The sequence below is a fragment of the Pyrus communis genome, chromosome 11, assembly GCF_963583255.1.
Source record: "Pyrus communis chromosome 11, drPyrComm1.1, whole genome shotgun sequence".
NCBI classification, from domain to species: Eukaryota; Viridiplantae; Streptophyta; class Magnoliopsida; order Rosales; family Rosaceae; genus Pyrus; species Pyrus communis.
Window position 1 is genome coordinate 20,681,288 of NC_084813.1, and position 112,389 is coordinate 20,793,676.

Consider the following 112,389-nt stretch of genomic DNA (forward strand, 5'->3'; position numbering starts at 1 on the left):
GCAACATAGTTGACCGCAAGTATGATTTTAAAAACTTTAACTTTGAGAAACTCCTTTCCACATATGCAATGGTAATAGGTACAGTCCACAAAATTATGTATGCAATGTTTGCAGTCAGGAAACAACGCATCCTCTTCAAGTAGTTCAAAACATCAATGGATTTCTTTATTTCTTTTGGCAAATGTTCTCGTAAAAGCTTCAACTCTACTAATAATGCATCCCCATCAACATTAAAGAGCTCATCTTTCTTGAGAAAGTTTTGAAGCCGATCACAACAATCTTTCAATTTATCATTATCTATCGAATTCAACCGTTCTGAATGAACAAAAACCCAAATATATCATCATACGCTTGATATTCAAACTTTTTCTTCAATGAACCAATAGTTTGATATATTATATACAAGAAGTAATGAACCCTAAAAGATTCTTCCATTGATTGTTCAGTTGGTTGGGATGATTCACCTTCATTCTCATCAAAATGTCTTTTTCTACGAACTTGACGTTTTTCTGGAAACACGGGATCAATTTCCATTTCAATAGCAAGTTCTTTAGCATTAATCATAGCCTCCACAAACCCAGTTTCTCTGAACTTTTCAAAATAAGCGATCAATCCTTGTACTTGTTCTATAGCAACATCAATAAGCATGTCCTTAGATTGCAAATCTTTGCTAACCTCATTAACAGCAGCCAATATTTCATACCAAATAGTCATGCCCAATAAAAACTCAAAATTCCCAATGTTGTATGTTGCCAAAGATTTAGCTGCACTTCTTATTACTAAGTCATTGTCACTTTCTACTAATTGGAGTAGAGCTTTTTTTATTTGTAGAGGTTGGGATTGAATTGCTTTTGACACTCACAACACGACTTTCCCATCGTGTGGCCGACAATGATTTGAGAGTCAGTCCTTTTATATTTTCTTTTTGAATTAGCCATCGTTTTGTAGAATTTGCAAACAAGCTATAAATACGTTGTACTGTTCCAAAGAAGTGTTTCGCTTTGCCACAAGAGTTTGTCATATTACAGAGTGTTAAGTTAAGACTATGAAAACCACATGGAGTGTACATTGCCCTAGGATTTATATCCAAAAGCCTCTTTTGTACACCTTGGTGTCTCCCTCTCATATTTGATCCATTATCATAACTTTACCCTCTCACGTCATCAATAACAAGATCAAGAACTTTTAATACATTCTGCAACTCTTCAAACAGACATTCTCTTGATGTGTTATTCACAATCAGATATTGCAAAAAATATTCTTCTACTTTTACTGGAGTACTATTCACATCCACACATCTTATGATCAAGGTCATCTGTTCTTAGTGGCTAAAATCAGGAGTATAATAAAGTATCACAATAAAATATTTAGCTTCTTTGACTTTTTAAATGATTACAGCTTTGATTTCACAAGATATCAATAATATCAACTTATTCTGGATGGTATGACTAAGATAATGATATCGAATCTCATTATTTTGGAAGCGTTGAAGATGATTCTTTATCAATGGATTAGATTCAACCATCATTTGAACTAGGCCCATAAAATTTCCATTACTTTCTTGAAAAAGCTTATCGTTATTTCCACAAAATGCTAGTGTGTATTTAGCTAGATATTTCACAATGGAAATCAACCTTTGTAATAATTCCCTCCAATGCTCTTTTTCTTTCTTGATCTGGTCTTGCATAACTTTGTCAATTGTTTCATTTTTCTGCAATCTAAGACGCAAATCAATCTAAGTGATCATGTTCAAGATGTGATCAAAACTGTTTCCATGCTTTTTAAGCCTCACATTGAGATGTGTCTAATCTTTTTAGCCCACATTTGCTAATTGACCCTTGAAAGACCTTTTCTTGAACAATTTGCAACAAAAACAGAACACTTTATCAACATCCTTTGAATAGACTAGCCAATCTCTATCATGTTTCTCTCCATGGGATACGTATTGAGTGTAAAAGGCTGCATTAAAATGCCTATTAAACTGATCTTTAAGACCTTTCTCAATTGATAGATCTCTTGCAAGACCTTTCTCAATTGATAGATCTCTTGCAAGACCTTTTACTGCCAACAAATCAATCCATTTGGGATCAAGACTATCCCAAATTTGAGGATCATAAATGTTTGAGGGAATAGACTCACTCTGTTGATCACTGACAATAGGAGCATCCTCATGATTATCATTCTCATTAAGGTCGTCATCAGTTTCATCATTGTCCAAATCATCAGCTAATTTCTCATCGTCATCATGTTGTTCCATAATTAAATCATCCACTGAACTTTGTGGTTCTTTTTCTTTCAGAAAGAACCTATCAATAGCTCATTTTTTAGACTGAGTTAATTGTTCATTTTTTCTTTTTCTTTGACGCTTCAAGTAGCCAGATGTATATTTTCTAGCAGGTGCCATCTTTTATATCTCAAATAAGATCACAATAAAATTATAGTAAGTATGAACAATGAAATCTGATAGTCTGCATTACGTGTACGTCTAGTGATTTTTTGTGACTCCTCTTGATTTTGCCCTGAAAAGTACAAAAGAAAAAAATTATTATAAATGAGAAATACTCAAATCTTCAAATTCCAAGTCAATATACTTAAATTAGTAAATATCTTACTTTAATCGAAGTCTACATCATTATGATCTATTGAATTGTCTTCATGATTCGGAAGTTTCTCTTCAATTTCATGAACTTATAAATTAGGGTTTAATAATTTGTGGGAAAAAGAAAAATGGGAAGAGAGAAGAAAAGTGGACTAGACACTAGCAGGGGATTTTGACATCTGGAACTGTGGTGTGAAAGAAGAAAAGTTGGGAGCAGCGATGAGATTTGGTGTGAGAGAAGAAACGTAGGAAGTAGCAGTAGCAGTGATGGGAATTAGCGGATGTTGATGGCAATCAGCCATCAGATATATATATATATATATATATATATATATATATATATATTTTATTACTATTTTTATATATTATTTTCGTATAATATTATTTTATATATTATTATATTCAGTAAAAAATTTATTTTTGGGGGGTAGGTACCTGATGGCTTTTGGGTCCATCAGATATATATATATATATATATATATATATATATATATTTTGATTTGATTAATATTTTTATATAATATTATTTTATATATTATTATATTCAATAAAAAACTATTTTTTGGGGCCCCCAAAATTTTGGGGTGATGTGCAATGGAACCGGTCGCGCCCCTTAAAAGTCGGCACTGTCTACAAATGCAAAGGCTGAGTTGTTTTCTGCCAATCAAGTTCTTTTAAAATAAGGGAAGATATTTGAAACAACCATGAAGTATGAGAACATTCCTCATGATGCATGAACCCTTTATATTTACATTTACCTTCCAATATATATATTGCATATGTTTCATATATTTGTCAATATATATATATATATATATATATATATATATATATATACACACACGATTCATGCATTATGCAATTTTTGCTATATGGAATTTGTGAGTCAAAGCATCGAAATAAATTAGAAGCAATTAGGGTTTTTCAAACACTAGCAAAAGTAGGAAAAAAAAAATCATAGGATTTTTTAGGCATAAGCCGCGGCTCACCGTTGCTGCACCACTAAGTCGAGCCTCACCGCTGGCCTGCAGCCTAGCCGTGTGGAGGACCTTGCAACGACGTTTGACGTCTGGACCACACAGCAGCAGCCCTTTGGGCTTTGCCGGGCATGCAAGACACACACCAGGCCCTCGGCCTGGTAGGGGTTCCTCGGGCCTCCAGCCCAGCCCAACTCCAAAAAAAACATGTAACTCTTTTGGATCTGTCATACCGTGTCATTGGCCCAAAAATCAGCAGCCTCATGTTGCTAGGCCTTTGTCCCCAAGCCTAAGCCTACCTGCAGCAAGCCAAAAGCCTACTAAGCTTCGCCCAAGCCTTTAGCCTAACTCGCTAATAACCTATGGTGCTAGGCATGCTTTCCCCTTGGCCCAAAACCCAAAAGATAACTTCGGCTGGGCTTTCTCGCACATCCAAGCCAGCCCCTGTGCTGGGCTTATCCCACCGTGCCTTGTTTTGGCCCAAACCAGCAGCTCATGCTATTGGGCTCACCCCAAACCCATGGCCTAAAGGCTTACATCCTTCATGTGGCCCTTAAAGGCCCTGCCTTTGCATTACAACTAGCCTAATTAAGTTGGGCTGCGTTGTTTTTTCGACCCAATTCCAATTTTTGGCATTCCCGCTTTATAACCTTACCCATTTAATGTTTGGGACATTTTGGTTAAAGCTAATTAAGCTATAATTCACTTGCCACTTGGGCCGCCACTAATTGAAGCTAATAAGACCCGCATGTCATTATTTTGCTTCCACGATTGATCCTGTATGGTCATGATCTATTAAATTAATTAAAAGTGACTAGTAGTCCATTAATCTGACAAGACATCCAAAATTATTATCCCAAAGATCACTTTTGGACATTAACAATTCAATAATTTATTTTTCTTCTTTGAACCATTGACATCCTTTCGTAGTCTCGAAGCGCTTACACTTGAGTTCCCGAAGCAACTCAAATCCACTGCATTTAAATCAGTACCTTGTATTTTGTGTTCTTACAGGAACATCTTTTTTATGAACTAAACATTCATAACTAAATTGAACCTGTAGTTTCAAATTTAGTGCCTTTGAAACCCGAAGTTTTCTTAAAACAATACACCATGAAAACCCGATGTTTTTCATGTAAACTAATCTTAGAACCCGAATGTTCTAACTTTGATGCTTATGGACGTTTTATTTTTCATTAAACTATTGACAATCTTGTTCCCTCCATTCAGTGGATTGTCGAACCGTCACAAGTTCGATTTTCCTGAATTGGACGTTTCTAATATAAACCACTTTATATGGGGTATAAGACGTGAATCTCCACTTGACTATCAAGAAGCTGAGAAAACATTGAAGCCAACAATGGCATGGAAGAGCTGAATAAGCCTCCGCCATGATCTTCACTCGAAGACCTATGCTCGAAGCACTACAAATGGAAGTACTTCTCGAACGAGGATTTCATGGCTCTTTGGCTCGCTCCTACGGATCGTCTAATCATGAACGATATTGCCTGAAGCACACCATGATTACGTCCATGAATGAGTACGATTCTAAAGTTTATAAATCCGATTGAATTTTGATTGGACTCACTTTTCTCGTCCTTCCAAGTTTCTAACTCTCTCCTGAAGCAGCAGTGTAGAGAACAAAAGTTGACCAAATTTTTGGATCTGATTACTACCACAAATATGAGAGAACGGTATAGATTCTGCTAGAGTTCATCGAATGGTGGTGCCCTACTTCGGCAGGGATGCACTGAAGGTCATGCTTCGCTTCGGCAGAGGTGCACCGAACGTTTTACTCTGCTTCGGCAGAGGCATACCAAATAGACCCCTCCAGCTTTGGTTAGAGCCTACCGAACCCAAGTTTGGGTCTATTTCTGACAATCCAATTTCAAGTTTGTTTTTACAACATATGGTAGAATCAAGGCATGTCGAGGTATAGCATCATGCCCGAAGTGTGATCATTGGCACCTAAAACCTAAAACTTCAAGAATAATGGATAGTATTCCCGAACCTTAACTCTGCATAATTTACTTCCATCTCAGTGGAATAGATTATTGGTTATGCATCTGTTTGTGCCCTTACCAATGTCGTTGAGGAGTACCATTCTAGTAGTCAATATGTGAGACTGATTTTGCTCTATCGAACATCATTGGAAGAGCAGAATTTTTACATGTATGGCCTTGTTGGCCGAATTCCCTTAGTAACTTTGGTTTACTTTGTGAACATTTTTCTATGTTCTTAGATTCATGTTTAGTGTTTGTTTTAGTTATGGATTATGTTATCAATATTGTCGTCGAAAATGAATTAATTGAATCATGTTTCTTGTATACATGTGACCGAATTCAATTAAACACATGATTAGGTACGAATGTGGGAAAGTTAGTTGTATGGATGAATGCAAAACTACGCACACTAACTTTACACCTAAATCACATCTTTAGCAACGACTTCAAGTATATCCAACCTGATTAAGAGCATTGGCATGCTCCTCATTGTATGAATGGTACTACATTACCATTTAAGAGACCTTCTATTATCCCCGTTCCTAAAGAACATCATTGAGTTTTAAGGATATTTGAGAGAATACTGATCATAATTGAAACCTCTAAAGAAAATTGAGTGGAACATCTTTGCACCACCTCCAAAAATGAGCCTGAAGCTTTGCTTTGGGGCCAATAGGTTGCCTCCCGACTAGGAGCACTCCACATGTGGCCGGCCTGGAGACAGGTGATTCGAGTAATTTACTTGCTTTGGCATGACCTTTTGGGACACTTAGGTCAAACAATGATGCCATGACGTATCTCCTTACCCGAAGTAAGGATCTTATGCCTACAAGCACACTTTGTCAAGCCTGGTCGTTGAGGAAATTGATTTTCTAAATCATCCCTCGCAAAGATACAAAATCACCATTTTTCACAATGGATTCAAGGGAATATATGTGAACTAATCCAACCAAAATTCGGACCATATAAATACTTATGGTTTTGGTTGACGAATCGACAACTGGTCACATGTTTGTCCACACACATGGCTGCTAAACCTCCTAGCCGATTTTAAGAGTTCACTACCTTACTTATCCCATAAAGTCTGGAAGACTAAATAATGTCAAAAAGTTTATATCGAATGTCTTCGATAAGTATTGCATTTCTTTTAGGTTTATAATTGGACATCGAATTCCTAGTTCAACCAAAAACAACCTCACAAAGTGATTATAAAGCACAATTTAATTGATCGCTCGAACCTTGGTGAACACACTAAGATTTCAGTTTATACCTAGGGCAATGCAATCTTGTACGCAGCTGTGTTGGTCCACCTTGAGGCCCATTGCCACCTAACCATTTTCGACATTACAGTTAGTTATTGGGTATAAACCTGACGTTTCGTATTTACGCATTTGGCTGTGCATTCCATGTGCCAAGTTGCACCGTAGCAACGTACAAATATAGGTCCTCACAAAAGGTTCTGAATCTTTGTCGATTATGATTCTCTTTCATAAAAGCTCTCTTAGAGCCTTTGCATGTGATCTCTTTACCGTTCATTTGCAGATTGTCACTTAAATGAGACAATCTTCCCGTCGTTAGAGGGAGATAAGAACGTCAATGCTCTGTAGAATGACGTGAATTTGCTTGGACGTTGCCCACTATGTCTCATCTTAATCCCCATACCGCACATGTGTGATAAGCAAATGCAATGAATTCTAGCTTTCAGAATGTTACTTCAGACGCATTCCTCTGATCTAGCTAAAGTGATGAGATCATATACTAGCTGTAAACATGCCTGTAAGGATAAACGTACTTAATGGACGTTGAGTCAACATCCCCAAAGGGTGTGCCGCCCCTAAAAGACGGTTTAGTCATCCCTGTTAGATGATCATGTACACCGACGGATAACCAATCAATCTGTCTCAGCTTGAAGCATGACATATCACTCAGTTCGTATGATTCACTTCCTTAGAAGAGAAAGATCACGACAGGACAATGAATCCATACTCAATCACTGTCTCAAATCATTTCCATCTCATAAGATTAATCCGGATTACTCCCAAGACTTGAAGTTCTTGGTCTAGTATACTAGTTTGGATGAGAAAATGGAATTGGAATGAGATTATCATCGATGATGTTTTCACTTATATGGTAGCTACCGACATAAATGAAAAACAATGATATCGAACCATGGTTCGTTGATTAGTGACAACGTAGAACTGATTGGACAACCGAAATTACAATCTAAGTTAAATTCCTTACCAAAGTGTGTTTGGACCTATCGTTCCTACACTGCCTAAGGTAACCCTGTTGTATTACTAGTGGGAAAGGAAACGTAATGAGATGAATGAAATAGTGCGATATGATGCACAAATTATGGCGCAAGGTTTTTCTTAAACGTCCTGTGATTGACAGCAACATTATGAAATATGATTAGTGTTTCTCCATAGGGATAGTAATATGGAGATTGACATGTAAGTTTCGAAAGAACTACATGGATTAGTTCAAATAGTTCTAAACCATGGAACACCCTCTCAACTCGTTTGAGGTGTTCACTTACGGATGGAAGCAATTTGGCAGATGTGTTATACCCGTCTAGGTAATTATTTGATCAATTAGGGATGAATTATATCCTTGCGTGTTAAACTATAAAGTCTTATTCTGAATTGCTAGAGATGTAGTTTATGTCGATGACATGCATCTCACTAAGACTCTAGAAAAGCTTGGGAAAACTGTCTCACATCTAAAGACAAAATTTAAGGTGAATGATCTTAGGAAAACTCGTTTATATCTTAACCTAAAGTTCAAGTGTTGTTATGATGAAACTTTGGTCTTCTAGTCAAACTACGCCCTGAAGGTGTCACATTTGAGTACACAATGATCTTTTATACGTTACATGCAAATGATACCCTTGTAGAGTTTATGAAACCCGAAGTTCCATATCTGAGTTTAACTTTATGTTTCGTTGTTCTTAGCTCATTGTGTTAGATAAGACATCTCTTTCACTGTTAATCTATTAGTAAAGATGCAGCATCGCCCTACACGCAACCATTGAATTGGTACTCAAGATGTTTTTCCGCTACCCTGAAAAGGTACAAGATTTGGGCTAATCCCAATGCATCCCGAGATAATCCGACCCTCTTGACCCTCGGAATGATGCTTGTATTGTTTATTATGCTGACGCTGCTTACTTATCAAACCCCCATAAGGCACATTCACGAATGGTTATGTCTTTACCTTTAGGGATATCACAATATCTTGGAGGTCCACGATATGACCTTAGTTGCGAAATCTTCAAATTGTTCCAAGACTCACCTTACTTCACTACGCCACACATGAGACATGGTTAAGAGCTTTTGTTGAGCATATTCTAAGTACTTGCTGTTTTCATCCATTGTTGAGTCCCAACGACGATCCATGAAGATTATGCCATATGTATCAACCTGACCAAGACACAATACATCAACATAGTCAACACCAAGACATATTACGTCTACATCTACATCAGCAAAACATCAAGAGATTAAAGTCATGCAAGCCGATCCCAGACAACTTTGCCGACCTCTACACAATGTCACTGTCGAAGTCAACCTTCCATAAGCTTGTCCAAGGAATTGGTATGCCTAACTATTCATAGATAATGCTTGTAGTTTTCATTTGGAAGTTCTATCAAACTTAGAGGGAGTATCCAGAAGTATACTCACTTGATCTTAATGTACTCTTTTTCCATACGATTAGGAGCATTTTTCCCACTGGGTTATTGCTACCTAACTAGGTTTTGACGAGCCACTCATCCTTGGCTGATCATACCTTTGTAAGCTCTTTTACTTGTGTCCAGAAGATGTATAGTTTTGACTTAATGCAACTTCTCACTTTTCTCCTTAGTCTATGGGTTTTTATCCCACCTTGGGTTTTACCATAGTAAGGTTTTGTGAGTTTTACATTTTATGCATTCTTCTGTTGATTTGAGACTTGCATTCGCTCATTGTGTCGACAACTTCATCAATTGAACTTACTTCATCACTGAAGACGTAATGCGCCATTTGTTTGAGTATTTACATACTGAAGGGGGAGTGATGCAGACCTATTAGATTAGGAATGTGATTGTGTAAATCCTAACATATCTAGGATATCCTTATGAGATTCTACCATATCTCTTAGACTAGATATTATTCTATTAGAATTGTAATCCTATTGGGGTAAGGAATTTACCTTCCCTACTACTATGAATAAAGGTACAATGGGATGATATAACACACACCTCACAATTACACATCTCTCTCTTCTCTCTCTATGTGCCGCACCCCTTCTCTCTCTAGCCTCCATAATGCTTCGATAAATTATGCCTACAACATCATTCACTTTTATCTTGAATTTTATGATTTATCTATTTTAATCCGACTCTGGACACCAAACAAAATTTTCACTTTTACTCCATCAAATTGCTGAGCATGAGAGTGAAATATTGCAACCTTAAATTGTCCCGAGAGTCTACTTTTCATTTGTGACAAACCATACATTGAATAGCTAGCAAAATTTCCCTTTGCCGGCCCTAAAATTGTAATATAATATTAAACTAGAAATTTGTGAGCATAAAATCAGATTACCTAATTTCGTCTTTGCAACCATATAAATAATACACATCTTTATTAGCAAAAAAATAAACATATTTGCGTTAGTGTATAAATAAGTGTAAACTTTTAGTCTGCATTCATTCTTTTCCACTCAATTAAGCCCTAAAGAATATTAATTGTACTTGGACGTGATGATTCGTGAATGAAGAGCAATGTAGTCACAGTGTGATTCTTCCACCTCGTAAACATATTTAAAATATGGAAAATGTTTGTATTATCTATGGGGACTTATTTGTCTCCCTACTTATAATTAACGAATTTTTATATCCGAACTGTTCATTCTCTTTATCATCATTTAAAAATTATTTGTGCAAAAAAATCATTCAATTTGGAGAGCGCTATAGTCATCCATATGTGTCAAATCAGTCAACGATTTTAGTAACAAGTAACTTCTTCATGATGAACCGTCTATTTGTTTTATGTATACGAATGGGATAAAGATCTCCAAATTAAATAATTTTTTGTAAATAAAAATTTAGATGATGACAAAGAAAATGAACAATTCTAATTATGATATTTAAATGATAATGGTTCATCAATTGTAAGTAGGAGATAAATAGTCCCCATTAAGAAAGACAAAAGCATTGTCCTTTAAATATTTTGATATATATGTTGTTCGTCAACAACCTTAGATACATAACTTGCAAGTTTTCCGTTCTTTTCATGATTGAAAAACAAGAAAGCTACTAATACAACGAATTATAAGGCTTCATATGTTGAATAGAACTCGGTCGTTAATTAGAAAAATGTGTATTGTTTTGGAAGCAATCATAGTGGTTAAATTATGAGAATTGGTTTCTTATTTTAATATCCGATGGGTAGTAATTAGTTATGAACTTCATTAGGAAATGAAACCTTTCTCTGCCTATAATAGCGCACATATCCGTCTAATGTGTACACTAATGAGCAAACATGTATTAGAGTTTTAACGTGCAAGCAAGGCTAGAAAGAGAAACCTAATTTTCTCCACACTGATGGCTCGTCTACAGATCATTCAAGATAGAGATTGTAGATGACATTTGACGGCTAGTTATCGAGATGTGTAATTTACATATTCCGTAATAATCAATTGTGAAAATCATAGAGTTCAAGTTCTTTGCCCAAGGATTGAGTCTTTTAGATTTACCCAATTTTTAAGTTTACAGATACAACCGGTGCAGGTTTGCCCTTAATTAGTCTTTACACAAGAATTGGATTTGTGGAGTCTTGTCACATTATTCTAGCTCTGGGTCGACTATATTTTGACGAAGCTTCTGAATCTTATCGGCGGCACCTTCCAGCTGCCTATTGATGTCTTACTGTAGTTTTTCTTTATTGACGTTTATCCTCGCATTGTTAAACCAGCACCGAAAAAACAAAGAACAAAAGAAAAACTCTAAGAAGATACGAATCTCTTGATGTCTTTCTTTAGTTGCCCACGTAGCCAACTAATAAGTTACCTCCCCTCTGTCTTTAGACCTTTTGGTGGTTTTGCTAAAATTTCTAAATCCATGATACGAAAACTACTTATCATCCGACAGAATATGAAGTTCCAACAAATCCAATCCTAGGTACCACTTTTTGGGTATATTTTAAGTCTTAAAGTGACGAAAAAGTTGAAGAAGGCAAGGGAGGATTGGGATGGGTTTGTTGGTACCTCAAGGAAGAAGGTGAAATTCATGCATGTTTTATCCTATCTAGCTTATATATATTCACGTTGATTACGGAACATCAGGCTTTGCTTCTTGCAATTTATCTTTTGTCAGTCAAACATCTTCTTTGTTGAAATTAACTAGCAACTTTTTTTATTTGATTTTGACGAGTGCCATCAAACTTGCGTGTCTTCAGCTAATGCGTCGATTTAATTACATCCGCAAAAAGTAAAATAATAAAGAGTTTGTAACAACATATATAATAAGCTAATTCCTCCCAAAAAAGGGTAAGTAGTCCATATCATCACCGATAGCGGTCTTAATGAAAATTTATGTACCACTCATGTAAGTCACAAGGGAGCCCTTGGCATATGCCGTACAGGTGATGCCCTTTATCTAAATGGTCAAACTTTTGCTACACTAATTACAGATGTGATGTCACTTAGTATTATGATCTAATGATATTTTTAGTCATTTGTAAATAAAAATTTTTATGTTCGAATTTTATGGATGACAAATCACAACTAATTTATTCTCCCACCCTTTAATGTGTGTGTGTGTGTGTGTGTGTGTGTGTGTATAACACAAATTAAAAATTATGCAGGTGATACATTAGAAAATGCAATCCAAAACTTATAATTTGAAAAGTATTTATGCAGGAATACCAACTATTCTAAGTTACCATTTATTGGTTTTTTTTTTCTTAAACAAAAAAGTTTCTTTTATATTTTACAGTCTTAAAGCAATAACTTAAGTTCAAGATGTCAGGGAGGATTAGGATGGGTTTGTTGGATAGCAAGGGATTGCTTTCATTCTCTTTCACTATATTACATGATAAGCAAACACGAAACAACATGTTGCTAGCAACTGAGTGCTCATTCGAACGATGAAGTCATTCAATTGATGCATATACTAATACAGTAACATTTAGAACTTCATTTTGGACTTGCATTTAGAATCAATAGTCTTGGTTAGGATGAAACATGAGATGTTACACGTGCTTAAAGCCATCGCGTGGAGCTTCAAGAAATTGAGTATACTCACTCTCCCATGTAAACTAGCAATTGAGGTCATGTTCAAGCTCCCACTGGCCACATCTGACATGAAATTTGGATTCGACAGTATAGTCTCCCCCATAAGATCCACCGAGGTGGTCATGTTAACCTTGCCTCTTGCAGGCACAAAATCTGCCTGGATTGGAACTTCGGCCACAATGCTGTCGCGGTAATGAACATAAGCCGTGGCATTCTTGTACTTGAAGCTCCCAATACGGTTCCTGTTTTCTATTGTAATAAGCATGTTTAATGTGACATTTAGAGTCGCACTTGGGAAGAGTGAAAACTGAATGTTTTGAACGCCAACAGGCTTGGCATCGATTATAGGTTGTTTAGGCTTCAGGATGGTGAGTGAAAGAGTTGTGAGGATGATGATAACAATGACTAGGAAAATGGCTGTTGCTCCACAGCAGATTTTGAGGCCTCTTCGCGACGTTTTGTCGGTTTGCATGCTTGGTTTATGAGAAAATGGAGGCTTACTATAAGCTTAGATTGCCGGCTTAATTTAGATTGCTGTCAGGTAATGGTGATTACAAGCTATGGAAATCATAATAGTGCTTAAGATCATATATATAGGAGGTAAAAATACAGAAGGGTTTGTGTTAATGTTCTTGTTTAGATATTGGATTTTGTTTGCTTTGTAGGAAATGAAAGATGAATGCTTAATCTGGTTCACTGAGACTGACAAGAGAGGAGTTTTTCAAGCCAAAGTTTGAAAGCGGTATAGAAGGCCTATAAATTGAAATCATCGTAGAAGACGTTATAGATTTCGATGTTTGACATACTTATGACAAAAAATAAAAATAAAATTAAAAACATTTGGTTAATTTGGGCCAGGTTTTATATCACTTAAAAACCTAGGAATTTTATTTGAAACCAACCAAGCCCAAACCCAAAAAAAAAATTGAAAATATAGCCTTCCCCGTGGGATTAGGAGTTGGGCCAATCTAAATAGCAACTATAATTTATAGACGTTTTCAGTTGGTCTTTAACTGCAAATCATTGTCAAAATGTCCGAGATTACGAATAAAACTTCTAAAACGAAATGTTATTGCACAAACATGAGTTCAAATCCTCTGTATGTAAAATTCTTTGTGGCATTTCTGCAACTTATTTTACTCAGTGATACGTGTCTGCTGTCGGAAGAAAGCAACCTTCGAAGATAACTAAAAATAGTTATTTTTAATTTTATGTGATAGTAGAATACACGTAATATGAATAAAAGTAAAAAATAAATAAAAATAAATAAATAGGTGAGAAGATTATTAACTCTTTACTCTTTATTTTGATTTTCTTAAATTTCTGGAACCTATATGTTGTCGGAGTAGACCTACCTCCGAAGATCACACAGCTCACCAACATAAACAATGTAATAGTACTCAAAATAATAATAAGAAAAACAACGTAAAATATTGCTAAAACTGTATTAAAATTTGTATGTAACACCCCTTTTCGTGTAAGCAACCAAGCGGGTAGGCTATTATTTATTAGACAACATTAATAAAATCAAAATTTTAAATTAAATTTACAAATTAAATGATATATTATTTATAATAATTAAATACATTAATTAATATTTAATTAATTATCTAATTATCTTCGGATTACCATTATTTTGCCTGTCTGTCACTTTTATTTTGCCTCTTCAATTTCCATCTTTTTTCATCTTTCGCCGGCCAACCAACAAAGCCAACGACTACATCACTCCTCCTGCAGCTCTCTCTCTCCCCTCCACCATCTCCAACTTTACTCTCTCTCCTCTCTCTCTGTCCGGGCATCTGATTTTGTACAAGATGAACGACCTGCTTGCGGTAATTGGGTTTTCAATAAATTTTGATTAAATTGTTTGGTGGCTGTTTTTGGGGTGACAGTTTAGTTTGCAGTCGATTGGAATTGTAATTCAGTTGCACAAGCTAGTAAATATGATAAATGTTCTGAATTTGGTATGTGAATTTGGGGTTTTTGTGCTTTGCTTTAGAACAAGGTTGATGCTTTTTGGATTGGTACCCTTTTACTTGTGATTGACTAATCACTGCCTCACAATCTTTATCAGAGAATTTCATGTGAATTTAAGTTTCTAGAGAATACCCACTTGTAATCTGAGACGATTTTTCAAATAGATGGATCAGAGATCTCATCAAATTTGAGTTTGACTGACTGAAAGGGGAAATTCTGTGAAGAAAAACAAAATAGAGTCTTAGAACTTTTCAGCATAGATTTATTCGAATTCTCAATTTGACTGGTCCATATTATCCAATGGTCCCGAAAAATCGGAAGTCTTCGATGTTTGATTGTGTTGTTCTGAAGTTTTCTTAGCTACTAAACCAGAGACTTTGTTGAATTCTATCACAAATACCTTATTTTCGTAGCTCTTTTTGTTTAATTTATTTGACCATAATGATATCAGTGAGATCAGATGTTTTGTCAATAAGTACGAATGACGTAAAACCCTTCTTCACCTGAATTTCTAAGTAGGTTGAATTGAATTTGTGGTCAACCGAGTGGTTAATGTGTAACATTTTTTGCATCTTCCTTTGAATCATTAAAAGAAAATTGATGATTTATTTCATCCCGTTGTAAACAGTGCTTATATTGTGAAATAATGCTGCTTTAGGATTCGTTTGTTGCTCAACCAAGGGCTCAAACTTCTGGAACAGATGATATCGAAATGGGAAGGCCAGTGCCACATAGCTATTCCGATGCGGGGATGGATGCTTTCAATAAGCAGGTCTTTTTCTATCCACAAAGTTCCATTTGATTGCAGACTAGTATATTGGAAATGCAACCCATTTAATCTATTTGGGATTTGTGCAAAATTATTTTCTTAAGATAAAAGGAAGAAAGAAATCCCTAATCTAACACAAGCATTATATTTGTTCTTAATCGTTAGCTATTGGTTTATATGGAGTTTGCTTTTTTGTTTACTTTTCTTTTCATCTTCGTCGACACTTCATCAGTTGCTTTCTCCTGATTTCTTTTGTTTTTTGAATTTAGATACAAGAGGTTGAGAAACAGGTGGATAAGCTCTCTGGGCTTCTTAAAAAACTTAAGGTATGCTATTGCATATGTGCCATACATAAGATTGAATTTTGTTTGGACATGCTTCTGCATTTTAATTGTTCTGGAATTGGGGTCAGATTTATCTGAATTTGATTCGCTACTGAGTAAATGTTTCTGGTCTAGGATGTATTTAACAGTTAACTAGGAACTTACTTTGGATTTTTTTCTATAGGATGCAAATGAGGAGTCAAAATCTGTTACAAAAGCATCTGCCATGAAAGGTATAAGCTATTTTCCAACTCAGTCATAGTTTCAAAAGCTTGCACCCAAAACTGAAATTTCATCAATATTATTGTTCTACAAAATGTTAACTGTAAATCAGCTTGTAGTCGGCATGGATTCATTTGCTGGGTACAAAAAGTTAACTGTAGAAGTTGCAATTTTTAAGCAGACTTGCCAATTGTTGGGAACTTGGAGAAAATCTGTGCTAATTGTTTCATGGTGCATTATGCTTTCTGATTTTGTTATTCTCTGCTCTGGTTGCAATACTAAGACCATTATCCTTTTTCAGGAATAAAAAAGCGGATGGAAAAAGATATTGATGAAGTAGGAAAGATTGCACGTGGTGTCAAAGCGAAAATAGAAGCAATAAGCAAAGATGTAATATTTTTAAAATTCTTCTTTGATTAACCAACTTTGTCAAATATCAGTTGGCTGTTTTCGGTTTTGCTAATGACTGCCCTTATCCTTTCCCCAGAACTTAGCCAACCGACAAAAACCTGGATGTGAGAAGGGAACTGGTGTTGATAGATCACGTATGAACATGACAAAGTTAGTAGAGAGTACTTGAATTTAATGTTTTTAGAGTATTTAATTCTGTATGTTGGACTGATGGTGAGCAAGTTGACTTATAATCTACTTTTTCTGTTTGGCAGTTCGTTGACAAAAAAGTTTAGGGAGATAATGGTCGAGTTTCAGGTATATGTATATAAATTCTGCTTGTTACCTTTGATCTCATTTATCTCCACACTTTTTTCGCTCATCAACGTTTTATATTTCAGACCCTCAGACAACGAATCCAAGATGAATATCGTGAGGTTGTGGAGAGAAGAGTCATTACAGGTTAGCATGCCTTTTCAACACAAACAAGTGGAACTTACAAACTAAATATTAAGACAATGTGTCATAGTTCTATCATCATATTCGTTATTGGGTGATCATATGATTCATATCTTTACACATTACAATTGCAGTTACGGGAACCAGACCAGATGAAGAGGTGAGCGGGTTTCTGATTACTATTTGAGCTTCAAATTATATTATTTTGAATGTGTTCCTAATCCGCCTGATGTGTGGACTCTATTAGACAATTGACAACCTAATAGAAACTGGAAATAGTGAGCAAATATTCCAAAAGGCAGTTCAAGAACAGGGACGAGGACAGGTATACTTCTTTTGAGTATTGTTCTATCTGATTTTGAGATTTCCCTTCCACTTTGGAAAAATTTGTGAGAATTAAATCAGGTACTCTGATTACAGGTACTAAGTACAGTGGAAGAAATTCAAGAGAGGCATGACGCCGTGAAGGAAATTGAGAAAAAGCTTCTTGACTTGCATCAGGTATGTTTGCTGTAGCATGAGGTTTGGTCCATCTACCTGAGAAACTAACCTTTCTAATATGATTTTGTTTTAAATTTTCAGATCTACCTCGATATGGCAGTCTTGGTCGATGCTCAAGGAGAGATTTTAGACAATATCGAAACTCAGGTTTAATTCTTCTTTTGCATCCTTGAACATGTTCCGTCATGCATATAAGTTAGCTGCATGTGTAATTGCGTATTCCTTTGTGTTGTGTTGTGTTGTGTGTTGATGGGAATCTTATCCAGGTTACAAATGCAGTCGATCATGTTCAATCTGGGAACACTGCGCTTCAAAAAGCAAAGAAACTCCAGAAGAACTCCCGAAAATGGATGTGCATTGCAATCATTATTCTATTAATAATAGTAGCTATAATAGTCGTTAGCGTCCTCAGACCATGGAAAAGTGGCTAAGGGTGCTTGAGTTCGCCCTCGTCTCTTCACCGTGTAATATAGACGGGTTGGCTGGGAGGTTAATTTTTTGGTTTCACGTCTGTGAGGACCGGGAGAGTGTCTTTACTTCTTTGGTTGCTTTCTTCTTCTTTCTTGCCTATAAGTGTTTTATCTTGTGTGTATTTTTGTGAAACTTTGGTTTATGGATGGTGGTGTGTCTGCATTTCAGACTACGAATTGAAAACGATTGTAAATTTGTCCTTCGGCAAAGCATTATAATTTCGTTGCAGTATTTGACGCTTTCTCATCGAAAAGAATCACTCTTTGTTTCTTTACATTTTCAAATGTTTGGACAAATAGTAGGCATGCTTAATAAAAACATATAATAAATTTAAAAAGGTTATTTTTCCTCACGTAACATATTAAAAAAATGGATTTTTTTTTTCAATAATGTTATAATATTTTAGAATTTTAATTTGATCTAATCTATCTTTAAGCAAGTTTTAATATATTAATAATCTTGTCTTTAACTAAGTTTTTATGTTAATAATCTATCTTACAAGCAATTTCTAAACTTGTTTTTATATTTTTTTTATGTCATCTTATTAAGAGAGAGATTAAATTGTGCACGTATTTGTATTATATGCCAATTTGTCACTTTCCATTTCATCCCCTTCGTGAATCAAAACCAAAAATTGATTAGATATGATTATTCTTCAAGAAGGTTGTAGGTAACCCTTTGTCTCCTAGTCTTTTGCAAAAATGGCCTCCCTTTTCTTTTGGTGGATGATGAAGATAATGGAAATGGGTTCCATGCCTAGTTGTCACCACCTCTAAAATTGCAAGCGAATCCATGCAACCTAGGGGGGTTGGTGTGTGCAAGGTGACATCTTGATTGGGGGGGGGGGGGGGGGGGGCTGGGGATGATATTTTTGTTTTTGTATGAGCCGATTTTCTTATCACGTGCATTTAGGTTTCATTACGAAATAGTAAGACTTACTATCAATCGTTCATGTTGTGACAGAAGTTATACATAACTCGTGAATTCAACCAATTTTCTTTTTTCAAGTTCTAGCCTAAGCCTTGTCTATTATACCTTTAACACAATAATTGATATTCTTCATTTTTTTTCTCTCATGCTAAGATTCCAATTCAGGAGAGATTTTCAATGTGTTCGAAATACGGGGGGGTATGTTATGTTATTATACAAGTGGAGGAAAAAAAAAATTCAAGTGCCCCTTCACTTATAAAATGACATATGGTATATGTGTCTATGTTCCGAGTACATTGAAAATTTTCTCCCAATTCAGCTAGTAGTGGAATTTGATTATACATATAATGATTAAAGTTTTTTAGGGTGGTTAAGGTTTCAAACTAAAATTACTACTCATAATTTAATTTCTATTTGTGCTTATGTGAGTTGAGCTAACAAAGTGAAGATTTTTGCATATGCATATGGTTGAACAAGTACATGCATATATATATATTATACTAATGTTTTTTACTCAAAAATCTAATATGTTACGTTGCCAATTTATCATGCCCACATCTTTATACATAATTTTACTTTAGGGATTAATTGTTTTTATTGATTGTGTAACAAGATACCTTAAAACCCTCTTACATAATTTTAGTTTACTTAATTAATTGTTGTTATTGATTGTGCAACAAGATACCTTAATCCCTCTTACTTGTTCATTTATGACAATAGTTGAACTTTAGAAATTGGTTATGTGTTGGTAACTTGGGTTGACTTGGGTTGGGCTCATAATTAACCAACACTTCTTATTAGAACTTTGTATCAACATAAAATTTGGTTTGGGCTCTTTTACCAGTTTGTTCATGTCAATGTTTGGTTGCCTTTCATCTAACAAGTCTAACTCACTCATCATCATTGGGGTTTGGTTGTATAGTACGAACACACGTATTCAATACGAATACTTATAAATACTATTATCATAGCCTATTGAGTGGTGTAGAATCACTCCAAGGACTTACTACACCATCTGGTTGGTTTAATATACTAGATGGTGGCTTGTTTGTAAATATTCGTACTTAATTTGCACTTGTACTCTAAAAGATTATATCAAGTCCGATTAGTACAAACATGTAGTCAATGAGACCTAGAAATATAATTGAACAAAATTCATTTGGCTTAGAGCCTTAGACTATTGGAAAACGCATGTGTTTTGTTTATGGGTGTAATATGGAAACATGCATGCTGAGTTGGTATTATTTGTTTTTGGTACACAGGTGACAAATGCAGTGGATCATGTACAATCAGGGAATGTTGCCCTACAAACTGCGAAGAGCTTGCAAAAGAAGTCAAGAAAATGCATGATGATTTCCATAATCTTGCTCTTGATTATTGCATTGATCATCGTACTCTCTATTCTCAAGCCATGGAAGAAGTAATTACCACTGCATGCAAGGTTGACAATCTTATCTTCCATTAATCACATACATCTCACTGTATGTTATCATTACTCATAATAATTACAAGTGCAAGGCTGTGAAATGTTTAAGAAAGTTAACTGACTCTCTAAAATATGTGTACGACACACTTTGGGCAGTCTCGAAAAGTGCCATGTATGTGTCTGTGTCGGGCACTTCATATCCTAAAAAATTGAAGTGTATATGCAACATAATGCACGACAGACAATTATAAGTAAATTATGAGAAATTAAGAACAAAAGATTCATTAATTTTCTTTTGCTCAGCATGTCTCATAAGCCATCTATTTCAAGGAATTAGGGTTTATGCAAAAACTTCAACAAAGAGAATGAGGAACATAGCGTTAAATAGGAAATGGAATGATATATTTCTAACATAGGGAAGAATATCCCATAATACATTACACAAGAACAAGTTTGGTCCTCACATTTGTGACTAATAAAAGTACACTAGAATGCACTAGCCACCAGGTAACAAAAACAAAAAAGTATACCCAGAAAGGCCAATCACCTGCATTATATACTATTGCAGCACATTATTCTACACCAGTTCCCACAATATATGAGCTGGATAATGTCCCAAAGTACTCTAGACCAAACTCCATTCAAGTGCTTCTCTCTTTTTTCTCTTACATTCTTGCCTTGGCAATCATAACATTGCCTTCATTTAGATCAGTAGTTCCTGGCCTGGTCCATGATTCTTTGAATTGCTCTTCAGTCACTCCTGAAAAAGTAAAATGAAACGTATAAGTTACCAATAACATTTTCAAATGTACTACGAGAATTTGAATATAGGATAGATGCAGGTTAGCCAGTTGGTCAGGGCAGTAGGTCTGGCTAGGTTTATATATATGTCCCATTGCAGTGGAATTTGAATTGGCATGTCCGGGTAGGGCAGTGTGCACACCCATGCATTGTAGTTCGAATCCATCTTCTCATGAATTAGGATAGTATATAATTAGAAAACTAGAAACTAGAATGACTTGCCTTTGCCCATAGCAGCAGTGGAGGAAATGCCTCCCTGGACAGTCTTGAGGTACCTATCATAGAAATTAGCACCAGACCATTTCTGATGAGCAAGTGTGTCAACTCCATTGTTCCTCTCCTCCCTCTGGATCCTCTCAACATAAGCCAGCATTCCCCTCCTCGCGTAGTCCCTCGCAAAAGTATCGACCACAAGCGCATCTGCATGGAAACCGGCCAGTGTGATAAACTGCCAGCAGTAGCCAAGCTTGGCAATCCGAGGAATAAAGTCCATCATTTGCTGATCATTCATCCCAGATGCATCCCAGTTGAAAGATGGTGAAAGATTATAAGCTAACATGATTTCAGGCTGCTTATTCTTCACCGCCTCAGCAAATTGGGTGCACTCAACCATATCAGGGCTCGAAGTCTCCATCCAAATAATGTCAGCGTGGTCAGCAAAAGCCCATCCACGCACGACAGCTGCCATCACAGACCCTTTGAACCTGTAGAACCCTTCTCTTGTTCTAGGCAAGTCCCAGTCCCAGAAAAGGTTCTTAAGCCCCAACTTCTCAGTGATTTCGCACGCTTGCTCATTCGACAAACACTTTTCAGGACTAGAATAGCTCATCCATTCACTCAATCTCCTCCTTTTTTCATGTTCGCCAAGGTTCATGGCCTTGATTGCATCAGTGACACATTCTGAAAATGTCTTCAGCTGTGCCATTGAAGTCCAGTTGTCCTCGAGGGCCTGCAGCTCAGCTCCTGTTTTGCCAGCGGCCATTGCTTCAGCCAAAAGGGTAGCCAAGCTCTTCCCTCTAAGATTTGGGTTCGAAGCCCCCAATATAAACTGATGATCCCTAGTGTCCACATTGGTCTGGATCAATGTAGCTGCAACCGCATCAGTTCTAGCCACCAATACAGTCTCAGTTCCCATAACATCAAATTGTAGCCTTGCAGCCACAAGTCTGTTAATATGTTCACTAACAGCAACAAGCACTTTCCCAGCCATGTGACCGCATTTTTTTGTCACTGATGACTGGTCCTCAATGTGAACACCAGCAGCGCCTCGCTCCACGAAAAGCTTGCAAAGCTTAACAGTCGCCGTGGAGCCACCAAAACCGGTGTCACCATCAGCAATGATTGGCTTCAAGTAATCAACATAAGGGGTTCTAGCCCTCTCCTCCCGGCTCATGCTCATCCTTGCCTCCTTTTGCTTGCGGTCATGGTATTGTTGAGCGAAAAACAAATGCTCCACCTTGTTTGGGACCGTGTCATAAGGGTAGTCAGCAAGGTCGGGACCAGGCTCATTGGTGCTGGTGTGTGTGGACGAACATTGCCAACCAGAGACGTAAATTGTGTCCAAGTGCTTGGCCATCATGGTGACCTGGACGGGGTCTAGGGCACCAAAAGTCCTTGAGGATGTGCCATTGGCTTGGTGAATTTTGAGAGTTCTCCACAGCTTTTTGGCCATTTCATTGGAGCCATAGCTTTGTCTCAGGGTGCCTCTTAGGGCCGCAACGTCTTTAGCTGAGTATGGTCGTTTAGTGAGCTTGAACCTTTCTGAGCCCCACCATGCCTGCACCTCCGCGACTTCTGCCTCAAACCTTCCTTCTTCTTCCATTATCTGTATACACAATTCTCACTAGTTACGAACATGTGGAAAACCAATTTGCGTGCCTAATTTTTTAGCTCATCATTTAAATTGGAAATTCATTCACTTTTGTATTCCAATATCTAGACTTAGTGCTGACCAAAATTTTATCGAGGTACGGTTCTTCAAAACAACAACTGCATACATAACCAATATATAGAGAAATGTAATTTTAGTACATAATATTCCGTAGAAGAATGCTATACTTTTTACTTATTAGCAAATTTATCAACTTTTAAGTGTGCTAAGCTCCTCTTTGACCAAATTTACCCCTGTATCTTTAATTCAACTGGCAACAATTCCTTGTAGACTAACTGTGACTGGGGGATTCAAGTGTTTCAATTTAATTGCCTCTCTTTTTTAATCACATTGACTCTGATTAAAGGGTCTAGCTCTCGGCGCAGTAGAAAAGGTGTGAGACCTTCGAACAATAATAGGTCTCACACCTAGATCCTGTTACTGTGGGAGTTCATTACACGACCTCAAGATAGAAGTTTGTTTGGTGATGAGGGCTACAAAACCTACATATATAAACCATGAATCAACACAGAAAAATTAGGCAAAACCAAGGACATGAAACCGAATGTATAAGCGTTTTAACACCATTATAATGTACTACAGAAATAGCTCAAACTTAGCAAATTCCTAGTAGAGACTCACTAGCAAAGACAACTATTAGAAAATTGGAGGAAACGAAATGGGAGGAAGGCTGTTTATGGCTTACCATTGAAGGCACTGAGTAAGATGCAGCCATGGCTAGAACTTGTTTTGGTATATGAGCTTTGTTAAACAATGACTAGGAGGAGTTGAGGAACCTCCTCCAAAGTCCCCTACATTTATAACACCAGTGGGGAGGTAAGAATTCTTGTGACGTTGATAAAACTCTAACCTTGCGGATAAGAAAGAAACAAAATTCAAGAAATTTCCACTGTGCTTTCTCAAAATTAATTTCAAATTTTTATAAATTGTAATAAATATATTCATTGTTATCTTGCAGAAAAAGAGCGAAACTTGTCCCATGGGAGCAGCATTCACAGGCACGTAGGGTGATGGCATGCACTTCTCTAACTATCCTGTGTCACCATGCTTAATTGTCTTGTTCTTCCAATTTGGAAATGACATCACTATTTTTAATTATTTCAGATTATGAATAACTGATTCTGTTTTTCTGTTTTATATTATTATTGTTTTGTTATCCAACTGCCTCAGATGTGTCTAGGCCACACTTAATTAATCTCCAGTTTGCTTTCTGGTTTCTACCGATCAACTATGTTAGCTAGCGCACCGATCAACTATGTTAGCTAGCTCTAGCTATATATTCATGCTTGCGTACTATGCTCAGTATACTAAGGCATGCACTAGCCACTATATAAAATGGTATTAATGGGCTGAATAGTTCCTCTACTCATGGTAAACAACTTGAGAAGCTAGGACTAGGAATAACTGTAATTTCCAAATAAACAAAATCACAATGATCATGGTATAGGTGTTTATCATTTATCGTGATGTACATTGTTGGTTCATTTCGGAAAGAGATCCTCTCCGGATCCCTTCCACCAAATCCATCAAATCAATTAATTCTAGCCTCTGAAATTTGATCAAACGGCTATAAACAGGGGGCCCTTTTAAAAATTATAATAATTTTAGCTGTTAGATCAAATTTTAAAAGTCCGGATTAAGTGATTGGATGGATTTGGTGAAAGGAATTCAAAGAAAATCCCTTTCCATTCGTTTCTTGTAATCTTGTTAAAAAAGAGTAATTGTTTAAAATGAAGTTGATAAGATTCGTGATTTATTTACTTAAAAAAAGCTATTCATAATTAGTTGCATGTGAATGCAATGAGATTGAGTCGAATATTTATCACATTCATCCTCCAGTAAAAGTGAAGGGTACTGTTAGGGAGATTAAATTTGGAAATTCAATTTGTAAATTAAATGGTATGTCACCAATATGAATAAACATATTTATCAATGTTTAAATAATAAACCAATCATTAATTTTTATGTTTTTTAATTTTCAAAACTTTATCTCTAAATTTAATCTCTCTAGCATTACGTAAAAGTGAAATCACAAATTCTGTTAGCTACCACAGTTAGTTTGTCGGTTTTGTCCTTCAATCGCCTTGTTCTACGATTTTGTTTTTCTGGGTAATGAGTCTCTCTCCAAGTGTCAACGTAGAACATGTGCCACAGTCACAAAGCCGTGACAGATATAGATAAATACACACGGAGCCTGTAACATTACATGCATGTGTCAGTACATCTGAGACGCATATGGATAACTGAAGAGAAAACTTAATTTGTTTTGCGTAGTATTAGGTCGAACTTTCCCTTGTATGCAACTTCTTCAGTTCTCAAATATATGTATATTTTACTCCTTACCCTTCGACTGGGTAAAAAGGGTTCTTGGGGATTAAGTAATTACATATATAAAGATTCGTTTTATTGCGTAAAGAGGGCTGCAAGAGTGAGTTTTTTTTTTTTTTTTTTTTTTAAAGACATCTCTGCAAGAGTTTGTTAGATTGGTGGTGGTGAGGAAGGGTACTTAAAAGAGCACAGTTGTAAGAATTTCTACTTAGCGCCGCCCTTCGCTGTTAGTAGATGGTGATGAGTATCAATGAAGGGTGCTTAAGAGCACTATTCTAAAAATTCTTGTCTAGCACCACTTAGGTCACACTTAAGCACTAGGCATGTAGTTGTCTATCGTCCTGATCAATTCTTAGGCATTGGAAAATTAAGCGCCGCTTAGGTCGCAGCTCTCACATATACAAAAAATAGATAACTTTCATTATGTATTTATTTTTTCAATAAATTGTAGAGACATGTTGAATACTAGATGAACATTTATTATGTGTTTGTTCCTTTCTATTTGTTTTCAATATGTTCTAATATCTTATAATGTATATGTCATTCAATTTTGCAATTTATGAATACCAATAATATTATGTGTTTTCTAGTAGAAGTAGACATTTTATATTTTATATAATAAATTTAAATAAAACTTCAACAGTATAACACTGGCAGAAGAATATATATTGACATAACTGTACGGTACTTCAGACATGAAAGTTCCTATAGCCTAATCATTAATTGGGTCATCAGATATAAGATGTGTATTGTTCGTCTTTGAAAAATTTAGATTCACTATTTGACAATACAAGTCTGACAAGAGAATTTTGACGTAACTGTATGGTATTTTAGAGATGGATTTTTTTTTTTGTCTAATCATTATGTCATCGGATATAGATGTTGATTGAATTATCATCATCGAGAAATTTAAATTTATTCTTTACCTATATATATATGGCATGAGTAACTGTATCTCTAATATAAAACTTCCTACAGCCTAATCATCAGGTGATCAGCTATACTCCTTGTATCTAGTGTACATATGGTTTATGTAAATTTCAACAACTTTCATAGCCAACCTACGCTGCATGGAAATAATGTAAAAGGAAAGGAGAAGGGTTAATAATTATATGATTAGAGCCATGGAAGAAAGAAGTTTGAATTAGAGGTGGCGCATCCACCATGACATATGTAACCAGGATAAGATTGCTATCAAGGAGATAGGGTTATCCACTTTCACCTAGCTCCTTGGGATCCGAAACCATAACTTTTAAGCAAGGTTTTAAAAAAGCGTTAAGTTCCAGTCAAGTAGGGGCGCTAAGCACGACTTAATGCCTAGGCATCTAAGCACGATTTAAGGGCAACTTAGGGTTGTTTTTCATCTAAATCTCTTGACCAATACGAAATCATTCAATATTCAATGTTGACTGACTGACATTTCTCTAATATGATTTGCTCAGATTGTAAACATAACCTAATACATAACTTTTCTACTGTGGTATATGGGTTGCCAAGTTGGCAATTATATGCGATGTCTACGGTGGTTAGTCTTGGTGATGTATAGAAAAGTAAGAATATGATGATAACGTATGTGCATGCATACACGTCATGGATATGGAGGGGATATATTTGCACCGTCTGAATGACGATGCACCAGATCAGGATACTGGATTGAGATAGACATATATTGTGAGGAACAAAGCCTCCTTTGGGAATTGGGGGATTGGCAAAAGAACATTGATAATCTTCACAATGGGTGACATAATAGAGATCGAGCTGGGACTCAACTCGTCAACTTATTTCCAGTGGTCCTCGATTGCTGCTGCCGCTAATCCTTACAGGGCACGGCATATTTGGATTTTGAGCACTTCGAGGTGAAACAAAGAACCTTCTCATCTCACATGTCATTGGATATCCCTCATTCCCTTTTCCTTTTCCAATAATTATAATTTTTTTTTTAATGAAATTATCTTCGACAGGTTACATATGTCTGTCAATATTAAGCAATGAGAATTACAACTTAATTGATTAGTGAAAAAATAGTGCAAATAGTTTTACCTTGCAAATTTATCGATATAGTTACTAAATTCATGTAGCGTCACATATATATAGGTTGTAATCTAAGATTTATAATGTGTCTGAAAAGAAAGAATTTTTTTTGTTATTCAAGCGATATATCATGGTAAATTCTTTTAGAATAATACATGCATTCGCTCATGAAAGGAATACATATGTTTGACCATTTACAAATAACTATCGCCTAATAAATTTTATAATCAGAACCATTCAATTTCTTAATCTTCATTTGAAGATCTATTCTTATAAAACATTTGCATTAGAGATCGTTTATGCATCTAAATGTATAGAAGAAAAAAAAATGATGTAAGCATCAAGTAACATAAAATTCATGATGACTAAACAAATTAATGTTTGTTTTTATTCTTTTTATTTTTTTGTAAGAATATCTTGAGATAAATATTGAAAAATTAAACATAAAATGTATACAATGAAGCTAGGTTACACCTTTAGAATACCCCATGCTAACTGCTTATTTACAAATAATGAAATATGTTTATTCCTCTTATGGGGAATTAAGTATTAATCATTTATTCATGTTTCTAAGGGCTAGTTTAGGATTGCTATGATTTTTTTTCAAACTGCTTCAACTGTGATTTAAGAATAATCTGTTGTAAAATAAATCAATGTAGCATTTAATAAATTATATTCTTAAAACTGTCATGAGTATGAAAAGCAATGTAAAAGCGTAGCGTTTGACAAATTTTAATGTAAGTAATATAATTGTATATGTTAAGCAAATTATAGTAAAGGGTGGTGGCAGCAGTGGGGTCATGGGCATTGGCAAAAAGGTGGGCGTTGTGGTAGTGGCAATTATAGGGTGTGTTGGTTAGGATCTAGAGGTAGCAGTGGTGGCGATAGTGGTGGAGGCCGCAATGGCGCCGCTGGCAACAATGATGATGGTGGTGTTATTTAAGGGATAAAGTGTTTATACAAAGATAATGTCACTCTTAAACTATGAGAATATTACAGGAGTTGAAAATCTGCATTAAAGGCTCAACTTCACTTTTTATGAAAATAGCTTTTAAAAGTTGTTATCTAGAGCCACTTAGTACTACAATCTAATGATATTTTTCTCCACTTGTAAGTGAGAGGTTTTAGGTTCGATTCGCACCAAATGCGAGTTTGAATCACATCATTGCTAGCTCATTGTGATGCTAAGCTCACCTCTCCTCATTAGTGTAGATAATATCGTTTGGGTTGCAATTAGATTAGGAATGTGATTGTGTAAATCCTAACATATTTAGGGATATCTTTTATATTCCCTTTAGTAGTTAATTACCTATTAGAGTTGTAATTCTAAAGGGGTAAGGAATTAACCTTCCCTACTACTATAAATAAAGGCACAATGGGGTGGAATAGAACACACCTCACAATTACACATCTCCCTCTTCTCTCTACTATTTCCGTACCCCTCTCTGTATGGCCTCCATAATTGTTCAGTAAATTATGCCTACAACACGTTATCAGCACGCTATTGACGTTGCACTAAAGAGAGTTTATTCTTCAATCAGGGGAGTATTACGTTTTAATCATTCTCTTTATGATCTACATGCTATTGATTCAATTTAATTTTTCTGTGTTAAACATGATATAATGCATTGGAGATGCAATTCCAGCTTTCCGAGATGGATCTTTTACAAATTCAAAGGCTTTTATTGTTTTTTGACAATCAAGTACGCTTAAAATAAAGTAAGATATTTGAAACGACCATGAAGCATGAAAACATTCCTCATGATGCATGCAACTCCCTATATTTATATTTACCTTCTGATATATATATACACGTTTCATGCATTGCTCAATTTTTGCTATGTGGAATTTGTGAGTCAAAGCATATAAATAAATTATAAGCAATTTAGGGTTTGTCAAACCCTAACTATATCGAAAAACAAAACAAATTTTGGGCACTATGCGGCACCACCTCCGCACCTCCACCATGGCACCACCATAACAATAGCCATCTGGGCCTTGCTACAACCACATGGACACCCCCCAGGCCTTCGGCCTAGTTAACCTGCATGGGCCTAAAGCCCAGCTTGTTCCCTAAGGAAACCCGTAGACTTCCTAGCTCGTCCTTGTGAACTCAGCCCAATCTGCCAGCAAGCTTTATGCTTACTGGGCTTTGCATCTGCCATGGTCCATGATTCTATATGTCAGCCCACATGGCTAAGCTTGTCCCACGGCCCAATGAACACAGCCCCAGCTCCAGCTGGGCCTCGCGTAAGCCCACCCGTAAGCCAGCCTCGGCTGGGCTTGCCCTCGCACCATAGTCTCGGCCTACATATGCCAACAGCTTGTTGCTGGGATTAAAAACCCTCGACCCATGGCATGTTGCCACTTTTGGGCTACTTTTGCAACCAACCAAAGCCTCTAGGGCTTTGCCCTACTCACGGCACCCAAGCCCAAATTTGTTTAGGCTATACATTTTCGATCCAATTCTAATTTTTCACTTTCTAAATAATTTTAACCCGAATGTTATTATTATGTTTGCTTCCATGATCGACCATGTTTAGTCCTGATCTATTAAATTAATTAAAAGTGACTTGCAATCCATTAATCTGATAATGAATCCAAAATTATTGACATAAAGATCACTTTTGGACATTAACGATTCAATAATTTATTTCTATTCTTTGAACCGTTGACATATGTTCATAGTCCTGAAGCGCTCACACTTAAGTTCCTGAAGCAACTCAAATCCACTACACTTCAATCAGCATATTGTATTATGTGTTCTTGCAGGAACCTCTCTTTTATGAACTAAACGTTCATAAACTAAATTGAACCTGTAGTTTCAAATGTAGTGCCTTTGAAACCCAAAGTTTTCATAAAACAATACACCCATGAAAACCCGACGTTTTTCATGAAAACCATGTCTTAGAACTCGAATGTTCTAACTTTGATGCTTATGGATGATTCATTCCCATAGCACCAATCACAATCTTGTTCCCTCCAATTTAGTGGATTGTCGAACCATCACAAATTTGATTTCCCTTATTTGGATGTTTCTAATAGAAACCACTTTATGTGGGGTACAAGATGTGAATCTCCACTTGACTATTAAGAAGTTGAGAAGCCATTGAAGCCAACAATGGCATGGAAAAGCTGAATAAGCCTCTGTCATGATCTTCATTCAAAGACTTATGCTCAAAGCATTACAAACGGAAGTACCTCCCGAACGAGGATTCCATGGCTCTTTGGCTCGCTCCTACGTAATGTCTAATCATGAAAGATATTGCCTGAAGCACACCATGATTACATCCATGAATGAGTACAATTCTAAAGTTTATAAATCCTATCAAATTTTGACTGGAGAATATTTTTTCTCGTCCTTCCATGTTTTGAACTCACTCCTAATGCAGCAGTGTAAAAAGTGGAAGTTTACCAAATTCTCGGATCTGATTACTACCATAAACGTGAGAGAAAAGTATAGACCCAGCTTTGACTGGAGTCTACTGAACAGTATAGACCCAGCTCGGCTAAAGTCTACCGAATGGCTTGACCCAATTCGGTCAAAGTCTACCGAATAGTAGTGCCCTGCTTCGGCAGAAATGCACCGAACGGTATTACTCTGTTTTTGCAGAGGCTTACCAAACAGACCCTTCCAGCTTCGGCTGGAGCCTATTGAACCCAAGTTTGGGCCTATCTCTCTCACAATCCAATTTTGAGTTTGTTTTTTTACAACATATGGTAGAATCATGGCCTGCCAAGGTGTGGCATCATGCCCAAAGCATGATCCTTGGTACCTAAGACCCAAAACTTCAAAAATAAGGGATAGTATTCCTGAACCTCAACCTTGCAGAATCTACTTCTGTCTCGATGGAATAGATCATTGATTATGCACATGTTTGTGCCCCTACCAATGTCGTTGAGGAGTACCATTCTCATAGTCAATATGTGAGACTGAATTTGCTCTAACGAACAACATTGGAAGAGCAGAATTTTGACATGGATGGCCTTGTTGGCCGAATCCCCTTAGTAAACCATTTAGTTTGTGAACATTTTTCTATGTTCTTGGATTCACATTTGGTGTATGTTTTAATTATGGATAATCTTATTGATATTGTCCTCGAATATGAGTTAATTGAATCATGTTTCTTGTATACATGTAACTGAATTCAATTAAACACGCGATTAGGTATGAATGTGGAAAAGTTAGTTGTATGGATGAAAGTGATACTACGCACACTAAGTTTATACCTAAATCACATATCTAGCAACGACTTCAGGTCTATCCAACCTAATTAAAAGCATTCGCACGCTCCTCATTGTATGAATGGTACTAAATAACCATGTCAGAGACTTTATACTCTATCCGTTCCATAAGAACGTCATTGAGTTTTCTTAAAGATATTCGAGATGATAATGATCATGAATGAAACCACTAAACAAAATAGAGTGAAATATATTTGCACCACCTCCAAAAAATGAGCTTAAAGCTTTGATTTAGGGCCAATGGGCTGCCTCCTAACTGGGAACACCCACATGTGGTTGGCCTGGAGCCGGGTGATTCGAGCAATTTACTTGTTTTGCCATAACCTTTTGGGACATTTAGGTTGAACAATGATGCTACGACGCATCTCCTTACCTGAAGTAAGGATCTTGTGCCTACAAGCACAATTTGCCAAAGCCCGCTCATTTGGGAAATTTAATTCCTATATCATTCATCGCAAAGATACGAAACCACCATTTTTCATAGTGGATTCAAGGGAATATATATGGACTAATCCAATAAAAATGCGGACCATATAAATACTTATGGTTCTGGTTGATGAATAGACAAACTGGTCACATGTTTGTCAACACACATTACTGCTAAACCTCATGGCCGATTAAGGGTTCACCACCCTACTTATCCCTTAAAATCTGGGAAACTAGATAATGCCGGAGAGTTTATACCAACAGTTTTCGATAAAGTATTGCATGTCTTTTGGGTTTATAATTGAACATCGAATTCCCATGTTCACCCCAAATGGCCTCGCATAGTGATCATAAAGTGCAATTAAATGATCGCCCGGATTTTGGTGAACTTACCAAGTTTTTGGTTTTTTCCTAGGGTTATGCAATCTTGTACGCAGTTATGTTGGTTTGCCTTGAGGCCCATTTTCACCCAACCTATTTGACGTTAGAGTTGGTTACTGGGTACAAACCTGATGTTTTTCGTATTTACGCATTTGGGTGTGCATTACATGTGCCAAGCTGCACCGCCGCAACGTACCAATATGGGTCCTCAACGAAGGATGTGAATCTTTGTCGATTATCATTCTCCTTCACGCTAGCTCTCTTCGAGCCCTTGCATGCGATCTCTTTACCGCTCATTTGCGAGTTGTCACTTTAATGAGACAGTCTTCCCGTTTTTAGGAGGAAATAAGAAAGTCAATGTTCTTGTAAAATAGCACGAATTTGCATGGATGTTTCCCATTATGTCTCATCTTGATCCTTATACCACACAAGTGTGATAAGTAAGTACAATGAATTCTAACTTTCAGAATGTTGTTCCAGACGCATTCATCTAATCTAGCTAAAGTAACGAGATCATATACCAGCTGCAAACATGCTTGCAAGGATAGATGTACTTAATGGACGTCGAGTTAACATCCTTGGAAGGTGTGCCACCCCTGTTGGACGGTTTGAACACCCCTATTGGACGGTCCAGTACACCGGTGGATAGCCAATCAGTCTTTCTTGGCTTGGAGCACTACAGATCACTCGATTCATAGAATTCACTTCTCTAGAAGAGGAAGACATGGCACAACAATGAATCTATACTCGATCGCTGTCTCAAATCATTTCCATCTCATGAGATTAATCCGGATTACTCCTGAGACTTGAAGTTCTTGGTCCAGTATACTAGTTTGGATGAGAAAATGGAATTGAAATAAGATTACCATCGATGATGTTTTCATTTATATGGTAACTACCGACATAAATGAAAAGCGACAATATCAAACCGTGTTCCGTTGATTAAGAAACAACGTAGAACTGATTGGACAACCGAAATTACAATTCAGGTCAAATTCCTTACCAAAATGTGTATTAAACCTATCATTCCTACACTGCCCAAGGTAACCCTATTGTGTTATAAGTGGGAAAGGAATCGTATTGAGATGAATGAAATAATGCGATATGATGCACGCCTTATAGCGCAAGGTTTCTCTTAAACATCATGTGATTGACAGCAACATTATGTAATGTGGTTAATGTTTCTCCATTGGGATATTGATACGGAGATTTACATGTAAGTTCCCGAAGAATTACATGGACTAGTTCAAATAGTTCCAAACCACGGAACACCTTCTCAACTCGTTTGAGGCGTTCATTTTTGGATTGAACCAATCCGGGGGATGTGGTATATCCGTCTAAGTGATTATTTGATCAGTCAGGGATATGAATGAATGCCCTTGCGTGTTAAACTATGAAGTCTTATTCTGAATTGCTAGAGTTACAGTTTATGTCATTAACACGAATCTCACTAAGACTCTAGAAGAGCTTAAGAAAACTGCGTCGCACCTGAAGATGGAATTTGAGATGATGGATCTTAGAAAAACTTGTTTATGCCTTGACATGAAGTTCAAGTGTTGTTCTGACAATACCTTGGTCTACTAGTCGAACTACACCCCGAAGGTGTTACTTTTGAGTATACATATGATTGTTCATACGCTATATACAAATAAGACCCTTGAAGAGGTTATGGAATCCGAAATTCCATATCTAAGTTCAACTTTGTGCTCGTTGTACTTAGCTCATTGCATTATATAGGACATCTCCTTCGTTGTTGATCCGAGCGGATCCGACCTCCTAATCCTTATAATGATGCTTGCCTTGTTTGTTATGCTGACGCATATTATTTATCAAACTCACACAAGGCAAATCCCTGAATGGTTATGTCTTTACCGTTAAGGGATATCGCAATATCTTGGAGGTCCACAATATGACCTTAATTGCGAAATCTTCGAATCATTTCAAGACTCACCTCACTTCACTACACCACAAGTAAAACATGGTTAGAAGTTCTTGTTGAGCATATTCGAAGTACTTGTTGTGTTTTCATCCATCGTTGACTCCCAACAACGATCCATGAAGATTATGCAACATGTATCCACCCGATACATAAACGAAGTCAACACCAAGACATATTACATCTACATCTACATCATCAAAGCATTAAGAGATTGAAGTCATGCAAGCCAATCCCTAACAACCTTGCTGATTTTTACATAACATCACTGCCAAAGTCAACCTTCTAGAAACTTGTCCGAGGAATTGGTATGCCTAACTATTCATATACAATGCTTGTAGTTCTCATTTGGAAGTTATGTCAAACTCATGAAGAGTATCCAGAAGTATACTCACTTGATCTTAATGTACTGTTTTTCCCTACGATTAGGAGCATTTTTCCCACTGAATTTTTGCTACCTAACTAGGTTTTGATGAGGCACCTATCCTAGGCTGATCATACCCTTATGAGCTCTTCTACTTACGTCCAGAATACGTATAGTTTTGACTTAATACAACTTCTCACTTTTCTCCTTAGCTTATGGGTTTTCTCCCACCTTGGGTTTTACCATAGCAAGGTTTTGTGAGTTTTATCTTTTTATGCATTCTTCCATTGATCTGAGATCACATTCGCTCATTATGCCGACGACTTCATCAATTGTACTTTCTTCATCACTGAAGACTAGATGTGCCATTTGTTTGAGTATTTACACACTCAAGGGGAAGTGTTACAATCCTATTAGATTAGGAATGTGATTGTGTAAATCCTAACATATCTGGGATATCTTTTATATTCCCTTTAGTAGTTAATTACCTATTAGAGTTGTAATTCTAAAAGGGTAATGAATTAACCTTCCCTACTACTATAAATAAAGGCACAATGGGGTGAAATAGAACACCTCACAATTACACATCTCTCTCTCTTCTCTCTACTATTGTCACACCCCTCTCTATATGGCCTTCATAATTGTTCAATAAATTATGCCTACAACAGTTTGTTAAAAAAATAAAAAAAATAAAAGTATATATTAAAAATTATAAATTATAAAAAAATTATAAAAAAAATTAAAAAAAAACCATGTTATCTACAAGTTATTGTTTTAAAATAAGCAAAATATTTCATTTTAAAACTTTTTATTAAACTTTAAAATTAACTTTTGATGAAAAAAATCAATATCACACGTTGCTTGAGTCTTACCAAGCCACAAATCCTTGGGTCAATGTATAGTATTGGTTGGTGATATAAGGGCCATGCATGAAGGTGTCACATCAAGGTCAGGCCCAGATTATGTCCCCCGGCTTGTAAGCCCGATCAACTTCAGATAGATCTAACCCTTTTATGAGGAGATCATGTGTTTGATGCTCCGACTTGATGAGTTTATTTGACTGTGATCATAAACAAAGTGAAATTCTCCATACCCTCTACGGGCCCGAAAAAAATGGATAACTGTAGCTTGACACTGGTTGTCTCCCTTTAATAAAGAAAAAAATTATATACAATGTATTAGTCGATATACATGGTCCGTTAATTGGATTAACTCATGATATGTTAAAAGGTATTTCATATTCAATCTAATGCTATTATTTTTCTTTATAAAAAGGGAGACAACTGGTGATAAACTACGGTTATCCACCTCTTATAGGGTTCAGGAAGACTCACAGAGGAATTTCAGTCTCTCCCTGGCCACAAGTCTAGTTTTCACACCAGCAATGAGTTTCGAACCCAATATCTCTAGTTTTTAGTTTTAAGTTTCTTTGAATAAGTAATTTATAATTTATTTTTAAGTTAGACAACAAAATTTAATTTCTTTGTTCGATATACCTTATTTATATAATGAGTTATCCATCTTAATTCAATCGCAGGTGTCAGAAAAGTTCATAATACATAACTAGCTGTCTCTCCTCAATAGTTATATGTGTTACGATGTTTTATTATGTTAAGGGTGGTGTTATCTAAACACTCATTTTTACTTTTTACACACTCTTTTTAGTTTTCAACCGTCAAATCGAATAAATTGAAGAAAGTCAATAAATAAATAAAATTAACAAAAATATGTAGAAGGTATAAAAACGTGTGTGAATAACACTATCTGATGTTAGTTGTGAATTGGGACTATTTGTTTAATAAAATCATGTTTGAATACAGTCAATACATATTTATTATAATCTGTAGGATCTTATAAATTTTACATAGTCAATCCAATCCGAATTGCAAAGTAGGTTGGCCATCTTTATAAAAACATGCATCCATTGGTTTCCACGATTTCCATGTTTTCTGGCATGCTTTTATTTCTTATCGTTTTGCTTCATCTTATTCTAACAAACGGTCTTCGCCCTGGGAAATCATTCATCGTATATAAAATATGATGATATGAGAAAAGCATAAAAGCTGTATTTCTTCTCTTTAGACCCCTTTCTTTGGCCACAATGGTGCTTTTTATCCTTGTATCATGATTATGCCCAAGCTCACGTTCCACTTCTCCTATAAATTAATAACAAAAAGATGGATTTTTACTAGATTTCTAAACACACTTCGATTTCTGCAAAATTTAGTTGGCTGGTTCAGCTTTTCTAACAGTACTAAACAAAACAAAAAATGAAAGCTATTATTAGTACTTTAAAAATTTTATTTTGCACTTCTTACAAGTGTATTTTTTTTTAATTATAAAAAGTTTAGAGTGCAAAATAAGACTTTTGAAGTGCTAATAACAATTCCCAAAGAAATTACACCTAACGAATTATGTCTCTGTGAATACAAATCATAATTTAAAAGGGAATTGTTATTGACACTCTAAAAATCTCATTTTGTATTCCTCACAAGTGTATTATTTTTTTTCTAAATATAGAAAGCTTGGGATGCAGAATGAGAATTTTGAAGTGCTAATAACAATTTCCTTTTAAAATGTGCGTAAAATATGCTATTTTTGTGACTTTTGATAAATTACTTTTACATATGTATTAGATTATAACTTAGACGTATAGAAGAATAACTTCTTATTGTAAATAGCCACACAGAAGTTGAGGCTCCCATAATCCAACGAAATAGTGCAGATTGCACTTTGAAAGCTACCAATCACCAAAGTGTGTCGCTGGAGGAGATCATTGGAGGAGACACTGGATGAACAGAGTAGCAGGAGTAGTTTGTAGAAGATTCGCAGTGAGTAACGATAATTCGAGAGAAAAAGAAAGGCCAGATCTGAGACAAGCTCAGACTAAACTGAGACGCAAAAAGCTCATAAAAATGGCTCCAAGAACTAAAGCCATAAAAGTTAAGCGAAAGGGAGGAAACATTGGGGAAGGAAAAGATAGGGCAGAAGTAATTGTTGCCACCGACACTAACCAAAGTGAGGGGTCGGTGGTTGAGATAGAAAAGTTTAGGGCTTTGTGTTTTGGGCGAGAGAGAAGAGAAAGTGAACGGAACTTTTTGCTGATTATTGTTATAAGGTTTTTTAGTCAAAATGATTTTTAAGATTTGCATAACTTCTCACCTTAGTCTCTAAGATTTGAAATCAATAGAAATGGTCCCTGAGTTTGTCCACCATCAATCATTTTGGTCTTTCAGTGAAAAATCTCCATTAAATAAGAATAAAATGACCAAAATACCCTTAATTTTGGTCAAATCATTTTGACCCATTGTTTATTAAATTGAGGGTATATTTGTCATTTTGATCCTTATTTAACATAATCTTGCATGGAATGACCAAAATGATTCATGGTGGACAATCTCAGGGACCACTTCTATTGATTTCAAATCTTAGAGACTAAAGTGATGTGTTTTGCAAATCTCAGATACCATTTTGGCTAAAAAAGCCTTGTTATAATTAATGTGTTATTTTGAATCTTCAACAAGGAAAATTTAGTTGCTACATTCATTCTCAGCTGAAATATATCGTTCCAATTTTACAGTTGTCTTCGAAGGGACTTCTTGCCCAAAGTATATGGCTGTGGTCCTTGTAGTTTAGGCAAAGTTCCACTTCATCGTAGTGGAATTTCAGCTAAACTATATGGACTAAAATCAAACTTTGTCCTTCATTTTTCTGAGGAAAGAATGAACCAAACTTGAAAATAATTTTCATGATGTAGTTTAATTAAACTTATTCATGCTTGGTAAATGTGGTGACGATGAAATTCTCCTCCACCCAATTTCATAAGCTGGAAATTTGGACCTGCTACCTGTCCAAAAGTTGAAGGTGAAAACTTAAAGGTCATTTTCATCTTCTTTCTCTTACTGCCATGACTAGGAGCCTTGACAGATAGCTCCAAATTGAAAGAATCAGGACACAAAAAGCTAATATGGTTTAGCATGGCCTTTTCTGCAAATGAGAATGATTAATTAATTACTTACACCTATGATACCATGCCACTATTCCGAGCCAGTAAGATACTTACATACGAAATGGTATATAACAATTTGTGATTGATTTGGAGTACTGTCACAGTTACATTTAAGATGTAGATACGTTTCTCTCGGGCAAATGCGTGCATTGCTTGTGATTAGTGGTTGATCCAGGATTTGAACTTTGAGGTGTCTCAGTATTAAATCAAGTTTTTAAGATAGGAACAGAAAATGAAGCAGGCAAAAAATAAAAAATAAAAAATTCGGCTTATTCACTGAGGTATTTCATCGAATGGTTGGTGAGCTTGTTCTCCCAAATTGTATTGCACACATGTCAACAGATAGCAGCATATGGCGAAGGAATTTAATGATTGATATAGAGATAACTTGTCAAGTATTGTCGACACAACCTGTTAAGATATGTCTAGTATGTATTACATCAAACATTTAATAGGCATAAAAGAAACTCGTATCAAACATTTGAAGGATTCTCAGAAGACCTTTGCGTGTATATGTTTTAGACTTCTCATGGTGCTGGGACCACCTCGGTCCCTATTTCCATCCGCCTCTGCTTGTAGTCCAAGGTTTTGACTGGTGATGAAGAGCGAATATTGTATTGGATTTCTTCAGAATGTGTGCAGGAATCAACAGTTTCCTCCACATGATAATGACAATATTTAATCTTAATCAATTCAACACTCGGTACTAAAAATAAGAAAAGCCCATAGATTAAGCAGCTTAAACCAAACAACTTTACATAAACAGAAGTAAATTAAAACTGACAACCCAAACATCATTAAACCAATAAGGTAATAACTATTGTACAGAGAGTTGGGCACTTGCACAATGCCCCCATTTGATTGCAAGCAAAAACCTCTTTACTACAGCTTTCTTGTTTAAGCAAAGAAAACTGGAAAAAACAACCCATGCTTTAAGTACACCCCAAACGTTGTTAACCACACCCCCAAAATTTTCTGCTCTAAACAGAGAGAGACGCCATTGAACCATTCATTGTTTTTGGCACTTCATTCACTTGTTGAGTATCTTGATGTCCAGTACTTTTCAATCTCCTCTGCTGATCTTCCAGGGATTCTCCCAGCAATCAGAGACCACCTAAGAAGAAGAAAAGATAAGGGAAATTAGGTCATTTTATTATACAAGCGATATACTATACTACGTTCATCTAACTACGGAGATGAGGATTTGAATTGAGAGCCGAAGAGAAGCAGACTGCTCTCTAGCCAAGTTGATTAAGGGAAACTATGAAAAAATTAGACATAAAAAGTGGAAGAAGAAAATAATGGCTCACCTCTCACCAACCAGATTAAACATCCTAGTGATTAGAGTTTCCTCATCTTCTGAAAAGTCAAGCTTAGAGTCTTGACTACTTTCCTCTGCAAAAATTTGAGATATATAATTAAGGAGCCTATTTGTGAATTATTTGTTGAGAAAAAACTAAAAATTCCCAAACCAATAATCAAATATTAAGACAAAGTGGATGCATGTTTAATCACAACAACTAAATGATTATTAATTTCAAAGAGGGTTACCTGGGAAGAGAAAAATAGATCCAAAAACTAAACATACTATGTATTGGTAAACTTTATAGGCCCACCATAGCCTATCACACCATCACCAATATTGTTCTAACATAACCACCTATTATTAGTTGTTTTAATCACATAAAAGACCTCGATGATATTAGTGGTGAAAACTCTCATATATTAGGTATATACTATTTTGTTATATAACTGATGTAGAATCTTATTCTCCAACATATATAACATATAAAATTCAAAGAGAAAATAAGATGTAAAACCAAAAACACAGATTGCAAAGGATCACCCATCAAAGTATCAATAGCAAGTAGAAAATTGGACCACTAGTTGAAATATATGGTTTGGAAAAAATAAAAAACATGATATTATGAAAAGGGTACCTCTAGAATCCACAGAATTGTCGTCAGAAGAGGAGTGGGAGTGATCCAAGTCAGCCATTGGAGTTGAAAATATGAGAAAAGTTGGAGCCGCAGATTTCAACTAGGGTTTAAATATGGGTGCATATATATAGAAAAGAACAAGTAGTGCAGGAAACTGTGTTTGAAACTGAAGGCAGTCGTCGAATAAATAGGAGGAAGAATCCTCGAAAGATAATGTTGTGCATGACGACAACGGATAGGATAGGGGAAGAATGGGCGGTGAGATGAGAGAGAGGAAGACAAAGGAAGAATGGTAGTTGGATAAAGCGGGGATTTTCTTTAGTCCAACCTTTGATAGGTAGTTGCATACTTACCTGTTGGTTGGCATAGAATTTTTGATGATTTGGAAAGCTTGGAGTAATTGTACTCATACCTCTAAATCAAGTGTTGGGTCCAACTGTACATGTCCAACTTAATTAAAATGATTGAAATTTTTATGATCAAACCATTCAAGGTCACTTGATTTTAAGCATAGGTAGTCTTTAGATGTTGACTCTTCGGGTTTGGGAAATATAAAGGAGGAACTACGTTTGTTGTCACTATGATCATAGAGATGTTATATGTGCTCTTATATGTGGTGGAACTAGTTACGTTTTAACCAAGGTTGTACATGACCTTGACATGACTCAATCACATGAGTACGATGTTTCACCAAAAATTTATTTCATGGTTCGAGAAAGTTATTTTATTGAGATTTTATGCTATGCATGCATATGAGCCTAACATGCAATTTTGTACAAAGTTTGAGGAAAATCAATCATAATTATGACTAAAATTGTTAACGGACTGTCTTCCAAAAAATTGTTAACAGACTTCATCACACAAATTAAATGATTGTCCAAAAAAAAAAAAAAAAATGCCATTTTCTTAAATGATTGTCCAAAAAAATAAAACGAAAATGCCAAATGAGAAAACAAAAAATATGGTATAATACGACAGCATGTTCGATGACGGTCAATTAAAAATTGTATGTCTTAACCATCCCTCTCAGCTTCTTATCTTCTTTTATCCCCAGCCAAATCAATTGTTCAATGATTGTGTATAGGAGAACTCCAACAAATCTCACGCGCCATTTGGAATAGCTGTAAACACACAACAAATTGATTTATCTACTAAAAAATTAAATATAAACCCTAATTATTACAAATACTACTACAAGTCGCACATGCATCAATTACTAACAATAACTTAAGTGAATCCAATAGTATATTTACAGTTATCAACCTATCACGTACTCAAAGGTGACTTCAAAAAAATTACGTAGCGAACAACACTACATTTCTCTTTCTGTCAAACAATTCATACATAAGTCACTTTATTTCTTGCCTTCAACTCTTATAGAGGACATTTGTCGAACATTCTAAATCGCTATGCTCAAAGAATGCCTACATAACAGTTAAGTTATCATAAATAACAACATGGTTGGTAAAGGCAATAACTTGCACTCCATGTTATATTATGCAAATCCATCATTACATGCACGTATGGGTGACTAACGCTATAAAACATTTAATACTGTAGTAAGAATCATGTCACACTGCATTTTATTGAACGTGGTTAAGGTGGTGGTGTGCGACAGATATCGAACAAGAAAGTAATAAACTAATTGGACGGCCACAGTAGATCCCAATTTCATCTTTTCCTACCGTGCTCTGAAGTCGGCAGGCAATTATCCCTTGATGTATATTAAATAAGGGGATTTTCATTATCCAGGAATTAAAAAGTAGCTGTGTTATTTGACTATTTGAGACTCATAGTCAAACTAGCAAAGTAGTTCAGTCTATATATTATAGTGGGATGAAATATAAAACTCAATTGAAAAAATTGAAAATTAAGATATTGACGTATAATTACAAACTATGAGAGAATGAAAATATAATTAATTAGTATTTGACGGTCGAAATATGAATATATTAAATACATATAAACAATTGTAGCAAAATTTCCTTTTTATATTGAATGTAAATTGCTCTTTCCTTGTCGGTGACAATGACATGAGCAAGTCACATTAGTTAGTGTAAACGCTCGTGTGATAATACTTCTAAATGAACGTTTTTAATGAAAATAATTTCAAAACCAATCTTTTTCACTTCAAGTGCTTTTAAAACTAAAAATATTTTTCTTTAAAATAGCTTTCAATTTTATTGATATGTATAATCATGTAGTTTCCAATGAGCTCGGATGAGTGTTAATGTCTATTTATTGCTTTTCGATTAGTAATACTTTATTGTAATACTTAGATCTAGTCTACAAGAACCCTTTTGAGACCGAGTTCTTCCTAATAGGTACTTGTAATGTCATTTTATCGATGAATAAAATATCGTAATCTTCTTTAAAAGAAAAAATAATTTTCAGATATTTTAAGGAAATAATAAAAACACATTTATTTTTAACTTCTCACACACCTTTGTTAAATCTTGTCAGTTGATTGTTTGATTTGTCCAATTCGATGGTCAAATATTAAGAGGTGTGTGCAAAACTAAACAAGGTGTGTTAAAATCACCGCCCTTTATTTCGAAAGCCCTTTCAAACGAACTCAAAATGTGTTTACTCTTTCTTTTTGCGGTCGAGTTTGAATTCTTTTTTTTTTTTTTTTTTTTTAAGCCTAACAAACCAGGTTCCACAATTTGGACTTGGAGGTTTTAGGCAAAGAAACTGGAAAAGATAAAGACACAACCCATTGGGCTAAGTCAGATGAGCCCATGAGAAGTGGAATGACGTCCTCTCAAAATAGAGAAGCCATTTTCCAGAACACATGGAAGAAAGGCGCCCACTGGCCAGAAAGTAAAAATCAAGAGAGTTTGCTACTTGCAGAAATCAGGAATATATTATTCGAGATAAAGGGATTTGAATTATCCTTTGACATAACACAGACAGCAGCGGAACTATAACGAAAACAAAAGTATTGTATCAGACCTTTATAAGGTGCATGCAAGAGAACAAGTTTCAGCAACACTTAAATCTACATAGGCGATATAATACTCGCTATGCAGGTTGAGATACTGTAATCTACATAGGGTGAACGGCGCTGCTGCTATTCAAAAACCATGAATTTTGATGTGCTCCTTCTTAACAATGCCGGCCTGTTTAAATGAACACGCAAAGTTGGCAAGTTATATACATGAACCAATTTCAAATTCGTGGTTGTGGCGACATAATAGAAAACCAGACACAAAGCGTTACCTGCACAAGGAAGGAGGAAACATTCTTTCTCTGGTCCCCCTGAAGTTGTATGACCTGCAACCATGCAACAGTGACTTATAAAGCTTTGTTTTTAAGGACAAAGGTCCGAAGCTGAATAGTCGTCCAAATGTTGGCTGACGTCTAATAAACAAGAAGCTCGTACAACACGGAAAATATGAAATGTGCAAACATAATATTTGCAAGGTGTACAATCACCCTACACATGTAGCAATTCTACTTTCAACCCTTTTCAGCACATCACATTAGCAACAATCATCATGGTACGGAAACAATGCATCTTGATTTACTAAAGGACGGGAACAAACCTGGCCTAACTCAGGATCCTCAACGACAGTACCATTACAACAGAACTCTTTCTTGAGGTCCTTTAGTATCTTATTGTAGCTGTATTCCTTCTTCAATCCTTGTACAGTAGTCAGGCTTTTCCTCCCGTTGCGCTGCTGTACACGGACATGCACATACTCTTTTGTCCCTGCACCTGAGTTCTCAGCATTTGCATCAGCAAAGGGATCTGCCCGTACACACAATCCACAAAGACACAACAAAACATCAATAAGTCACCCTTTTCAAATTCCTTGCAAGTACCATCCTTCCTATAAATCATACCATGCATCTAAATGAAATTAGCTTAGAAGAAAACAACTTTACCAAAAGCAGATGGGACCTGGGTGTCGAATTCAGACATGAAACTTGACTGTTGGAGGTAGAAGATCAAGTAACCAGCAAAAGGGATTTTTCTTGAAAAGCAATATAAAATCTGCTCCACAAAAGGGTCAAAACCCGATCGGCTTAATATATGTGTATAAAATTATAAAATAAAAAAAAAAGCACAACTTGATAATTCCATCATATTATAGGCGAACCTCAACAATTACCAAAGTAAATATATACTCTCTTTTTTGTGAAACCAAATTACACAACTTTAATTAATCCAATTGACAAAAAAAAATCCAAAATCACCATTTTCATAAGAGAGCGGTTATTGTTACTCCGAAAAAATTACTCAGTACTCCAAACATATAAAAACATAAGAAGAAATGTGGAGTGCAGAGTGATTTTTTTATTTTTATTTTTTAGTGTCAATGACGCCACCTTTTTTTATAACACAAAGCTAGAATTTGATATTTTCATGATATTACGGGGACAAGGGGACAAGAAAGCCTCAACAATTACCAAAGTATCACATCTTTAATCAATACAAAAATCATGATGCAATTCCATAAACAACCCAGCTCAGGTAAATTACCAATAACCCAGATTTTAATTACAAAAACTAAATTAGAAACTACAATCCATTCCTCAAGCATGTCTCATGCAAATCAAATCAACCCAAAAAACTAGATCGAACTAAGCAATAAATCAAACATAACCTGAAAGATGGTAATTCCAATCAAACAGTAACAAGGTAAAAGAAAAAAAATTTACCTGATTTGCAGAGAGGGTGAATCCAAACAAGGGACAGAGGGAAGAGACAGAAAAAGGGATGAGGAAAAGGGAGAGCGGGTGGAGGGTTTATATAGGATAAGAAAGAGTCGTGCAAACCGCACAAAACTCGGGGTTTTACTTTATTCTTTGACGCCAAAACGCACCGCCAAGTTTCGTTTTATCGTTGGTGTACACTTGTTTTCTTTTTTTGATTTTGTGGGGGAAATTTACCTCCCTTAATAAAGATGATTTAAGGTTTCGATTTTCTGCCAAAATTACTAATTCTATTTCTCTTCAGAAAAGTTAACAAACTTAGTGTGTGTGTGTGTGTGTGTGTGTGTGTGTGTGTGTGTAGCTTCTAATTTTTAGTAACCAACAACAAGGTTGTTATTTTTTGACATCAAATTGAGTTCCTGCATACATTCCAAAAGCCTCTTGGTTAGGGTAAATTACGGAAACTCAATTTGAATTCATATTTCAGCAACTTATCCTTATCCTGAGAAAATTCATCTTAGTTAAGGTAAGTTGTACGGATATTGATGGAGTTTGATTGGTAGGAGAGAATTATGAATTCATATGTTAGCCCATTGATTTTTGGGTGGTTTAAATATAGGCTCTTGTAACTGTTATTGTCAAGACAAAAACTCACCTCATGTTATGTCGCATCCAGATCCGGGCCCCACAACATCTAGGGCTCGACTCCAATATAGCACGATATTGTCCGCTTTGGGCCCCGACCACGCCCTCACGGTTTTGTTTCTAGGAACTCACACGAGAACTTCCCAGTGGGTCATCCATCCTGGCCATGGGATTGCTCTCGTACAAACTCGCTTAACTTCGGAGCTCTGATGAACTTCGAAGCCAGTGAGCTCCCAAAAGGTCTCGTGCTAGGTAAAGATGGGAATATACATATAAGGCTTACAGGATCCACTCACCTGGGCGGCGCAGGATGTTACAATCCACCCCCCCATAGGGCCCCGACGTCCTCGTCGGCACACTTCCGGCCAGGGATTGGCTCTAATACCAAATTGTCACATCCCGGCCCGGGCCCCCACCACATCCCAGACTCGACTCCAACGTAGCACGATATTGTCCGCTTTGGGCCCCGACCACGCCCTCACGGTTTTGTTTCAGGGAACTCACACGAGAACTTCCTAATGGGTCACCCATCCTGGGATTGTTCTCGCACAAACTCGCTTAACTTCGGAGTTCCGATGAACTCCGAAGCCAGTGAGCTCCCAAAAGGCCTTGTGCTAGGTAAATATGGGAATATACATATAAAACTTACAGGATCCACTCCCCTGGACGATGTGGGAGGTTACATGTTAAACATCCAAATAAAACCCAAATTTCAAATAGTCTGCAATGTTGACAAATAAATGACATATCCTTATAAAATATTTACAATTTATGCAACAATGACCTAAATATGTCAATAAATATTATTAGTACTCACCTTCAATTATGCTAGCAATGAACAATGAGCTCCTGTTTTAAAACCACATATTACAAACTATTTACATTCTTTTGTTACAAGCTAATTTATCTGCATTTTTGTAGTACATACTAATTCACCAATCTACTTATTAATTTACTTATACAAATAATATATAATTACTTATAATATCCAAAGTATCATATACATTTTTTTTCTTTACAATATCATTCATGTGAGGTAGGTAAATTATTTTTACAGTATTTCTAATCTAAGTGGGTACTAACATATAGATAGGTAAATTATTTTCTACGAAAAGAAAAAAATACAACCATTACTTTGTATAATTTTTTTGACACAAATTATTTGTCCATGTTTCAACGTAAAACACCATAATATTTTTATTTATATTATATATTGCATGATAATAAGGTAAGTTAGTTCCACGATAAAATAATTGTTAGTAAAAAAATTTGAGATAAGAAAGCCTAATCAAATAATAGGTTAATTGACATTTAACTGCATTGAAAACAATAAAATGCGAACTTTATTATTAATTATAAGTCAAACCTAACCCATGTTATACTCTATGAGGGTATTTTAGGAACACGAGAATTATAAAAACTGACATACCAAGCTTGTTAAGGAAATTTGCTTTGTTGGACTCTAATAAATAGGTTTAAGTCTGAAAAAAATAAAGAAGATGGGTTTTAAGTTAGAGAAAATAAGTTTTAAGGGAGAAACTCTCATTTTCAGTTGATTTTGTAATGACTGGGCAAGTCAAGATGTAACGAATGCACATGTACACCAATTGCTTAAAAAGTGCGAAATAGAATTGGTAGATTTATTTTAGAAAATTCTATCACACTCCATATCGTTAAATGTTATGAGCATTTTATATTTCTTTTTTACATAAAAGAGGATAATTGGTGGCAAGTCACAATTATCCATCTTTTCCGTGCCCTGAGAGGCTATAGGGAATTTCACCCTACCTGTGATCATAATCAAACAAACTCACTAACTCAGATCATTAGATTACTTGAATAGCCTTGGATTATTGTTTTGTATTATGTTCCTGTGAATTCAGATAATCAAATACTCTTAACATTTAATGCTATGCATGGAAATGGAAGAAATTCATGTTTTGTTACGATTTAAGAAGCCGAACCCTTGGAAGTTTGTTATTATTATCTTGCATTCTATTTACGTGGAGTAAGTTTTAGATGAGTGTATTATAAGATCTAAGGAATTGATGTTAAAATATGAAGAAATGGAACACAAAATGTAGCATAGAGAGGATTAGGAAAGGCCTCTATGAGTATTACTTAAATTAAATATGTGATATGGTTGATGATGATTAGACTATTACTTAAATATTGATTAACGTGCTTATTTTATATTGATGTCATATCACATAATCAAATGTATTCTAAAAATTTAGCCTATCTAATATTACTCAAATTAAAGTACAGATACAAGCTCTTCTCATTTTTTTCACAGATGTTCGTAGAATAGCTTATAGTTGTAACATTTGATCTGAAATGGGAAAATGAACCTCATAGAAGCTCCCGTAAGACTGTCTGATCTTCATTATTGAGAGGGATTGTAATTTCAGATGAATGACAACGAAGTTCGAGATGGCTGGCAATATCAACTGAGCACGTATTGCCCCCTTCACTTCATGAAAAAGGTGAGCAAATTTGTAGCTTTGCTTTAGCTATGGACATAGAACAAGAATGCATGGTAGAAAGAGTGAAAGCAAGAAAGGAATAACAAATCATTGAAATCTCTAACGGAATTGAATGCTTATTAATTATGCTCCTCAATAGATTATCAGAACTGACTAGTTTACGATTGATTTTCAGCTATGGAATAATTACTATTCTTGTGCATATCGGTATCCACAGCGATAGACCGTCACTTTGAACAAATATCTGGAATCTCCATGATCCGCACCATGCCATTTTTTAGGCTGCAGTTGTCTATCCATCTCTCTTACTTTATTTGATCGACAATGCACGATTGCTACCATATAAATGATTTCAGGTTCGTAGAACCTCACTCCCCTGTATCACCGTACAATGACTGGTAAAGAATGGTTTTTAAGTTCAAAATTTCGGTACTAGTCATGTCCAAACCCAATTATTCCATCGTTCCATCGTTCTACATGTATGTTGAATCATTTAAAAAGAACAAATTTTGATCACGAGCATGATTCAGGAAGGATATGATGCCCCTAGTCCCCCACCACACACGTGCACACACACCACTTACATGCAGTGTTCTAAAAATTTCCGCCTAGACCCTGCCTAGGCATTAGGCGGCTAGTCACCGTCCGACTAATCCATAAGCGTTTGAAAATTAAAAAAGGGCACCTAAACCTGCCTAGCCTAGGTCACAACTTTCACTTAGATAGAAAATATATAACTTTCATTTTGTATTTTATTTTTTCAATAAGTACAAAAGACTTGTTAAATATAAGAATGAACACTCATTATATACTTGCTCCCCATGTATTTAATATGTTTATCTTTATAATCTATATGTCATTTTATTTTACAATTTCTGTATTCCAATATTATTATTTATTGTTTTAGTTATAATTAGACATTTGTTTAGATGTTATATAATAAATTTAATTAAAAATTTAAAAAACTGTCTACGCCCCCGCCTAGGCATAAGACCCTTGATCTACTCTCAACTAGCGCCTAATGTTTTTTAGAACCTTTGCTTATATGGTAGTAAAACTCCGTTTTCAAGTCCTTGGTCCATTTTCCGTTGCAATGGAAGAGAATGGGACATTTGACCTCGGTTATTAGGATATGCTGGTCCTAATCCTTACTCATTTCAAAAAAATATGCAGATCTGGTTTATGCGTCCGCCCTCATGCGTTCATGCTCTAATTTCTCTTCCTGTATGTAGATTTGAATATTGCCTTGCTTATTAAAGGGAAAAAAAAAATTCAACAAATATCAAGCAGTTGAAATATAACTTGAAGTGTATAATATGAGTCTGTCACCAACTTCGAAATCTAGGAAAACCTAGTAGAACATGTCTGTAACTCTCAGATGGGCGACTAGTAGGTAGAGGTGGCCAATTAATTTATTGGGTTGTTAAGGGGTACCGTTAAGATCTATTTAATTTGATATCACCATAATATAGAGGTGAGATTGATAATGGTCTCCGTCAGAGCCAAGTATAAGGCTTGAGTATAGCATAGGGAGAGTTTTAGTTCTTTAAGCTTAAAAATATTAGTTATTTGGGTTATTTTATGATTTTTTATTGTCCTAAACCACGTAACAAATGAAAGTCTGAATCTTAGAGTTGCTTTAGACCATCTCCAATGGGTGGGCTAAAAGCTAAATTTTTTAGCCCGAAAAATTTAGCTTTTAGCCCAGAAACAACTTTTTTGCTCCAATCGTTCTAGCCTAAAATTTTAGCTCGGGATTATTAAAGAATGAACTTATGCTTTTTTTTTTTGTTAAATTAATTTTTTTTAAAAATATATATATATGTAGACTATCGTAAATTAATTTTATGAACATTTTAATCTAAAAAAAATTAAATTCCGATAAATATTGGGTGGAGTCCACTCCAATTTCTAGGCTAAATTTTGGGGGGAATTTGGCATTGGTTTAGCATTTAGCATTTAGCATTTAGCCCAAAATTTCCCCTCGGGTTGGAGTGGGTTTGGGGGAAAAATTTTGAGGGGTAATTTGGCTTTTAGCCCACCATTGGAGTTGGTCTTAAGGAAAGTAATAGTTAATAAATATTAAAAAAAACTCATCACTTTAATAAATACTAAAATTTACTAGTAATAAATTAAAACTTTCATACTACATATGGTTCCTTATTTTAATCCTTTGAAAGTTTTGAGGGCTATAAGCTTAAAAAACAGATTATAAATTTCTTACTTCAAATTATTACTTTCAGGTTTACTATTGTATAACTTTGTGTAGGCAACAAAAAAATTGAGCATTTGATTTTGTAGTAATAATTTTAGCTTAGCCCACCCATCAAATAAGTTATGGCTTCGCCATTGATAATGATGATGATTGTGTAAAGTGGAATCAAACTAAGAGCTAGTTTGGTATTGTTGTGCCTTTTAATTAAACAAAAAAACTGATTCTGCTGTTATGTGAGAATAATAGCTGCAAAATAAAGTTGTTAAGTGTTTGATAAACGTTTTTTTGTAAAAGTGCTTATAACAAAAAAAAAAAAAAAAAAAAAAAAAATAGTGCTTGAGTGTTTAGTAAACATTTATACAAATTGTTATGAGTATGTTAAATGGCTAAAAATGATATTATATATTTTTTTTCTGAAACGAAAAGGATATTGTATTTGATGTGATATAATACTGAGATATTAACAGAGATTACTCATTTTCTTAATTTTGGGACCAAAATATGTTTTGCGGGATATGTACAGAACATGCACAACAATATAATAAAAATAAGATTTTTCTAACATTGAAAATGACCTAATTACCCTCGTATATAAATGAGTTATTTCCTGTAACAGCCCGTCCCGGAAATTTTAAAAACGTACGCGTGAAAAGACAGTTTTGCCCCTAGTGCGTTTTCTTTACGTTTTGTGTTTGTTTTTGGGTTCCTTGTTGGCATGTTTTGGGCCACACACCCTAACCTGCACCCACACCCTTTCCCTTGCCCTGTACCCCTATCCCGAGTTCCCTTTCCCTTCCCATTTTCCATACAACGTACAGACACACCCACACACCCATCAAACCTTCACAGATCGAAGAAACCAAAGCACATATTCAGGCTCGTGAGGCTTGTAGGAGTCCAACCATACCCATTTCAGGTAAGAATACCTTCGTTTTCACGTCGAACTCACGATGCCCGATTTTGGTACTGTTCATGCACACGTAATTTCTCACGTTTTTGGGAATTTCAAGCTTGTAGGAAGCTTGATGAGGTCCCTAGGAGGCTCGGGGTGGTTCGTTTGAAGGTTTTGGACGTCGGGATCACGAGTTTCGAGGTTGGCCGGAGTTGGGGTGATTTTCCAGGTGAGATTTCGTGGATTTTAGCACTTGAAAGTGGTATGATTGTGTTCCTCTCGTTGTAAGCTTCATTTTGGTACCAATTTTGTGAAATTTGGTTGAAAAACGAAGAAGATATCGTGATTTAAAATTTTCCCGATTTTCCAGAGCCGGCGACGGCGCTGGAGGCTCGCCGGAGAAGACGACGGAATATTCATGATGCCGTTGACGGAATCTGTTAGAGATAACGGAATATTCCCAACTGACGCCGTCAGCGTGCCAGGCACGTGCCTGCGTGTGGCCGGCGCGTAGGGGCCCGTGCGACGGTGAAAAATTATTTTTAAAATATGGGGATGATCCTGAGGTTGAGTAGATCACGTTGGTGTATTCATACACCCCATTTGAGCATTGTATGAGAAGTTTTTTCTAAAGGTTGGTTATGTGCTTTAAAATTAACGTTTTTGTAGTTGTTTCGCATATAGGTGATACCTATCCCGAGGACGAGCGTGGTCACTCGAGGCAGGGGGGTTACGACCCTTCCACTTACCAGTGAGTGGGCTTTTGGTTTTCCGTATATACCTATATACTTATATTTTCCCAGAAATTGATTGAAACGTTTATTTGTTATATGCCATGCATTATATTACCATTGTTTATACATAGTTAGTTGCATTCATACATATGCATATTGGGTGCTGCAGACGCACAGGTAAGTGCTAGGTAAGTGTTATTCATGTTTACATTCAGTAGTGGTTTGAGATGCTTAGAGAGCTCATAACCTGCACCCCCGGTGTTAGTGCTCCCGCTCAGAGTAGGGTACAGTCCTTCACGTGATGTTCACCTCCCGCACCACACGCTCAGCTTGGATCCAAGTTAGGTGCATAGTCTTGTCGTACAGACCACTTTAGGTGGTTCCGACTCGTAGGTGACCCGCGATCATTCGCCCAGCCTTCACGTGATCGTAGCACTCGAGCGTATATATATGTTACACCCAGGCCTGTCGTACAGACCACATTAGGTGGTTCCGACTCGTGTGCAGGTTTAGTTACTGAGATTGAGATTTGAGCTCTAGATTCAACCATACAGGTCACGTTAGGTGACTCCGGCTGCCAGACTATATGTTATTGATGTGTTTATACCTGAGCACTTGCATTTCATTTTGAGATTTTGGCATGGCATATTCTTGAGCGTGATTGGTATATATATATATATATAGATATATATGTATATCTATTTTTCTGGGAAGTATACAGGTTTTACGGCGAGGGATTAGAACTTATTTGTTAAATGGTTTTCGAAAAGCTTGTTTTTGCCCACTCACGCTTTTGTTTTGCGCCCCTCCAGGTTCTAGTTGACTAGCAGGTTTGGTGGTTTCCCAGAGGACTTTCTCGGCATTTCTGACAGACGATCACCAGCGTAGGGCCACCTTCGGGTGTTCTGTTGTTGCGTCTTTTTCTTTTGGACTGCTCTAGGCTTATTGCTCTGAACTTAGCGTCACACTTACGCTTTCATTTGTTATTACCTTATGTAAAACCAGTTTTATTTATTCGTATCAATATTTCCATTATTATTTTATTAGCTTCCGCACTGTGCACATGGTTACGTCACTTTCACGTGACGGCCAGCACGCCCTGATCTAGGTCGGGGTGTGTCATTTCCTCCTACTCAATCACCATTTGCACCTTTCTCCGAAAACCTCTTTCGTCCAATCCCCAGCTTGAAGAACCCTAACCCTCAAACGTTGTTTCAATCTCCGATTTTGCAACCGGTTCACCTGCAAAAATAGAGTGTGCAAGTATTTCAAAAGGCTGAGAGTGGTAGGGGTGGGGCCCACGAGGTTGTAGCTGCCCATCTCGAGGATTTGCAGCGAGCTCACCGACCCCAGCTCCGGCGGAATTCCGCCGTCGTAAGAAGTTAATCCCATGAGGGCCGCGACATCAGCAACAACTCCTCCGGGGAACAAGATGTGCAAAACCTTTACTTTCTCTAGGAAAGGCAGATTCAATGGCGGCGAAGTGTACCGAGCCGAATGATCTGTCCTTGGTGGAGACAATTAGGCCATCCTGGTGGCTTGTGGTGCGGTCCTGCAACCAGCCACCATGGCAGCAACCGAGTCCGATTCCGGCCTTCATCCAAAGCCAGTTACCCGTCAACCTTTCTATCCTTTCTCTTATCGTCAACCTTGGACGGCTTGTCAGCAAAATCAAGTCCATTGGTCCCATTTTTTTATTAATTAATTAGATTCAAATTTATATAAAGAATCAAAGATTCATTCATTTGAATTTCGTACCAAATTTGATTGGGTTAAAATATTTCAAGGATTTGGAAATTGCAATTTAAATGAACATGAAAGAACCCAACTAAATTAAAGGAAATTGTTTCACGAACTCATTCACTTTCTTTGTATTAAGCTCGCCCACGTTGAGGTAGTACACTGTATGTACAAGACATGCACATGATAAGCTTACAGATCTGAGCTCAACCTAAAAACCCAGAGTTGACAGCTCTTTCTCGAAATTAGAAAAATGACGCAATGAACTGTGAGTTGTTTCAATTTATATGTGGGTATTTTCGTTATTTTACTTTTGTGCATGGACAGTTTGTCTATTTTGATCCCAAGAACAAGAAAATGAGTCACTTATGTCAATTTCCCTATCATAATTGTTAAAGAGAATAATGTATGGGTAATAATTGTAATTTTGCAAAATATGTGGAGGTATACTTGTTATTTGAAAATTTCGTTAAATGGACAATGATTATTATGCTTTGAAAAAACAAAAACACAAAAGCATGGTAGACCATGATTCTGCTTTTCTATGATTTTCTACTGCCACTTTTTTTTTAAATATTTTATTTTTGTTTTACCAAACACATTTGACGTTCCAGATTTCTTAATAAGCTGTTTTTTTTTAAAAAAAAATTTTTAAGCACCACAATCTCAAACCAGCCCTAAATGGGTCTTAATTGTACCCATGTACAATTTAATGCGTGGATTTAACAACTCTACTTGTAGGATTGCACCTCTTAGACGTCACTATTCTAAAAATTCCTACCTGGGCGCTAGGCAGTTAATCATTGTCCCGATTAATCTCTAGGCATATGAAAATTAAGAAAGAGCGCCTAGACCTCTTAGGCACCCGCCCAAACCACCTAGTCCCATCTAGGCACCTGCCTAACTCGCGACTCGAATGGCCATAAAATAGATAACTTTTCTTTTGCATTTTATTTTTTCGCTAAATTGTAGAAGACTTGCTGAATACTTAGATTAACACACATTATATGCTTGTTCCTCATGTTTTCATTGTGTTTTAATACTTTATAATCTATGTCATTCGATTTTGCAATTGATGTATCTCCAATGCAATTATGTATGTCTTAAGTATAAACAGACACTTATTTATACGATATATAGGAAATTTACTTAAATCTGTCTATACCCCCGCCTAAATTCCGCCTAACCATCTAGGTGTTAGGCCCATATCCGCCGCCCGACTAACGCTTAACGTCTAATAATTAGAACCTTAAGTCAAATACATAAAAACATTGTCCCGTTTCCAGTTCATTCTAAGAATTTGTACCTTGGCTGGAGGTAGCAGAACTTTGTTTAATTATTTCAGTTTTCCTCAATTAAAATTATATTTATGTATATGTGTTTTTTGGGCCATGATCACCACTCGTCAGCCTCTGTGAGACCGTGTCCAAACTCCCGTACAACTAGAGACGTTAATAAGCTTGAAAACATTGGTAGCATAAGCACGACCACGACACTGTGACCATGAGAATATGTAATATTGCTAGGTCAGATTCATGACTATATCTTTGCATGTAGCATTATCTTATATGGCAATATATCCTACCAGTTTCGACTTTTACTCGCTCATCAAAGTAATTTTCGCACTTTTTTTTTTTTTCAATTTTTTTCTTATTTAGTCGACCAATTTCATGATTAGAAATAAAGAAGAATTGTAAAAGGAAAAAAAAATATCAAAATAAGTGACGGCATACAAAACGGAAAATTGAGAGTGTGAAAGCAACTACCCGTAATCTTCTCAATAAAGTACTTGTACTTTAATTATTAACAAAATTGTTACTCTATAGAAGCATAGATTGTGACTGTTGGAGAGTTGGCTTTGACCAAAGTTGGAGTTAAACTTGTCTGCGGTCAGACCAATTGGCAGATAATCATATCCTTGTCAAATTAAACTCGTTTTCAGCTCGATGGAGGGAAGAGGATTCGGTCCGGATCTCTCCCATCAAAAGTCTAGAATCAAGTGATCCGGATCGTTAAAAATTAATTCAACGGCTACAATTATTATAACTTTTAGATAAGTCTTCTATTTGTAGTCGTTGTGTCAAATTTCAACGGTCTGGATCACTTGATCCTAGACCTTTGATGGGAGAGATCCAAGCCGGATCCTCTTCCTTGATCGAGGGGGTAGGTTAAAGACACCGAATATATAGACGATCATATGTTGTCAAAGTCTAAAACAGATCGATGCCAATGATTAGATCATATTCTATTATTATGTAATATTGTAACATATTAGTTAGCCACCCAGAGTATTAATAATTAGTTAGTGATTTGAAGAGTCATGGCCAATCTTTATTTAAAATATACGTGTGCGTAACATTAGTTCAGAGGATGTTTTATACACACACACACGTATATATAATGATCAAAACCGCATCTTTGTTTGTGATTGTCATCAAACTTCATTTGCGTCATGGGAAATTATATAGTGTCTAATGCAAGTTGTACCATCGAATAACGCGTGGTTCCTTATGTGAATGCCCTAAGATCATATGCATGAAAGAGCTAGCTAGCACAAATATAACCTATATCTATATATTTAGTGTTTAATTTGATTCTAATAGTGCTGTGCAAGCAATCGATTTTTCCAATTAAGATGTGGGAGATTTTTAATGCTTTGAATTGGTCTCTGTTTTTTTCCCTGACCGAAGGTATCAATTCTGGTTGATTATGCTTAATTATTCTATAAAGGGAAATGACTTACGCAAACTCATTTTCTCCTTTTACACAATTATATTCTTTTAGCCTTCAATGCAAAAGTCTGAAATAAATAAGAGTGTCCAAGTGAAAAAAAAAAAAATAAGTTTATGAAAATCATTTCCCGTTTATAAATTTTGAGAGGGAAGGGATGCTGTCAAAATCCTCAACCTCCATTTAAGAAACATAAGCAAAGCTTCATTTGCTAGTATCTCTTAACGAAAACTGCTTAATTGACGTCCTCAATGCTAAGACTTATTGTAATTACAAGCTGACATATACCAAACTGACTTATTAAAAATATGAAAAATTGTGATTGGTAAAGAGGAATTGCTCCTTGCATATAAAGAGCCAAGTGTTTTCTTTCTTTAACTGTAATTTTCTGTTGCCTTCAACTGACTGTGCGAGAGAAGTTGTTCGCATCTATTTGGATGGTGAAGATGAAAGCTACAAACATATAGATGGTGCAATTGAGATATTTTAGGGTACTGATACTATCCACACACCCATTTTTACTTCTCACATACATTTCTCAAGTTTTGGTTGTCGGATCGAATGAATTGAAGAAGACCAATGACAAAAAATTAACAGAAATGTGGGGAGGTAAGAATCAGCATGTGAATAGCACTATCCTTGGGTATCATGAAGGCTGAAAGTAGGTTTGGAAATAATAAGAATACGGAAAGGCGGCATTTGCAGAGAAATTAGGGTTTCTGTCGAGCTTTATTCTTCTATTTCTTTTATGTATTACTTGTTTAACGTGTTAATTGTTTCTTTCCATCATTTATCAACTCGTTTTTCAGTTCTTTTTTGTTTTTTATGAAGACGTTGTCAACTCGATTGTTTGGTGAAGCCTTGAAGGCCTTAATTAACGTTTAAGATAATATAATGTTCATAAGATAACTTTACGATGGTAAGTTCAAAGGCCTAAACATAACTATAAAACAAGGCATGTCTGGTTTCAATTCAATCCATCTCTAAAGACAATGGCTTTTCAAAAGCTCATCTCAATCTTGCTTCTTCAAGTTCTAATTACCTTGTTGGCTTTAGACTCAAGCAAAGCGCAGAAATTGAAAGTCGGGTTCTACTAAAAAAACATGCCCCGATTTAGAGGCTATTGTGGCAGGGACTACTCATCAATACATATATAGGCCACCAACTCTTGCTGCTCCTATTCTAAGGATGCATTTTCATGATTGTTTTGTTAGGGTAAGTGATATGTCCTTTGGTTGTGTTACTTGTCTCCTAAGTAATCCATTAAGTCCTGCTAATTACACAACAATTTCTGTTAAAACTGTCCTTTGAATTATTTTTTTGTTGGCACAACAATTGCTAGTTACCGAATTTTGCAAAGTAACTCATTCCTTTAAATTTTAATTTTCAGGGATGTGATGGTTCTGTGATATTGAATTCCACATCAAACAGTCAAGCTGAGAAAGAAGCAATCCCCAACCAGAGCTTAAGAGGGTTCCATGTCATAGATGCAGTAAAATATATCTGCAGTAAAAGAGAAGTGTCCTGGTGTTGTTTCTTGTGCTGATATCTTGGCCTTGGTAGCTCGTGATGCAGTTAGAATGGTACAAATTAAACTCATTCCAAATAAATCAATATTTATTAAATATATTATTAGATTAAGAATAGATGTTTCTTTAAATTAAAAAAGGGACATCGTGTGTAAGGGGATTGCAGTTCAACTGGTTAGGGATATTTTCCTGTACTGAGATCTTCGATTCCCCATCCCTCACTATCGTTTGTACAAAAAAACAAACGTCAATTTCATATATCTGACTTAAAATGAATGAATATATTTTTTCCAGGTTCATGGCTTATTTTGGGAGGTTCCGACTAGAGATGGAAGAGTGTCATTCCCTCAGAGGCCAATAGAGGCTTACGTTCTCCTTTTGTTGACATAACTCAACTCAAAGCAGCATTTGCTGCCAAGGGTTTAAGTGCTAAAGACCTAGCGGCTCTGTCAGGTGAATATTATTAAGTTAACATATGCATACAAGTTTTATTTCTCTATTTGTTTTTGCTTCATGAAACCCTAATCAACATGATCTGATCTCTCTTTTCGTCATTGTTCTTAGGAGGACACACAATCGGCACATCTCACTGCCCACCCTACACAAATCGTTTGTATAATTTCACCAGAAAAGGTGACACAGACCCAAAATTGGACAAAAATTACATAGCTCAGCTGAAGACAAAATGCAAGCCAGGGGACATAACTAGCCTGGTTGAGATGGATCCTGAAGCTTTAAAACCTTTGATGAAGATTACTACAATCTTGTAGCTAAAAGAAGAGGACTATTCCAGTCTGACTCGGCTCTTCTTGATGACAGTGAGACAAAAGCCTATGTGACAAAGCAAGCCACCACTCATGGATCCACCTTTCTAAACGATTTTGGTGTCTCAATGGTGAATATGGGTAATATTGGAGTCCTTACAGGTAACAACGGTGAAATAAGGAAGCATTGTGCTTTTGTCAACTGAAGGCAATCAACTATCTATACATCGGGAAATGATTTTCATGTACTTTTATTTATTTATTTTTTTTATTTATCTGTATTCTCTTTTGATTTCTGCAATACGAAGGCTAGAATAAGAAAAAGTGTGTAAGAACTAAGAAAAGACAAATATGGTTTGCGAAAATCACTTCCTGTATACATTTTGATTCAGTTGGCGATTTGAATTTGCAATTGTAAGTATGAATATTGTTTGCATAATTAGTAATGCATGCATGTGTTGCGTGTTCCAAAAGGGTTAGCCAAAATTGGTTACCACGTCGTGATGATTTTGGACTGCCATGGTGTGGGAGCCTTTCAACAGCATATTCTGTAAATGTTTTATTATTTTCCGACAATTAAATTATTTAGGTCATTTGATTTTTATAATATTATTTGTGTTTCCAATCAATAAGGCTTGAACATTATTTGATTGAGACATAACGGTGGTTTGTATGCAACAAAGTGTCGGACACAATTGATGACTAACTTTCATCGACGTGCTCTGGTTGTGTTGATTATTATATCATATGGCCCACCAATTAGACATGGGATAAATATCACAACTCTAACATTTACATATTGATAAAATTATAATAAAATTCACCAACATTTGAGAAGAACATGGATTGCACTTCAAAAATTGAAAAGAGAATGAAACTTGCTGTAATTTGGCTCTGCTATATAAATATGCAGTTCAGTCATGAATCGTGATGAAGGCAGTAGTAAACTCTCATCTCCGTTGCCATCTACAAGAGAAGATTTGCATATGTATTATCACCAGTAATGTATCACCATTTTGTATGTATTCATTTATTTGTGTATTTCTATATAAAGCTACTTAGTGACACATGAGAATATCTCCACCTAGATTATAGAAAGAATTAACAAGTTAGAGCAATTTTTCCTTCAAAGATACATAATAACCAACCTCTTGTATGCTTGAAAGTAATAATTGGAGCAAGTATTCTCCCTTAAAAAATACATAATATTGTTGTGGGCGTATTTTAGTGAGGGAATAAGGATAAGTTGTGGCACATGAGAAAGAGAGAAAAGAGAGTTGGAGAATCTCTATAGAGTAGTTTCTCATCACTTTGTGCCTTTATTTATAATAAACATAGCGGGATTCTTTGCCCTAAAAGGAATACAAAGTCTAATAGGAAAGATCTAGAACATAATCCGAAATACAATCTGCTAAGATTTACACAATCACAATTCTAGTTAAAAAAAACTGCAACAAATAGATTAACTTATAACCAACCTTATATATGCTTAAAAGTTCCATTACATAGTAGATGACAGGCTAACAAAGATTTATTATCTGGCATCCTCATTTTTAGTACTACTTTTTTTTTTTTTAACTTTAATTTTCATTATGGAAACCCTAAAGCAGATTCTCTTAAATTGTTTTTCAATGAACTGTCAAAAGCCCTAGAGGCACATCTTTCCATGATGCGAATAAAGAGTTAGAGAAATACTAGACTTTACTAATTTGCCTTGTTACTCCGATATATTAATTCTTAGTCCCGATTCCCGAAGCTTCATAGAGATATTGACAGGGATTAAAGAAGTGATTTCAGCAATTGCCTGCACCGGCGAACATATATAGCTGAGGAGGCCTTAGGTTCATCAGCTCGACTTGATCGATTGATTTGTTCTTTACCATATTGTCATTCATTGCTTAATATATATATATATATATATATATAGACACATATATATATATATATATATTTTTTACTTTCTTTAACAAGGGAAGCAACGCAGGTGGCAGCAGATAGACAATTATTGTTAATAAAATTGGATAGGTTAGAAGAATGATAAGAATTAAATTGCCAGTATAGGAGCAGGTGAATATACTGCTTAATTTATATGCAAACGTAAGATCAATATCCACCAAATCCACGTTACATGTTTACACATGTAAAGCCGCCAACATTGACTATTAAAATTGGTGCGTACCAATTTAATTAATCCAGTCTCACATTTATTTGAATATGACGGTAACATTGTTAAATGATGTTACTAATTTTCATGTCATATATAATATGAAGTTGAGAAAATTAAAAATGTATGAACTTAAAGTATAAATCTTTAATAATAAATAGATACACGTGTAACAATATAAGTAGAATGGTAACTTCATGTGGTGATGTGTGATAATTAGACCAAGAAATTGATACTCATTCGTCAGGCACATGTACTTAATCATCAATTACCATGAAAAGGACATGAAAATTGGTGGCAATGAGACCATAAATATGTGTCATAACACACGCTAGCTTCAAATATAATCCATCACCAAAGTACAAAACATTCCTGATATGGGATTTAATTCATTTGTCTTATGGGGAACAACCCTAACTGCTCGTCCTAGTTATAATATGAAAGAAATGATATAGCATCGCTTCCAAGCACATGTTAGTTGGATAGCTGGAATATTTTCGTCACCTTGCATTTTCTTATCTTGCAGTTGCAGAGGTCCACAAAGTTGAAGTTGAGGCCTTGGGGGAGGCCTATAAATTTCAAACCACAGTTTTGTAATTGCAAATACTTTCAAATCAAGTTTCTTTCCTCCAAATTAATACAAGTTGAAGCTCAGTTCCAACGAAAAATGGGGTCGACTCGATTTTCTGGGATTTTCGTTTCATGTCTTCTGGTGATCATAGGCCTCAGTGAGGCTCAGTTGCAACTGGGTTTCTATGCCAAGAACTGCCCGAAAGCAGAGAAGATTGTGAACGACTACGTCGAGGAGCACATCCACAACGCACCCTCACTTGCTGCTGCTCTCATAAGGTTGCACTTCCATGATTGCTTTGTCAGGGTATGTATCCATCTTCTTCTCTTTACAGACCAACATTCTCTGCAAGTCATTAGGGTTAGAATTGTAATTTGGAACTAATGAATGATTTTTGCTTATTAGGGTTGTGATGCATCTGTTCTTCTGAACTCGACTTCAAGTAACCAAGCTGAAAAAGATGCTCCCCCAAATCTAACCCTCAGAGGGTTTGACTTCATCGACAGAATAAAAAGCCGACTTGAAGCTCAATGCCCTGGAATAGTTTCATGCGCAGATGTTATTGCTTTGGCAGCAAGAGATTCTATTGTTGCAACAGTAAGATCTCCAACCAACCATCAAAGTTTAAAAACCAAAATAATCAAACGTCCCAATTATTTATTGGATTTCAACTTTGTTTATTTATTTTTTTTTTTCTGGGCATGGTGTGTAGGGAGGTCCAACTTGGAAGGTTCCAACAGGTAGAAGAGATGGGGTGATCGCAAGGAGGGCAGAAGCCTTAGCCAATATTCCACCCCCAACTTCCAACTTCAGCAATCTCCAAAGAATTTTTGCCAACGTGGGTCTTGATTTGAAGGACTTGGTCTTGCTATCTGGTAAAGCTAATTGATCTTAAACATAATAGTAAATATGCAAATAAAGGAAACGAATCTTCTTGCCAGATTAGAATCTCACAATGTATACATGGTAATGTTCTCTTATTAGACCTATGTTGATTATGAATCAAAATTACAAATTATAAACGGTTAATTTAATCAAAATGTTAATTTACAATCTGACAACGTATACTACAAAAACAACATACAATGACTATTAACATGCACAAATAAAATAGATAAAAACATATGTGATACATTTGGCAAGGAAATAATAAAATAGTGCCAGTAATTCTACCATATTAAAGCTAATATCTAATCACGCCACATGGGTTAATATGCTTTTTTTCTTCTCAGGTGCTCACACAATTGGGGTCTCTCATTGCTCATCATTTTCAAACCGCCTTTACAATTTCACCGGAGTGGGTGACCAGGACCCCGCTTTGAACACCCAATACGCAGCGAATCTCAAGGCCAACAAGTGCAAAACTCCAACTGATAACACCACAATTGTTGAGATGGACCCTGGAAGCTTTAGGACTTTTGACCTAAGCTACTACACACTTTTGCTCAAAAGGCGAGGGCTCTTCCAATCCGATGCTGCTTTGACAACCAGCTCAACAACTTATAATCATATCAACCAGCTGCTCAAAGGTTCACTGCAGAACTTCTACGATAAGTTTGGAAAGTCTATGGAGAAAATGGGTCGGGCTAACGTTAAGACTGGATCGGCTGGCGAGATTAGGAAGCAATGTTCAGTTGTGAATAGCTAGAAAATGATAATCTTTGGTTAATTTTCGGTCTCTTTTTTTTTTTTTTTTTTTTTTTTTTTTTGGGTGTGATAAAATTGATAATGATTGTAAACTGCATGCAATGATAATCTTTGGTTAATTTTCGGTCTCTTTTTTTTTTTTTTTTTTGTTTGGGTGTGATAAAATTGATAATGATTGTAAACTGCATGTTATGCTTTTTGATATTATATTGTTTTGTATGAATAAAATTGAGGTCCATTTGGAGTGTTGCTTTCTCATAGTCAACTTTGTCTTCGTGTAATATTAAATCATTAGAGGAGGGATATTCGGGAGAAAAAACTGTTCGGAAAATGTAAAGAAAATAGTTTAGAGAATTGCTTTAATTAGGGATTTGATATTATTTGATTTAGAGAGGTGTATTCAATCAAGAATTTGAGAGACTTTAATGGAATTATAAATTCATGATTTTTATGAAGTTTAATTGATTTATAGAGATTCTATATAATATTTTGATTCAATTCCTCCGAAATCTCATGGGGAGAGGTAAGATTTGTGGATACTTAAAATACACTATGAAATATCTTTCATTCCTTCTAATTCCTCAACTTTTTCAAATTCTTTAAAATCAATTTCTAATTGAATACACCTGAAATGTTATAAACTTCTTTAAAATCCTAATTGAATACACCCGGATTTATAAGAATTTTAATAAACTATCTTAAAATCCTGATTGAATACCCCTAAATTCATTAAAAGAATTAAAATCCCTCAAAATCTCAATCGAATACATCCCCTTAGGAATTTGATTTGATTTGGTTTGGTTTAGGTTTCTCTATCTTGATCTCTCCGTGAGTGAGAGAGATTCTCTCTGAGAGTGAGAATTTTTTTCTCTCCATGAGTGAGAACAGCAACAAAGCTAGATCTTATTTAGACGCCGGCATTAATTTCGATTAAGGTCTATGCCAGCCCTTACTTCATCATCTCTGCTTCCTCTTTCTTTTTCTTTTTCTTTTTTGTTGATTTTCCTTGATTTCCTTCATTTTTTCCTTAGCCTTTCCACTCCAACTATCATTGGTCTTCCTGTCCTAGATCTATTCATCCACCCATCCATCTACATGTTCTTCATCTGGCTTCCACCGACCCCATCTCCGCTTCGATCTGCAATCTCTATTGACTGCGAACTGTTGCGGTCCTTAACTGGGAATGTGCGTAGAGTTTCGGTGTTCACACCGGCTCGGGTGGCCACACCACCTTCTTCTCTTTGTCTGGCTTTTCTGGCAGTGTTGTTTATGGTAATCCCACTGGCTTCTTTAGTTCGATGAAATATTACTGCCGAAAGACGAAGTTCATTAACTTTCCATATATAAGGTGCTGGTTCTGGTAATAGTTGGTGGTGGAGTTCGTAATCGTTATGGGGTGTCCTAGTGGCACTTTCGGCAGTAGCTTGGAAGGAAGCAGATAGGGTTTGCTTGCCTGTTTTCTTTATTTTGGGCTTTTGGTTACCCTAGAGGTCCATTCTTTTGATTGCGAGAATATTGTATTGGGCCTCTATTTTGTAATTATGTTGTGCTTTGCTAATAAAGTAACCATTGACCAAAAAACAAATATATATATATATATTGTCTTATGGACAAAGGATTATTTTGATTTATCTCCTCGTATTGTTCCTTTGTAATCTTATAATTACCTCATTTGACCAACTCAAATGGTTGGAGTTAATACATAAATTTTTAACCTAAAAATTTAGGTTATAACTCAGAAACAGCTTTTCTCCGCTAATAGTTTTGGTTTAAAATTTTAGCCCCAAAATTTATTTCCTCATATTGTTCCTTTATATATATATATATATATATATATATATATATATATATATATATATATAATTTCTTGTAGTTTCTATTCTGTAATTTTTTTTTCAAGGATCTAAATCATTTAAATTTTAATTCATCATTTATAGATTATTCTTGAATAACGAATTTTGTACAAATGATTTATGAATAATGTTATTTGAAGCAAATACTTCTCATAATTATCGCCAATCAATTCTAAACCCAAAACAACCTGTCAACTGTCAATCAACCTTACAAATCTAAACCCTATACATACAACATCATGTCATCAACTACAGAATTCAAAATTACCGCCAATCAACTGAGAGAAGCAACTGCTTCTTATAATTAGAGCAGTTCCACTGGAGGTGGAATAGCCCAGCACCCAGTCAAAAAATCAGGTTGGCACCTTGTCAATTCACTTCAGCCTGTGTGTTTGCCCGGCACCCAGCCCAAGTTGGTGTCCAGACCATCCCATTTTTGACAAACCTTGGGACCGAGCCATTTGTGTTGTTGCGCGTGGCACGTGGGCGTGAGTAGCAGACAACAAAATCAGAGGTGGGGCCTAGCGGCGCAGGCGCACTAACATCTCCCTCGGGTGGGCGACGTGGCCCAATTTCTGCCGTTGGATTTCCAACGGCTAGTTATTCTAGACTGTTGGATTTCCAACAGTAAAAAAAATTTGAATTTCACTTTTTAACTGGACCGTTTGATCACATATCAACTGTCCACATTTTTTCCCCAAAAAAAAATTTTAAGTCAGAAATTAAAAATAAAATATTTTAATAAAATTGATCAGCCTATTTTTTGTTTTAGGGGTGGAGATGCTTTGGCATATTACTATTCATTGAGGTCTATTATTATTCACTTGAGTGGATAAATGCGCTAGGTGCTGGCGCAAAGTCTTTAGGGTGGAATTGCTCTTATCTCCACCACTCGGGGACCAACTAGAACACAATTTCAATGCCGGTCAAAGCAAAGCTCGAATCAAAACCAAAATATTGGTTCTGCACACTTTCAATTGAATGGGTGATGATTCAGTTTCGGAATGGGTAGCGGACACAGAAGCTAAGTCAGACCCCTCAACCGAACGTAGGCATTTGGACAACGCATGAGAGTCCTAGGAGCAAGGGCATAGGAGGAAGAAAACAAGAGTGGAGAACCATGCTACCATGAGACTCCTCAATCAAACAAACATAATTCACCCCTTTTTTTTCCTTCATCATCCATGCTACCATGTGTATACAGATAGAAAATGCATATCAATCATGATTTGGTTGCTAAAACATACAAATCAAGAATGTTGTCAAGAACCAACTAGCTATTTAATCTAATAATATTTCCTCTTCTCGATAAATTTTAAAGAAGCGTCAAGTTTAAATTCTCAACCCCTGCTAGTGAAATAAAATTAATATTATACTAGCATTATTCCACCAAATAAAAAAAAATGAAAACTAATGAAAAAAACTTGAAAACTTTGAGTTTTAATGAAAATGAAAAAATAAAAGGTAAAGTGAATAATATTATAATTAACTTTTTAGTGTGAAAATGTGATTTTTCGTTAAAATGAACAATAGTATAAACTTTTCATTAAAATTCCCAAAAAAAAAAAAATACGGACACTGGACTTTTAGGTTTTATGTTAACTTACAACGGGCTCCAACTATTTCATTTGGCCCATTTCTGTGTAGCCCTCAAAACCCAAAATGCCAAAACCCTCCCAACATTCTCAACTTCCCCACCCTAAACGCTGCCTATATATACAACCCAAATTCCTCAACCTTCTCATCCCCCTCCTCCCCTCTGCCTCCCCCACCAATACCTGCTGAAATTTTCTCAGATCCAAAATCTTGGGTTTCCAATCAAATTCAAATCCAAATTCATGCAGCTCTCTCTTTTTATGTATTGATTCAGAAGTGTGCGGTGATGAGGCTATTTTGTGGACTAGAGTTTATGATCTGGGTTCTTCTCCCAAAAGTTTGATTACAAACCCTTGGCTGTCTGAGCGCACCTTCTTCATCTGCTCCATCATCTTCCAATCTTCTGGTTTAAATAATAAATGCTTTTCAAAGATTGCCCATCTCATCTTTTTCGTTTTTAGCAATAACCCATAAAAAATTTCATCGAAATTTGTTAAATTTATTGATATATTTTTCTGCAAAGTTAGTGCTTTGTGGTGCAATTGGGGCTTATGATGATATCATACAATTATCTTAGCGGATTTCAGTGAGGCTTTAGGGTCAATGATCTGATTGTTACACACACTGAGGCTCAAATCTCATATGTTTTTGTGTATTTATTTTTGTTTAGATTAATTTCCTTTTTCTTTCTAAATTTTAAATTTTAAATTTTGAATTTGGGTTGTGGTTGCGATGATGAGATGAAACACTTGGACGTGTTTGGGGCAGTGGACGAGGCCTTTTCTGGGGTTCTTGCCGTGAGCTCATCTAACAAAACGACTTCTCCTTCCACTGAGCTTCCACTCCCCACAATATTTTTGAAATTATTTTAAATATTTTTATTAATTTGTGGATGAAATTGTAAGAAAGATTTGAAATTTGCGTCCATTACCAATTCGAGAGGATTATTTGGTTCCTCCTGATGTAATGGCTCGGACGCCAAATTGATTATTGCGGCTATTCTGATCAGTGGCTTCGCAATGCCATTGGATCCGGGAAACTCCTCATACATTAACACACTTCAAATCCTTACCAATTTCTAAAAGTGCTTTTGCCGATGGGTAAAGTGCTTCTGCGTTCTAAAATAGTCAAACCTTGGACAATGCGAAATAGTGAGATTGAGCTACTTGTACCAAGACAAGGATTGGAAACAAAACTCAGTATCCTTATCTTGATTTTGGCCAAAACGGCTGTAGCTAAATTGAAACAACTGAGAAGTTTACTGGCCGGTCGTCGTTTTCTGTCGACAGATCTGCTTACCGAGCTTCTAACATTTCCTCCTATTTTTCGTTCATAAAAAACAGATCTGCTTACCGAGCTTCTAACATTTCCTCCTATTTTTCGTTCATAAAAATTAGACCCCCTTACCGGTGATTAAACTTGCGGCGATAGGGTCGGGCGGTGAGACGATTGAAAATGTTGGACCAAAAGGTTAAGAGCCTTGGTATTTACAAAAGAGTTAATTAGATTTAAACGCTCAAAATTTGATTTTTTTTTTTTAATTAAACATTCATGCTGTTTAGAATTTTAATCAATGCGCCTTAGAATTTTGATCAAGGTCCTTTGGAACAAAGGGGGGTTGACCGTTGTAGGCAGGCAGGCAACTGCAAAATCCCATACAGATCCTGGGGAGGAAGGCAAAACCCAGTTGAGAAAAATTGAGGGAACAAATGAGAAAAAATGTAGCAATGGTTTCTCATTTTTAACCTAATTAGAGAAATAGTCTCAATTTTAATCAAGTTTAAACAATGATCTTTTGATTTTAATTCAGTTATAGCAATAGTTATTCTAACATGACTCATTTTGAAGAAATTTTAACAAAGTTGACGAAAAGGACTATCGATGCACAATTAAAGGATCAAGTTCAAGGATCTTTGCTATAATTTTCTTGTAGGAAAATGAATTCAAATATTTGGGTGGGTGGGAGGAAAAAAAAATCCAACTTGTAGCACATTTTGGTAATAATTTTGATTTTCTTGATTACTACTCAACAATGAAGAATCGATAAATTTTGTTTGAACTTATATAACCTCTAGCTATACCTAACTTAAACTTTAAATATGGGTTTTTTTTTATTATTTAAATCGTATTGAATAATTAACATCAAATAAGATAAAATTAACAGTAAAATTGTAATTAATCAATAAATCCACTCCTAATATTCAAACCCTACCATCGCATCAAACCTTATCATCACGTAATTTCTACATTTATTCTAGCTAAAATTTTAAGACGCTCTCATATGGAAAACAAACTCCTTTTGATATTAAATCCTCCAACTAAGATATGAATTAATTTATTCAAATTATTTTCATTTGATTTCAATTTTATTTAGAGTTTTCCCATCAATTACCAACATTTTAATGCAAATGCATAACTGCCTTGCAGTACAAGCCTGTCCAACATGCCAAGAGCAATCTTCCTAAGAATTAATGGTTTAAGTGGCAATAAACCGTTTGAGATTGGCCAATTGCAACTTCTTCCTTCGGAAATTAGATCTTAGCGTCAACAACTTGTCTAGAGAAATTCCAAACCAAATATCGAACCTCACAAGTTTGGAAAGATTAGAACTCTCGAGATATCATCTGTCCCAAAATCCCATCATCACTGTCAAGCCTCAATTTCTTATTCATTGACGGTTGCATACAACAACCTTCAAGGAAAAGTACATCCGCACTCAAATCGAAGACTCAGATGCCACTATGTAAGTAATCCTTTACCATAGTAGTGAAAATATGTTGAGCCCATGAGAGCATAAGTTCAAACTTTATCAGTGGCTAATCTAGCCTCTAATCTAACAAAATTTATTGTTTGACAAAAAAAATAGAATGGCACTGCATTTGAGGGGAGCCAAGGACTTTGTGGTCCCCAACTTCCAAACAAGCCAGCAAATGAATATAAGTAATGACAAATATGCAACAAAAGAAGAATTAAGCACGAGACAAATATGTGAGAGATGTTATTCTCTTTTACGTCTTGAATGAGTTGCAGAATACTAATTTTAGGTTAGTATTTTTAAAATGAGTGTAAAAATAAATTTATATACTGAGAGTAGTTTAGGTAGTAAATTTGAGATTAAATAAATATTGATAGTTTAATTTAAAAAAGAGGTTATATGGGTCAAATAAAATTTCCCTAAAGAATCACATGTATATTGGCTGGCCTTCAACCTCTCATTCAAGTGGTCAGTATTCAGTTTCTGAGCTCTACTTCCTCTTGGATGCAAGATAGATGCCTGATACTATGGCCGCCCCAATCACCGCCACACCCATAGATTTAACGATTCTCCGGGTGGAAACAAGGGACCTTTCTGTTGGAATTACCATAAGATCCTTCACCTGCAATACATGGAAAAACACAGAGCATGGAGGTTTAGAGAAATAATAAGTACTATCCAAACATAGCCAACAAGACTTTACATCAAATTTAATGGAAAATGACGAAGTTATCAACGAGAAATCAGAAAGCCAAGGTGGACCAGGAAACAAATCTAAGGTGCATGATAAGGAAAGGAACTGAATTGCCTGCATAATCACTTTCGACATGTAGGGATATGATAGAACTAGATAGAATTTAATACAACGGAAGGATTCACCAACCACAACAGGCTGCTGCCAATGCTTCTTAATTCCTTGGAGGTGCCCCTTTCCCACTACTGCAACTACTGAACGATTCTCGCTCGCAATTCTCAGTAATGTTGATGACATGTACCTAAACACCAACAGTTAAAAATCAGATCTACAAAATTATAAGAACTTATGCAAACGTGGAGGTTGGAATTAGATCATTCAAAATACTTAAAAGTTAAAATACGCCAATCACCATCACCACCATCACCATTTCCTACAATACATCTAATTAACTTGCTTTCTGGACACAATAACTTATCACTACTATAAACCATGGTGGTCAAATTGTTAGTACCAACACATCAGGAAAAAGAAATGACGACAAAAGGGCAGAAAGGAACAAAATTTGAAGACATGGCATCATCTTTTGATCTTAGCATTAGTTCATAGAATAAATAACTCAGAAGACTTACTGATCTCGTTCATGTACGAGTGTTTCCATTAGAGTTGGGTGCTCCTTGCTCATCTCTTGAATCACGAGAGTCAGCATGTCAACATCATCCATTTCCTTTAACTGAAGATACACAAGAACAAGTCATTAATTAATGAAACTAAACATTAGCAGCACAGAAGAAAGGTGGTTTCCTTTTAAAAAATCAAGTAGACATTTACCATTTTATTAAGAGAATCAGGGCTTGGTAGAAAGACTGCTTGAAAAAGCAAGGAATACAGCAGTTTTATCTTATGCCAAAGTGGCATCTTTGCCCATGTCCTTCGTATTGTAATCTGTTTCAGTCAGTGTAAAGTCATATCAAAGTAGTTCTTCACCAGGAAAATAATAGAGTCTGAAATACAGGTAGATATGAGTATGGAAAGCAAGCTTGTACACGATGAGTTATTATAGCAGGGTCAGTGTAAAAAAGAATAAAGAAACATAAACGTGAGACAATTAACATGCAATCGATGATAGAATTTTGAAATTGCCTCCAAATTTGCATGGCATGGAAATGAACGAGAACTTTGGGCATAAACATTCCGAAAGTCTGGTTTACGGTTTCATCTAAAGAGAATCTTGACAACAAAAAAGACAAAGCTTAGCATTCGATTGGAAGAAATATCATCCTAATCAGCCTTCAAAATAAAAATGCACTTCCATTACACATCAAAACTACTTGGGAGCTAATAAATGTTTCTTCATCTAAACGGTGAAATGTAGCAGGGGTGGCATAGGGCAGGCTGCAATTGATAGATATCAGGGCACCAAAAAGAAAAGGTATAATGTATTATACCTGAACTGGGCGATCACCAAGTATCACCCTACCACCATACTTCATTGCTTCTTCATATGCTACACGAAACTCAGCACCGGGAAACACCTCAAGCCTACTTGAAACCTAGCAAAAAAATTTACATGAAAATTACACCGCTTGAATATACTGAGAAAATATGGAAATTATGCTTGGCATAGTTGGACAATGTTGAAAACTTTCGGAATCATGAAAGTAAAATAACTTCGCTAGGAAGGATATGAAAACATGCCTTGGCAAGGAACCAGCTGTAAACAATCCCAAAGGCATTATGCTTTTTCTTCCACATTTCGATCATTTCTCCCATTGTCGGTACCTGAGGAACTAAATGCATTGGTAATCATCCTCGGTTATTCGAAAGTTAAGCGCAACCTGAACATAGATATTAGATTCAGACCTTCAAATTCTGAGGGGTGAGTGCAGTCACTCGACTCGAGCATAACTCCAAGAACACAACCTACATTCACCGCACGAAGTGCGTACACTTTATTATAATTTAGCATAATTTCATGACATTGTTATTGAAATTAACTCAATATAAGCCTTATTAAGCAAGTTTAAAAATGGATTAAGCACCTCTGGTTTCAAATAGCTGATCACTGCTTCAACTTCTCTGCACGATTCCTACAATTCACACACAGAACCAAAGACCAAAGCTTTCAATTCATATTTTTTCACCAACCAAACATAAACCAGAAAATTCGAATTTTCTCACCAACCAAACAGGAATTGAATTGTCTTACCACCGAAACATGAGCCGTTCCAACCAGGTGCACGTCGCAAACGCCGCCCTCAGCCGTGGACTCACAAGTGAGCACCACCACGCTCCTCGACAGCTCCTCAGGAAGAAACCTCCTCTGTTCGGAACTCTCAGCCTCGGCGGTCGTCGAAACATTGTCGTCGTACTCGTCCCTCGGCGCATCGACACCGACGATGCTATCGGACAAGTCCTCAATCGTTGGGTTCCCGACGTGGACAAAGTTTTCGGATGCCGCCGGGTTGGGCAAGGGTGATTCCGCATCCATCAGGGGCCGTATCGGGTCGCGCTGACGCGGACCGCCGGCGGTGGCAGAGGCCGCAAATCTGAGATTCCTTACGGTGGAGAATTGCGCGAGGGTGTTCGGAGAGCGGCGGAGAGAGAGGAAGACGCGGCGTGACTCGGGCGAGTAGAGCGAGGCGATCAGGCGAGTCGAGCGAATCATAACATCTCTGCCAAAGGACTGAACCGTACGTCACTGGAGAAATGGCTACATACGTTTTGTTGGGACACGTGTACGGTCAATGATGAAGTATATATGTGCAAAGGGCTTCACTTTCTTGGTCTGCAACTTAGCTCCTACGCTTCCGATATTCTTTCTGATCGGCGCGATGGCGGAGAGGAAGCTGTTCAAGATGAAGCTGTGCGTTTTGTATCAGAGTGGGCCGTGCGCTCGGCAAAATTTTTTCATCTAATTAGGGATTCTTCCATCGTATGAGTGGTTGAGACTTGAGAATATATTTATTCACTTGGTGCTTCTGCATTCGAATAAAAGAACCATCAACAAATCAAAAGTGCTTGTGACTATTTGTCTTCAAAGTTGGAATTTTCTGCTATTCTTCACAAAAGGGTATGGAAGATGCTTTCTTACACATGGAAAAAGAAAGGAGATATTTGAATGCTATCATTGAGGCGATTGGAAATATTGGACCAAATGTTTGAAAGTAGATGTAAAGCAAAACAACCCGTGTAAAACGAAAAATAACAAAGGCAGTTGCCCCTTGGAGGCAGCCTGGGGACTGCGAAAACACCCATTTGTCAGCCATTAAAACTTCACTCCAAGAGCTCCGGCCCCTTTTCTTCTCTAAGATCATTCACACCCATCATTCGATTCATGACCCCAACACCGCTTACGCTCTCTACCAGCTGGGTTTTAGATATTTGTGCACAAATCTTGGCACATAGAATGGGGATCCCCACCATTTGTGGCGAACTGAGTTTGACTCAGTTTTGCCTTTTGTTCATAATTTCCCAAAGCAATTGCATAAAAAGCAAGGAAAATAAGTCGAGAAAAATGGGTGAAGGGTTTTTACCTGGAAAACGGAAAGAGATCGAAGAATTCCATGCCTCGCCACGATATCCAGATTTGACATGAGCCGCCCAGCGCTTAGCTACGGCTACTCAATAGGAGTTAGCAAAGCCTTAATCCCCACGACTCACAAACACCCACACGCGCCTCTCTCTCTCTCGCCCCTTCCTTTGCGCGCTTTCTCTCCAATAAAGGGCATTCTAGTATTTTCATGTCAAGTTTTGGTTAGAATTATATTTGACAAGCACTTTCTCTCCAATAAAGGGCATTCTAGTATTTTCATGTCAAGTTTTGGTTAGAATTATATTTGACACGAGCTGCCAAGCGCTCAGCAACGGCAGCTACCCAATAGGAGTTAGCGAAGCCCTACTACCCCACGACTTACAAACACCCAATAGGAGTTAGCGAAGCCCTACTACCCCACGACTTACAAACACCCAATAGGAGTTAGCGAAGCCCTACTACCCCACGACTTACAAACACCCAATAGGAGTTAGCGAAGCCCTACTACCCCACGACTTACAAACACCCACATGCGCCTCTCTCTCTCCAATAAAGGGCATTCTAGTATTTTCAGCAATTATGTGCCCTCACAATGGGCTACCAATTATGTGGTTGAATTTCGCCTTTGACGAGAATCAAACTTAGGACTTCTCACTTACAAATAAAGAGGAATACAACTAGACTGTAATACTAAGTGACAATGATATTGTTAATTAGTTAAGATATGAGAGTTAGTCATATGCCCACTTCAAGCACGACTCTAGTTGATTTCAATCCACTAAGATCATAACTCTAGTTGACAATAAGAGGAGAGAATTTGACTCGAGCAAATCCCTTGACTGTAGGGATTAGTGGAGTCAGTTTTAATGTGAGATTAAGGGACTAAATCCTTGCATTCCATCTAGGAAAGGCACCCGAGTGGCAATAAGTTAGAAGATCACTAAACTAAGAGTTGGAGGAGCTTTCAGTTTTGCTATGCTGCCGGAAACCTTTGTTGGACGATCATGGCTTTTTACATACAGTCATGCTGAATGGTGATCAGAAATATTAACAAGCTTTACTTGCTCTTGGATGCAAAATAGATACCTGATACAATGGCTGCCGCAGTCACCGCCACACCCATAGATTTAAGGATTCTCCTGGTGGAAGAACCCGGCTTTTTTGATGGAATTACCATGAGATCCTCCAGCTGCAATACATGGAAAAACACAGAGCATGGAAGTTTAGAGATAAAGTACTATCCAAACATAGCCAACAATATTTCAGGTCCAATTTGATTAAAAAATGACAAGAAATTATAAATGAGAAATTGGATAACCAAGGCAGACCAGAAAACACATCCGCTTGCATAATCACTTCCGACGTGTAGGGATATGATACAACTAAATAGAATGTAATAAAACAGAAGGAATCACCAACCACAACAGGCTGCTGCCAATGCTTTTTAATCCCCTGGAGGTGCCCCTTTCCCACTACTGCAACTACTGAACGATGCTTGCTGGCAATTTTCAGTAATTTTGATGACATGTACCTAAACATCAACGGTTAAAAATCAGATCTACAAAATTATATGAATTTATACAAACCTTTGTTCATTTACTCTCTCCAACCTTCACAAGCATACGTGGAGGTTGCAATTAGATCATTCAAAACACTTAACATACGCAGATCATTATCACCACCATCACTATTTCTTACTATACATCTAACTAACTTGCAGTCTGGAGACAAGAGCTTATTACTATTATAAACCTTTGTGGTCAAATTGATAGTACCAACACATCAGGAAAAAAAAGGGAGTTTTAACGAAAAACCCATGCTACTGTTCACTTTAATGAAAAACCACATTTTTACACTAAAAAGTCAAACCTGATACTATTCACTTTATCCTTTATTTTGTCCTTATCGTTAAAACTCAAAGCTTTCAAGCCCTTTTCATTAGTTTTCCTAAAAAAAATTTGATGATAAAAGGTCGGAAAGGAACAAAATTTGATAACATGGCTTCATCTTTTGATCTTAGCATTAGTTCATAGAATAAATACTCAGAAGACTTACTGATCTCGCTCATGTACGAATGTTTCAACTAGAGTTGGGTATTTCTTGCCCATCTCTTGAACGAAAATCATTACGTCATCATCATCCATTTTCTCTAACTGAAGATAGGCAAGAACAAATCATTAATTAATGAAACTATACATTAGAAGAAAAGTGGTTTCCTTTCAACAAATCAAGTGCATGTTTACCGGAATACTAAGAGCATCATCACTTGAGAAAAGCAAGGAATACAGCAGTTTTATCTTATGCCAAAGTGGCATCATTGCCCGCGTCCTTCCTACCGTAATCTGTTTCAGTCAGTGTAAATTCATATCCAAAGTAGTTCTTCACAAGGAACATAATACAAAGTCTGGCATACAGGAAGATATGGTACAAAAAGCCAGCTTGTAAATGATGAGCTATTAAGCAGGGTCAGTGCATAAAAGAATAAGGAAACATGAAAGTGGGACAATTAACATGTGCAATAAATAATAGAATTTTGAAATTGCCCCCAAATTTGCAAGGAATGAACATGATAGAGAAAGAGAACTTCAGGCGTAAACATTCCGAAAGTCTGGTTTACGGTTTCATCTAGAGAGCATCTTGACATAAAAAATGATAAAGCTATAGCACTCGATTGGAAGAAATCTCATCATAATCACCCTTCAAAATAAAAATGCACTTTCAACACACATCAAAATTACTTGTATAGCTAATAAATGTTTCTTCATATAAAGGCGGAATCTAGCAGGGGTGGCATAGGGCAGGCTGCAATTCATAGAGGGCACCAGAACTATAAGGTATAATGTATTATACCTGCACTGGGCGATCACCAAGTATCACCTTACCGCCATACTTCCTTGCTTCTTCATATGCTACCCCAAACTCAGAACCGGGAAACACCTCAAGCTCACTTAAACCCTAGCAGAAAATTTACACGAAAATTACACCGCTTGAATATATTGAGAACACTATGGAAATTATGATTTAGCATAGTTGGATCAAAGATGAAAACTTTCCGAACTCACGATAGTAAAATAACTTTGGAGGATATGAAAACATGCCTTGGAAAGGATCCAGCCATAAATTTCAAGGGTATTATGATTTTTCTTCCACATTTCGATCATTTCTTCCATTGTCAGTTCCTGAGGAACTAAATGCGTTGGTAATCATGTTCGGTTATTCGAAAATTAAGTGCAACCTGAACATAGATTCGGACCTTCAAATCCTTCAAATTTGGAGGGGTGAGTGCAGCCACTCGACGCGAGCATAACTCCAAGAACACAACCTACATTCACCGCACGAAATGCATACACTTTATCATAATTTAACATAATTTCATGACATTGTTATTGGAATTAACTCAATACAAGCCTTATTAAGCAAGTTTAAAAATGGATTAAGCACCTCTGGTTTCAAATGTCTGATCACTGCTTCAACTTCTCTGCACGACTTCTACAATTCACACACAAAACCAAAGGCCAAAGCTTTCAATTTCAAATTTTCTCACCAACCAAACATAAACCAGAAAATTCGAATTTTCTTACTAACCAAACAGGCATTGAGTTGTCTTACCGCCGAAATGTGACACGTTCCCACCAGGTACACGTCGCAAACACCGCCCTTAACAGTGGACTTACAAGTAAGAGCTACCATGCTCCGTAACGGGTCGCTCTGACACGGACTGCCGGCGATGGCAGAGGACGCACATGTGAATTTCCTTGCGGCGGGGAAGTGCGCGAGCGTGTTCGGAGAACGGCGGAGAGAGAGGAAGACGCGGCGCGTGATGGAACCCATTTGGTCGGTAGAAAGGAGAGAAAAAGGAAAAATATAAATAAATTAAGAAATAAATGACAAACTATATGTACCGGAAAATGTTTCTACAAGCTCAAATATGAATGCACTAAAAAATAAAAAGAAAACTAATGAAAATTATTTGAAAATTTTAAGTTTTAACGATTAGGACAAAATAAAGTGTAAAGTGAATAGTATCAGGTTTGACTTTTTAGTGTAAAAATATGATTTTTCGTTAAAATAAACAGTATCATGAGCTTTTTATTAAAACTACCTAAAATAAATGACAAACTGATAAAAAGTTGGCAACCCATCCTAACAGTGTGATGAGGTAGTATTGTACTATTGTATCTATTGTTTCGTTTGACAACTCGATCTGTATTGACTATTTCAATCTCATATGATAATTTGTGCATCGAATAGTACTAGCTATTTTTGTCAGTTGTATTTCGCTTTGTTTTTGTTTATCATAATAAGCAGGGTAACAAGAACAGTAGAATTCAGTAACATCTTTGGTGTATAAACGATTGATTAGAACAATGCTGAAACAGAAATGGTAAACTGGGGAAGCACCAAGACATGCGGTTTCACCGGTGAACCAGCCACTTAACCACAGAATTATTGGTGTTTTATACTATTACAAAAGGATGAAAAGTACAAAACAATCTTCGTTTTGAATCCTCATGGACCTATCTAGCAATGGTTATGGCTCTTCTTCTGGGCATATGGGGCACCTGCACTTAAAACCATAATCTGCAAGTAATGCCTGTCTCTCTTCGTAAGGAAGGTCTTCATCTACATAAGAAATCGTAACCTGGAAAAATTCGAAGTGATCATCAAAATTTGAACAAAGTTCGATGAAACCATATCGAGACCTTATAATAGCATACTAGACCGGAGTTGCATGAATGCAGACGTGCAAAAATTATAAGGGAAATGCTTAAAAATTTGCAAATGGCGTTCACTTTAACTAGTGGTTTTGCATGAAGATCTCAGTTACCATATGGAACTGGGAAGTTTACGTACCTCCTCTCTTTTGAATGCTTTCGCGTTAGGACTACACGAATGATTTCATACGACTCTGCAAAGGACAGAACGCTGTGCCTAAAACAAAATTGAAAAGACATGGGAAGTTCAAAATTAATATATAACCGCTGCGCAAAGATGTATGCTCTAGACACACCAATGATGTCGCACTCCTAGTAAGAGTAATTCCACCGTGACAAGTTCACGCTTACTGAACACCCTTAACCCCAAAGAGGTAGTCCAGCATCGAGAATAAATGTGTGCACGCAGAAACAAGCATTGAGGTAGTCCAGCACCAAGAAGAATGAAGTACAAAAGAACAGACTGAAAGACTAACACAAAGTAAATTGGCGAACATTCAACGTATAATGGTGAAGAAACTGCAAAAGAGCATCAAACCCTGGCAACAAACTGAATAGTCATCACCAAGAGCATCGAAAAATGGTCGTGTAATATCCTCAGATTCTTTCTGTCATGAATAGGAGGGAACGGCATCAGAGCATTCAACTTTCGGAATATGTTGGGTGAAAAATATGACTTCTAACCTTTTCATGATTTGGAAGATCATCAATGTACAAAAAATAATCTTCCACTGGAGATGCTGCAACCAGATCACTGAAAACAAAGTGAAATGAAAGAAAGAGCCTGAGGACTCAAGCAAATTATATGAGCAATTTGACAAAGCGCGTGAATTGCTTCAACCACCATTGCCGGCACCATTTTGGATGCACGCACGGTTTACATATTCAACGGATGACAAGGAAAAGGAGAGAAATCTGTGACGAAGTGTGACTTGGAGATTATTCAACTCAAACATGCCAATTATATGGCCATAGATATCAAGGGAGAATACTGGGAAGAGTCAAGGAGTTCAAATTTACGAACTGTCAGAAATAGTAAGCATGATTCTAAAACAACCTATCGAGTGGAGAAAGTAGTACCGTGAATGCCAACTCTCTTATCCGCATCCTAAATGCAGCTTCATCAGAAGATTCAACGTCAAATGGCAAAGCAATGCAGTCCCACCACCACCTAAGAGCAAATAAAACGTTTATTATGCAACTGATGCCACCTAAAGTGGAAGACTCATTGAAGTGATGTCGTACGAAGTATACACAGTAGAAACTAGAAACACTCGGGTTTCGGACTGCTAATGGCGGCCAAAGCGTCAGTGGAGTTGCGCCTCCTTTACCATTTTGTAAGTTTTTTTTTTTTTTTGGAAAAACGATATTATCTACGGTAGGCTAAGCCTCACGATAAACTAACAATAAAGTGGTTCATATTCGACTTTGAAGAAAATTGAACCTTAAACTTTTCACTTACATAAGTTCGTGGTATTAAGTGGCTTTGATTTTGTAAGTTAAACCCAATTTTTATTGACCAAAAACAAAAGTTGAAACCCAATTTTGTCTTTTAAATTTGGTCAACGGAGTCATAATTTATCACATGTTTAAGGTTGTCATTTGCAATAACTTTTCAGTATACTCTCACATCTATCTTTATTTTTGTTCATCGAATTGAATAAATCAAAATGAAAAAAAAAAAAAAAAAAGAACAAGATCAAACATAGGTGATTTGAATAAAAAAATCATGTGGAAGAGGATTCAAGAAATTATGTTTGGAAGGCGATTCAAAGCTCGTTATTGATGCAATCAAAGGGTTTTGTAGGAGACGATCGGATAGTAAATTACAAACATTAGCACACCATTTCATCAAAATTTCAAGTTGGAGTTTGGATTTAATCCAATCTATTACACAAATTTCACACAATGAGATACAGCGCAAGTCTATTATCCGACTAGTAAGTACCAACGACGGAATACAAAAATACACCGAGGCGAAGACGAACATTTAGCATTAATAAACTGGAGCCGGAACTTTAAAGTACGATCGACACAAAACCCAAATGTGGGGAAAAGAAAACCCTAATACAAACCTAAAGATTGTATCTGTATCTTTCGTTGTCGATGCGTCAAACACATCCAAAGAACTGTTCCAAGGATGGGGCGTTGAACACATTAGAAGCAGGTCGTTCTGTTCTGGTAGGAGAGATGTGAAGCTGATACTTGATAAACCTCTGTAACCATTAAATAAACGAATAATTCAGATGACAGCGATGGAAATGAGTGCATACATAAGAACATAGGGAACAAGATCGACGAATGTTGTGTAGAAAAGAAAAACAAGGTAAGTAATGAGAATTTACAGATAATTGAAATATGATGTCAGGATTTGTGTCAATATGCCAATCTGGTTCCAATTGCCGAACAAAAGATGTTCGTCCATTCTCTGTGCTACAGAAGAGAACCTGCAATCAAATCACAAGAATTATGTGTAATGCAAGATAATTGAAATATGATGTCAGAATTTGCACATTAGAGCAACTATTGGGCCTTCCTTCCGGGTTTGACCCCTAATCTTCTCCAAACCACAATCTCTGTACGTTATTACTATTAACCTCTTTCGACCCACAGTGAATTATTGATATCTAAAAATACAAGTACTCGTGAGATTCCAAGATCAGGTTTTATACCGCAAGCTCTATTTCTTTGTTCATGGTTGACATTAGAAAGAAGAAAGTGACAAGAAAGCCAAAAACAACTGCATGCACATAAATCAACAAGAAGCAAATAGAAATAGTGAAATACCAAAACAATAGGTGGGATTCTTAAAAGTTAACTAATAATGCTATCAACCCATATACCTACCTTGTCTTTGACCAAACCTCCAGATGTAAAAATCCCAGCATCTTCCAAAGCCAGTAGAACCTTTTTCTGAAAGCAATAGGCAATATCGTCTCATAAATGGTAATGAAAATGAGTATAAAGCTATAGGCAAGGATAGACTACAGAAGTTAAATACCATGAGCAAAGAAATTGAGTAAAACAACATGCAAGGAAACCTATTAATCTCATACAAAATTACAGAGAACAAGTAAAATGATTGAGACAGGGTCTTGCACGCACTTCACTTTCATCATCAAGAACTCTTTCCATGAGATACAAATCACAAAATTTTGTGATCTCCAAGAGTACTTCCAGCACTGAGTGCCTCACAGTCACTTGTTTCTGCCAGGAACAACGTTAAAAGGCAATGTTAATCCTTTTTCAGTTACAATTTCTATCACCAAATTTACAGAAAGATGTTGCTGGAAAGAAAAGTAGACCACCTGAAGTTCCTCTGGGGTACTTTGCTCAAGGACTACTCCGAGTAAACGACAAGTTACCTACAGATAAGCTTAAAAGGGTGAATTTGTTGATTCAAATTGTCACCCCTATAAAAATCAAACAAATTCTCTGGACATTAAATTATTTCACAGGGTATCATATACCAATTATTAGCCATTACCGAACATTTGAAGCTTAGCAGTTTTAATCGTGAAGTACAGAAACATCTAAAAGTAAAACCCAGAGGTTCCGTAACTTCACCATGAAATTTTCACAAAATGCAGTGAGAAGCTGAAAAAAACTATACTGAGATGAAGAAACAAGTTCTCAACTACACTTACCTTTCTTCCTTCACTCAGTTTCTGCCCAACTATTTGCCCCAAAGTAGGCTGGACATAAAAGAAAAGACTTCAGCATAAAACATGTTAATACAAAGTTGTATCAAACCCATACGGAAGACTCAGAACGTGACAGTTACCTTTACAGGCTGAAAAAATTCATCAACAACGTTTTGGGCTCTTGAGTCCTGTGAAGGTGAAACTCCTGTAGTTGTCAATGTTGCATTCGAATTTGAACTGATGCCAGAACTACTCGATGCAGGTGCCTGCCGCTTTGGTTGCCTTCTTTGTGGTCCACTAGGTGATCTAAGCAGCCTCCATGTGAAAACTATTGCAACAGCAAATCCCGCGATGGCCCCAATAGAACGCGAATTCTGACAACATTTAAAATTTCTTAAGAGATCTCAACCTTACCATCTCCATTCGATCACAACTTTGATACTTATATGTCAAAGATGAAGCAACAGACTGGGATAATCCCAAAAGTGATCCACTGCTGCTAATCTCATGAGTATCTATCTCTTCACCTTAGTCAATTCTACTCATAGCATTGTCTATCAGTTCGGGGCCAGCGATTGTTCAAAAAGTACACTAATACCGGAACTACAGGATTCTTGAGAACTAGCTAACAAGACATGGCCCAGATGCGGCCGGATGCATCCGAATTCACAAATTGCAGACAATTTAATGGAAATTAAGCTTCACTAAGCCACATTGAAGATTGAGCTGAAAAATCGAATGGCCCAACTCTCAACAACATTAATATCTTTGCAAGTACATGTCTTGTTTCCTATGCTACAAAATATCCAAATGGTCATCCTCAAATTCCTCTAATTTCCAGTTATGGACCGATTACACATCAAATTTTCTCAAGAAAACCTACATCCCAAATCAATTCACATCGAAACAAGTACTGAATTTGACACGAATCAAATTAAAAAAAAAAAAAAAAAAACAAAAACAAAATTGAAAAATTAAAAAATAAATTGCGATCCGTGAGAAAATTCGAAAAGATAACGAAAACAGAAACAAAATTGAGGTACGAACCAGATTGTGGAGGGAGATCGGGAAGAGACTGGACATCTTGACAGTGAGATAAGCCCCGAAGCGCTTGATGAGCTGAAGCAGCTCGTCTTTCGAAGACTCGGCCATGGCTTTAACCAACGAGAAATCGTCGTTTTGAGAAGCTTAGGGCGTCGTTTTGAGAAGCAAGTAATGGTAAAGAATCAGCCTGAAGTCCTCAGGTCCTCGTCCTTCTCATCATCGCCTGTAAATCTCTTGAATTTCCAGAGAGCTAAAGCTTGTGCCTTTTTGTCAACGACGAATGAGAGAAAAAGAGGCGTTGATGCGAAACTGCAGATTATTTTATTTGAAAACTATGTGTCAGTGGTAAAAGATAAGTCTAATCTTATTCGTATCATATTTTTGTATTATATTTTCATACTATCTTAGGAGATGCCTATTAAAACGGTATGAAAATATAATATAAAAATATAGTATGACTAACAGTACTCAAAAGATAAAGAGAAATTTTAATGAAAAACTCCAGGTAGTATTTACTTTAACAAAAAATCATATTTTTATACTAAAAAGTTAATCCTGGTACTATTCGTTTTACTTTTTATTTTTTTCTTATCGTTAAAACTCAAAATTTTCAAATCTTTTTCATTAATTTTCCTAAGATAAAGTTCGTTAATTAATACTTAGTTGGTAATTTAATTATTAACGATCACATTATATAGTTTATAAAATATAATTTAAAGAAACAACAATGAAGGTTTACGTTACAGTAGTGCTATGTGCCAATGAAATATAGTCATTTGCAAGTTTTTGTCCGTATGCCTAGTTTTATTAACAGAAAATATCACGTGGTAGTGTATCCGTGTCATGTAAATTGTTATCCTTTTAAAATTAATGTCACAACAACCATAAAAAGGTGATTCTTGTAAGACATTGGCCACACAAAGAATAAGTGTTGCCTTGTACTCAAAGAGAACTGAATCTAGAGCTTCATAGATTTAGCTACATTTTCCAAATTTGGAAGCTTGATCGTTGCTCATAAATCCATCAATGGATGTAAACATCCTTGGACCTCAAATTTGCAAAATATGAGCCTCAAAGGCTAGCTAGAAAAATTTCAAAAGCAATAGGATTATCACAATTGAGCATAACTTTTGATTTCATTTCTAAGCCATTCATGTAAGATATTATTACTTTATAGCTCGGAAATACAACTAGTAGCATTCCAAGTCAATCACGTATTGCAGTTCGGAGAGAGTTATTGTCTAACATTGCTCGTTGGCCTCTACGGTAGAATCAGTTGGGACCGTAATCAGTTGGGGGGCTGAGAAACAGTATATTACTTTGTAGCGGATGTCAACAATTCGAGTATTCTTAGTTCCAACTCACGAATTTTCTTATTAGTTTTGAATATTATCACAGCGACATCTACGTTGCTTGAAAGTTCTTTTTAGTCCAAACTTTCCAACCTGTCCCTCAACCAAAATTAATTCCTTATGTATAATATTCGACTTTGGAAAAAGGCAGTCGCAAAGCTGAGCTGAAGCTTCCTCTTTTCCATGAACGATGAGTAATTATAACAGAAAAATGGTAAAGAAATGAAAATGGTTAACCATGAGCTATGGAAAACAAATAAAATCATCAGGGTCCGTCCACAGTTCGAGGAAGTGAGGAACTCTGTGTAACTTCTGATATCTGAGGTGGTGAGGAACTACTTTCTGTGTTTTCTGATATTTCAGGCACATCCTCCGCACCATTGAGGACCAACAATGGCCTTTCAATCCTTTGACATGCCCCGTTCTGCATATTTTCTTTCTCCAAGTGGAAGCAATAGCTCTCGAAAACCCTAGAGCTCACCATGACTCCGAAATCGAGCAGGAAAAGCAACTCCACTTCTAGTTTGTTCAGCTCGGCGTTGCTCACTCCCCCAACCCGGGCGTAAAATGCATTGTTATAGTGCCTGCACTTGCATAATACTGTAAATAGAGGCTTGTAGCTCAACCGGGGAGGAGAGAATCGAACATAACGCTCATAAAACAATTGAGCTACAAGCCTCTCGCTCGCACATCTTTTTTCTTGGTATTTTAGGAAAAATATTCTACTACGTCAATTCAATGAAAACAAATGGAGAGGTAGATACAGATACTTACACATCATCTAGCATCTTAGAAGCAACCATAACGCTAGCAACCTATGCACATTCAAAGACAAGACAAGAGAGTCATGGTGCTTATGGAGCAACCTATCTATATACACATATCCAACAACAAAGCATGACGGGCTGCAATCTGTGTACTTGTACAGCCTCTCCAAGTACTTTGGTATGCTTACGCTCGGTGGCCTCACGCCGTGTAACACATCCAAGTTCTTTCCAATCACCGCCGAGCCGCAACTTATCCCACTAAGTTGCTGGTTCAGGTCATCTACAAGCGTGTTGTTTCGAGCCACCAATTTCTATAGCACGAAAGAGAGTATGGTTAACACTCTGGGGATGCTTGGCTCCAGCCGGCTATGGCGGTCGGTGAACTCGCCTGCGGCTAACATTTGGACATCAGCTCATGATGGTTGGTGGTCTCAGGTGGGAAGTGTGCAGGGGTGGTTAAGACATGAAGAGGGTTGGCCTTGCATGTGTGCATATTATCTGGGTTCGGGATTTATTTGAAGATGAATTTTGATTGGCCAGCACCAAATGCATGAAATATGCGGTGGAAATTCTTCGACAGCAGCATTTTTGCTGTTTGGCTCGAAATTCAGATGTTCTAATATCAAAGAGGAACGAAGAGACGTGAGTATAATCATATTGGTTATAACAAAAATGCCCATCTTATACGCTTAAATTATAGTTAGTTTAAAGTAAAATATTGCTTATATTCGAAAATGAACCATTATACGAACGTCGTTTCACAAAATAATGAGTTGCCGTATATATTATCTCCTTAATGTTGCAATGTTGAACAGCCTATTCAATTTCTAAACAAGAAACATTTTTCATTTGTTCATGTAAGTTGCAATTGAAGAACAAATGGCAATCCCTCTAGTGGGAAAAAATTATACAAAAATAGGAATGGTGAAGATCCAGGGAAGGCGATATTTGCTTGACAGACTACACGCTGTGGCCATTAGAGACGAGTAATCTGTCTTCCTCATTTGGGTTGTCTATCATGGAAAGCTGAATGTTTGACTTCGAGCTCATCTTGTTCACCTCGTTTTCTACACGGAAGAAAACCCATTGGAAGCGGCGGAAAATCTCCAAGGCAGTGATTGCAAACACGGTAAGGTAATTGTGGCGAAGATGGGAAGAGAGCTTGTATGTCCAGGTACAACGCAGAATCAGGTTGCTACCTATCACCCAGAAGTAAACCTGCAACCCAATTCATATAGAATAAATTTCAAGGCAAATTCAGTGATGACGACTACTCTAGATACGTTATTTCTGAGGACAAGTGAAGCCATTTGGTTGGCATAGGTGAGTCAAAGCCAGTTGAAGTCAAATAAATATTTCGTACAGAAGAAAAAAAATGATATATACTTACCCATTTCCGTCCATGTATGAGGTTTGACGAGAAATGTTGTTTGCTGAACTTGAAAATCCGAGTGAAACCACTGAGAAAAGGGAATAAGATATTTAGAGGGCATGACAAAATAATATTAAGAATGCAACAAGTTCTAAGCATGAATAACCCGTGTTCTAATATGTCCTGGAACACCTTTTCACTGATTTACAAAGAAGCAAACTATCGCACAGCATGGAAAATTAAGTTCCACATTGTAGGATCACAAATTCTTTATAAATCTGGTTGCATGAAGAAGTGATTCTGTGGTAATTGTATGAAATAAAAACATTCAAATACCTTAAGTCCCAATCTCTAGTCACGTCCCAGTAGAACGAGTACAAGGAGTTCAAAACACCTGAGAGAAGCCACAGGGGCCGATAAAAGGTCGTCCACTTTTCAGGGAAGACATGATATTTGAGGGCTGAAAGAAAAATCACAGGTACTGCAGTAGAATACTTCAAAGCTGAAACCAGACGCAGATAAAATTAGTAGTGTAATGAAACAACAAATCCGTCAATACATCAGAACAAACCTGCAGGTAATCAGTAACATAGTAATACTACTAGAGATTATAAAGAGAAGCAACACAGATATTACGGAGGCCATTAAAGATACTTGCCAAGTTAACATCACTTAAAGGAACCGGAACAGAATAAGAATTGCAAGATCGCAAACTAAATTCACATGCACCATAAAGTCTAGATATGGGATGTTTTTACATTATTTGATGGTTATCAAAATTTTATACATGGCCATGCAAAACAAAAATTCTACAAGTGTGTAAAAAACATCCATGAGTGTCAATAAGGCTCCAAGGAAAAGAAATGTGGCCAAACAAACTGAAGAAAAAATTCAAGGCCAAAGAGAACCATTGAAAAAGAAACATTTAAGAAAAAAGGCCAAATGAGCATACCATTTAGAAGGGTTGTTTTCTCCCCAGTATCCTTATATTGTCGAAGACATTGGAACAAACGAAAAAGGTAAGGCAAAACAAGAACAACAGGGATTGCAACAGAATGACTTCCACAAACTGAGTCAGCTTCAAACCATGCAATAGTGGCAACCTGCTTTCAAATAAAACCTCTTAATAAATATATAAGCGAAGTAGTATTTCTTTAACAAACAAAAGTGAAACATGAACCGAAGGGATCATAGCAGAGTGACTGCCACAAGATCTCTTGAACAATACAATACAACAATTTTAAAAGAATATATATAATCATCCGGGGGAAAAAAAAAAAAAGAGAACGGATTAAAAGACATAACAAATTATGTGTATTAGCACATGAATCTCCTCATCACTTTTTTAAAAGAATAAGAATCAATTTGTTGGTGATTAGCAAAAAGAGAAAACTGCATGGAAGCAGAATCACAATTAAAAGGTGAAACCCTAACCTGTCGATGGACCATTCGACATACTGATCGCTCCAAATCTGAAAGCACCTGCATAGAAATGACAAACACAATCGGAATCAAAAGGCATGGTGACAAGCAGATATCTTATCATAGATGGCAAACTATTTCTTGATTCTACATTCCTATTAGGTTAACCATAGTAAACTTGCACACACACTACAAAACAATCAACAAGTTCAATATCCTTTTTTATCACAAAAATGGCACTCTAGTAATGCGATATCATTTGGATAATGGTAAAAGTAAACATAAGGATGCATACCTTAGACATGGAGGTCAAAATATCAGCCAGGAAAAAGTCAGAAAATGATATTGCCTGTTTTCACCAAATAAGTAACGTAACTGTAATTAAACATACTACAGACAAACAACAAAAATCAAAGCATTAAATGAGACCAGAATATATATCACTTCTAGGAAGCTGAGCAATAATTTAATGGGGGAACTATACTTTCTAGTGTTATAGTTCTCCCAATACTTTTGAGTAAGTAAAAAACAAAATACAGACGGGAGAAGGTCCAAAGTTAGGTTTTGAAATAAAAACACACTTGCCTGTAATGGGAGAACTATACGCCAAAGAGTCCTTAACAAGTAAAAGCGAGATGACAAATAGAAAATGTCAAAAGGGAATATCAAAAGCATTGCAACAGCAGCATACAATAGTACCTGCAGAAGAATGAAATTAAAACTTAGCAAAATTACACTATACTACTACATGGAAGAGAAATAATGGACAATACCACTATCAGTATGATAAATAATAGTATGTAGATCATAATCTGAACAATGGTAAATATGTGATTGCACTGTTTATTTCTATACGATGGAATACTAAATTTAGGCTTGGAAGCTTTGGTCATTAAAACAATTGAAGTGTGGTTTTTTATCACACATAAATGCCATTTTAAATGTACAAAATCAATATGGATGCATCTATTACACTGGTTGTGATGCAGCAAGTGACACTTCTCCATGCGAATAGAGATAAAGATATGCTGTCATGCTTGTCGGCACAACAATTGTCATCCAGGTCGCACACTGCAAATAGCATACTGAATCGTAAGAGTGAATCAATGAAAGAGGAAATAAAGAGAAGAAGAAAAAAGTTTGAATGTCAGATATGCCAAAAGTAGTTAACCAACAGCATTCCATAAATAAAAAAAACATGCAATCTCCTGTTAACAGGAACAGCTAAGATGCAATATGCTCCTCACACCATTAGTTTTCTCCATATACATTACATATAAATATATTAATAAGAAAAAAAAACATACTTACTGAAAGCTACCAGTCACTATAGAATTTCACAATTATTCAGCAAAAGTCAAAGCAGATGAAAAATATAATTCCATTTATTGTTTCCATGAGAAAACAATATACATTGCAATTTGCAAGGCTTATGTTTGTGTAGCATAACCTTTTAAAGTTCCAGATGACAACAGCAACAGAGAATAACTCATAACAATTAGGCAAATAGTTCAAGATGACTGAGTTGTTGCACTGGTACCTTCCATATTTCTCTGTGGGTCAAATGATTTTGATCAAGATCAAAAATTTTGGCATAGTTTACATTGCCCTGAGCAAAAACCCATAGATTGACTCCCCAAAACCAAACCATCATAGTCTGCACATGTCAAAAACGGACGAATAGGTTTCAATAGAAGGATAAAGAATGCAGAAGTATGATAGGATATTCAATTCTGATAAGAAACTAACCACAAGAAGTAGAGGATTATAATACAAAAATGCCTCATATAGAAACAAATCTCGCAGATCCACGCTCATCCTCATGACAGAATCCCATCCAACCTGTAAATTTGCAGGTAGTTTGGTAACAACATCCTTGCAGCACAAAACTAACGTATTTTGTTGTTCTTGTCAATTTTTTTGGCAATAAAATCAGAACCCTATCACCAGCAGTAAAAATAGAATTGTGAAGAACTGACCTTGCAACAAATGAAACCCCATACAAAGAACAGTAGGACCTGTACATAAAACCAACTTAGGAAGCCACAAACCTAAAGCCAAGAAATAGAAGATGCGAAGATATATGTTGCATGCTATTGAACTGAAACCCAACACAATTATAAAGCAGAGATGAAATGATCTACTTGTATCCAACTTTGGTAAGCTATGCCATCTATTTCAGAATTCTCCAATAAAATAAATAATGAAAAAGAAATTGAAACTCCCTTCTTCTACCAAGTTGAGAATTTCACAATTATTAAGCAAAACTAAGCAGAAAATAACCTGAAAAGTAAATTTGAAAGACAAAGAATATTATAGTAACGAAACCTTAAATCTCCATAACATAGCTGGAGATGGCATTATTGCAGCAGTACTCATTGGTATGCTTGGCACGTTTCCTCCCTTCCTATCGTTTCCCTCTATCAGACGCAAGAAGCCCTCCTCTGCATCATTTTCGAGCTCACTTGTACCTGAAAGAATTTTTTCTATAACTACAAAACCGTGACAAGAGAACAAAAGCCCCCCATGGTAGATATATCTACACATTATCAATCAGAACTGATAAGTCATAACTCAAACACTTAAATGTACCCAGATCAGAGACAACAGGTCTGCTACCCGACTTTCTTAAGTGAGGACTATTGGAAGGCGCTGTCGCAACACCTCCAAACATAGATAAGATTAGCAATTAGGAATTTTTCCTCCACTTTGCCAGCCAAGAAACTGCAGCAAATGAAATCACAGGGGGATGTAAAATATCGTTATAAAGTGATCAAAACAATTTGGAACCTTTGCCTTAAAGTTTGGGAAGGTGGGATATCAAGTGGAAAAGCTTTCAAACTAATGATTCATGGATGTAATAACTTCATTCTGTGAGCTATTTAAAGAAAAACACAAATGGGGCTAAACATTCTAATATCCCGGAAGCCGTCTAAACTGCATAGCTCTGATGTGATACAGTAACTAATTCAGCTGAAAAAACAAAAACAAAAAATTCTAAGCCATGCATCCGAACAACAGCATTAAGATCTTAACAGAAAGACAAAAATATGGACTTTCCAGTTTCAACAACCAGCATTGATGGGTAATTAAAAATCCCATCTTTATGAATAATAAGCACCAAATCCACCATTTAGTTAGATGCATAAAAAAATTAGACCAATCCCATTTCATCAAACATTTAAGCAATCATAATTACGCAAACCACCTTATTAAAAAAAAAAACGCCTGCAAATTCACCGAATCACTTAATGGATACAGCTTCTCACAGCCCAAATCGAAATTCCCACTAGAAATTCAAGAAACCCAAATGAACCAATCGACACCAAATTCCAAAAATTCAACAGAAAGCAATGCAACAAACGCAGAAATCGCCAAAAATCAGCAAATGCATAGAGGTGGAATTGGAAGAGTTGAACAGGGATCAGATCCAAACGGAGTTTAGAGAGAAAGAAGCAAAATAATGGGTTTGATTAAATGGACGTTACCTTGCAATGCGAACCTTTAACGGGTTCGCTGGATCTCCAACCTGATCTGGTGCAAAAGGTTAATCGGGTTTGAGTAAGGACTTAGCAGGAGAGGGAAGACGTAAAATGGCAATTAGAAATTATAAAAGGACCTAATTTGAAATTTTTAATAACTGAAGGGGGAGTTTTAGGGATTTAAATTGTAGTTTAAGGCTTGTTTGGTTTCGCCTTCAAAAACGTGTTTATTGGTCCATTTTATTTGAGACGATGAAAATGAGAAGCATCAAAATTGGAAAGAGATGCCTTCCCTCGTCTCCTTCTTATAAACATACATTTACCAGGTTTTATTAGCATCTTATATACTGTTGAATACCTTAAATTATTATTAAAAAAATTAAGAACTCGTTTAGTAAGTGCTTTCAAATGACTAAAAGCGCTTTCAGATAAAATGTTTTTGGATTCCAAAAGTACTTAAAGTGTTTCCTACTAAAAGCACATGTTATGATTTTTGCTGAAAGCACTTCAAGTGTTTTTTCAAAAATAACTTACATTTTTACTAACGTTTGTTTCCAAAAACATTTTATCTAAAAACGCTTTTAATCGTTTCAAAACACTGTCATACGAGCACTAATATACATTATTATAAAATAGTCATTATTTCAAATGCAGATTTATCTTCTCAAAGCCACTCCTCTTTCATTGTACAACAAAACTTAACACTAAAACAAAATTGTTGAATCAACGTTTTATAAGCTTCACATGACTGTGTATGAGGTTGCAGGTGTAAGTAGAAGATTTCATTTATTGGACACTACAAGATTTCGATATCAACTACAACTAACCTATTTTTTTTTGGCTTCCCTCAATTACCCTTCCTTCCACACTATGACTTGCAACAGAAAAGAAAATTAAATAGAAAAATCATTTTCTCAAAAAACAGGAGAAATTTTAAAACGAGGAACGTCGTCTCTTTTCTGGCATAAAATCCCGACTAACAAAGTGAATACAACGAATGTAACCAGATTACAAACAATCAACTAGAGAGGTTAGCAAGTGGCTCTTTATCACAGTGATGAAAAAGAGTTGAGCATTTGCATGATGGTGTGGGTTCGAACCCTGTCTTTTTTGACAAAAACAAAAAAATATGATTTTCTTCCCTCCAAATTTTTCTCCCATCCAGTTCTCCTTCTTGAAGGATCACGGTTAAATCACGTCAATATTTTCTGTTGACTTTTTTTTTTTTTTTTTAAACAAACAATATTATCTACACTAAGGAAGTGGGGGAGTGGGCTAAGCTTTACAATGGACGATTCATAATAACGTAGTTCAAATTCGTCTTGGCAATAATCCAACCTAAAGCCACTCACTTACAAGTTAAGAAAAATACAACTACATTGTAGTACTAAGTGGCCAAATCTCGATTTAATTAGAAGTGTTACCACTTTATTTTTTTTTTGTGTTGACTTCTTTATAAAGCGAAAAAGATAAAGAGAAAGGTGAGAGAGAAAGGGATAAGATTTAAGGGGAGAAAATCCTACTTTCCTTTAAGGTCCAAAATTCGCATTTAATCTAAAGGAGTTTTAATGAAAATGGTTTTTTCTCATCCAGCCCATCCCAACAATATAAATTCCTAAGCCAGTGCCAATCTTCACGATCACAAAATACTCTTTTTCTTCTTTTTAATTCTTCAGCCTTGGTATTATTTTTTCAATTTAATTTTTCATTATGTTTCTTTATGAATATAATGAAGCATGTTGTTGTATTCTTAATTAGAATATATACAAAGTTGATAATCTATTCAATTTATGTAAACCCTAGCACATTGACAAAAAACAAATGTAAACCCTAGCACAGCTTACAACAACTGCAAGCTGAAGCAACCCAAAACCGGCATGCATTATATGTATTAAGCGTTACTGAATTAGTTAGTGTAGCAAATTGCAAAGCACTAGCTACATATTGAATAATAAACAAACTAGTAACCTACATCAGTTTAACTTCATAACTTGAGATAGAATTGAATTATTCAAATTAATTACTTTTAGGAAAAGTGATTACTAGTCGAATTTCAGTGGTACGTAGCTATATATATAAGTTGACTCCACATGTCCCCAAGACTCCCACCGCTACTCCAACAAGCAAGCAAAAATGTGGAAGTTGTTGACAATTTTGGTTGTGGTTTTTCTGGCTGCTGTAGCAGTTCGTGCTGAGGAGGCTCACTATGGGCCTTGTCTCATCGGCAGAGACTCTCCATGCAACGGAAAGCAATGGGGGAGGCGGGGAGGAAGGGATTATAACTCCGATGCTCCGGCACGCACGGATAACTCCGATCATCCAGCAGCCAGCCCCGATCAGCTTGATGATTTTGTTGAAGATACTCGTTATTATATTCCAGAATTACAGCCACCATCCTATCTATGATCAACAACTTCTGAAATTAAAAATAAATCTTCATCGTCTTACTTTTTTTTCCTTGGTCAAGGTCTTGAATAATTTTATTATTATCATTTATTGAGTGTGGTGCATGAATAAAGAAGAAGATGAATTTGTGGAAGTTCCATGTATGGTGGTGCCTATGGTAGGAAGGTTTTATTTGTAAAATTTAAGTAATATCATCATTAATTATAAACTGATATTTACACGAATGTTATGTTATTTACACAAGGAATAATGTATTTCTAAGACATTTGGCGAACACCTTGCTAGCTGATCACATATTTGTAATTGATGAGAATAACTTATATGACACTAGTACACCATCATGTAACATCTCATGCTAATAAAATAAGAGCATGTGAACAAAAATTTACACACCAAAATTCATTTCATTGCACAGGACGCTACGATGATGGTTTATATACCCGTGTCATGGAAGTCCCTCTCCTAAAAAGCTATGTATATGTGAGATCCTAATGAATTAGAGTGGTGATAATTGGTGAGTAAATGCAAGAATATCTAAGTAGCAACACTCTTATATGACCGTAGATCGTTCCATGCAACCTCACAGCTATACCCAGAAACACAATTCATCATTACCACTGGATTTGGATGAGCAAATTAAGTACAAGAATTTAGACTACACTAGTAATATAATGCATTTCTTAATAATGTAGCCTAAATCCCTTATTATTTTGAAAATCCCTCATTCAAACACACAAAAGTAAACTTTAATAATAGTACCACATGAACACGTAAGGAGAAAGTTAGTGGTTACTGGTTAGTAAGTAAAAAATAGGGGTTAGACAAGATGGTTAATTAAGTATTTTGTTAGAGCATCTCTGTCCTACATATGAGATGCCAAATACACATCAAATTTTGAGTGATTAATAAAACAATAATAAATATAAATAAATGATTTTTTTTTATTTAAAAATGATCTATAAAATGCACAAATAACACCTAAAGATATGCCCCAAAATTCTCTACGAGCCGAGACCACAAATAACGTAAGATTTCACCATGAGTTTGAGATTCCAGAAGATTCCAACACATGTCATAGCCATATCCACAACCTTATAGATTAGAATATTCAAAAACTTTTTTTTTTTTGGAACAAGAATATTCATATAAAGTTAAATGTCACATAATTGTTCATCAATTTTTTTTTCTTCACATAATTATCAATACTCCATAATTATGTTTGTTCGTGTGAATATAATACAACGAAAACTGCGGGGAGCCTCACAAGTCCCAACCAACCCAGACGCAGAATTTGATTTACTAATTAATTACTCACACACACACCCAATTAGATCAGTAACCCTAGCCCTCGATCTGAATGCACAAAAACACAACCGGTGTTTCCAAGAGGTAAGATAGGCCTTACCTTAAGGTCTTTTTGGCTTCGATAATTAATCTCTCACCTGCAAGCAACAGCAAGCAGCAGAGTTATGAATTGCGACATCCAGAGCAGCAGTACTAGTGATCGAAGCTTCAACCAAGCTGTCAACGTTAAGTTTCACAGAGGACTCTCCAAAAGGTTCCCATATAACCCAACGTGGAGCAAGAGCTTGTTGGGTCCTAAGGCTAATCGTTGAGATTAATTGACAGAAATCGAAAAAATGGGTGGGTGTTCAATCTCCTTATTAACTGCATGTGTTTCTCACTTCAATTTGTTTCTTCCAAGGATTACGAATTTGTACTTTTGAGTTCTAGTGTATGATTAGCATATTGATCTAAAGAAATGTCAAATTTGAGATCCTTATGCGGCCGTTAAATAAAACTTCAAAATCATACATTTGACATTTCACTTAAAGATGCTTCCAAGTCTAATTGGATATGGTTTTAATCTATGTGTAATGTAATGATCAGAACCTTCTAGTGGCACGGAGCCAAGGTTGCGGATATGTTTGCCAAGGTTGAAAATTAAGTTGTGGCCTTTAGCGTAGTACCATGACTTTCACGTTTTTCCAATTTTTATAAAAATCTTCAAATATGGCCAAAATCACATTTGAATAGGCTCTAATACCCTCCAAATTGAAAACAATACAACCCTGAAACACAAACCTCAATCTCAATAACTTCTCACAACATAAAATCCGAAGGTTTCTCCTAAATCCCCACATCTCGAGAGGTTTTTCGGTGTGATCGGTACACGGGATGATACATCACGTATCGTTATATAAATGGTGAAATATGTGTGCTAAAAAATTAATAACTTGAACAATAAAATTTATCACCACTTCTATTAAAATACGTGGTATATTATTTGTATTTCCGTCCCAATTAAAAATTTCTCCCACATCTCAACCGTAATTAGTCCGGAGCTACGCTGACTTGTCGATCAGCTTGTTATTGAGTTTTATCACTGACCCACCTCCCTTTTCGACTTATTTATCCCCCAGGCTCACATCTTGCTACGTGTCAACCACAAGAAACCTAGGACAAATGTGAATAAATAACAAACCCTAAAGAAACCCTAGATACCTTTTCCTTACTCAGCTGATAAATGGTTCTTGAAGGTTTTGAGTTCTTATTGCTACTACTACTACGCACCTTCTGACCGGCCACACTTCTTGTTTTCGATTAAAAAAATTCATTTTTAATAATCAACAAATCTTGAATTTGATGCGCTCACCGATGGAATGCATGTTTGTTGATCCTGGCTGATATTGTTTTGATGGTTTCGGCAGGAATTCGCTCCATTTCCGGCCGGTGAGCGCTTGCAATCACTCTAATAGTTGTTCCAGTTATGTTATATATATGTATAAAATATATTTTACGCAATTTTTTCCAAGTAAAATGAAAATAGAATTAAGTTCTTATCACTATCAGTTTGTAACTATACACTACTGTTGTTTTGGAGCATATTACTGAGGTTCCAGCTGGTTAGATATTTGTATTTCTTGATCTGCGATTTTTGTAATTAATGTTGTGTTGCTGATATGTTTTTTTTTTTGGTTTGTTTGTTTTAAATGATGAAGGATAAGAGAAAGCTTTTTTGTGGTTGGAGCTTGAAACCATAAAACGCTACGGATTCCCGCAATGAACTATGATTTCCAGTCATAGATTATAGCTAGGAGGAATAAGCAATAACAGTAATAAGAGTAGTAATTAATTAGTAGGTTAATTAGAGAAGAAGAGAGCTATTCATCTTTAAATATATTCAGTTCATATATTTTTATATCCCCTCAAAAAAAAAAAAAAAGGAAACAAAAAAGAAGAAGATGGAGCCTCTATGTGTGTTCTGTGGGGTGGAAAGGGCAGTTGTCTACTGTAGATCGGATATGGCTCGCCTTTGCTTTCACTGTGATGGATGTGTGCACTCAGCGAACGGTTTATCACGCAGGCACCCTCGTTCCCTTCTATGCGACAAGTGCAATGCTCAGCCTGCTATTATACGATGTATAGATGAGAAGATGTCATTATGTCAAAGCTGTGATCACTGGAATCATAACAATAATAGTATTAATGGAACTACTACTGCTTCAGCAGTAGGTGGGATGGGGGGACATAGGACTCATGCATTGACTTGCTACACGGGTTGCCCTAGTTTGTCTCAGTTTTCGAGAATTTGGTCTTCGGTTCTTGAAGGATCTTCTTCTTCAGGTGGTAATTTTGAAAGTAGTAACTGGGATCAGTCACTTGGATCAGCTGTAGTGGCAATAAATCAGGATCAGACTTGCATTAGTAATAATGGTTTGGAAGGTAGAGATAGTAATGAAAGACCATTTGGGTTGGTTGTGACTGCTGGCAATTTGAATGGAGGATCATCATTAAATCACTCTTGTGGCCGCAAGTTTGATCCTTGGTTAGCTAGTAGTTCTACTTTGATTCCATCGAATCCGATTTGCATGCCTCACGGTAAAGATCAAACACCTTTCTTGCCTCAGGAGTCTAGCCTGCCAAAGGTAACATTCTGTACCAACGAGTTATGGTATTTTAATGCAACTATAGATTGACATATTTGTGGTATCCTTCTTAAGATGGTTTGGATGATTGGATCGTATTAAGAATTAGACAGTTTTTCACTTCAATCTTGAATGCGATTCAATGATCCGAGCCGTTTATTTCTTAGGTCCTTTTTCATGCATCATCCTTACAAGAATTCAATTAAATCGAAAACTATTTAGTCTTCCAATTATGACCAAATAAATTGACAAACATAGTGTTTCCCATAAACACATAAATGTTCATATTAGTCAAACAATTTTTCGACTTTTGTTGATTTTTTGCAAGCATGATCTCAAATTAGATGGTTCGGATTATTGAAGCACATTGTTGTGTGACCTCAATAGTGCGATGCAAATAATAATTTTATTTTATTCTTTATAAAAAAATCCTCATAAGAAGGGATTAGATATAGGGAACTTTAACGAAAAGCTTCTAGTACTATTCATTTTAACGACAAACCATATTTTTACTCTAAAATATCAATCCTGATACTATTTACTTTACCCTTTAATTTGTCCTTATCGTTAAAACTCAAAGTTTTCAAGTCATTTTCATTAGTTTTCCTTTAGATATATACATCTTTCAGAAAGTAAGGTTTTGGGTGATGATGATGAATAATGCAAGTAAATTTTATGGCAGCAAGAATCAGACTAATGAACTTTGCTTTAGGAGGGCCTCAAAAGGACTTAATTAATAATTAAAGCTGCAAAAATCATATAGAGGCACATTAAACTAGTTTTCTTCATCATTATGTGCTATCTAATATACCCCTTATGAATTAAACTTGATTAATTAATGCATTGCTATACCACTTCATGTGCTTCAGGGATATAACAATTTCAAAGATCTTGCAATTCAGGATAGCAATGTTCTATGTGATGGCCTCAACATTGATGATGTTCCAATGAACTTCGAAAATCCTGATGGGATATTCTGTCCACGAGTTCCTTCCAGATACCAGTTTGAGGATGGAGAAATGGATTGCCTGTTAATGGAGAAAAACATACCAGTCACTGAGTCTAATGGTCCTAACGAGAATGCTGCACAGGTCCTCGCATACTCCAATTTCATTTCATATTTTCTCATGAAAGTATCTTTCTTTTATTCTATGATTACTCTGATTTGAGATTTGAATTAAATAGATAATGATTAATTACAGAAATTGGTCAAAATTGTCGTTTTTCAAACCACAATTGCTGACATGGTCAATTTTTCAATACGTCTTATCTCTACGTCATTAATATATGATCACTATGTTATCAATATTAATATGTTGTCGATAGTTGATTTTGATCGATTCAACAAAAGAGATTGATACCAAATAGTAATAGTCAATTTTACATCAGTTAATGATATATTAGAAATGGAATGAAATGATTCTGCTGGCACAGGATATATAGTAATTTTCCTTGTCTCTGTGACAATCAAACTGCTGCTATTAGCAATCCATTTCTACACATTACTTGGTGCAGCTAGCCTTTTTATTGGTAGGTTAAAAACATGTAACTATTAGGAGCTGCTAGTTACCATATTAACAATTTTTTTATGATTGACTGCAAGAAATAATTATTTCTATGCTTTGAAGTTCAAGGAATGATTCTGTGAGCTAAAAGTTTGATAAAAATGACTGAACCAGAATTCTTTTCCTTTCGTTGTATATCCGGTTGCATTCTGACTCGACCGGATTTATTTACAATGCGCATGACTATAGTTTTCCATAGGCATCATCATCAGGCCAACGAGACTGTGTGGCTTTTCGATCCTCTTGTGGATCAGATACTGTGCTGCCAGGCATGAATGGTAGTGCAAACTGCTTACTCATGAATCCTACTTGTAGCAGAAGCATCAACCTTGGATTTCCTACCACGCAACAAGTTCATCCGAGCATGTCACTTTCACTGTCCAGCATCAGCAGGGAATGCAATCCTGATTACCAAGATCGTGGATTGTCACCAGTCTTTCTGGCCGGAGAGCCTTGGGAGTCAACTTTGGAGGCTAGCAGTCCACAAGCAAGGGACAAAGCAAAGATGAGATACAAGGAGAAAAAGAAAACTCGCACGTACGTGTCTAACCTATGTATAATCTGTATCTGTGCATATTAGAATGGCAGATATACTAATTAAGGCATACTGGCTTTACATTTACTTACATAGTTTTTCGTGTTTTTGATGTGTAGGTTTGGTAAACAAATAAGATATGCCTCTAGGAAGGCCAGAGCTGATACTAGAAAACGCGTCAAAGGAAGATTTATTAAGGCTGGCGAAGAATATGATTACGATCCACTTGTGACAAGGAGCTTCTGAGGCATATATCAGCAGAAAAACTCTCTCTTCTTCAGCTGCAAGGCAAGGCCTTATTGGCTAAAATAGTCCACCTGCATCCATGCTCGCATCACGTTCCTAGTACTGAGATGACCGTGATTCATAGAACAATAAACCCCACTTTTTTTCTATGAATTTTCTTTCATTGCATATATATTCTGAACTCAATCATGTTTTCAATAATGATTCTTTTGAGTCACCATTTAGTTAATTTACACAAATCATTCATTTCTGTTTCTTCATTGGATCAAATTAGTATGGTAACTGACTATATGCTAGAGATTCAGCCAAAGAATTTAGTGAAGAACTTAGCAAATCCTAAACCTTAAGAACAACATGTTGGAGTGTAACCCTTTAGCTGAAGATTGGCGGCAAAGATCAATTTACATGCTTTATATTTCAATTTGAATGTGAGCCATTGGATCATAGTCCACATGGCTGCTCAATAATGTATCTAGCTTAAGTAATAGAATAAGACAAGTGGCATCATCTCATAGGATGATACCAATGAATGGTTGAGATTGTAGTGTGTGTTGGAGAGTGAAGGATCTCCCTTCATTCCATGTATAACGGTAACAAATGTATGCGTGCAGAAATAGAGAAATTAATGAAACATATTCCATCATCTTCCTCTCAACCATTTTCTGGTTCTTAGTAGAGGTCCTCCATTGAAATACATATAAAAAACACACAAACACTAACATGGTATCAAAGCCAGGTTTCATCGTCTAATCTGGGCGTGAAATCTGTGAGTGCAATTGAGCTACATCTTTGAGCTCAAATCGAATCTGGAAATTTACGATTTCTCGAATCCAAGTCTAATATGGCTGGATTCGGCACTGTCGAGCTTAGAGCTCTAGTTTTCAATGGAGAAAATTATGAGTTCTAGAGTATTCGAATGAAAACCATTCTGAAATCTCATGGTTTGTGGGAGTTGGTTGAAAATGGGTTTGAATCTTTAAATCTGAAGTCTAAGGAATCTGCGGTCGATGAGACGAAGAAGGAGACGTCGGGTGAAGTGTCATTCAGTGAGATCCTGATGAAGGATGCTCGTGCGCTTGGGATGATTCAAGGTGCAGTCTCGGACCAGATCTTTCCAAGAATCGTGAATGAAGAGACATCCAAAGGAGATTGGGATGTTCTAAAGGGTGAATTCTGAGGTGATAAACAAGTAAGAAATGTAAAATTGCAAGGGTTACGTAGAGATTTTGAATATACTCATATGAAGGATAGTGAATCATTATCTGTATATCTCTCTCGATTGTTTGATATCATTAATCAAATGAAAAGTTATGGAGAAGAATTATCTAGGGAGAGAATTGTGCAGAAATTACTGATTAGTCTTCCAAAAATATATGATGCAATTTGTTCTGTGATTGAGCACTCTAGAGACCTTGAAACTATTGAGGTTCAAGAGGTTGTGGCTTCTTTAAAAGGATTTGAGCAGAGGCTTGAATTACATGATGAGTCTTCAACTGAGAAAGCATTTGCAAGTTTAACTGTTGCAACTAAAGGTGCTAGAAGTGGTGGATTTTCTGGGAATCAGAGGTCTCAAGAGAATTGGAAGTCAAGGGGAAAATGTTGGGATCATAAGCCAAACTTTGTTCAGAAGCAGAATAACACTGAAAGAAGTTGGGATCACAAACCCAATTATGCTCAGAGATAGAATAACACTCAAAGAAATTGGGATCATAGGCCTAATTATACTCAGAAACAAAACAATTCTCAAGGTGATTGCAAATGGTGTGACAGGTTACATTATGGGAAGTGTTGGTATGAAAGTAAACCAAAATGCACAGGCTGTGAGAAACCGGGTCATTCTGTAAAAGATTGTTATGAGAATAAGGGAATGCAGAAGGTTAATTATGCAAGGCAGATGGGAGAAACATGATCATTATTTTATGCCTGTAATGCAATGACAGATGTAAAGGTAAATAACTCATGGTATATTGATAGTGGCTGTAGCAATCACATGGCAGGTGATGAGAGATTGTTGGTTAATGTTAAGAGAAATTTGACCTCTAAAGTAAAGATGGGCACTGGAGAAATTGTGCAGGTGGCAGGAAAGGGAACCTTTGTGATTGAGACTAAACTGGGAAGAAAACATATACAAGAAGCGATGCTTGTTTTTGGACTTGAGGAAAACCTTCTCAGTGTAGGACAGATGATGGAACACGGCTATTATCTGCTGTTTGGAGGTGATGTAGTGAACGTCTTTGATGGTTGGTTACTTGACAACTTGGTAGTAAGAGTACATATGACTGCAAATAGATGTTTTCCTCTAACAATGATGCATGTAACTTAGTGTGGTCTAAGAGCAAGTGTCACACACTACTCTCAGATATGGCATAAAAGATTGGGTCATTTGCATGAGAGAAGTCTCAAATTACTTGAAGAACATAAGTTGGTGCATGGATTGCCTAAGTTAGAGATGTCCACAAATGTGTGTGAAGGGTGCATGTTAGGCAAACAACACAGAGACTCATTCCCTTCTAAATCGACTTGGAGAGCTAAAGATCCACTGGAGGTGGTTTACACAGATATTTGTGGTCCAAAGCAAGTTGAATCTCATTCTGGAAACAAGTACTTCTTGTTGTTTACAGATGACTGCACAAGGATGTCATGGGTGTGTTTTCTGAGAAATAAGTCTGATGCATTTGGATGTTTTAAAAAGTTTAAGGCAATGACTGAGCTACAATGTGGATATAAGGTGAAATGTCTCAGAAGTGACAGAGGAGGAGAATTCCTTTGTGCAGAATTTACTGAATACTGCAGTGATTTAGGAATCCAGAGACAATTAACTATGGCTTACATTCCTCAACAAAATGGAGTGTCAGAGAGGAAAAATATGACTGTGGTGGAAATGGCAAAGTCAATGATGCATGAAAAGATCCTTCCATACATGTTAAGGGCAAAAGCAATCAATACTGCAGTCTATTTGCTTAACAAATGTCCATCCAAATCTTTGAGAAAGACAACACCATTTGAGGCATATAGTAGAAGAAAACCTGGAATAGCTCATTTGAAGATATTTGGCTCACTTTGCTATGTCCACATACCTTCTAATCTTAGACACAAGTTAGAAGAAAATAGTCATAAATGTATCTTTGTTGGCTATGGTGCAAGTGAAAAGGGCTACAGATTGTTTAATCCAATTTCAAGAAAGATTGTACTCTCAAGAGATGTCATATTTAATGAGAGTGTTTCTTGGGACTGAAACTGCAATGCAAATATTGGAGTGACATTTCCAGTTATTAATGAACATAAGGATGCTAATGAAATCTGTGAGATTGATGAAAACTCTCATTCTGAGGAATATACTGTTTCTCAAAGTGAGAGTGTCTCTAATAGATCTCAAGCATATGATGATACACCTAAGCAATGGAGAAGTATAAATGAGATCATGGCTCAATGCAACATGTGCATTATTGAACCTGAAAATTATGATGATGCAGCTAAGGATGAGTCATGGAGGAGTGCAATGAGAGCTGAATTGGATATGATAGAGAAGAACAACACATGGCAGCTTGTTAAGAGATCATATGACAAGCCTGTCATTGGTGTTAAGTGGGTCTATAAGACCAAACTTAATCTGGATGGTACTGTGCAGAAGAATAAAGCTCGACTAGTGGCTAAAGGCTATTCACAAAAGCCTGGAATTGACTATAATGAAACCTTTGCCCCTGTGGCAAGGTTGGACACGATTAGAACCTTGATTGCTCTTGTTGCATAGAAGAAATGGAACTTGTATCAATTAGATGTGAAGTCTGCATTTCTCAATGGAGTATTAAAAGAAGAAGTGTATGTTGAGCAACCTCAAGGTTTTGTGAAGGAAAGTGGAGAAACAAAGGTATACAAGCTAAACAAGGCTCTATATGGTTTGAAATAGGCACCAAATGCCTGATATGATGAGATTAATGCATATTTCAGTAGTGCAGGGTTTGAGAAAAGTTTAAGTGAAGCAACCTTGTATGTTAAGACAAGGAATGACTCATGCATCATTATTGTCTCCTTATATGTAGATGACACTGTATACACTGGTAACAGTCCACAAATGCTTGAAGAATTTAGAAATGACATGATGAAACACTATGAGATGACTGATTTAGGTTTATTACATCATTTTCTTGGAATGGGTGTGCTCCAAACTGAGAATAGTATTTTTATACACCAAAAGAAATATGCACAGAAGCTAAATGAGAAGTTTGGTCTGAAAGACTGCAAACCAGTTGCTACTCCACTTGCCATGAATGAGAAGTTGAACAAAATTGATGGAAGTGAAGTTGCAGATGAAGGAGAATATAGGCAGCTTGTTGGAAGTCTGCTATATTTGACTGCAAATAGACCTGATGTGATGTTTGCAGCAAGTCTATTGGCACGATTCATGCACAATCCCACCAAGAAACATATGGGAATAGCCAAAAGGGTACTAAGGTACATCCAGGGAACAGTTGATTTTGGAATTATTTTTTACAGGGGTAAAGCAACTACTCTAATTGGTTACTGTGATAGTGACTGGGTTGGAAGTGAGGATGATATGAGAAACACTTCAGGGTATGCATTTACACTAGGGTCTGGTATGTTCTCATGGGCTTCAATCAAACAAAACACTGTGGCATTATCTACTGCAGAAGCAGAATATGTTAGTGCTACAGAAGTTACATCACAAGCAAAGTGGTTGAGATTTGTTCTAGAAGATTTTGGAGAAGAACAAGTGGAGGAAACTCAAGTCATGTGTGATAACACATCAACTATTGGTATGGCAAATAATCAAGTATTTCATCAAAAGACAAGACACATCAACAGGAAGTTTCACTTCATCCGAGAAGCAATTCAAGCCAGAGAAATTGAGTTGGTGTACTGCAGGACAGAGGAGCAAATTGCAAATAATTTTACTAATGCCTTGCCTAAAGATTGATTTGTGTATCTAAGGGAGCTACTTGGAGTTAAATCAGCTAAAGGGTTAGAAGGGAGTGTTGGAGTGTAACCCTTCAGCTGAAGATTGGCGGCAAAGATCAATTTACATGCTTTATATTTCAGTTTGAATGTGAGCCATTGGATCATAGTCCACATGGCTGCTCGATGATGTATCTAGCTTAAGTAATAGAATAAGACAAGTGGCATCATCTCATAGGATGATACCAATGAATGGTTGAGATTGTAGTGTGTGTTGGAGAGTGAAGGATCTCCCTTCATTCCATGTATAATGGTAACAAATGTATGTGTGCAGAAACAGAGAAATTAATGAAACATATTCCATCATCTTCCTCTCAACCATTTTCTAGTTCTTAGTAGAGGTCCTCCATTGAAATACATATAAAAAACACACAAACACTAACACAACATACGTTTGCTGCAAACATCCTTCACAACAACTTACATATTTTACAGCAATGGTAATTTCCAAACTACTGTGAGACAGTGGCATACCAATTGTGTGTCTCGAATATTAGGATGGCAAACTAAAAACTTCTCATCTAAGCCGTTATCTACACCTAGTTTCTTAAATGTAAGGCATCTTAATTACCAATTCAACTTTGCACTTTAGAAATAACAGGGCACAGCCTTGCCAGAACGGGCTACTCATTGTAGAGCATGATCATATATAATGTTCAAGAATGAGAAGGTTGCGAGGACTGCAACAAAAAATACTGCAAAAATATGAACTTGTAAGTAGTAACATTTCAATAGCTCTGAACTTTTTCAGAACCTCCAAAAACATAAAAGCAAAAGCCAGCAGTGCAAAAAGATCCTGAAAAAGGAAGCACTTATGAGCAAAAAAGTCACATATGATATCCGCAGTCAAGATACAAAAATCAAAAGGCAATTGCATCAGTAAAAAAAAAACGTAAAAAATAAGAGCAGTAAGAAGTAAATGAGTGCCTGAGGGTGAGGGTGAGGGTGTGGGGGTAGATAAAGAACCCTGTGCCTAAAAAAGTGAACCTGTCTGTAATGGTAGAGAAGGGTTAAGTAGTGTTTCCTCAGCACAAACAAAGCGTTTGTTGTTGTTAGGGAGAACATGAAAGCACCTCCCACTTCCCTCAATTTCTTCTCTGTAACTACCTACACACATTATATATATATAATTAAGTACATAAGATTTTCTTTTATCTTTTGTTTTAAAATTGATAAATTAATAATTCATTTTTAATTTAGTGAAATAAAGAACTACAGATAAAATAGATAGCCAAACCTTCTCAAAGCCACCCCTCCTTATTCCCTCCACATACAAATGCTCCCCTCTTGAATTCACATATATAAACAGCAATTTATATGGAATCAAAGACCCATACTTTTATAATTACACTAAAAGTTTGAAACCACCCTTAAATATTCTATAAAAAAAAATATAAAAATAAATCTTAGAAATGCATATCAGTCCAAGGTCTCAAGTTCTCAGAGTGTGGAATTACTGATTAGAACAGTTAATTCTCTGGTCATTTTGAATGAATCAAGCATGCCATTTGAAAACCAATGTAACTTTTGTCCATATTGCCTAAACCATTGAACCAAAACAGGACAGTTTCATTGCAAAAATCCCATTTTTTCCTACTTTTGAATGAATCAAGCATGGCATTTTAAAACTTTGTATAAAAGATTATATAAACCAACTAAAAATCCCATTTTTCTTACTTTTCAATGAATCAAGCATGCTATTTCAAAACCAATGTAACTTTAGTCCTAAAAACAAATTCACAAAACACACACATAGACACAGACACCAATTAACTTGCAATTTCAAAACAAAAGTAACTTTTGTTCTTAAAACCAAGAACCACATATGCATACCAAAATCACAAACCTTATACTCCAAACATAGAGGTCAAAATCTAAATGAAGGAAAGTCTACCTTCTCAAGGTGTAATTCTTAACTTGGTATTGCACCCTCCCTAATCCTCTGCACATGGTACACTGCATTGCCTGCCAACCATTGCAAGTTCCACAGTTCCTACACTTCAAGACTGCAACTAAGAAATCATCCAACCTCAATACACTATGAACCTAGTAATGTCATCAAGTTCACCAAGAAAAAAAATTCACAGCTAAGATTTTCTTACACCAAATTTCGCAGCTCACAGAGCAACCATCAATAGTATCATGATTTTAGAAATTTACACATAAAACGTTCTAAATTGTTGTGTGCAAATTACTTCTGAATGATAGAGAATGGTGCCTAGCATAATAAAAGTAGTATACTACAAAAAAAAAAAAAAAAAGGCAGCCCCTTTACACAATAATACATATAATTTTCATTTTCTATAGTTTTAGCATGTTTTTTTGTTAGATGATCAACCTACACACACACGCACGCATATGTACATGAATAAATACAACATAGAACATAAACATAACTAAAGATAAGGACCACCATCAAAATTGAATGGATAACAAAATTACCTTTGACATATATATCACATTCTTTCCCATCTCTAATGCTGTCATAAGTCCTTAAAGTAGCAATTACCTGAAACATGAAGAGAACCAGAGCAGAATACCCCACTCAGTATTATGCAAGTTCCCAAGAGTAGTCCACCACCTCATAACTTACTTCTAAACTACAAATGCAGTTCAATTTGACCATCAAATTACACATTCACCAGCCATCAATCAAAAGCCTAAATTATGGACATTCATTAAAAGGGTATGTAAATAAGAAATGGAAAAGGAACCTGCATTCGGTTTCTTGAGAAGCAAAGGGCAGAAAGCAACCAACACACAGACAAATGAACGTGGTGCAAATCAATCAAAACCCACTTAATCTTACTCTATCACCCAGAAAAAAGAAATGACAAATATAAATGCGGCAAATCAAAAGGTAGACATACTGGAAGGTGTCGAATGCTTCTTCTCAAATCCCTCAAGCTTTCCATTGATGTCATCGCTGTTCTTCAAAGGAGGAGCTGAGTCGAAAAACAACCACATATAAGTGGATTTTGATTGATTTGTGAAGAAGAATTCCACTAATAGCACTGATATCATTGTTGTTCTCAATTTTCACACAAACATAACTAAACACAATACCGATTTAATCATATACGAAACAAAAATCTAAACACAGAGTCACAAATTAATGAACTAAAAACCCACAAAAAAAAAAACCCAAAAATAAGAAGAAGCCAGTGACCTTAAAACAAAGAACAAACAGATAGAACAGAGAGATGAATCCACAAAATGAGAGAAAATGAAACAAATAAGGGAATAAATGAAGATCAACACCAGCCCAATTGGTGTTTGGATTCTAGAAAAGTCTAGCAAATACAAGCAGCAAGCTTGGAAGGTAGAAGCTTCTAGAAGACTTTGTCCAGCTGCAAATGAACTAGACCATTCTAGTTCAAATTTGCATGTTAAAGTCGGTGGGCATGCATAATAAGCTAGATAATTCTGGCAAGTTGTAATATTATATGGCTATTAGCTATATGTCAGTGGCATGCATGATTAGTAGCTAGAATGATCTAGCAATGTCCAAAGTCGGCAAACATGCCCTATAAATATGGGTGTGGTGCTATGTAACCAACCAAGAAATCAAAAAGTAGAAGTAGGCAACCAAGTAAGCTTGTAATCAAGTAAGCAAGCAACCAAGTAAGAGTGAGAAGCAAGAATAGTCTTGTAGTAGTGTGAGTGATCTAGAGTGTGTCTCTAGAAAGTAAGTGAGTGTCGTTGCTTCTAAGAGTGTCCTTTGAGAGTGTTGTAAAATTTGTTTGTGTAATACAAGTAATTTGTTTACTTGTATTGTCTCTCCAACACTTGTGCTAGAGTTGTGTACTCTAAGTTTTTCACCCCAACAATTGGTATCAGAGCGGTATGATTAGAGACCGTCTCTATTGAAGCTTTTGAGAATCGTGAGAAGTTTAGTACTTCGCAAGATTATTCGTTAATCTTGTTCGGCTTATCGGAGCTTTGCCGACACGATGGGAGATCTTCAAGTTGTTGGAGGAATCAAGAAGTTGAACAACAAAAATTACAACACGTGGGCGACGTGTATGGAGTCTTACCTACAAGGCTAAGATCTTTAGGATGTCGTCGGCAGTAATGAAGTTATGCAGCCAGAAGAAGACACCAGCGGCGCTTTGAGGAAGTGGAAGATCAAGGCAGGTAAGGCCATGTTTGCCTTAAAAACTACAGTTGAAGATGACATGTTAGAACACATACAGAAGGCCAAGACACTAAAAGAAGCATGGGACACCTTCGCCACACTCTTTTCAAAGAGGAACGATACAAGACTGCAGTTTCTCGAGAATGAGCTATTATCAGTGGCCCAACGGGACATGACGATTGCCCAGTATTTCCACAAGGTAAAGTCTATTTGCCGTGAAATTTCTGAATTAGATCCTAGTGCTGCCATTGTAGAATCCAGGATAAAAAGAATAATTATCTATGGATTGAGACCCGAATATCGAGGCTTCGTTGCCGCTGTACAAGGATGGCTAACCCAACCATCACTTGTTGAGTTTGAGAATTTGCTTGCCGATCAAGAAGCTTTGGCAAAGCAAATGGGAGGGGTCTCGTTAAAAGGTGAGGAGGAAGCGCTCTACACCAAAAGTAAAGGCAGCTTTAAGCAGCGTGCTGGTGGTGGATCTAAAAGAAATGATGACAAGGAAAAATGTCATCAAGGAGGAGGGAGTTCTCGGCCAGGGAGAGCTCTGAAGTATCACGGCAACTATGGTCATTCCAAGAATAATAAAAGGTTTGAGGGCAAGTGCTACAATTGTGGAAAGAAGGGCCACATGGCGAAGGATTGCTAGTTCAAAAGGCCTGCAGAAAGTAACGTCGCCAACTCAGATAAGAAAAGTGAAGATGATTGGGATGTCGTTGCGTCTCTAGCCCTGGAGGAAGAATGGAACGCTGAAGCATCCGTTGCTATAAAGAAGCAAAAGTCAGCTCTCACAACAACAAATCCGGAGTCGATTGACTACCAGAATGATTGGATCGTGGATTCAGGCTGCTCAAACCATATGATAGGTGATGAGAAAAAGTTACAAAGTCTAACTGAGTACAAAGGAGGCCGTTTGGTCGTGACAGCCAACGACTCGAGGCTAACGATTGCTCACATCGATAAGACAATAATTGAGCCCCGATACAACACTAACCATGTGCCACTTCAAGATGTCTACCATGTTCCAGGTATGAAGAAAAATCTGCTTTCAATGCCGCAATTGACGTCGTTGGGAAATTATGTCTTGTTTGGTCCACGAGATGTGAAGGTGTATCAACACCTCAAGATCTCAAGGACGCCAACAATGGAGGGACGGCGACTGCAGTTAGTCTATGTAATGTCAGCAGAAACTGCATACATAGACAAGACAAGGAAGAACGAGACAGCAGATTTATGGCACATGAGATTGGGTCACGTTAGCTATCACAAGCTAAATGTGATGATGAAGAAGTCAATGCTTAAGGGGCTACCTCAGCTTGACATGAGAACATATATGGTTTGTGCAGGATGCCAGTATGGTAAAGCACATCAAGTACCATACGAAGAGTCGAAGTTTAAAGCGAAAGAGCCGTTGGAGTTGGTTCATTCCGATGTGTTTGGGCCCGTCAAGCAACCATTGATAAGTGGGATGCGGTACATGGTGACGTTCATTGATGACTTCTCGAGGTATCTGTGGGTTTTCTTTATGAAAGAAAAATCTGAAACATTTTCAAAATTTAAAGAGTTTAAAGAGACAGTTGAAGGAGAAGTAGGAAAGAAGATCTGTTGCATACGCACGGATAATGGAGGAGAATATACCTCGAATGAGTTTTCCCAGTATCTACGAGAATGTAGAATACGTCACTAGTTCACATGTGCCAATACACCACAACAGAATGGCGTAGCGGAAAGAAAGAACCGGCATCTTGCAGAAATATGTCGAAGTATGCTCCATGCCAAGAATGTACCAGGAAGGTTTTGGGGCGAAGCAATGAGAACTGCAGCTTATGTGATCAACAGGCTTCCTCAACCCAGGTTAGAATTTGTCTCACCCTTTGAAAAACTATGGGATATGAAACCTACAGTTAGTTACTTTCGAGTCTTTGGCTGTGTGTGCTACGTATTTGTTCCAAGTCATTTACGTAGCAAGTTTGACAAGAAGGCAGTCCGATATATCTTTGTGGGATACGACAACCAAAGAAAAGGGTGGAAATGTTGTGATCCTATGAATGGAAGGTGTTACACATCACGAGATGTGGTGTTTGATGAAGCATCTTCTTGGTGGTCCTCAGAAAAGAAGGCGTTGCCTGATTCAAGAGAGATAGAAGATAAGTTGCAGCAAAAGATGGGGGAGCAAATTGTTCGAATCCAGTCGAGACCAGATGAGTCTGAAGATTCGCTTGATGGTGATGATGTTGAGCAAGCAGTGCCCCAAAACCCTTGGCAAGCTGACATATATCAACAACCAGAAGAAGATAAACCTAGTGAAGTGGAAGTATCAACTCCATAATCACAACTAAGGAGGTCAACAAGAATCCGGAAGCAAAATCCAAGATACGTCAACGCAGTCATAGAAGAAGAAGCAGCTGGACCTGAGTGCTTCACAGTTGGGAGAAGAGGTCACTGCAGCAGAGCTAAATCAAGCTTGGAATCTAGTGCCAAAGCAAAGAGATGTGAAACCCATATCATGCAAATGGGTGTGTAAGAAAAAGCTTCATCGTCAACTCGACATGGAAGAAAGAATGAGCTGGTGTTGAGGGGGAGTATTGAAGATCAACACCAGCCCAATTGGTGTTTAGATTCTACAAAAGTCTAGCAAATACAAGCAGCAAGCTTGGAAGGTAGAAGCTTCTAGAAGACTTTGTCCAGCTGCAAATGAACTAGACCATTCTAGTTCAAATTTACATGTTAAATTCGGTGGGCATGCATAATAAGCTAGATAATTCTAGCAAGTTGTAATATTATATGGCTATTAGCCATATGTTGGTGGCATGCATGATTAGTAGCTAGAATGATCTAGCAATGTCCAAAGTCGGCAAACATGCCTTATAAATATGGGTGTGGTGCTATGTAACCAACCAAGAAATCAA

The 112,389-nt window shown here is 36.4% G+C and overlaps 11 protein-coding genes, 5 non-coding genes and 2 pseudogenes across 20 annotated transcripts; 10 read left to right on the plus strand and 8 right to left on the minus strand.

Annotated features, from left to right (window-relative positions):
- Positions 1 to 14,514: 14,514 nt before the first annotated feature.
- Positions 14,515 to 24,195, plus strand: LOC137708359 (syntaxin-132-like). 3 transcript variants are annotated; one of them, XM_068447412.1, is made up of 14 exons: positions 14,515 to 14,689; positions 15,493 to 15,606; positions 15,873 to 15,929; positions 16,111 to 16,159; positions 16,450 to 16,538; positions 16,636 to 16,709; positions 16,814 to 16,856; positions 16,940 to 17,000; positions 17,132 to 17,157; positions 17,245 to 17,322; positions 17,418 to 17,498; positions 17,580 to 17,645; positions 20,162 to 20,340; positions 23,976 to 24,195. In XM_068447412.1, the coding sequence occupies exons 1-13, from the start codon at positions 14,672 to 14,674 to the stop codon at positions 20,321 to 20,323; spliced, it is 918 nt and encodes a 305-aa protein (XP_068303513.1). In that variant the 5' UTR covers positions 14,515 to 14,671; the 3' UTR covers positions 20,324 to 20,340; positions 23,976 to 24,195. The 3 variants fall into 3 exon arrangements, with proteins under 3 accessions (XP_068303513.1, XP_068303512.1, XP_068303514.1); XM_068447411.1 differs by lacking the exons at positions 20,162 to 20,340; positions 23,976 to 24,195 and adding an exon at positions 17,765 to 18,210; XM_068447413.1 differs by lacking the exons at positions 20,162 to 20,340; positions 23,976 to 24,195 and adding an exon at positions 17,765 to 18,209 and having other exon boundaries at positions 15,463 to 15,606.
- Positions 20,927 to 23,132, minus strand: LOC137709546 (isocitrate lyase-like). The gene is made up of 2 exons (XM_068448629.1): positions 21,349 to 23,132; positions 20,927 to 21,085 (listed from the first exon to the last, which is right to left on the minus strand). Exons 1-2 carry the CDS (start codon positions 22,946 to 22,948, stop codon positions 20,991 to 20,993), a joined length of 1,695 nt encoding a protein of 564 aa, XP_068304730.1. The 5' UTR covers positions 22,949 to 23,132; the 3' UTR covers positions 20,927 to 20,990.
- A 15,249-nt stretch (positions 24,196 to 39,444) lies between the features above and the next one.
- LOC137708364 (transcription factor CPC-like) lies at positions 39,445 to 40,839 on the minus strand. The gene is made up of 3 exons (XM_068447421.1): positions 40,678 to 40,839; positions 40,048 to 40,132; positions 39,445 to 39,851 (listed from the first exon to the last, which is right to left on the minus strand). Exons 1-3 carry the CDS (start codon positions 40,733 to 40,735, stop codon positions 39,764 to 39,766), a joined length of 231 nt encoding a protein of 76 aa, XP_068303522.1. The 5' UTR covers positions 40,736 to 40,839; the 3' UTR covers positions 39,445 to 39,763.
- Positions 40,840 to 43,528: 2,689 nt separating this feature from the next.
- LOC137709377 (protein translation factor SUI1 homolog) lies at positions 43,529 to 45,386 on the minus strand. Its single transcript, XM_068448471.1, has 5 exons — positions 45,346 to 45,386; positions 44,569 to 44,677; positions 44,226 to 44,431; positions 43,900 to 43,953; positions 43,529 to 43,799 (listed from the first exon to the last, which is right to left on the minus strand). Exons 2-5 carry the CDS (start codon positions 44,603 to 44,605, stop codon positions 43,755 to 43,757), a joined length of 342 nt encoding a protein of 113 aa, XP_068304572.1. The 5' UTR covers positions 44,606 to 44,677; positions 45,346 to 45,386; the 3' UTR covers positions 43,529 to 43,754.
- Positions 45,387 to 57,773: 12,387 nt separating this feature from the next.
- On the plus strand, positions 57,774 to 59,280 carry LOC137749310 (peroxidase 27-like; annotated as a pseudogene).
- A 2,586-nt stretch (positions 59,281 to 61,866) lies between these two features.
- LOC137709396 (peroxidase 3-like) lies at positions 61,867 to 63,511 on the plus strand. Its single transcript, XM_068448489.1, has 4 exons — positions 61,867 to 62,115; positions 62,215 to 62,406; positions 62,522 to 62,684; positions 63,042 to 63,511. The coding sequence occupies exons 1-4, from the start codon at positions 61,906 to 61,908 to the stop codon at positions 63,455 to 63,457; spliced, it is 981 nt and encodes a 326-aa protein (XP_068304590.1). The 5' UTR covers positions 61,867 to 61,905; the 3' UTR covers positions 63,458 to 63,511.
- Positions 63,512 to 67,179: 3,668 nt separating this feature from the next.
- LOC137709612 (small nucleolar RNA Z157/R69/R10) lies at positions 67,180 to 67,278 on the plus strand. Its single transcript, XR_011064900.1, has one exon. It is a non-coding gene; the product is annotated as a small nucleolar RNA Z157/R69/R10 (small nucleolar RNA).
- A 172-nt stretch (positions 67,279 to 67,450) lies between these two features.
- Positions 67,451 to 67,538, plus strand: LOC137709615 (small nucleolar RNA R11/Z151). The gene has a single exon (XR_011064903.1). It is a non-coding gene; the product is annotated as a small nucleolar RNA R11/Z151 (small nucleolar RNA).
- A 93-nt stretch (positions 67,539 to 67,631) lies between these two features.
- On the plus strand, positions 67,632 to 67,745 carry LOC137709616 (small nucleolar RNA Z152/R70/R12). The gene has a single exon (XR_011064904.1). It is a non-coding gene; the product is annotated as a small nucleolar RNA Z152/R70/R12 (small nucleolar RNA).
- Positions 67,746 to 67,834: 89 nt separating this feature from the next.
- On the plus strand, positions 67,835 to 67,958 carry LOC137709619 (small nucleolar RNA snoR80). The gene has a single exon (XR_011064907.1). It is a non-coding gene; the product is annotated as a small nucleolar RNA snoR80 (small nucleolar RNA).
- Positions 67,959 to 68,131: 173 nt separating this feature from the next.
- LOC137709618 (small nucleolar RNA snoR109) lies at positions 68,132 to 68,220 on the plus strand. Its single transcript, XR_011064906.1, has one exon. It is a non-coding gene; the product is annotated as a small nucleolar RNA snoR109 (small nucleolar RNA).
- Positions 68,221 to 69,925: 1,705 nt separating this feature from the next.
- Positions 69,926 to 74,127, minus strand: LOC137707574 (uncharacterized). Of its 2 annotated transcripts, XM_068446473.1 has the most exons (10): positions 73,891 to 74,127; positions 72,564 to 73,335; positions 72,397 to 72,444; positions 72,218 to 72,277; positions 72,053 to 72,136; positions 71,803 to 71,907; positions 71,186 to 71,299; positions 70,987 to 71,087; positions 70,544 to 70,655; positions 69,926 to 70,282 (listed from the first exon to the last, which is right to left on the minus strand). In XM_068446473.1, exons 2-10 carry the CDS (start codon positions 73,020 to 73,022, stop codon positions 70,151 to 70,153), a joined length of 1,215 nt encoding a protein of 404 aa, XP_068302574.1. In that variant the 5' UTR covers positions 73,023 to 73,335; positions 73,891 to 74,127; the 3' UTR covers positions 69,926 to 70,150. The 2 variants fall into 2 exon arrangements, with proteins under 2 accessions (XP_068302574.1, XP_068302575.1); XM_068446474.1 differs by lacking the exon at positions 73,891 to 74,127 and having other exon boundaries at positions 72,564 to 73,792.
- Positions 74,128 to 74,648: 521 nt separating this feature from the next.
- On the minus strand, positions 74,649 to 77,710 carry LOC137707577 (uncharacterized). The gene is made up of 9 exons (XM_068446475.1): positions 77,499 to 77,710; positions 77,331 to 77,378; positions 77,143 to 77,211; positions 76,952 to 77,068; positions 76,740 to 76,844; positions 76,133 to 76,231; positions 75,945 to 76,042; positions 75,309 to 75,420; positions 74,649 to 75,078 (listed from the first exon to the last, which is right to left on the minus strand). Exons 1-9 carry the CDS (start codon positions 77,577 to 77,579, stop codon positions 74,947 to 74,949), a joined length of 861 nt encoding a protein of 286 aa, XP_068302576.1. The 5' UTR covers positions 77,580 to 77,710; the 3' UTR covers positions 74,649 to 74,946.
- Positions 77,711 to 80,423: 2,713 nt separating this feature from the next.
- LOC137707882 (peroxisome biogenesis protein 22-like) lies at positions 80,424 to 83,537 on the minus strand. Its single transcript, XM_068446813.1, has 8 exons — positions 83,296 to 83,537; positions 82,389 to 82,622; positions 82,252 to 82,299; positions 81,913 to 81,969; positions 81,710 to 81,811; positions 81,452 to 81,517; positions 80,950 to 81,051; positions 80,424 to 80,820 (listed from the first exon to the last, which is right to left on the minus strand). The coding sequence occupies exons 1-8, from the start codon at positions 83,398 to 83,400 to the stop codon at positions 80,716 to 80,718; spliced, it is 819 nt and encodes a 272-aa protein (XP_068302914.1). The 5' UTR covers positions 83,401 to 83,537; the 3' UTR covers positions 80,424 to 80,715.
- A 1,372-nt stretch (positions 83,538 to 84,909) lies between these two features.
- On the minus strand, positions 84,910 to 85,812 carry LOC137709179 (cyclin-U1-1-like; annotated as a pseudogene).
- A 355-nt stretch (positions 85,813 to 86,167) lies between these two features.
- Positions 86,168 to 91,907, minus strand: LOC137708078 (uncharacterized). 2 transcript variants are annotated; one of them, XM_068447067.1, is made up of 14 exons: positions 91,694 to 91,907; positions 90,825 to 90,929; positions 90,534 to 90,676; positions 90,185 to 90,223; positions 89,955 to 90,047; positions 89,746 to 89,862; positions 89,181 to 89,276; positions 88,791 to 88,904; positions 88,501 to 88,554; positions 88,218 to 88,265; positions 87,736 to 87,886; positions 87,120 to 87,285; positions 86,802 to 86,871; positions 86,168 to 86,629 (listed from the first exon to the last, which is right to left on the minus strand). In XM_068447067.1, exons 2-14 carry the CDS (start codon positions 90,877 to 90,879, stop codon positions 86,372 to 86,374), a joined length of 1,404 nt encoding a protein of 467 aa, XP_068303168.1. In that variant the 5' UTR covers positions 90,880 to 90,929; positions 91,694 to 91,907; the 3' UTR covers positions 86,168 to 86,371. The 2 variants fall into 2 exon arrangements, with proteins under 2 accessions (XP_068303168.1, XP_068303166.1); XM_068447065.1 differs by having other exon boundaries at positions 90,798 to 90,929; positions 91,694 to 91,904.
- A 5,431-nt stretch (positions 91,908 to 97,338) lies between these two features.
- On the plus strand, positions 97,339 to 100,368 carry LOC137749380 (putative zinc finger protein CONSTANS-LIKE 11). The gene is made up of 4 exons (XM_068489474.1): positions 97,339 to 98,022; positions 98,892 to 99,113; positions 99,787 to 100,124; positions 100,242 to 100,368. The coding sequence occupies exons 1-4, from the start codon at positions 97,339 to 97,341 to the stop codon at positions 100,366 to 100,368; spliced, it is 1,371 nt and encodes a 456-aa protein (XP_068345575.1).
- Positions 100,369 to 101,608: 1,240 nt separating this feature from the next.
- Positions 101,609 to 102,052, plus strand: LOC137709180 (uncharacterized). The gene has a single exon (XM_068448289.1). It carries the CDS (start codon positions 101,609 to 101,611, stop codon positions 102,050 to 102,052), a length of 444 nt encoding a protein of 147 aa, XP_068304390.1.
- The last annotated feature ends 10,337 nt before the right edge of the window (positions 102,053 to 112,389 follow it).

Bases quoted from the DNA above. Each gene is read 5' to 3' on its own strand.
- LOC137708359 (XM_068447411.1), top strand. The intron at 17,323-17,417 runs GTATACTTCTTT...CTCTGATTACAG, and splicing joins AAGAACAGGGACGAGGACAG to GTACTAAGTACAGTGGAAGA. The intron at 17,499-17,579 runs GTATGTTTGCTG...TTAAATTTTCAG, and splicing joins AGCTTCTTGACTTGCATCAG to ATCTACCTCGATATGGCAGT.
- LOC137709546 (XM_068448629.1), bottom strand. From the start codon at position 22,948: ATGGAAGAAGAAGGAAGGTTTGAGGCAGAAGTCGCGGAGGTGCAGGCA. The intron at 21,086-21,348 runs GCAAGTCATTCT...TTACTTTTTCAG, and splicing joins CACTGCTGCTATGGGCAAAG to GAGTGACTGAAGAGCAATTC.
- LOC137708364 (XM_068447421.1), bottom strand. From the start codon at position 40,735: ATGGCTGACTTGGATCACTCCCACTCCTCTTCTGACGACAATTCTGTG. The intron at 40,133-40,677 runs GTACCCTTTTCA...AAATTTTTGCAG, and splicing joins CAATTCTGTGGATTCTAGAG to AGGAAAGTAGTCAAGACTCT. The intron at 39,852-40,047 runs GTGAGCCATTAT...TCTTCTTCTTAG, and splicing joins TTTAATCTGGTTGGTGAGAG to GTGGTCTCTGATTGCTGGGA.
- LOC137709377 (XM_068448471.1), bottom strand. From the start codon at position 44,605: ATGTCTGAATTCGACACCCAGGTCCCATCTGCTTTTG. The intron at 43,954-44,225 runs GTTTGTTCCCGT...GCATGGTTGCAG, and splicing joins AGGATCCTGAGTTAGGCCAG to GTCATACAACTTCAGGGGGA. The intron at 43,800-43,899 runs GTAACGCTTTGT...TCATTTAAACAG, and splicing joins TTTCCTCCTTCCTTGTGCAG to GCCGGCATTGTTAAGAAGGA.
- LOC137709396 (XM_068448489.1), top strand. From the start codon at position 61,906: ATGGGGTCGACTCGATTTTCTGGGATTTTCGTTTCATGTCTTCTGGTG. The intron at 62,116-62,214 runs GTATGTATCCAT...TTTGCTTATTAG, and splicing joins TCCATGATTGCTTTGTCAGG to GGTTGTGATGCATCTGTTCT. The intron at 62,407-62,521 runs GTAAGATCTCCA...CATGGTGTGTAG, and splicing joins GAGATTCTATTGTTGCAACA to GGAGGTCCAACTTGGAAGGT.
- LOC137707574 (XM_068446473.1), bottom strand. From the start codon at position 73,022: ATGATTCGCTCGACTCGCCTGATCGCCTCGCTCTACTCGCCCGAGTCA. The intron at 70,656-70,986 runs GTAAGTCTTCTG...GTTGGTGTTTAG, and splicing joins CTCGTACATGAACGAGATCA to GTACATGTCATCAACATTAC. The intron at 70,283-70,543 runs GTTGGTGAATCC...CATGTATTGCAG, and splicing joins ATTGGCAGCAGCCTGTTGTG to GTGAAGGATCTTATGGTAAT.
- LOC137707577 (XM_068446475.1), bottom strand. From the start codon at position 77,579: ATGGTAGCTCTTACTTGTAAGTCCACTGTTAAGGGCGGTGTTTGCGAC. The intron at 77,212-77,330 runs GTGCTTAATCCA...CGGTGAATGTAG, and splicing joins TCAGACATTTGAAACCAGAG to GTTGTGTTCTTGGAGTTATG. The intron at 76,845-76,951 runs GTGAGTTCGGAA...ATTTTCTGCTAG, and splicing joins TCCAAAGTTATTTTACTATC to GGTTTAAGTGAGCTTGAGGT.
- LOC137707882 (XM_068446813.1), bottom strand. From the start codon at position 83,400: ATGGCCGAGTCTTCGAAAGACGAGCTGCTTCAGCTCATCAAGCGCTTC. The intron at 82,623-83,295 runs GTTCGTACCTCA...AAATGTTGTCAG, and splicing joins CGATCTCCCTCCACAATCTG to AATTCGCGTTCTATTGGGGC. The intron at 81,812-81,912 runs GTGGTCTACTTT...TGTTCCTGGCAG, and splicing joins GTACCCCAGAGGAACTTCAG to AAACAAGTGACTGTGAGGCA.
- LOC137708078 (XM_068447065.1), bottom strand. From the start codon at position 90,879: ATGTTTGGAGGTGTTGCGACAGCGCCTTCCAATAGTCCTCACTTAAGA. The intron at 88,555-88,790 runs GCAAGTGTGTTT...TGGTGAAAACAG, and splicing joins GTATAGTTCTCCCATTACAG to GCAATATCATTTTCTGACTT. The intron at 87,286-87,735 runs GTATGCTCATTT...GTCTGGTTTCAG, and splicing joins GAAAACAACCCTTCTAAATG to CTTTGAAGTATTCTACTGCA.
- LOC137749380 (XM_068489474.1), top strand. From the start codon at position 97,339: ATGGAGCCTCTATGTGTGTTCTGTGGGGTGGAAAGGGCAGTTGTCTAC. The intron at 98,023-98,891 runs GTAACATTCTGT...CATGTGCTTCAG, and splicing joins AGGAGTCTAGCCTGCCAAAG to GGATATAACAATTTCAAAGA. The intron at 99,114-99,786 runs GTCCTCGCATAC...AGTTTTCCATAG, and splicing joins CTAACGAGAATGCTGCACAG to GCATCATCATCAGGCCAACG.
- LOC137709180 (XM_068448289.1), top strand. From the start codon at position 101,609: ATGAAGGATAGTGAATCATTATCTGTATATCTCTCTCGATTGTTTGAT.